We start from the raw sequence: 142022 nt of genomic DNA on the forward strand, positions 1-142022 counted from the left end.
TCTGAAAATTGTGATAACACTATATTGATGATATTATGTAGACGGTGACCTACTCAAAGTCTTTGTAATTTTATATTGAAGAACATTTTTCTTAAATTCTGTCACAATTTGTAGTCGTATTTTATTGCAGATTGGTAAGTCTCTGCCATTTTTCCTTCTGAAAAACTCTAAGGTCTTCTTTTATGACCACTGATGTTACTGACTAGTTGTTAATAAACATAATTAGTTGCAAAATGTTCTTCAGCTATTTTTGTGCCCTTCTCAACTTTCTTGAGACGTGTTGCTGCCATCAAATTCAAAATGTTTAATATTTTTTGTGAAATCTTTAAACACTATATATTTTCTAGTTTTTCTGTGAATACAACATGAGTTAATTAGATTTGTAAATTTGAACCATTGGATTCTGTTTGTATTCACACCTGCAGACCCTTGGCTAAATGTAACTGATCTAAAACCTATTTACACCTTGTCTCACACAGTAAAAGACTTTATTTCCACTGTCCACATTGCATTACTGATCTCTAAACCAGGGATGGGGAGTTAATTACCCAAGAGGCTGCATGAGAAACTGGGACTGTTGTGAAGGGCTCTACCAGTAAGCTGAAATCACTCAATATTAATTTGATATCTTTATGAGCTGATTGGTGTGGCCCTCCTCAACAGTCCCAGTTTCTTATGAAGACAATTAAATATTGCCCATCTTTGCTCTGTAAACTGCATAGAGGAGAGGGGAGGGGAGGAGCCAGCTCATACGTTATACCACTGATTCTTATACAAAGACCTTTGGACTGTTTAAATGGCAGTACATATATTGATTTGTGTTGTTGCCTCTAATATAACACAGCAGTCCAGCAGCCAATCGTTGAAATAGCATGCACTGGATTTAAAATGTTTTTTACTATACTGAAAGAGTGAAAAATGCCCAGAGCCCCTTCTTGAGTCAACTCAGGACAAGCGCTCAGTCACCGACTCCCAAACACACAAAGTGGGAAGCTCAGAAACATCAAAAACATGAGTCCTCTCTGGTTTCCTAGTCCACCCCCTCCGAATCCCAAAGTAATCTTGGCGGGTACTGGAAATGCCTCCCATGGCTGACCTTATATGGCAGCCAGGAAACTGCTGATTTGGGGATTTAGGGCTGCCTTTCACCTCAATTGCTACATCCCTCCCCACCCACTATTACGGTCAGCATCCTATCTCTGTGAGCTCATATTTCACACAGGGTAAAGGCCCACTCTACTAGCTCCACAAAGGCCTTTTCCAAGCATGACTTCTTAAGATAACATCATAGATTCTTCTTTTTTTTTTTTTTTTTTTTTTTTCTTTGCCAGCTGTCATCCTGAGTGCTGTTATAGACAGGGAGTGTCCTCTGCTAATGGCAGGATACAAATTGAGATGCTGAGATGAGTTGCCAAGAAGGCACAGCCAGAAAGACAAAATAAATGTAAACCCCCAAGAGGCAGCATGGTTTGGAATATTTTGGGTTATTTGTGAAAGTGGATAAAAGGGTGATATAGTTCAAATGTTGAATCTAACAGTATTGGATGGTGTTTAAACACACTTTTAAAAAGCCACTTCTCAAATTTACAGTTACTGTGGAAGGAAACAGGATGAATGGAGTGAAATGTAACTTTGACAGCTAATGTATATTCAGACAAGCTCTTTTCTACGCGTCAGAGAGCACCTTGGGGTTCAGTATCTTGCCCAAGGATACTTTGGCATGCAGACTGAACCCTCCACCTTCTGATTAATAGATAATCTGATCTCTGTCCTGAGCTACAATCACCCCAGTATCATGGATATCATGTATATTCATATGTAAGGTTGTACAGTTGGTTGGCTATTCATAAGCAAAGAAAGAGTTTGTGCAAGATTGGATTATTCAGACACTCTGCTGCCATTGGTGTTTAGGGTGTTAGCCATGTATGACTGAATACTTAGAGTCAGATAAACTAAATGTATATAAAAATGATTCTAGTTCTATGATTCTGACGCCAACGTGCAGTTACTTTAGAAATGAATTCTTTGTAATTGCAGGAGGGGATAGAGCCTCTGATCTCAAACACTAGTTAAATGGAACAGAAGTCTGGGAAAATTAGCCTACTGCTCACATCATCTATAAGCTCAGTGAACGGTTTTCTGAGAAGTTTTTGGCCTCAGTTGCAGGTTTTCCATTGTGTTTGAAGCAGCGTGGGGTTCCTTTTGTAAATAATTTTCCCCATTATAATCAAAAAGGAGGCTAAAGGAATGTATGCTTTATGGTGTACCTCACTTTGTTATTGACACGTCACTGCAGTATGAGGATGCAGCTTTCCAGGGTTCTCAGTCAGATCCAACCCTGACTGAGGTCTGTTGTTTCAGAAAAAACTAAGACGGCAACCGCTGAAATGCTCAGCTCAAGGATGAACCAGTGAGTCACATCACTCACTGGTTACAAAAGATGTCCCTCCATCTTTTATATAACATATATTATGTATCCAAAGCAGACAAACACAAACTAGGCAAAGAAATGCTCGAAAAGAAAAATCCTATTGAAACTTCACAGTTTTCTAGTGTTTCACACAAATGATCTCTTTTGTTGCAATAATGAATCCCATTATGCATTTTCCTATTTATTTCAATATTTCCAATTTTTAAATCATTATATTGCTTTTTTTTCTTTTTTCTTTTTTTAATTATTTGACTTTGGGGCTGCTGGTTGGTTAAATTAACAACTGTCACTTTGAACTTCACTTGTTTGTGAATATATTCAAACTATTCCTTTTACAGGTGGAGAGACCTGCTCGAACTCTTTGCATCATTACATTTTAGAGGTTTGTGAGACTTAGTCAAGCTTCCCATCAGAGGCAAAGCAATTTGAAAAATATACTCGAGTAGAAACTGGACAAGTCACAGCTGGTCCATTTAACACCAGTGCAAACTTTTGCCAAGACCGTCAACAGTTGTTTTTACAATGAAACAACTGATCACAGCAGATGAAAAGCAAGTCGTCTCCTTTCCTAGCCTGCCAAGTGAGTGCAATCCTAAATCACCAAATAAGGGCTAAGTTGAAAAAAAAGTGAATTTCTTTTGCTTAAAAGAACACAATCTCTGTTCAGGATCTTTTCCATTGCTTTAACTTTCCCTTTTTGTCAGTTTTAGAGGTCATTAAGTAAAAGCTGGGGGACTAAAATAAACAGAATAATTTCATGGCAAAAGAGCACGGAGAGCAAACTTTGCAAGAACGTGTTTCTGGAAGCGTGCGCCTCGGTGTTATTCACATGTTGATTTTCAACTGTTGTTTTTAATCTGCTATTGTTACCTCATCTGTCAGGGACCAGCAGCATCATGCTGTATATTTTAAACACAAATTATACTAACAAATTAATTATTGGAATTAAAAATGACCTTTTTCTCTTTTGATGGACATTAAAATGTAAGAGACTGCCTAATGAAACACGAGAAAATGCCACATCATTAACATCACGGTCTTTCATCTCTCCACGTGACGCCACAAGAGCGGCTAATTAAAATGATTAGCTGGGTCCCTCGGCAGAGGATTTTTAATGAAATTTGTTATTCTAATGGAGCAACATTAACAAATTCAATCAATCCCTTGCAATTTGCTTTTTATATGATATTCCGACAGGATCACAGAGTTGAAATCTTGCTGTGCTTTTCGTTCGGTGAGGCCTCAGAGTACACCGATTTCCAGCTCCCTTCTTAAACGTGCAGGTTTTGGCAGGTAAGAACATAAGCCTGCAGAAAGTGAAGCTGACGCCATACTGTTGTTATGAGCTTCCTCTTGGGGGGAAGGAATAAAATGGTAAATAAAATAAAGTTTTTCAAGCACTTAACATACACATTTTGGGCTTGTGCTTTTCATGCTATTTTACCAACAAATATTTTACTTCACACACAGCTGCCTTACATGGATGCATCAGTTATAATAATAGCCCGGTAATATGATTATATAATCATACAGGAGGTCAGTGTGTTGCATAATGAGTATGTTCTGCTGTTAATGTTTGCCTATTTTCATTTGAGTGACATTCATGCCTTATACCTTTGCTGAGATCCTTTTGCAGATGGGCAACCTGTTGAGTGGATTATGTGACCAAAGGCCATTCAGTTCAGTCTTAAAATTGCACAATATTCAGCTTGAGACGCTGGAACGTGAAAGTTGTGTCTGGCTATTCTCATAAAATGGGGATATAATTGCAAAGTGTGGTCTGTTTGAAGATGTAGTTATCCACAACACCCAAATCCACTGTGTTCTCTCCCAGGACTGCTTAAACAAGTGGAGACATATGCTTGTGGGGGTTCACATTTGATCTCGGGGGGATTTATATTTCACCAGCACTCTCATGAACAGTCCTCTCATGAAGCGAGAAGACTACAAATTCAGTGGATACATGGGTTTATACATGAAAAAACACAGAAAGTTGTTGCTCAGTTTAGACTGTAACTTCCTCTAAAGATATCTAAAACAGAAAGCATAAACGGCCTTTTTTGCTAATTACTTTTCCCAGAATCCACAAGTGTGAAGGCTGGACCTGAATACCTTATTCATAGTCCAGATAGACTGAAGCGACTGCATACACTCATATGAAAAAGAAAGCTGTTCACAGGACTTTCTGTGCTTGAGGTCCGGACTTTAACTGGGCTATTCTTTCCTGTCTTTTCTTTTTCAGACATTCTGTTGTAACCTCACCTTTTACTCTGGACCTGGTTTAATTTCGTTCAATAATTTTTGTCATAGTTTTGGTCAATTACTTTTTGTTTCCCAATAACTAAATAAAAACTGATGTAAAAGGACAAAATATGATGAAATGTATTGACATTATGAAAATAATCTGGGAAGATAATTAGGTAGGAGGTAATCTCCTTGTGCAGTCAGGTAGTACACCCACATTTAATGGGAAATGGTGCAGCTAGCCCCATGCTCCCCAAAATGTCAACCCTTTGGAGGAAGAGAAGAGTAGACATATGGAGACATTTCACATTGGACGTCAAGGAAAGTAAGGCCCTTGTTGAACCACATTGAGGAACTCTCACCGGTAACTTCTGTCAGTCTGCCCCAGGACAGCTGTGGCTACAACTGTAGCTTGCCTCCACCAGTGTGTGAATGTGTGTGTGAATGGGTGGATGACTGGGTGTGTAAAGCGCTTTGGGGTCCCTAGGGGGGACTAGTAAAAAGCGCTATACAAATACAGGCCATTTACCATTTAATAACAAACATGAAAAATAATAACATGAAAAACTTTCACACTTTTTTTTTGTCAGCTGAATCTAATCAAAGTTTTGTGATAATTAGTGGACTAAAACTAAAGGTATTTAGATGCCTGAATTATGACTTAAACAATATGATTTGAGTTTAAATGTGTCTAAAACTAAATCAAAAGTTGCTACAAAAACTAACACTGCCCTAAACGACTTTGTTATACAGAGGAGTTCAAGGATGACTGCAACCATGTGACCAGGTCCTGTGGCTGCAAAACAACTCCAAATCACCACCCTGCCACCGCTGTGTCTGACAGTTGACATGATGTGTTTGTTGTGTTTGGTTGTCTCCAAACACGGTGCTGGGCATTATGGCTAAACATCTCTCCTTTGGTGTTGTCTGCCCAAAGGAGATTACCCCTGAGGTTTTGTGGTTTACTCAGATACAACATAAGCCATGCTGCCATGTTCTTTTAAGTGAGAAAAGGCTTTCTCCTGGCAACCCTTCCAACCCTAGTTTCCCTGCCATGAACTTTAACATTTAACACACTAACTGAGGCCTGTAGTGTGATTTTGCATCCACATCCACTTTTGGGAAGGAGTGTTAACAAGCACCTGAATGCTCCAGACCAGCAAACTGCCAGAACTTCCGCTTTTATAGATATGCCCACACTTGCTGATGATCAGTTCATCAAGTGGATTTGACTAGCAGCACCTGGCTGCTGCTTATCCTCTTAATTTTTAGGGAAACTGTAAGGGTTTACTTAGTTTTTCACACAGGACTGCAAAGAGTCCTGTGAAAACCTTTTCTTTTTTTCACATGTAAAGGAAAAATCACATTACATCAGCTGTAGCTGCTAAAACACATGGACACGTGTTCAGGTCTTTCTTCATTATCTTCCCTCACAATCATCCAACCATAAAAACACTGCCCCTGGTAGAAACAAGCAGAGCAGTGATGCTTTGATACAGTCGTGTTTTTACATGTCTGACACTCAGTGCTGTTTGTGTGCATGACTGCTGCAGGCAGCCGGATGTGCATTAGGACTTTTTCTCCCTACTTAGCTCCTAACAGTTTCAGCCAGTATTTGATGGTAAATAATACACTTTTTGTTGTCTGGCCTCCAAACAGTGCACCTGTGTTTCAGTCCAGAACGATAATTATAGTTGGCTTGGGGCTTGCTTTGTTGGAAACCAAGATTAAAACAGTACGTGCTAGACTATCCTCTCCCACATGTAGATGAAAATAAAACTTGACTTGTCGATTTTTAGGTACGCACAGTTACAGCTAATGAAGTCTAACAGTTATGCTATGATTTCCACCCCTACCTGGTTTACGTTCAGCTTTTGTTGAACTGGTTTTAGAGATGTTTTGATTTCACTCTGTGGTCATTCTGGAGTTTGTGGTATTACTGACATGTGCTGCATTGTACTTGGAGGAACAGTCTTATTAGTTTCACTCTGTATTTTCCACCTGGTCATCCAAGGTCCCAGCTGCACTGAGTCCAGGATTCTGTGGTCTGAGAGCCACCGTTGTAGTCCAAACCACATGGACCACATTACACTGCTTAATCAGTTTTGCATGGCCAAACAAAAAGAAAATAGGAATAATTAGATAAGGACAAGTAGTGAGTTGTGTGCTTTTCAGATGTTCTTGTCAAACTCATACAAATATACATATACACTCTTTAATTTAGCATAATCCCCCATAATCTGTGTGTCTCAAAAATAACATTCAATATTTGCACTCACTCAGCCTTACTTATGACTTATGACTATAGATATAAAACACTACGTGGAAAGTTTTTTCTTCCCCCTCAAAACCGTTGCAGATGTTCCCACAAGTGTTTTTCTTTCACTCTTCTGCCCATTCAGTTAATCCCAAACCAGCCTGATAGGGTTTAAGTTCAGGTCTTTCACCTGTTGGAGCTTACCATCTAGTTCTTTTCTTTCTGTGTTTTGAGTCACAGTCTTTCTGTAACATGAAACTCTCGATTAACCAGTCTGTCTTCCTTTTGTTGCCTGCCTTTTTCTCACCATTTTCTGCTTTCCTACAGTACAGTATTATCGTAATAACGCATCAATTAGTGTAATAACAGTTTGTTACCAAACCATCTAGGTATAGACTGATGGCTTGCAAGAAATCAGAAAATTTAGGGTGCCTGCATCGCCTTTCAAGGCTTAATTTTCAGTACAAAAGCTGTATGCTTAACAAGTTCCTAATCTCCAAAAAAGCCAGTTTTCTGTGAAGTTCACATGATTTTGGATGATGATGTTTAATTGCTTAAGCTTTGGAGGTTTACATCTTATCTTTGTATCATATCAAATTCACTCGACTTGAACTGCTTCAGTTAATTAAAAATTGGAAAACTGGGTGTCGGAAACTAGCGATTAAGGAGTACCCTGCTGCCGCAGTCACCTGTCATAAATCTGTCACATGGTATTTACAGACACGCCTGTTCAGCCTAATTTTGTCACTATTACGTAAGATGACAACTCAGGCTTAAGGCATTTTTCCTTGGGAGAATCCTTCCTCTCTGGATGGAGATCACGACCACACACGTGTTTGAGGGTTTTTTATGTATTTTACTTTTTAATGCTGGAGTGGTTGTAAAAAATGTAATCAAACCATCAAATGCTATTAAAGGAATAGTTTGACATTTAGGGAAAATGACTATTCAATCATTTGGAGATACACAGAGATGATTGATAACACTCCTATGCCTGTGCTGGAAATAAGACAAGGCAAAAGAAGATCTGTCATTCAGTGTGACAGCAGCTACTTTGCTGGAAGAAGAAACTTCCTGAAGTTTCCATTTGTTGCCTGTCAACTAGTCCTGGCCAAGAGACAGGTCACGTGACCCCTTATGCAAACTCAAATTTTGTCATTTTGTCATTATTTGGCACATGGGAACTCTGGACAATGTCAGGAAAACAACTTGGGACATAGCTTGAGATTGCCTCAGACACTACTGTGTTTGGTTTAGCGTGTTTGGCAGGTGAACTATCTGGATAGAGAGAGCAGAGTGCAGAGAGCAGAGCAAAGGCCATGGATACACGGGACTGATACCTGCAGCTGCTCTCACACGGGCACAGACTGACCCAATCGAACGTTGCACAGAATTTGTACAAGCGAGCTGGCAGGTCAAAGATTGTTTTGTGTCTAGTCCAGCTATGTCTATCCATTTGTGCTGTCACATTCTCAAAATCAACAAAAGTTCAGGGCTGCGGTGTGAAAACAGTTTGTGTTTCTGCAGTTGCTAAATGTCTTTTTTTAACCTTTTGATAGAATCGATCTGCTCCCTCCCGTTTCTAGTTTGTGCAGCTCCTGGTGGCATCTTCATCTTTACTACACGTTTTTCCAAAAATGTCAAACTATTTCTTCAAGATTTAAAAGAAATTTATATTTAATGTGTGTCATATAAAAGGTATAACAAAGTAAAATTAAATACAAATCATACAAAACATCACAGTAGAGTCATTACACAGTAAGTTACATGAATGCTCTTTTATGGTCCCAGTTAGTGTGGGTGTGAGCCGCTACCATCAGGAATTCTGCAGGACCTTCTGCAGTGTCCTCCTGATTGGTACCCTCTCCTCAGGCTTGCTGTCGGGGATCAAGTCAGCGCTCCTCTGAGCAGTCAGTTGAAGGGCTGGCTTCATCTCCTTACAGTGCTGCAGCCCTGCCTGAGTGATATTCCTACAAAAATCCACCTTCACCTCCTCCAGATTGTCTCCGTGAGCCACCACGCCCTCCAGGCTGCAGTCAGTAATGCGGACGCAGTTCTCTAGGTGGAGGTAGCGTAGCTTCCTGCAGCACTGCAGCACAGAAATCACATCCCGGTCAGTGATGTGTCCACAGCCAGACATGGTTAGCGACAGCAAGTTGGGGCACCTGTGGTAGAGACATCCGTAAGTCATGTCGCTTAACTGAGGCAGGTTTTCACTTTTCACACATAGAGTACAAAACCTGTACTGTGTCATCTTTACTCATAATGCCTTGGGATATATATACTGCGAGATGGACACATGATGTGTTTAATGACAGAGCTGTTAAATACCTAGACCTTCTGTGTACACCGAGTCCCACCGGGCCATGTGTGTTTCCTTTCTTTAAAAAGCTTTTGTGAGTAAGTGAAGAAAAAAAGAGCCGACAACAATTTTAATGAGAAAACCGCTTCTGAAAACAAAATGTCAAGTGTTTCTGTGAAATGCATGCACTGCTGGATTGTCATTCAGTGCACTGCAACCTAGCGGCAGGCCAGAGCTGGTAGACAGGCACCGGGATGGCAAGGGATAGTGAGTGTCATTCATGTTGACAGATGCAGATTACATAAAGACTTACATAATCTTACCACTTCACCACATGTGAGCCCGACATATTCCAGCTGCCTGCGAGTGTTGAGGGCAGTGCCCCAGTAACCTCTGAGCATGCAGTCGATCCATGTGCCCTGCTGCATTGTTGCATGGGCTCAGAGTGAGACTTTAGCAGAGCATGTGATCGGACGCTATTGACATTAACAAAATATTGAGGAAGTCGGGCAGTGCACTAAAAAGAAACAGTTCCATTTAGAGACTCGTTTGTCTTTTTTAATGACATAGGATAGGAAGTGGATAGAAGCAAGAGATAAGAGGAGTAGTATTTTTTTAAACCCATTACATAATCCGCCCTCTCATGGAACTTCCACTGTGCGCAGACTCTTTTGTGTGCTATTCCAATATGTACATACCCACTTATCTGAATCTGTCTTGCACACACACATAGAATATGTGCACTTACATACATACAGGCATTTAGTTGTTGGCGCATTAAAGCACCGCCTCATAGCACCTTGTTTTTTTAAGTGGAAAATAATTTCTTTTTAATGGGTTTCTTTGTTTGTTCCGTCTGTAAGCTAGTTTTCAAATTCATTCCCATAATATTTCATATGTTCGCCAACTGTAGGAACGTAGCAGCTGAATGAAAATGAAAGAAAAGCAAAAACCTTGATCTTCTCAAAGTAGCGAGGGCAAATATAAGTGCTTCCACCTAGCAGTGTGTGCCTAAAATGTTCAGAATTTTTTTTTATGCCTTTAATTTATGTTTGAGACATGATGTAGTTCCCATTGAAAGAAACAGCAGCAAGAGCAGACTGGTCTATGTTGAGCACAAGCAGAACACCACACCACCAACCTGTAATCATGCCTGTAATGAGCCGTTTGGTTTCCTAACGGTTAATTTGTCTGGTCAAATTATCCAGTGAGCTCTAAAAGGAACTGAGACGTAGTGTACATTTACTGTTCGTGTCCTTCAGTCGTTTGAGGGGAAAGGTTTGCGTCAAAAAAAGCCTAAAACATTGCTGGAACCTTCTATTTTCTAGATTTAGTAGTAAATATTTTCCAAAGCAGCTGTCAGATAAATCTCTTAAGCACTTCATAAGCAAAAGTCACGCATGCTCTCGTTATGTAAGAGAAAGCATCAGTTTATCCAAATGGTGCACAGTAAAGATCGGAGTAAAACTACTCAGAAATGTTTAACCAGTCTCATGCCAAAGCTTCTTGTGCCACCCACTGCGCAGCCCACACTATACTGCAAATCAGGCATGTTAATTAATCTTGTATAATTCTAATACTGTGACCTTAAGAAAATTGATTTACTGTAGTTTTCTGGCTCTGCAGAGTATTACACTGAAAGTACACTGCAAAAGAGGCCCAAAGACATGCTATGTTTTATAGTTTTTTCCATGTAGATAAAAAAAGAGACTATAGACACGAGGTTGGCGTCAGAGTTTGCGTGGAGTCTTATCCAGGAAGAGGCAGGCACAGACAGAGCACATGTTCATTCCTCTGACGGCAACAAAGAGCCAATTGTAGGCTCCACCTGCCTGCATAAATCTCCACTATGCAGCTGACTGGGAGGGTCTGGAGCCAAGTCACTCTTTATCACCCCCACAGCCTCTGTGTTCCCTCCCACTTTGTCACGTGCGCTTCCTTTCTTCTGACAATTTGGGAGGGTTTATCAGTATGCAGAGAGTGTGCCTTAAGGACACAGAGATGCAAGCCTCAGACGAAGTGGGTGGTTCTAAACTCTGACTCATCTCACAGCTCTCACATCACAAATCTCAAATTTCACAATACAGGAAGTCCTCACAGGGTTGTACACACGCCACTGAGACTGCCCCTTTCCCCCTTTCCCTTCCTCTTGTCCCGGCCAGCTGTGGTGGCCAAGCTCCCTCACATCGACTGTTATTACTGGCTGCCTTGAAGAAATTATCCAGAGACCTCATTACGCCTCTCCGGGACGATTCCTGCCTGGACCCGGCCACGCACACAAGGCCAAAAGCCAAAACGGCTACTTTTCAGCGACCTATCAAGTCCAACTGTCACGTCATTCATTAAATATATTTTGATATGTGACCACAGTTATGTTAGTTAATAGAATCAGTCTTGTGTCCCACAGATGTGTCATTTTTCTGTCTCCACAGCCAGTTGTGGATATGCCATCTGTTTCTAATGATCATGTTCCATGCTGCCTGCAGCTAAACATGGCAGTTAGACTGAGCGACGTGCCTTTAAATGAAAACCATTTGGTTCCCTGATGTGGGTGTAAATGACCCTGAAAGCAACATCCCCTCCCCCAAATTGTGTGAGCATCCTCAAGACACATAAAGAGAGACGCAATTTGTTCTCGTGCCAGTGTCAAGATGAACACAAGCTGTGCCAATGTCATGTTAATTCTACTCTACTTTTAAGGTGTTTAAAAGTCAGTGCTTGAGGTATTATTACAGGATATTACAGTGTCCTCTCTCAGCTTTTATCAGCTGTCATTCTGATCACACAACACAGCAGGGTAGAGCCACACACAAACACTCACATATAGCAGACATGGGCCAGGAACGTGCTGACCAGGCTTTCGTGTTTACTGCAGATGTTCTTCTGAAACGAGCTCTTCAACCAGTCCTCAATGTTGCACACTTGCAGGACCATGCTGGAGTACCAACTAATAGTTAAGTAACGCAACGAGGGTCCCAGCACAAAGTTGTCCTTCCTGAGCTGACAAGGGGAGCTGAAGTGGAGTAGATTCCAGAGACAGGGGTCCAGGAAGACCTCACGCAGCTGATGACAGGTGAGGGACAAACTCCTCCGACTGTCTTTGTCCAGGAAGGAGAAAAGGTGAAGGAGACACTCACGGTTGAGCTGAATGAGATGCATGGTGTGTTGTCCTGAGACATAGAGATAGGCTTCGTCCCTGGGGCAGTGATAGGCCTGCTGGTAAGCAGCAACAATGAGCCCACAGCCCGTATTGTGTGGCCTAGATACATGATGCCCCCTCAGGCACACCACACAGGCCTGCACATATAAGGCCGTAGAGCACGGGCTATTTTGGGAAGACAACTGCTGTGCAGTCAAAGATGGAAGTGTTTGAGCCATACGCTCCCTTTCCATCTGTCATGGCTCTCAACAGGCAGCAAGTGCTGGATTCAGCCAGATGTTTACACTGTCCTGGCCTAGTTCTCAGATACACACTAAGAGACATAAAAAAAAGAGAAACACCTTCACTGGGTAGTGCAGAAACACCCGTGCAACAACTACGGTTAGGGGTCAAGTTGGAGGGAAAAAAACAAACCTAAAACACCTCAAGAATTATGAAAAAATTCTGTGATACTTTTAAAAACAGAGGTAGTGAAAAATAATGGGATGATTTATCAGTGTCAAATTTTTACATTAAATGATTCTTTGCGAAATGTACCAATGTTTAAAAAAAAGTCTGTATTTAATGTACTTAAAGGGATCTGCATTCCCTGCATTGTGATCGAGACCATCAGAGAGCCACATAACGTGGAAAACGCTTCATGTGAGTGAAAGTCACAAGCCGTACGCAGGACTTTGCCTCAAGGAACAGACAGTACTACAACTCAGAGTGTTTGTTCAGTTGGCTCGCAGAGGACGTACAGAGTTGGCAAAATGCAAAATACCATTCAGCCCATGTCATCACTCCACACTTCCTTGCCAGCTTTTTCTACGTCACTCTTTATCGGCGATCTCTATAAAAAAGCAGGACACTGGGAAATTCCACTGCTGGAAGGCGGATCACATTCTGTACTCTGCGTCACCGTGTCACGACGCCCCTTACAAGATCTCCAACGTTGTTTTTTCCACATTTGGGATATAATCAAAAAATCTGAAACAACAAAACAAGGGGGGCACTTGTATCACTGATGGGGACAGAATAACAAACCGCAACCACCTGTGTGCAGGCGATGAAGAGCAGCTGCTCCTCAGCATACAGGAGTGCCTGTTCCTGCCAGAGTGAGACGGCTCACTGGGTGGCACGTGTGCAGGGGGGAGGGTGACTCTGCGAGTGTGTGTGTGTGTGTGTTTGTGTGGGGAAGACAACTTAAAGGCTCTCATTTTAGAAGTCCTACTTGGGTCATATCAAAGCCAGTTAATCATTACAAGGCATAATAAGGGTGTTGAGACAGTTGTATACTGGAAATACACATGAAATATATTTTAGTATGCATGTGTCTACTGTACACACACACACACACACACACACACACACACACACAAAAGGAAAAAACTGTTCCTAACATACGCGTCAATAAATAGTTTGATGATATTTAATTTGCATAAAGTACATGAACCTGTTTAGAAAATAGATTCGCAGTATAAGCTTAAAAATAGAGGCTAGTGTAGAAACATTAGTGATGCAGTTCTTTAATTCCTCCAGAGCTGCTCGCTAGGTTAATATCCCTACTCCTGACTAATGAACAGATTTCTATACATGTTTTTCTTCAATATTCACTCCTGCAAAATCTTAACTTGGAACTTCACTTTATTAGTTTTGGTCTTACCATCTTTCCTTGTGACAGTGCAGCAACCACCACCTAACGTGAACCGTGGCGTCTTGTTTGCCTTTTACTGCAGCGGGTCGGCCGGTTGCCGTCGATGATAAAAACAGCCCAACACAAACATCTTAATAAAATGTTCTCCATTGTATTCTGTCATGTTCGTGTTGCCTGGTACACATTTGAAGAGAATTTCACTTCAGGTCCCCGTGTATGGCCATTTCAAATCAACATAAAATGTTACATGATACTCCAGCATCAGTACAGGCAAACTTTTTGAGAATGATCACTTCTTTTTACATTGGTTCTGGTCAAGACGTTAAAACAACTTTCTAAAGCCCTAATGAGCACCAGTCAGTCAAATGCATTGCATTCTAAATCTTAAAATATCCTCTAATGACTGGAAAACAGAACTACTGGGCTCTTAAGGTGAAAAATATGACATGTGAAACTTTAAAAACAATAGAAATGCCAAATATTACACAGTGTTCTTGACAATGAATCTCTTCAGTCTAGGCTAAACATTGGACCAACTGAGGTTTTCCAAGGCTAAAGCTTCAATACGTTAAACTTTAAACGATCACCTTTGGAATCTATTGGATATGGAGAAGTCTACCTCGGTATGAGGGCACATCATCGAGAGAAAACATGCAAAAAGTCTACTAAACAAATTAAGCAGCAAGTTAAAACATGACGCTTTCAAACAAATCATAACACAAGAGTGAAAATGTGAATGTTATGTGAAAATTATAATCAAGCACGGTGACAAATGTGATTGAGGTGAAGTCGAAACAAAAGTCACGAGCTGGTCTGAGGCAGTGAAATCTCAAAGAATTATTTATTGTGCAACAGTTTGTAGAGCTTGGTGAGATTCTTCTGTTGCAGCCTTGTCTGAGGTATCTGCATCTGCTGCAGCTTTCACTGATACTGTGTCACCCTCAGCCAGTGTAGCCATGTCTTTGTTCACATCTACCTCCTCTTTCTCGCCCGCGACGTCCTCGTGTGACGATGCTGCGTCCGCAAAATCCAGATCTGTAGCTACCGTATCGGCTACGACTGTGTCCTGAGAAACTATTTCTGGAGAAACACTGTCCACAGCTGCAGCGTCCACGGCAGGCTTATTCGTGGCTGTGCTGTTTGATGCGCTTGTGTCAGAGGGCACCTGACCAGTCCTCTCTACGTAGAAGAGGATGTAGGCTTTGGCCTTCCTCACTGTATCCTCATTGGTCAGAGTCACTGTGCTGTCGTTGAAGTGGTACCAGTGACCCTCATGGCTGCCGTACGCTGTATAATGCCCCGACCCAACCCTGTGAACACAAACACACGTCATATTCTGCTGCCTGCTTTCATGCAAGAGTTCATCTATCGTTGCTGAAGCAAGAGGGGAGAATTCAGCTCGACAATATATCAGCAGTGCAACACTGCCACCTAGAGGCCAAAGACAAAAGCACTTTGATTCTGTTTGAATCTAAATGTGTTTTCAAGGACTTGCAGCCTAATGCCTTTTAGCGGCTACATAAATTTTTAAACTGCAGCTTTCACAAAGCGGATGTGATCCGGCTATACAGTAACTCAAAGCTGGCAGATAATAATGCACAGATCCATAGCCCAGTCTTGAATGCATGTTAGGATTCAGTTCCTTATTCTTCTACAACACAAAAAATACACTTGTACAAAAAAAACAAAAAAAACAAAATATGGATCAAGCTGGCCCTTTTATCCAGAGGAAATAATTAGTCATCAAGTTAAATCAGTTATTAATTATAGCTTTGATTCATGACCTCTAAACATGGATGCTTCTTGACTAAGAAAGCTGTGTAATTACCGCATTTTACGCCATCTAACAAATCAGGAAAGCCAGACTCAACAATGTTAAACTACTCACCCAGATCCATGATGCACCACGACAGCAACAAGGTCATACAGGCAGCTCCCTGGTAATGACTTCTCTGGCTGCAAAAACAACAGAGCAAAAGGAAAATGCTGTGGAAATGCCCTTAACACCTGGAAGTGGATACAAGCCACAAACTGGCAGACAGATAATAATCAAAACAGTTTACACTCTACTTCAGTTATGAGTAGAGATGTACGCGATTAATGGACTACGTGTTTAAACGCTGCTGCACTATCTAGTCCAGGGGTGGGCAATCTCAGTCCATGAGGGCTGGCGTCCCTGCAGGTTTTAGATCTCACCTTGGGTCAACACACCTGAATCACATGATTAGTTCGTTACCAGGCCTCTGGAGAACTTCAGGACATGTTGAGGAGCTAATTTAGCCATTTAAATCAGCTGTGTTGGTTCGAGGACACATCTAAAACCTGCAGGGACACCGGCCCTCGTGGACTGAGATTGCCCACCCCTGATCTAGTCAGTACCAGAATTACGAGTCAGTTAAGCCTGTTTTTCTTATTTTATTCATGTACAATAGCAGTTACTGGTTGAGCTGGGATACAGGGACACTGACCACTTCCAGTTCACCACACTTTCGATGGCAGTTGAACAGATTAAAGCAAGTAACAACCATGGTAACAAGGCTGTTTTGCAGTATTTTGATGTTTTAAAAAACAAACAAACAAAAAATAAAACAAAGCAGTTGTATATCAGCTTCGCCGGAATAAACTGGATTAGAGCCAAGCAGCCGAGGCCAGGTGTGACCACATTCTTCATGTGGAAGCTCCCAGAAAAGAAGGTCACTGCTGCTAGCACTGCTGAACTCACAGAGCCAAAACAATCTCACTCAGTGTGTGTTTGCAATGGTTTAAATTCTGTTCACTTTTTAATGTTTTCCGAGGATTTTTCTGTCGTTTTGACTAGACCAGTTTTTCCTGTTATTTAGCAAATTAGCTGCCAACATCCCGGGCTCTCACTCATTGCTTGTATTTGTGTACATGTGTTGTTTGACCTTCTGTGTGAAGAACAATGTACAAGACTATTTTTATCTGTTGACAGAGCAAAAGGAGCAGATCTGCAACTGAGCTCTTGGACTGAAAAAAAAGTCACACAAACATTAAAGATTTATGTTTGCTAATAATTTTAAAGTACAAACCCAATTCCAAAATAATGTAAAAACAAAAAAGAAAAAAAAAAGTTTTACTACTGTTTACGTTCAACTCCATCTTGGATTGCTAACTCAGGGTTGGTGGGCTCTACCGACTTTCCTAATGAGAAATAAAAGCTGAGTGGGCATTCCACATCAAATTCCATATGGGAACTCAAAAATCCTGAATTCTGGCTTATTCACGAATGCCCCATTAAAAGAACAGCCAGAGAAGCAATTAGCAACTTATCCAGTTAATTGGCAACAGATGATTGGGCAAAAAAAGAGCATCTTAGAGTGACAGAATTTCTCAGAAGTAGACAGAGGTTCACCAATCCACAAAAAATGGCATCTAAAAAAATGTGTAACAACTCTTTATCTGCAGTACATAATAATGAAAGGATTCACAGAATTTGGAGACAAAGGGACAAAGCTTAAAATCCATATTGGATGTGGTGATCTTCACTCAGTCAGCAATGCATTAAAAACAGACATGATTCTGTCATGGAAAACTCCATCATACAGAGAAGCAGCCATATGTGACTTTGATCAAGAAACCTTGCAGTTTTCTCTCAGCCAAAGCTCATTTAAAAGACAGACAAATCAGACAAATCGAAATTTGAAATCCTTTTTGACAGTATGGGAGTGCACGAGTGACTGGAACTTGAAATAGGCCTTGGAAAGACACCATCAACACTGAAAGGCACATATGGGTTTTAGAGCATCCAGATGACATCTTTTTCAAGGTTGGCCTTGCATATTTCAGCAAAAAAATGCTAAACTTTATATGTAACCCTGTCTCTGCTCCTTTGAGATGTGTTGCTGTATATAAAATATATAAAATTCGCTTATATATTGCTTAAAAAGGTACATTTTCTCAGTTTAAACACTGGATGTGTTTTCTATGTTCAATTATGAATCAAATATGGATTTATGAGACATTGGCATTTTACAGTGTCCCAACTACTTAGGAATTGTGGTTGTATGTTAGGAGAAGCTCTCGTATTATAACAAAAAACTGACATACTTATTGCACAGCGGTCAGAAAAGCGATTTGCTGTAGAATAGCACCCCCTGAAGCTCTGGAGCATTCAGACAAACAAGATTAATACTTGTCACAAGTACTCTGAATTCCAGACCTTACATAAAGATCTAATCAAAAGCAGTTTATGCCCAGTATAAAACTGTTTGCACTCTGAAATGAAATGAAATAGACACTCCATGTCCCCGAATCAGACATAGGTGTGAATCAGCCATCACAGCATCTTGCAAAGTTGTGAACACAAGCACGGACCTCCTACGTAACCAGCTGGAGATCTATCAGAAAGTCACAAATGCAGGTGGTAACCACTGATCCAATAATGAAAAATGCATTTGCTACAGATGGTAGTTTAACAACCCAGGTCTGTGCACTACTGTTAATAATTTAGCATATTTCTTTAATACTTTATTATCAATCAGAGCACTCGTGTACATTTTAGGACACCAGCCTCATCAACCAATCACAATCAGTGTCACTGCCAACAACCACAATGTGTTTTTACCATTGTGTTGATATAAATTCTTATTTAGATAAATGTGTGTTACTTTTTTCAAATGTATTTTTTTTTTAAGTAACAAAACTATAATGCTTCATTACAAAAAATTCAAACTAGCATAAGTAAACTACGTTCCTGTTGTGATCTTTCCTACCACACTGACTTGGATACCAACAATTTCCACAATGGTAATTTCTGTGAACTTGTTTTTCTGTCGTAAGAGCAGAAAAATGGAAAAAGATGATCATCACTGGCTGTACAAGTGTTTACTGATACAGCACTGTGAGTTTTTAGGAGCCAGCAAAATTGTAGCAAATTTCTGCAAACATTTACTGCAGTTTTTATGAATTTTAGCTGGTGTGTTTTCTCACCAACCTACTCTGGCCTTTGTATTATCTGCCATTAAAAGCATATCTTACGGTCTCCTGATTAAACTGCAGATCAGCATTTGATCTGACTCTTAAATGTAGCTGTTGTGGAAAAACAAAGAAAATAAAAAGGCTGTGAGTGTTGGGCTCACCTCAAGTAAGTAGCCTCTCATGTCCAGACCTTTCAGTGGAAATTCTACATAGGTATCCACCTTGTTTCTCAAAAAGGCAGTCCAGTGGAACCGTTTTAGGTGCAGGCACAAAACCTATGAGTAGAAACAAAAGTGCAATTTATTTAAGAAGTAAAAGCAAACATATGTTTTTATAGTTTAATAGTAGATACAGTGAAGTGTATATTAAAAAATATATATATATAAAAAAACCTTTGGCAGCTTCTGGATCCAAAACTTCTTGGTTGATTTCTGTCTCTTTTTACACTTATGGCAGTAATACAGCTCTGTGTCATCGAGTTCTTCCAGGTCGGTGAAGCTATGTAAGCAGTCTTAAAGAAAAACAAAAACAAATACACACAAAAAAATTGAAAAGCTCTGAAGAATTTTAGTGTCACAAACTTTGAAACTAGGCCTATAAAAGATCATTTTTGACTACAAGAAACTTACCACGTAGAGTGCATGTTGGCACTGGCTCTTGGTCCTTATTTCTCTTTTGTCTGAACTGACTGGGAATGTCCAAAGACAGATCTGAGTAAAAAACACACAAGGGGAAAAACATGACGTGTCACGCACCATCAGGCTATATCAAGTTTAACTCTATAACTCTATAATAAATGGCTTTTCATTCATTTATTTGCTTTATGATGTAGAGCAACAATAAAAAGATTTGCTACAGAAACCCAAATTTATTTTTGTGTTATCTTGCCAAACACTGACACATGAACTTTGCTGTATGGGACAACAAAAGCCGCTCAGTGTGTGGTTTCGTTTATGTCTTACCAAGAAATGGATCAAACTTTCGAGATTCTGTCCCACAAATTAGGCAGTTGACTTCATTCTGAAGTATACCACCAAAAATGGATGTCACAACACTGGCGGTCCCATTTCTGTAAAGAATAAAAAAAACAAAACATGCAGTAGCTTTTACATTCAAGTTATAGTGACTTACTGCTAAATATGGTCATGCCGATAGTATATTGTTACAACTAGTCTGTGTTAACTGGAAAAAAGTAGGAAATATTAACTATATGCAAAAAAATTCAGGATCCCGCTGAGACAACAAAAGCAAAATCAGTGTATGGTTAGGACTCACGTGCAGCATTTGCCATCTGTACTAGAGAGTCTGACTCCATCCTGAGGTGAGACTGGATGAGACGCCCCGTTACGGCTGTACTGTAGCTCCCTGTGGAGGTGGTCCAGTAAGTAACGCATGAATTCATGGGCATCCTGCTGCTGATAACCTCTGCACACACAAACACAGCTTTAAATTGCATTCATGCAATGACTCACAATGGTTTATTGCAGTTTTTTGAAACACAATGCACCTTTGTTAGTAGTGTGACTAAAAACGGTAACACTTCGGAACAACAACAGAAGTGAAACGGAAACAGTTTCCTGCTCTGCATTAGCAGCTTAACTTATAGAAAACAGTTTTTACAATGTGGGTGTACCTGAAACTTGGCATGATTTTCCATATGGCATAAAACAAGGAGTCTGGACTGAAGGCGGTCTGGTTCCCTTGCCATAGGGAACAGAGAGTTTTCCTGAATTCCTCCACCAAAGATCTGTTCAACATAAAGAAACTTTATTTTAGACTTAACCGAAATAATTTTCTGGATTTTTAAATTATACCTGATTTTTTTCTTCTTCATTTGCCTACCCATCTTTTCCTTTTCAGCAATAACATTAGAACTGGATGCCTTACAGAACCACTCACAACTAACAATGTTGCCAATTTTACTTGCTGAAATTAACGTTAATTATTGCCCATAAATCGTCCCTCCTTCAGAAGAGGACCTTACACACTGTTGTCCCCTTGGCTGCGGGTGTGGTACATCCTTCTTCCTGCCGTCTTACCACTGCGTAGAGCCACAGCAGGCAACTCCTTGAAATAGCAGCTGAACTGCTCGATGTTGCTGTCAAAGAAACAAATTTTGCCATCAGTCGTCTCAAACGTAACATCAGCAGACAGCCGACAGGTCACGAATTAAAGGAAAGAGCAGGAGAGTGTCAAAATAAAATGCTGGACGATTAAACGCTGGGAGAACAGGTTCAAAGCACCTTCGCATTCTAAAAGTCTCTAAACCTTTAGTTGAAATAGCAATGTCCCAGTATGCCCCATGAACTGAAGCAGTGTTATCCTGAAAATATGGAAATGCTTCTAGTAAAAATACCCCAGTATAACACACCTACCAGATCACCTCACTATAGGGATCGAGGATCCAAGTTCCAAATACACTATATGCACAAACGTACTGGGTGACAACATCTGCAGGAGCTTCTGTATCTATTTGCAGATACAGTATAACAGGCTTTTGACAATTTTGCCCGTTCATCCAGAAGAGCCTTTGTGAGGTTAGACACTAATGTTTAACAAGAGGGCCTGGCTTGCAATCTAAACTCTAATTCATCCCAAAGTTATTCAATAGGGTTGAGGTCGGGCTCTGCGAGACAGTCGAGCTCCCTTCTCTAAAGGTTCCCACACAGTTGGATACATTTTTCACAAATGTTGGTAAAGGAAGAGTGCATGGATAGGTGCTTGATTTTATACAGTGGGGCAAAAAAGTATTTAGTCAGCCACCGATTGTGCAAGTTCCCCCACTTAAAATGATGACAGAGGTCAGTAATTTGCACCAGAGGTACACTTCAACTGTGAGAGACAGAATGTGAAAAAAAAATCCATGAATTCACATGATAGGATTTGTAAAGGATTTATTCGTAAATCAGGGTGGAAAATAAGTATTTGGTCACCTCAAACAAGGAAAATCTCTGGCTCTCACAGACCTGTAACGTCTTCTGTAAGAAGCTTTTCTGTCCCCCACGCGTTACCTGTATGAATGGCACCTGTTTGAACTCATCATCTGTATAAAAGACACCTGTCCACAGCCTCAAACAGTCAGACTCCAAACTCCGCCATGGCCAAGACCAAAGAGCTTTCGAAGGACACCAGGAAAAGTATTGTAGACCTGCACCAGACTGGGAAGAGTGAATCTACAATAGGCAAGCAGCTTGGTGTGAAAAAATCAACTGTGGGAGCAATCATCAGAAAATGGAAGACATACAAGACCACTGATAATCTCCCTCGATCTGGGGCTCCACGCAAGATCTCATCCCGTGGGGTCAAAATGATCATGAGAACGGTGAGCAAAGATCCCAGAACCACACGGGGGGACCTGGTGAATGACCTGCAGAGAGCTGGGACCAAAGTGACAAAGGTCACCATCAGTAACACACTACAACGGCAGGGAATCAAATCCCGCAGTGCCAGACGTGTTCCGCTGCTGAAGCCAGTGCATGTCCAGGCCCGTCTGAAGTTTGCCAGAGAGCACATGGATGATACAGCAGAGGATTGGGAGAATGTCATGTGGTCAGATGAAACCAAAGTAGAACTTTTTGGTATAAACTCAACTCGTCGTGTTTGGAGGAAGAAGAATACTGAGTTGCATCCCAAGAACACCATACCTACTGTGAAGCATGGGGGTGGAAACATCATGCTATGGGGCTGTTTTTCTGCCAAGGGGACAGGACGACTGATCCGTGTCAAGGACAGAATGAATGGGGCCATGTATCGTGAGATTTTGAGTCAAAACCTCCTTCCATCAGTGAGAACTTTGAAGATGAAACGAGGCTGGGTCTTCCAACATGACAATGATCCAAAACACACCGCCCGGGCAACAAAGGAGTGGCTCTGTAAGAAGCATTTGAAAGTCCTGGAGTGGCCTAGCCAGTCTCGAGACCTCAACCCCATAGAAAATCTGTGGCGGGAGTTGAAAGTCCGTGTTGCTCGGCGACAGCCCCAAAACATCACTGCTCTCGAGAAGATCTGCATGGAGGAATGGGCCAAAATACCAGCTACTGTGTGTGCAAACCTGGTAAAGACCTATAGTAAACGTTTGACCTCTGTTATTGCCAACAAAGGTTATGTTACAAAGTATTGAGTTGTATTTTTGTTATTGACCAAATACTTATTTTCCACCCTGATTTACGAATAAATCCTTTACAAATCCTACCATGTGGATTCATGGATTTTTTTTTTCACATTCTGTCTCTCACAGTTGAAGTGTACCTCTGGTGCAAATTACTGACCTCTGTCATCATTTTAGGTGGGGGAACTTGCACAATCGGTGGCTGACTAAATACTTTTTTGCCCCACTGTACAGCTATGTTAAAGGGTCTGAATTCACTGATTAAGAGGTGTGGCTCAAAGTTACATATAATATATGTACATGCTTTCAAACAAAGTTAACTTCATATTTGAAGGGATGATGCTGGAACCTAACATACATCCAACCTTTGGACTTTTAAAGCAAGAGTAAGTGTGGAAAACCTGAAAAAAACATGCTGTGGTCCACACAAGGTTTTAACCTTTGTTTTCATGTTTGTTGGCAACCATGAATGAAAAAAACTACAGCTGAAACTGTCTTAATACATCTAATTATTTATTCACTGACTTTAAAGAGGCAGCAGAAGTTGCCAGGTGATGACAACCTGACAAAATAAAATTCAAAGCAACAAATTTGCTTATTCGTGACATTTTTTAGATGTTCAAATTACTAATCAATATATTGAAAAAGAAAAAAAGAAAAAAGATATTTTGCAAGAATACTAGCTTCGTTGTCTGTAAATGTGGAACCCCACTGCTCTAATCCTTTAGCATTGTGACTAAATGTGTATTATCAGGGAAACCTGGCCTTTGACTGTGTCTTGTTTCCAAGCAGCCTCTGTAATCCCCCTAACTGTGCCCCAGACTATATTAATAAAGGATGACTGCTCGTGGGGCCCTGGCTCTACAGGGGCAGAGCCACTGAATTGTGCCACAGACTCGGTTCATCACCCACATACCTCGTCCTCAGTGCACTTACCTGAGGGACTGCAGAATGGCATTCATGAAGCATGTGTTTCCAAGGTTGCGCAGGCCTGTAGCACATAGAGCCACGCCATCCTGAGAGAGACGAGTATATGTGCATGTTTAAAGCCATATGGAAAAATTCTGCTGTAAGCTAACATTTAAAGTCAGTTGGCGTACAGCTCTATAAAGACGCTGTGACTCATTTAATTGAAGCCCTGCACCACAGTGTAAAAAATAGTCTTGCAAAAGTTTTAAGAGTGGTGCAGTCTTTTGTGCTGGGAGTGTGATTCTAAAGTAGCTGCTATCTTTACTTCTTTTTTCAAGGCAGCAAACATTTGCCTTGAACTATTACTTACACTGTCTTTTAACAGCTTGCCATCTCCTGCTGGGCTGTCCTGAAGTTTCCTTTTCCTCTGTCGCTCACCCATTAGTGCTGAACTGTAAGCAGAAAAGATTACTTGCGTCACCTGGATAAAGCAGATTACTTTGGTGCATGTCTTAACTTGCCTAGCATACTCTTAGAGTAGGGCTGCAGGTATCAATTATTTTAGTAATCAAGTAATCTATCGATACTGAAATATTTTTAAGTTGAACTGTTTTACAAAATTTCTAATGAAAAAACAAACTAAACTCTCTGATTGTTCAAACATGCCATACTGAATTACATTTTTAACTAAACATTTTGTTTAATGCAGAACTATAGAAATAATCTCAAGTAGAGTCAAAGGTCAAACTTGAATAAAACAAGATGTATATGCAAACTTGTCCAAAATAAAGACAATGTTGGATAATACCTCCCACCCACTGCATGACATGCTGGTCAGTCACAGGAGCACCAGAGTACCAAAAAGCACCACTGAATGACACAGGAAATCATTCCTGCCTGTGGCCATCTCCCTGTACAACTCATCCACTTAACACACTGTATACTGCAATAGCTACACCCTTTTTGCACATGCTCTCCTCTTATTCAGCTATTTATCAATAGTGACTTATATGCATACAAGTCATGTATATATTGTGTCTATTTCTTACTTAGTGTATTGTCTTTGTTACCGTTTATACTGGAGCACTGTAACCAAAATAATTTCCCCTAGAGATCAATAAAGTATTCTGATTCTAAAACTAAACTAAGGCATAAAAACTTACCTTTACTGTATTCTTGGAAGGCTCTTCCTATGTTGATGTTTTAGTGTTGTCGAAACAGACGTTTTGTAGACATTAATTAATACTGATAATAATTCAGTGTCCAGCTTAACAACCACCAAGACAATGACTCAGAATGTACTGGCCCATGTACATTTTTCATTGTATTGTTTAAAAAAAGCTATTTAATTAATACAATATTTTATATTACTTCAATTTCAATCTGAACAGTGTTACAAAAGCCTTGAAATTATTATAGTTTACTACACTCCATCCCCCCTTTAGACTCATCCCTGTTTGCTGCAGGTTTCACTTCAATGTAAAAACAGCCTTCAGTAAGCTGTATAATTTAAACATGGTGTTAGACTAAGTTAACAGTTCGTCTGCAGATTTTAATACAACTTCTGGAGGTTTACTGCAGATTTTTGCGCGGTGTAAAACAAATGGCGGTGGATGGAGCAGCTACAAAGTTTGTCTGAGTTTGTTGATCAGGTGCTTTGATGACGACCTCCTGCTAGCTGTTTCCCAGTAAGGATTTTATTGGTGATCACTGTTCCTATGATCACTGTTCCTGTGTTTTCTTTCACTCAGTCAGAGCTCAGCGTGGCTCCACCTCTGTATACAAACTCCAGCTACGCGTTTAATTATGTCGGCATCATCATCACTGCTGCTGTTGTGTTTTTGTTCAAAACTGGGAGCTGTGTGGGCTTAATGTTGTCAAACTTTTTATTCACATGCTGGTCCTTAATATGTTTGAATTTCTGTTTTTCGTGACAAATGCAGGTGAAAAACTCGTATTTATATCATTTAACACAATGGTGTGTGTGTGTGTGTGTGTGTTAAATGAACCATTGAAGCAAAGAATTTGCATTGACAATTTTTTATAATCGAACTACTCGATGAATCATTGCAGCCCTACTCTTGAGATATCAAAAAAAGTTGTCCTTTTTAAACAGTAAAAGGCAACCATGACAGTAAAATGAGGAACATATTGTTTAATACTTACTTTTCTAAACTCTGAAGATGTTCCCGCAACTTCTGCACTTGCCCAAGTTTGGTGTCGTTCACAACAAATTCATCACATCTGTAACTATTAAATACACATTAACAACAAAATATTATTATTACAAATATACTAATATTGTTACATCTTTCTCCGGTAGCATAGAAATGTGGAAGAAATTATTACAATCGATACAGATTTTAATAAAGTTGGATCATTTTATTTTTTTAAATGACAACACAATCCTCTGACTGGTAAGAGATGAGTCAGACTGTAGTCAGAGAGAACACTTACCAAAACACACTGTAGCTGCTGCAGTCCATGCAAACAGAATGATGGATTTTCTCTTTTTCATGTTTCTCACCCTTCCTTTGACTAACACAAAGGACTTGATTCTCTTCAAAGTGTTTCTTTGCATGCCCATTGACATATCTATGAGGAAAGAGACAGCTTTATAAACACACATCTGGAATTTCCTTGAAATGACTCAATAGTTATGCTCAAAAATGTATTTATTTTTAGTTAAAAGGTTTTACGCAATTACACAAGGGGAATGTTTTAAAATCAGAAGTGTTTTTTCCCGTCCCAGAAGTTTAACAAGTGTCTGTTGTGTTATAAAGCTTACAAATGTGAATTGAATTCTGGAAACACATTTTTTGTTTAAAAAAAAAAAAAGGTTTGGCAGAATATTTTTTTACGTTTTATTAAACAGAATAAGCACAGGCTAGGGCCAGTAGGATCGATCATATTAAAATCACAACTGAGGGTTTTTCACAGTCATCTCAGTGACCACCGGCTGCAGTCTACACCGCTTTATTTAGTGTGTCCTTAAGTGACTGAATGATTGAAGTTGTTTGTCCCAAAGTCAATAGCTTCCTTAATAAAATTACTAAGAGGGCGGTTTAGCGGACAAAACAAAACCAAAACTCACCGTCCACAATGAACCATCAGACAGGTAAGGCAAATCCATGGACTTTTATTAGACCTGCAAACTGAACATAAAAGATGACTCCGTTTAATGAACTCGCATATGTAAATGAATAATTCTCTCAACAGCCATAAAGATATGGCGAATTGTGATTTGCCCTTGCGATATCTGCTGTTGACTCGTGGCTAGTGCTTACCTAGCAGACAGAAATATGTCTGCTCACAAGTTGGCATCCAAAAATACTGCGCACCGAGCTACGCTTATGTACAACGAAATTAATTTTACTGAAGTAAAATGAAAGACAGAAAAACGCTCCTCTTACCGTTGCAACACCAGGAGGACGGAGTACCGTTAGGGAACCTGGAAGAATCAAAGGCACCGCTTATGTTTGAGCTCAGATGAGGGCACTCCATCAGCTCACGATTGTGAGTGAACCGACTTTATAACCAGCACTAACACACCAACGGTACCGGGACCCGGGAAGCTAACAATAGTTAGCCAATTAACCTAAAACTAGCTAGCTAACGTTAGCAGATCTACTACTTCTGGTGGCGAACGCACGTTTTCCTGCTTTTGCTTACGCCGACGCGTTATGCAGCTATTGTATAGCTTCCATAATTTCACATTAAAACTGTTTACATAAATAAAAAGAGCCGCTGCTTCCACCCGCACATACTGTAAGATGAAATCGTAACCTTATCCTTGGTGTTAAGAGGTACCAGATAACTGCTGGCGCTTTCCACAAACAAATGGAAATAACTTGAGGAAGTGACGTACTGTCTGCCGGCTCACACACACACACAGACAAAGATTAAAAACTTAACCAGAGAATTTTTCCCACCACTTCCGTTTTCGTCCCCCCCTTTTAACTGCTGCTTAAAGCTGGCCAAAGCCACGTTGTAAATCGACCTTACTCTGGGACAGCAGCTCTTTCTGTCATGTTTACTGATATTTTGCTGCTCCAGTTTTTAACAAAACAGCAGCTATTTTCATTTTGAAATTGCATGTAAACGCATAAGTAGCTTATAACACTAGTAAAGGTTATGTTCTTAGTAGTTACACAAATATTAACATAAATTTTTGCCACGTCCTCTATAACGTTTTGTTTTGTTATGTTTTTCGTCGCAGGTCATTAGTAAGTTTCCCTTGTTTAAACCTCGGTCGCCAACACGCATGCGAGCTTATGATGACGTCTATTTTCGTGTTTCGGCATCGTGTGCTGTCCTGTAGGTGACAAAGGGGACTTTAACGTTTAAAAACTTTAACAGTGTCACCACGTAACTCTGCAATTAATCGCTGGGATTTGAGTTGTAGTAAATCTGAGGATAGAGATTGTTTGCCAAATTATTAGGGAAATGTAATAATTTGTTTCTTGGGCCTCACGACCACTTTACATCAATTTTGTAAAACGCGACGATACAAGATTATCAATATTTAAGATTTTTTTTATGTGGATATCATTCTGGTCAACTGGGATGTTGATGAAAAATTACTATTATTCAATCATACCTAAAAAATTACTTAATGATTTTGTTACCATTTAATAACCGAGTAAACGTGGACAGATGCTACTTCTACCTGTAAAGCTTCATGGTCTGTTAAAATTACATATCACTGATTAAGTAACCTATGAAAAAAGTGAACTTTTACCATTAACAACTAACAGATGAACCTATTACACAGTGTCTTTAAATGTAGAAAGTAGTCAGTAACTAGGGCCTTAATCCACTGACCACATTAGCTGAAACTGCAACATGTGCCTTTTGAATATTGGAGAATAGTTTCTAATATAATCTACACATAGCTAAAATTTATTTAGCATATTTAGGACTATGCTCCACATGAATACATTATAAAGTGAAATAACAAAGAAAAACTAGATCTTGACACTGGTCCCCTTTGCAGAAGGTGTCAAGTAATAAGCAGTAATGCAGGGTTCATCTTTCTTCACCTTTAAAGGTCCCAACACATTCACCCCATTATTAAAAGTTATCATGCACTCACTTCTAGATTATTAGTTACACATTTCTAGTACCAGGTTGGACCCCGTTTTGGCTTCAGTGCTTCCTTAATCCCTTTTTGGCATAGATTGAACATTCATCACAGATTCTGGTCCATTGACAGATCCATGCTTTGGGGTTGTTTACCCCAAATTCTGACTCTGCCCTCCAAATTTTACAGCAGAAGTTTCATCAAACAAAGCAACATTTTTCCAACTTTTCTGTTGTCCCAGTTTTTTAATGAAGTCTCTCTTTCCCACCTTTAGCTGTCAGCAGTGGCACTTGATGTCGTCTGCAGCCGTAGTACATCTGCTTCAATGTTCGACATTCAGAGATGCGCTTGTAGATATCTCAGTTGTAACGACTAAGATCTGAGTTACTGTTGCTTTCCTATCTGCTCGAAGCAGCCTGACCATTTTCCTCTGACATCAGCAAGGCATTTTCACTCTGAGAACTGCCACTGTATAAATTTTCTTTTTCAGGCCATCCTCTGTAAACCCTAGAGATGGTCTGTGGGAAAATTCCAGTAGATCCGTAGTTTCTGAAATACTCAGAGCAGTCTGTCTTGCACCAACAACCATGCCACATTCAAAGTTGCTTAAATCACATTGTTTCCCCTTCTGACACTTGGTTTGAACTTCAGCAGGACATCTTGACCATGCATGTGATTCTCTTATTAGAGGTTTGCTTTAAGAAGCAGATTTCATTTATTTATTTATAAAGCACATTTAATGACAACACAGAGTTGACCAAAAAAAAGAAGAAGTAATAATTAAGCAGTGACATTAACATCAACAACAGGTAAGAAAATTAAAAGAAAATTAGGATAAAAAGAATTGGTAACTCTCATGTAGTATCGAAAGCCAAAGTGAAAAAATATGTTTTAAGATGGGATTTTTAAAAAGTGACAGTTGAGGCCTTTCTAATGTGGAGAGGTAGATCGTTCTACATATTCGGCGCCACAACCACAAGCGCCCGATCCCCTCTATGAACCATCCTAGACTTGTGTAAGGTAAGATGTAAATGATCACTTGATCGAAGGGCTCTAGAGGGCGTACAAAGCTCTAAAAGGTCAGACAAATAGTTTGGTGCGTGGCCATTTAGCGCTTTATAAGTCAAAAGTAAGATTTTACATTTAATTCTAAAAGTCACTGAAAGCCAATGAAGGGAAGCAATCACCGGAGTAATATGTTGGTGTCTCTTCACACGAGTCAAAAGGCGGGCGGTCAGATGAATAGTAATTTTCACCCTTATTCTCACCCTAATAAAGTAGTGGTCTCACATGTTGTTTACTGATTTTTTTTAAAAAATGAGCTCCTGCTGCCCACATAGCTTTCTGAAAGTGTGCTGTATTTTTTCTACCGTAGTCATGGAAATGAAGCAAAAGAATGTTGATTATCTACCCTAACCCCTGATTCTGTGAGAGTAGTGTAGCTCTCTCCTAGATGGTAAGAAAACACCAAAGTCCATCTGTACACATTACAGCCTGCATCAGGCCCAGAGCAGATACTGTATGTGTGTACTTGCATAATTCCCACATGGAAGTCAGGAAATACCAATGAATGAAAAAGATTTAAGATTGCAATGTAATATGTGATTACCTCTCTGCAGATTACAAATAGTTCTATCCTGTTTGCCCAAAGCTAATTGTAAAATTAGCCATATGGAGGTGCAGATGACGAGATTGGACAAGGACCCATGTTTTTTTAATTTTAAAGAAAAGTCACTTTCTGCAGCATGGGACATTCTAGCCAATAATGCAGCTGCATATATCCCAGCTGTATTTCTGGAATTAACAATGAAAAAAAATTAACATCCAAATAAAAGAAACAGCATCTTTTATTGAACCAATCAGACAATGTTACAGTTGAATTTGATCACTTTTCAACTTTGCTCCAACTCAAACAGTACAAAAGCACCTTAAGAAGAACACCCTGTAAAGTAAAACAACGCTCAGGATATTTCCAGTCTTTTATGAACATTTATCCCTCCTCACTAACAAAAAATAAAAAAAGACATTAAGATCAATTTCTACCAGCACATTTATTAAAATCAAACATTCCATGTTCTGTGAATACTTTTTATACCCTGAATACAATACAAAATAAAGCAATACTAAATGAAGAATATGAAGATGTGAGAAGATAGGAAGGAATGCGTTTTTTATATTTAGATCATTACTGCCTGTGCAAGAGTTACGAATGCTGAGTAAGAAAACATAATCACAGAGAGTGCGTAAGACATCATTGTACAAAAAACAGTTCTAAATATACGTGCTGGGCTTCGAATTGGCACGTGCATTCAGACCTCAGACGTTTTTTCATCAAATCCCCAGGTGTCGATGCAGTTTTGGAAACAGTGAAATATTATGAGCTCAAACTACTAACAGCCTTTCAAGCAACAAACGAATGTGAACTTGTTTCCTGTCTCCTGCCTATGTTTGAATGCTTGTGTAAAACACTGCCTGGGTTCTAATGACCCCAAATTATTGATGCAAGTCTTTCAGGGTTGTTTTTTTTTGTTGATTATTTAACTATTGCTACTATTACAACAATCTATTTTCTATTCATTTAACAATGACTAATTCTATTGATCAAAGCTTAAAAAATAATTAAGAGATAGAAATGAAATAAAACACAATATTTCAATAATGTAATGACTGTTATAAGGAAATCAAAACTAGTGGACGGATTATTGCCCAAAACCAAGCTGGTAAAATCTAAATGTTGCTCTTTGAAGTTTTCTATGACATTTCAATGTCTCTCTCTGCCTGAAGAGGCGCATCAGCCTGGGGCTCTTTACTTTTCCCAGCACCCTTCTTCTTTTTCCTACAGGAAGTAAAACGAGTATTAAAGTAATTGTAGAAAAATTGCCATTACCAGTGGGGAATGATCTTTCTTTTCGTTTAAGGCAAACAAAATTGTTCTTACTTTGACTTAAGCGTTAGGAAAACCACCGTTCCGATGATAGCAACAACGATGAGTGCAAGCAAAACTCCACAGATGATCGCTGTTAAAGAGGGTGGCAGTTTAACAATAAGGTTTGTGTAAATGGATATGGTGCTAAGTAAAAAGCTAGTGAGAAGTTGACTCATAATAGTTAAAACAATCTGTTTTTCTCACATTATGTCCTTTAAGGTTAAAGTGTGTCTACTGACCAATTGGAGTGTCTGGCTCATCCTCCTCTGCCTCATTACCATCATCTTCAAACAAAAAACAAACAAAAAACATGTTATCGTACTGCGTGTTTTTTTTAAATTAACACTGACTCATTAATTAATATTCAATAACATATTGATATATTAACATGTAACAGTGACAGTAAAAGAGAGATGTGTGTGCTCACTATGGATGCCAGCACAGGTGGAGTTGCAGCTGATAAAGTCAAAAAATCTGTTTCCATTTCCGAGGCATCCGGTCCAAAGGAATCTTTTGCATTTGTCATAAACAGAGTCATAGTAGTACCTCAGATATTTTCCATTGCATGTACCTTCCACCTTTTTAAAGTGGCAAGCTTTCCTAGCTGTGGGGAGAAAACATCATCGTCACTGATCACTGAGAGTATCCATAACAATGGCTGCTAATTAACTGATTGATTAATTATAACTGTAAGGCAAATCACCCGAGTCATTTACTTATTTTTAGGAAGATGTGCTCTTTCACCACTTGGTGGCGCATTGCAAATACTCAATAGCCCCTGTCCTTCCTACAGCTGCTTAGGACTTAAAGAAATTGCATGTGGACAAAACTGTTAAAAAAGGTTTTTGTGCTGATAATATGCGACACAATGATCATTTTTCTTTTTTCTTCTGTCAGTTTCTCTCTCAGTCAGTTACACTGAAGGAGTTGTCTGGCCTAGGCCAGGGCTAGTTTATGTTCCCAAGTTCTTCAGAAGATGTTTTGTGTGTGTTTGGATTGGATTTTGCATATTAAGTTGTAAGTGGTTAGAAAACGATTTATTCAAAATGATTCTTACCATCCATAGGGTAGACATCTTCTGCATTGACTGAACAGTTTCTCAAGCACTCTCTTTCAGTTTGGAAACGGTTAGCATTTCCTCCTTTACCGTTGTACAGGAAAGGGCTGCACTGATCTTTGCTGACATCATAATACACAGCAAAGTTGAAGCTTGTTCCCTGACCCGCATCAGCAGGTAGTCGACAGAATTCTGTTGGATGAGAAAGAACATAATGTAAGAAACATTTTATATGCAAAAAAAAATTTGAGTGGATGTTTTGGTTTTCAAATAATACACATAATATAGTATACTCTAAAATATAATGTTCAAACAGAAATGTAGCTAATGTTTAACTAACCTCATCAGCAGAGACCAACTCCCTGTTTTTATGATGGCAATAAAAAGTATCATTTATGGCACATTTTCAGCTCTCCCGCCCTTCATAGGTTTCACAGTAAGGAAGTGGTTTCAAACTTTTTATAAACATAGTTAAACTTTAATTCAATTAAATATCCATTAATTTAACCTGCTATTACCTTATGGGTGCTGAAAAGCTGCACCCTTTCCTATTCTATTACTCTGTGGTGCAGTGAGATGAAGTTGTGCGTTAGTGTCGTTTTAGCTCAGCATGTCCATAACGGTCAGGCTCAGACAAACACGATCTCAGTGCTTTGTGCAGTCGTGAAGAATATGTAAATAACATTTACAGTATGGTAAACAGCCAGAGTGAAAACAGTCATTGTTGGCATCAGTTGGAAGTCGCTACATGACTTATGTCTCGTTAGACTTGCAAAATAAATATAAACATTTTTTTTCCTATTGAACTGATTAAAATAGGTCTAAGCAACACTCTATGTGATTCCACACACTGCACCAGTGCGTGGTGCAGTTCATCCACTCATCTCAGAAAAACTGATAACAGAATCGCCATGTTGGGCTGAAAGGACTGAAGGTGAAGCTTATCTATTTGATTCAGTTTTGGTCACCAATCATGTACATATTAAAAAACTAAACAAAAAAAAACAGCAACACAAGTCTCCAGTCTTTGTGATTTTTCACTAAAGATGAGCTCAGTGAGCTGAAAGCCTGGTTGATAATGAAAAGTAAACCTCACGTATAAAAAAGCGCTCGGCTATTCTTTTTGTTTAGCAAGTTAAAGAAGAAAAAAAAGTTTTATATACCTGGAATGTTGGAATAGCCGATTTGGAAGGCTGAGAACACAATCCCCAACACCAGAAGGCCCGTCATCGTGCTGCTTGCCTTTGTGCTGTCTTTCATGGAGTGAGAGAAGGTTATAAACTACAGTGGGAGTGGGTGGTCATAACTGACCTTTGGACCAGAGTTTCTCTAATGGGGACACCTTTAATCGAAACAAAGGGTAGTCATAGTGCTTTATTACATTTACTGTATAGAAGAAGTTAAAAACAGTTATTGCCACTCCTATTTTGTGTTATTGTGATCGCGTACAACACAGCAGAAACATACACATATACACTCACCGACCCTTTTTCAGGTACAGCTGTTCATGCTTGCTAACAGAAGTATCGCATTGCTGTAACTTCATGGATTTGGATATGAAGATATGGTCAAGATGACCTTCTGAATTTCAAACTGAGCATCCAAAAGTATAAGAAAGGCTCAAAGCTTCAAGAAACCAGTTTTTATATATATTGTTACAACCTGACTCAAAGGCAACATAAATATGGAGACCAACACCAGAGTTTCATAAATAAGAGGTTTTATTTGAAATTACATAATAAATAAATTAGCTAAAATAGCTGCCTGAGCTCTCCAAAGTCAGCCAGAGTCAGTTTATCCAAACCTCACTATGTGCAGTCTATTAGCAATTCATCCCAAGCAACACCGGAAGACCCTGCACTGCCACTGCAACGAGATTAGAGACTGCAGAGGGGTGAAAGCATATCTATAAAAACTGGTTTCTTGAACATTTTTTTTTTATTTCAGACTTTGGGTTAAAAAGAAAAATATATTTGTCAATATAACTTGAAACAGCAAACTATAGAGATAGATGGGTCCCTTTTAATCACAAAGTAAAAATGCTGTTTGTGGAGGTAAATAGGTCCCATTTTGTTAAAGAAGAGGTTTAGAGCAGCTGTCCCCAAAACATGGGCCATGGACTGCTACCTGTCTGTGAGTTATTTGGTACTGGGCCGCGAGAGTCGAGGCTCAGGTGTGAAATTTATGGTTTTCAGGGTTTTATCGTTTTTTATTGTTAATTTTCTAAATCATTTTTATCATTAACTTGGTTTCCCTGGGTATTTTCCCATGTGTTATTAATAAATCTTCTTTCTTTTTTTTGGTACTTGTACTGGTTTTATTTTGTTGTAATTATCTGCGACACCTTAAAGGCCGGTCCATGAAAATATTGTTGGACACAAACTAGTCCGTGGCGCAAAAAAGGTTGGGGACCGCTGGTTTAGAGTAGTCACTGTTTCCATATATTATTGTCCATATTTTGTCTTCATTAAGTCATGTTACATATTCAAATACATAAAAGTGTATGGAACTGTGTTTCTTTTGTGGAGGACGAGGAGACCCAATTCGCACAGCTATCTCCAAAGAGTTTGTTGAAGCGCTCACTCACTAAATGAAGGATGAGTTAACTCGCACGATGAACTGTCATCTTTAAAAAGCGTCGTTTCCTTTTTACTCAGGATCAATAATTGCCTGAGGGAAAAGGGAGATTGAAAAGAGGGATGCTATAGAAGAGTACATCTGTGAGTCTCTGGCAGCAGCCATCATCCATCCGTCCTCTTTCTTTGGTAGGTGCAGGATTTTTCTTTGTGGCAAAAAGGATAAGACTCTTCGACCATGCATTGAGTACCATGGCGTGAATGAAATTACAGTAAAGAATAAATACCCTCTTCCGATCATTAACTGTGCCTTTGAACCATTTCAGGGGGCCACTATTTTCACCAAACTCGATCTCTGCATTTGGAGGGCGACAAATGGAAAACAGCTTTCAACGCTCCTTTAGGCCACACAGTAATCCCTTTTGGACTCACTAACTACCTGCCATTTTTCAAGCTCTAGTAAACGATATACTAGGGAAATTTTGTAAATGTTTTCATCTTTGTTTATCTGGATGATATTAAAATTTTTTCCAAGTCTCCCCAAAAGTTGATTCTGTTCATCTGGACATAGCTTTTTCAGTGGGAGAAATATTTCGTCACTCATCCAAGTGACTTCTTCAGTGAACATTGAAAAGTGAACATTGGCATGCTCGAAGGAGTGACCTTTGTCCTTTAGATGCAGATGGACGGTGTTGGGGACTAACGGAATACATGTACCGCCGTTACGTATTTAAAATACAAAATATGAGTATAATAGATACAAAATATGTATTCCGTTACAGTTACCGTTTAAAAAGGTGGTATTCAGAATACAGTTACTTTGTTGAAATGAATGGATTACACAGCAGTATTTTCCTGTGCCCTCTGTATTTTTAACAAAACACGCATTAAGAGGCTCTAATGCCTGTGTCTCAATCTCGCGGGCCATGTCACCCCTACTTGCATAATGACGTGAAGAAATATTTTTTTAAATTATTCACAAAAATGATTTAATATGAAGGCAATAGGCAGAGTGTTACAGGCATAGCCCTAAAGAATGTAGCGTCATGGGCAGTGTAGTCCGTGGTGCAGGGAGAATGGACTGCCATACCTGTTATGTGTCTGTAAACGCGAGGGAAGGAGAAAAATAGTCGAAAAATACGAGTTGTCACCGAGCAGAAACGGGAGCTGGAAGCATGTAAATACAATAACCACTGCAGCCAGAAAGAGTGCCTGACGAGCCAAGTTGTAAGTAAGCTATTAAGACTCGACCGTGATCGTGTTTTCCTCCGAAACAATAAGCTCCGTTGGAGCAGCCTTTCAACGCCTCTCTCTGTCCCTCGCTAGCAAAGTTAACCCAGACAACAAAGTAAAGCTAGTTTTCGGCTACAAGCCCAACACGGAACCCGACGTATTAGCCAGAGGCCCCTTTACGGATTTATGCCTTTACGGTTTGGAGCCGCAGACCTGTTTCATATATGCGCGGAATAGTTTTCTATACGAGATCACTGCAAAAAGTGCCTTACCTAATGTCCACCCTACTGTTACTTATTTTATATTAAGATTTAAAAATCTAGTTGGTATTCCTATGGTTAATAACCAGCAATAGTACATTTGTGTAGTTGTAAAAAGCATAATAATATATTAAGTAATCCAAAGTATTCAGAATACGTTACTCTCATTGAGTAATGTAACGGAATACGTTACAAAATACATTTTTGGGCATGTATTCTGTAATCTGTAGAGGAATACATTTTAAAAGTAACGTTCACTGCAGATAGTTTGAAAGAGGAGTGAAAGAATCCATCTATGTCCACCTTGAACGACCATCTTTGAACAGAGGCGGTGGCTTACGACACCAACTGTCTGCCATCTATAATCCAGTTTTGAGATCCCTTCCCAGACGCTTTAACGCCCACTCACATCCTGGGCCTTCTGACCTCAGGAAATCACGTGATAGGGTGGGGCTCGGTTTCACAATGAGGTCACCTGAAACCTTGGCTAATTGTGACCTACACCCGTGGTGACACCTTGGCTCGTGTGATTAGGTAGAGGATCATTAGGGGGTCAATTGTTCCTCTGGAGGGGACACTCCTATAGGGCAAAAATCTGGGACTCTCCACCATTTGACCTTAGAACTGAAGAAGCTTCTCAGACGAGAGGTGGGACGTCTTCAAGCTACTTAAAGTCCAGACGCTTTTCTTTCCAAACTCCTTAGACTATGATGACCTGGATGACTGAGAACCTTCACAGACATATGTAAATACCATTTCCAAGGGATTAAATGTGCAGTAAATACCAATGGTCAAAATGGAAGACAGTCATTATTCACTTGCAAGTCATAATATGAACATGAAGTCAGTAAAAACCAATTATAACCAAAATAACAATTTCAGGAGTTCAGACGCAAGCTTAAACATAACCCTGACAGAAAACAACGAGAAGACATCAAGCTATGTGCTAATAACCTGGCCCGTTATGAAAAGTAAAATGAAAAACTTTTTATGTACCTAGAATGTCTTAATGTCAGATTTTGAAAGCTGAAAAGACAAACCTCCAAAACAGAAGGTGCTTCATCTTGCTCCTTGTCTTTGCGATATCTATCTATCTATCTATCTATCTATCTATCTATCTATCTATCTATCTATCTGAGAGTGGGTGATCAGTATTGACCTTCTATAGCACAGTGACATCTTCCAAAGGTAATGGCAGAGCTATAGCTTTATTACCTTTATTGTATAAAGTGGGTGTTTATATATGATAATCTTTGATGTAAGGTGTGATGGGGCGTGGTCTGCGGTGCCACTGCAGGCGCGATGGACCCACCTGCATGGCATCTGCAATCATGCCTCGCCGGCTTGAAAATCTGCACTGGGTCCTGAGGGTTGCGTTGTTGTCGATGTGAGTCGGGCTGTGAGCTGGAAGGCTGCAGCCGACTGAGTGTGTTTGTAGCAGCCACCGGAGTTAATAAAAGATGCTGTAAAACATGTTCATAAAAACGTCATCGTGTCTGCTGTGGTATGTTTACCGAAGGCTTTAAAAAGAAGGTCATCCAACTATTTTCCTCTTCTTATGCAATTCAGGGTCGTGGGGGGAGCTAGAGGCTATGCTATCTGTCATAAGGTGAGAGAAAGGCAACACCCTGAGTAGGTCGCCAGTCCATGGCAGGGCTAACGCATAGAGACAAATTCCATTCATTTTTACATTTGCACCTAGAGTCAATTTAGAATGACCAATTAACCTAAAACCCATGCATATCTTTGAAATGGGGGAGGAATTCAGAGTAGCCAGAGAGAGCTGACAGACATGGGGAGAACATGCAAACACCACACAGAAGAGCACAAGACGGGATTCAAATCCAGGACCTTCTTTCTTTGAAGTAACCGCTGCATTAACCAAAAGAAAATCATATCTGGATTATCTTGAAACAGCAATTTATAGAGATAGATATTCTTTAATCAGGAAATAAGAATGGCGCTGGTGATAGCAGACAGGAGGTGGTTGAGAGTAGCCACTGTAAGCGTCATGGCAACCTTTGTGCTGCCCTCTCATTTAAGCCAGATTGCATTTTGATGCTGTCACATTACTCACACCTGTTTAAAGAAAACAAATGCATGATGATGATGAGTATGAATACCCCATATCTAGTATTTGTAATAAATTAGAAAATCTCCTGTCTCAGGTGATGCTGAAAAACTAGTTCATGCATTTATTGCTTCTAGGCTAGACTCCTAAAAACTTTAAAGGCCTTTAGCTGACCTGAAATGCTGCAACAAGACTAAAGGGTGGAAATAGAGAGCACATATTTCTCCTATATTGGCTTCTTTTCATTACTTCCCTGTCAAATCCAGAATCCTTCTCACCACTTACAAGGTCTTAAATAATCAGGCTCCATCTTCTCTTAAAAACCTCACAGTAACATCCCAAAAAGAGTACTGCAGATTTACTTTTGGTTTCTGGGATATTTAAAAGTAGAATGGGAGTTCAGAGCCTTTGGCTTTGAGGCCCTTCTTCTGTGGATCCAGTTTGGATTCAGGAGACAGACATTAAGGGCAGACATTTTAAGATTAGGCCCAAAATTTTATTTTTGGTAGCGCACATAATTAGAACTGGATTGGGTGACCCTGAATCCTCCCGTATTTATGCTGCAGTTGGTATAGGCTGCTGGGGGGGCCTTCCCATAATGCCCTGAGCGTTCCTTCTTCACTCACTATGTGTTTACACATCAATATGCATTCAATCATTAGTTATTATTAATCTCTGGCTCTTTTCCAAAGTGTGCCTTTGTTCTGTCTTGTCTTTAAGTAAAAAAGCACCTTAAAAAGAAGGCTTGGTAATACACGAAGAACAACACTGAGAATATTTCCTGCAGTGGATAATAAACAGTAGATGGCAATTAACATATTTTATGAACCTTTAGGACTGTTAAAAAGGCACTGAATACTGAGAATGCATTTTATGCAGCTAGTACAATACTCAAGCAACATAACATTATATTGTAAGATTTATGAATATCTAGCAAGAAAACAGAGTCAAAAGGCATCACAGTGCAAAAACAGGTTTAAACATATCTGGTGTTTTTTAATTGGCACATGCATTCAGATTTAGTTCAGTTTTCAAGAAAACACTAGCTGATAATGCTGTTATATTTAAATAATTATAAGACCACAATACTAAAAGACCTTCAGGCAATTGTGCACAAGTGAATAAGTATGAGAACCTAAAATTACACTTTTAGGTTCTCATACTAAGAAAACCTAAAAGTTTGCTGTTGTTGTTGAGTGTTTTTCCCTCTTTTCCTGCTTCTGAGTGACAGGTGTCCAGAACTGCTGAAACACAACTCATAACACGTGAAATTACTTTCTGTATCTGACCAACAGTTTAAAAAAGACAAAATTTTAAGTTTGTTATAACACAAGGCAAGAAAAAAATTGTCAATATGAAAAGTAGTTATTAAAAAGTGCTCAGAAAAACAATAGAATAAAAAAATCATTACTTTACATTTGTAATGTTGATTAAGTAAAATGTAAAATTGGGGATCACGTAAGACTTTTAGATACACGAGGAAGAAAAATCAAAAGTTGAACATTGAATCAGTGACCACCATGATATTATTTGATGGAGTCAAATGTTGTCCTGAATTATCCAGTCAAGTAAGGGCCTAAAGAAAAGAAAACAAAAGTTATATATAAAAAATAAATAAAAATTATTATATAAAAATAAAAATTATATAAAAAACTGCTTAAAAGTGGACAATCAAAACTCCACATAGTATAGCAATTTAAAAAAGACCTGTTTAATGATTAAAGACATTAAAGACAAAAGGTTGTTTCACCCCTCAGAATCTTCAAAAGCTGTTAAACAGTACATATATTTATGTTGGCAACCAGGTTGGACTAAAGCAAACGTATCCTACATTGTCTCTTTTTAAATAAGAGTGTGATCTACTGACCAGTCGGAGTATCCACCTCATCCTCCTCAAGACCATCTAAAATCCAAAACAGTTCATGTCAGTCTTGATGCATGCTCCATCATCTACATAAGGACATCGAAAAAACATTGATTCTGTTTATTTGGACGTAGCATTTTCGAAATGTTTCTCCCACTGAAAACGTTACTTCCAGATGAACAGAATCAACTTTTTGGGAGTTCAGGTCAGTATGTATAAACACATATCACTGTGTTGTTTTGGACAGAATTATCACTGACTAATTCGTTTTTACAACATGTAATGATTTATTGATATATGAACATGTGTTAATATCCGAAACTGTATAGAAAAAAAGAGAGCACATCGTGCTTACACTTGACACCTGAGCAGGTGGAGTTGCAGCTGTTGTAGTCGTGAAATCTGTTTCCATTTCCAACGCATCCGGTCCAAATGAATTCTTTGCATTTTTTATCACTGGAATCATAGTAGTACTTCACACAGTTGCCATTGCATCCACCTTCAGCTCTTTTTAGGAGGCAAGCTTTAGATGCTGTTCAGAGAAAATAATAATGATAATACAGTTTTTCTCAGTTGCTTTGGTGCATTTCTCACAACAGAATTAAACTTTGCACAACAGTTAGTTCAACCTCCACAACATGTAGTCGTTTTGGCACAACCTTGTGGCGGTTTCATGTTCATTGCGTCCAAAGGCAAATGCCTTTGGACATGAAGCAGTTGAGTAAGTACAAATATCTAAAGAATGGTCACTTTTGACTTGCTATTCATCACTATCTCCTTTCTTTTATCATGAATGTCACAATTATTTATACTTGTACCGGCTGAATAGTCATTGTCCTTACAACTAATAGTCTTCATTTCATTGCTTGTGTCAGTGCACTCAAAATTGTTGAACATCTTGTCAAACACTTTGTACACCCATTTTGAAAACCCTATTTTTAAGGAGTTTCCATGAAACCCCTGCAAACGTTTGTATATCTTGACGAAGCGGGATTCAATCTTGCAAAAGGCGTGAACGAAATCACATTGGAGAAATAGCCACCATTGATGTCCCAGGCCAACGAGGAGGAAATATTACAATGTGTGCAGCAATCTCAGAAAATGGCATTCACACCCATATTCCTCGTATTGGTGCATACAATACACAACACCGGTTGGCTTTTCTGGACGCTCTTTATAGGGACCTAATCCCACAAAATGAAAGGGATGATCCTGGTGACAATCGGACAATGTATGTAGTGGTTTGGGATAATGTTAGCTTCCATCACTCTGCTGTAGTCGGGCAGTGGTTTGCAGCACACGACAGGATGCTTATGGAGTTTCTTCCTCCTTACACTCCATTCCTAAATCCAATTGAGGAGTTTTTCTCTTCCTGGAGGTGGAAGGTATATGACAGGCATCCACATACCCAAATGACCCTGCTAGCAGCTATGGATGCAGCTTGTGATGACATCACAGCAGAGTCCTGCAGAGGGTGGAGTTGACACTCCAGAAGATACTTTCCCCGATGCATCGATAGAGCTGACATTCGCTGTGATGTTGATGCAAATATGTGGGCAGACAGACGGGAGCGTCTAGATATCAATGATTGATATGCAGCAGTGTCTGTTTTTCAGTTTTGTTTTTTTGTTTCATAACCACTGGAGTGAGGTTTACTGTCTAAGTGAGTTTATGTTTGCTGTAAAATGTTTGATTTACTGTATTTCCCCAGTTTGCACAATGCTGTGAACAGTTTCAATTAAATATTATCAAGAGTGCATATGGAGTGTCTTGATTTTCCTTTACAATTTATGGTTTTCAACATGCCATGCATGCTGTCCAGACTTGACATGTCATTGGGAAGCACCTACAAAGAAATCCGTCACAATGAGAACATGTTCAAACCATTTGATTTTGTGACCAAAGGTGCTGGTGTAATGACTTGTAATTGTGACAGCCCTGACACTTTGATTGATATAAGTACTTGCTTTTGATGAATGTATTATCTGTTTTGATTAAGGGACTTGCTTTTGAAGCATTGACTACTTATTTTGAACAACTGACTTTTCTTTTTGATGAAGTGACTCACTTTTGCAAGTTATCCACCATGTTTTGCAGTTTGCACTAATTGTTTTGAGAAGAGCCTTAGTAGTGGTGCAGAGATCAATTCTGTTGTGAGAAATGCACCAAAGCAACTGAGAAAAACTGTAATAATGGATTGGATTTATACAGCGCTTTTCAAGGCACCCAAAGCGCTTTACAATGCCACTATTCATTCACTCTCACATTCACACACTGGTGGAGGCAAGCTACGGTTGTAGCCACAGCTGCCCTGGGGCAGACTGACAGAAGCGAGGCTGCCATATCGCACCATCGGCCCCTCTGGCCAACACCAGTAGGCGGTAGGGTAAAGTGTCTTGCCCAAGGACACAACGACCAGGACAGAGAGCCCGGGGATCGAACCGGTGACCTTCCGGTTACAGATACGCTTCCCAACCCCCTGAGTGCTCGTCGTCATCATCATCATCATCCTCAAAATAGGCATAACATTTGTTTTGGTTGTTTTAGCATTTTTAATTGTCATTATATTAAAGGTTTTTATCAGAGGTAAAATTTAAACACAAATATTTTAAATACTAACACAACATGTTTGAAGGCATTCGACTTTCAGACATGTAGACATCTTAAGCCTCAGTAAACATTTACCAAAGCCTCAGGCATGCTGCCAGTAGATTTTACCAAACTTACAAATACTAAAAATTGATTCTCTGAGAACTTGAGAAGTTCATTTTTAGAACTTGGTGACATCTGACTGGTGCTTAGTGTGAACACTTTGTTCCTACAGCCTCTTGTGAAGTAATTATATGTAGAAATGGTTCATAGAAAAGTCTGAAAATCTTAACAAACCACAAATGTTCCTCTCTCTATATATAAGATTCTGCCTTGTCAGACAATTCATCCTCCGAAGACCTCAGATAATAAAGAAGTAGGACAATGACATATTTTTCATCTTGTCACATCTGCTTTTGGTGGTCATTAAAGATACATGACATATATTTACCATCTGAAGGTTATCAGTTAAACACAATAAATTATGCAGTTATTCTTTTGTCCTTATAAATCTTACCATCCATAGGGTAGATATTCTCTGCATTATGTGAACAGTTTCTCATGCACTCTGCTTCATTTTCAAAGCGGTTTGCATTTCCTCCTTCACCTTTATATATGTTTGATTTTTTTATAAAAAGTTTCTAAATTGCACATTTAAGAGGATTGGTCCTCAGTGTTAAGTAACAAAGAATGAGTGAATTAATCATCTATTTTAAATATTTATTATTACCAAAGTCTAGAGAAAACACATGTAACTGTCCTGTATTTTGGATAGAAGTATCACTGACTAATGGTTTTAGAACATGTAATGAGTTATTGATATATGAACATGTGTAAATATCTGAAACTATGTGTAGACTCAACAGAGCACACTGTTCTTACCTTTGACACCTGAACAGGTGGAGTTGCAGCTGTTGTAGTCGTGAAATCTGTTTCCATTTCCAACGCATCCGGTCCAAATTAATTCTTTGCATTTTTCCTCCCTGGAATCATAGTAGTACTTCACACAGTTGCCATTGCATCCACCTTCCGTTCGTTTTAGGAGGCGAGCTTTAGACGCTCTTCAGAGAAAATTTTGTTATCATTATCAAAATAGGTATGACTGTTGTTTTTAATCTTTTGGTTTTCCATTTTGTTAACAGATTTCACCAAACTGACAAAGTCAAAGGACATTTTATCTATATTTCTTACATTTTACATAGTTTTATAAGTAAATAAAATTGTTAGTGTTTTCTCTCTTTTTTTCTTTCGTTGGTTAGTTCCTATACAGGCATTACCCAAAGTGGGGGGGAAAAGAGCAAAACCACAAACCAAAACCACTGTAAGCCTACTAAGACCATTACACTGAGTTATAATATTACCAACAACCAAAGAGAAATCAGTGTACTGCTCACCTGTCAATCACGAAAAGAGAAGAAGAAAGACCTTTTTAGATACATATACTGATTGTCCATTAAAATAAATATTCTAGATACAAACAACCTTTATTTGTCACATACACAATCATACAGAGGACGATATGTAGTGAAATGCTTGTGTCCAAGCTGAGGACGTAGCTGTGCCATTCCAGGGCTTGGTTTTAGCATGGGCGGTCTAGCTAGGACCCTTACTGAATACTGGGTGGGAATCGAACTTGCAACTCCTGCTCCGGTGTGTAGTTTTATCACTATACTATCCAGATGCTGATACACTTCACTATAGAAGAAATTGTCAGAATTTAAATTCTAGCAGTTTCACTAGCAATCTTAATTTGCACTGTCACAGGACTACACACAAAGATATACACTGACATATTTGTGGAAAAAGTCTCTGACCCCTTGGGCTATTATGGCTAAAGAAGATTGACATCTCTGTGACTGATGATGGATTCAAAGATGCTTAATCCCAAGTGTACCATGCAAAATCATCACCGTTTTGTATAAAATTTGAGTTCATGTTAACTGTAGAGTAAAGCATAATAATCTTGCAGGTTATCTACAATGTTTCCCTGCATGTTTGATCAGTTTGGGACAATTTGTCTGCAGTGCCAAGAAAGTTAGAAATGTTTTGAGAAGTATGCTGAAGGAATTGTAAAATCGTAATTAGTAGTCCTGCTGCTCTTTGAGCACTTGGTGGCATATGGCTATTGCACAATGTGAACACTTTGTACATGGTGTACATGACATTATATTTTGCATCTTACCATCTAAGGGTTATCAGTCAAACATAATAAATTATTCAGTTATTCTTTTGTCCTCTTACCATCCATTGGGTAGATATTCTCTGCATTGGGTGAACAGTTTCTCATGCACTCTGCTTCATTGTTGGCATTTCCTCCTTCACCTTTATATATGAAAGGACTGCACTGATCTTTGGTGGAATCATAATACCAGCGAAGTTGAAACTTGAGCCATGACCTTCATTAGGAGTTAAATGACATTTATCTGATGGAATAGAAAATATAAGACAGTCACTGCACAATACACTGTGTTTCACTTAAAATCAGTGGATGCATTGCAGAAAACAGACTAAAAGAAAATCTATCAGACTAATACATACTGATAGATTGCAGGTAAGAAATCCAAAATTATTTTTATTTTAAATGGTGGATTTCATTTCCAGTAACTTGTAACTAATCATCTGTTGTCCACATTAATCATTAAGAAAGTCAGAAAATCTGGAGAAAACACGTATAGGTGTCCCGTGCTTTGGATAGAATTAGCACTGACCTATTAAACATACAGTGATTTATTGACATATGAACACAGTATCTGGAAGTGTGTGTAGAAGAAAGAGAGCCCACTGTCCTCACCTTGGACAACAGCACAGGTGAAATTGCAGCTGTTGTAGTCAAAAAATCTGTTTCCATTTCCCAGGCATCCTGTCCAACTGAATCTTTTGCATTTTTTATCAGTGGAATCATAGTAGTATCTCAAATATTTGCCATTACATTCACCTTCAGCCTTTTCTAAGGTGCAACCTTTAGATGCTGTGTAGAGAAAACATCACCATAATTATCATCATCATCATAGTAATTAAAATAGTCAAAGCAGTTGTTTTAATGTTTCCAGTTATTTTATCTACTAAAAATCTCAGGTGAGTTTGAATCTCAGTAACATTGACCTGAAAATTAGATTAGTTTTGTTATCATTAGCTTCTGTAATTTTAGCCTTTTTAATATAATTGATTGAATGGTTTTTGTCAGAGCCAAGATTTAAGAAATTCACCACAGATATGAAGTTTTCTCATTTCCTTATTGTTAAAAACTTAGTAGTAACTTAGCTAGTGATCTCTCCACCTGGGTCAAAAATAGGTCTTAGTTACTGTTCCTCCAAGTGAAGTGTAACCAGGGCACACTTGGGGAATCTGTAACAGACTGTATTCTTTTGGTATTTTGTTATTTTTAGTGAAATGTTATCGCTCTATAAAAAACATCTAATTCACAAACATGACCTGCAGACCAGCGCCCTATTTCAGGAAGCCGGTTTAGAAAACTCAGAGTGAAAAACGATACTCAGGGTTGAGTAACCCTGAACTGTCCAACTCGGAATATTCGGTTTCAGAAAGGCTGATAACAATTAGTTCAATCAACGCGGAGTTGCTTTAACCCCAAGTTAAGCGCGAGCACGAGGATACATAAAGCCCTGATTAGTGGACCACAGATTAAGCGAGTCACCATGGAGACGGAGGGAAAGAAGGCGCGGTCAATGTATTTTACAGCGCTTGAGGCCGAAATTCCGATGGCAGCATATGCGCATATGCCGATAACATGCAAATTTTGCAGAAAAAAAGTAACACAGCCTCAGCTGCAAAACAAAGGGAACATGCATGGCAAAACATAGCCGACAGAGTCAATGCGTGAGTTTTAATTTAAACACTGATCTAGGGATTTCCACCCATTTAACACGTTATTTTATTATATTTTATTTTATTTTTTATTTTATACATTTTATTTTGTGATGTGAGCGCAGGTGCAACCCAACAGGCCCCAAACGTTCCTGGCAGCAAGTAAAAATGAAATATAAAAATATAGTCCAAACAGGTAAGGTGTAATTGTATTATGAGCCATAGTGCTTGGTCTGTTTGTCCGATGTAAATCAATTGCAGTTAGAGGCTACATTAATTTCCCCTCTGTAAGCACTTATTGAAATTATCTGAGCACATTACAAGTACATATTTGCTTACTCTGTATGCTCAAATGTGACCCGTTATAGCCAACAGAAAAAAAGCGGAGGCCCGAAAAACAGGTGGGGGTCCTCCACCACCACCACTCACAGAGGCTGAGCAGTTGGCTTCCACATTTGTGATAATGTTGGCAGCATCACATATGATCTTCACAGTGCAGAGAACACAAATTAGCATCCATTACTATAATGAAATAATTTGTTAGTTTGAAATGCTACAGGGAACTATGTACCTGTACATTAATGCTGTGGAAAGACTTCCTGTTCACATAGTCTCCTTCATTTACTGAAGGAGCAATGATTGGAATGTGAGTGCCATCTATACAGCCAATCACGCCTGGGAACCCTGAAAATAAATGTAAAATTTAAATAGTAGTTCAAGTATCACCACATCATGAATTAAGTTTCGTTCATCCTGATACCTGCAATTTTGTGGCATCCCTCTTTGATAAATCTTGTGGGTCTATGACCGGGGAACACCACAAACGAGTACAGGAGACGTTTCAGTGCAACTGTAACATTCCTGACTGCCCGACAGACGGTAGCCTTGGAAACGTGCTCAGCGTCACCAATATTATACAGAAAGCTCCCGTTTGCAAAAAACCGAAGTGCAATACAAATAATATGTACAGAACTGAGAGAATGTCCACGATGTGTCACATGAGCAATATTAGGCCTGAGGATGTTATTCAAATAAATTATAGATTGTGCTGAAAAACGGTAACGTTCACACAGAAAATCATCAGGAAATGATAAAATGTCCAAACGCGCTCTAATCACTCTCTCCCGGCGGAGAGCTCTGCGGAGAATTTGGGCTTCAACATCTACTGGCTCTTCAAGGAAGGGCACGCCATGTCTGACACTTCCTACAGTCAGGTTTCCGACAAAGAGGCGGAAAACGTCAGGGTTAGTTGAAGTAAACCTGCTAGGGGGCAGGTTAGCTTCACGGAGTGTGTCGTCATAGTAACTCACTCAGAATTAATCTAAACTCGCTTTGTGAAACCGAAAACCCAGAGTTTTCGTTAACTCAGCGTATACTTACTCAGAGTTTGAACTAAACCGGCTTTCTGAAATAGGGCCCTGAAGTCTACAGTTTTCCTGGTCGCCATGTGAACAATGTCACGATTTTAACACTGATAAAAGTAGTAACACAGAAGGCCAAAGCAAGACAAAATGAACCTTAAGTAAAGATGTCAGGACAGAAACTAGAGCTTCACCTCACAAACACAAAAAAGCTATTGTGGTTGGGCATGAAAATCAATAGATCCTCTTAGTGGATGGGGAACATCGGGTTTCACAGGCTGTGACCTCAGGTCTGTTATGTAAATATGGACAAGTATGGTATCCACAGAAACACTGGAATCTCAGCTAAAAGCTCATACAAACCATTTCTATGACCAGCGGACACAGCTAAAACAAAAAAGAAATAAACGAGCAGGTAAACAAATTCTGCAATCCCTCATTCACCTCACGCCACATAAGCAGACAAGTAACAGCTCTACTGAAAACCGACATCTGACAGCTTCATCACGCTCTGACCAAAATTCAGCAAAACCAGCAGAAAAACAGTAAAAACAGTAGTATGTAGCATGAATCTTTATCTTACATGTGTGGTCTTGCTTCAAAACTTTGTACATCACTGTTACTGAATAACTCCATCTCCCACAATGCCTCAGAGCAACACCCCCCCCCCCCCCCGCCACACACACAAACTGTTTCATCATCTGATTTAATATTTACACCTCTGCTGAAGTCTCACAAGTGCTAGCTTTATTGTGATACCAAGATTGTTCACAAAGAGTTTGTAATTACAGAGAAATACTATATTCATTTTGGGGCATGTCATTTATGAGCAGGAACATCAGAAATTAAACTTGGCGTCTATTTAAAGCCATGTAATGAACATTTGGATGAACAAAAGTTGTTCAGTAAAAAGGGAAGTTAAGTTTTCTAAGAGCATATACTGATATTCCATTAAAATAAATAAACTAAATGCATTTCACTGTAGTAACGAAGAAATTGCCAGAATGGCCCTAATTTGCACTGCCACAGACAGAGAGAGGCACACTGACACATCTCTTTGATGGGAAGGTATGTTGGAGAAGATGTTCTTTTAGTGCAAATCATAACTATCTTGCAGGTTATCTGCATTATTTCCCAGCATGTTTGAGCTGTTTGGGGCAATTTGTCTGCAGTGCCAAAAAGTGTAACAGTCGTGCTCTATAAACAGTTGATAGCATTAGTGCTTTGATCCTACAGTCTTTTGTGCGAGGTAAATACATGCTAAAATGATCCAAGAAAAAGGTCAACCTTCACATCTCAAGAAAGTCTCTCTCTCTCTCTCCCTCTCTTTCTTTCTCGACGTGAGATTTATCTTATTAGTCAATTCATGCTCCAAAGTCCTTAGAAAACAAGGAAGTAGGAGAAATCTTTAGTTTACATCCACTCTTGGCACTCTTTGAAGATTACATTACATTTTGCATTTTAAGATCTTAAGGTCAGACGTTAAACATTGAAAATTATTCAGTTGTTCTTTTGTCCTTATAAATCTTACCATCAATAGGGTAGATATTCTCTGCATTGGGTGATGCACTCTCTTTCATTTTCAAAACGGTTAGCATTTCCTCCTTCACCGTTGTATAGGAAAGGAGTGCACTGATCTTTGTTAACATCATAATGAACTGCTAAAGTGAAGCTTGTTCCCTGGCCCACATCAGGAGGTAATAGACAGAAATCTGTTGAAAAAGAAATAATGTACTGTAAGATTTCTTGTATAGGCGAAATTTGATTTAGGTGTTTTGGTTTTAATCAAGTTCTGCACTTCATAATGATCATACGTAGCGCTGGGCCACAATATGTTGTTTTAGTAGAAAACACAAACACATATTTTTTCACATACATTTTCAGACCTCTTGCTTTTGAATGATTTCAAAAGTTCTTTCATCTAAAAATTCACTGGACATTGTTGGAAAATGATCCTGTTATTACCTCTTGGGTGCTAAAATTAATCTCATCATGCTCACAACTGATGGGCTCGGACAGAAATTATCTCATTAGTTAAACGTTTGGCATTATAGAGGAAGAAATCATCCAGTCAGCTTTGAAAGGCTGTCAGGAGTATATAAATAACATTTCCGGGGGATTAAATGTGCAGTAAACACCATTGGTAAAAGCAGAAGACAGTCATTATTCACTTGTAAGTCACAATATGAACATGAAGTCAGTAAAGACCTAAAATACAATTTTAGGATTTTAGATGTAAGCTTAAACATAACCCTGACAGAGAACGACCAGAGGATCAATAAACTTTGTTTTAAATAGTGCCTTCTTTAAATGAACTGTAAATTACCTCTAATTTAAGACAAAAACATTTTTATGTACCTGGAATGTTTGAATGGCTGATTTTGAAAGCTGAAAGGACAAACCCCCAAAACAGAAGGTGCTTCATCTTGCTGCTTGTCTTCAGGATATCTTTCACAAGTGAGAGAAGGTTGTAAACTGCAGTCTGACCTTTGGAATTTCTCTGCATGGTGACACCTTCCAAACGTAAGGTAGTCCTATGGCTTTATTACCGCTACTGTATTGAGTTTATAGCCAGATATAAATGATCTATAGATCACAAAAAACCTGCATTATGACCACCTGCACTACAGCAGAAATCTACACAGACGGAGTGAGGCATACTCTATGTCTACAAAAGCCAGGAAATTTTTGTAAACCAACTTGCCCTGTCCTAGCGTTACAAGAGAGAGTTACTCTGTCTTATTATTTGGCTGTTATTTCTACAATACTTACATCAGCTTTCCACTCTTAGATTTTTAGCATTAATGTATGATCATGTTTGATGTGAGGCTTTCTGTTAAAAAGAAAGTCATCCATCCATTTTCCTCTGCTTATCCAGTTCAAGGTCGTGGAGTTCAGCAAAGCTGGAGGGTATGCCAGCTGTATGTCATAGGGATGAGAGTTAGGCAACACCCTGACTAGGTCACCAGTCTGTTGCAGGGCTAACACATACAGACAGATACCACTGGCATTCACGTTCACTTCTGGAGTCAATTTAAAATCACAAATTAACCTGAACCCCATGCACAACTTTGGAATGCAGGAGAAAGCCAAAGTACCCAGAGAGAACCTGCACAGAGATGCTTCCATCCATCCATTCGCTTCCGCTTATCCTTTTCAGGGTCGCGGGGGGCGCTGGAGCCTATCCCAGCTGTCATAGGGCGAGAGGCAGGGTACACCCTGGACAGGTCGCCAGTCTGTCGCAGGGCTAACACACAAGGACAGACAACCATTCACACTCACATTCACACCTAGTGGCAATTTGGATTATCCAATTAACCTATCCCCACAAACTGCATGTCTTTGGACGGTGGGAGGAAGTCGGAGTACCCGGAGAGAACCCACGCAAACACGGGGAGAACATGCAAACTCCACACAGAAAGACCCCGGCCTGATGGTGGAATTGAACTCAGGACCTTCTTGCTGTGCGGCAACAGTGCTAACCACCGTGCCACCGTGCTGTGGAAGCACCACACAGAAGGGGCTCAGACTGGATTCAAAACCAGGATCTTATTTCTGTGAGGTAACCACCGCACTAACCAAAAGAAAATTACATTTGTCATATCTTCAAACAGCAAGTTACAGAGACAGATTGATATCCTTTAATCAGGAAATAAAAGTGGCGCTGGCAATGGTAATCAGGTTCCGCTGTGCTGGAGGAGTGGCTGAGAGTAGTCGCTGTAACCATCATCACAACCTCAGGTCATTTAAAGACATGTTTTTTTAAATCTGGGCATGCATTTCTACCCATATTGCATTTTGATGCTGTCCCCTTAGTTACACCTATTCAACGATGATCTCATGTATTTAGATATGTGAGTATGAATGTACCTACCATTTGTAATATTTAAAAAAACACAGTCCAGTTGAATGGATGTGTGTTTTGTGAGACCCCTTATGTTGGTAAATTGGCTATACAGTTTACAGTTTTTCCCAGAGTTTAAACACAGAAACAACTGTGGCTCAGTTTCTCAGAATGAGTAGTTGCAAAGTTGTTAACTTCTCTGACAAGAAGTTAACTACTTTGCAACAATTCGGCATATCTCTCAAAAGGAAACAGAGCACTCAAGGCCGTATTCTTAAAACGCATTCTTTCCTCCCAAATAACAGACACAGTTGTTTTACACTTTTGGCTTACAGACGATCGAACACTGATGTGATTAAGTGATCAAAACGCTATCAAAAGTGTTCATGTATACTTTGGTTTCATGAAGCCATGTTACATATTTAAATGTATAAAGTGTGTGTGGAAAGGCCTTTTCTTTTGTAGGGTACTACATGTTACACCTATGCAGTGTAAGAACAATGAGAAGCATTGCAAAGAAAGGAGTGGTATCAGATACAAAAAATAACAAAATTAATATTTATTCCTTACTGAGCTGACAAGCTTCAAGGAAATAGGAAAATACTTTTCATAGCCCTATAAACTGATAATCAATGAAAATAAATAAATTGAATACATTTGATTTCACTAGATTTTTGTTCTCTTAGCTCCAAGTTTCACTGACACAGGCAGACACAGTGTCAAATGGATGGCCAAAAATAAACTGTGAGATACATTTTATTGTTGAGAATAGCTTCTGACTTGATGGGCAAGTATGTCTAAAAAAGATTGTCAACACTGACACGTTACTTGATCATGTCTGTCACTTTGAATTCAACAAAACATCGCATTTAAAATGATCAGATTTTTGGATGCAGCTTTAACTTCGGGTTAACTACAGTGCAAACTTTAATTCAGTGCCAGGAAGTTTAGAAATGTGACCATGCAGCTAACAAAAAAATGGTCCCACGGTTCTTTAACCATTTGGTGGCATATGTCTGGTGCTCAGTATGAACAGCCTACAGCCTCTTACATGAAGTAAGTTCACCTAGAAAGGATTCATGAAAAGTAAAGATTAACAATGCATAAACATAGATAGATTTTAGGGTAGTTATAAACCAGTTCCCTTCTATGACTAACACAGTAATCCTTTACAAAGTTGGGTCTCTCTCTTGCTATCAGACCACGTCATCAGCCAGTTCAAGGTCCAAATTAAGTAGGACTCTTTTTAAAAGTGCATCAGTAATATCAGTCATATAACATTACATTTTGCATGTCAACGACCAAAGGTTCATGGTTAAACACAATGCATTGTTCAATTGTCATCCGTTAGGTAGATACAGAAACTGGCTGACATTGCATACTTTACCTTTGTAATATGACTGCACTGATCTTTGCCTGAATAACACAGCGAGGTTTAAGTGTGAGCCATGGCCTTCGCCAGGAGCTAATAGACACATTTTATTTTTTGTATTGTATATAAACTGGTTCTTGGATTTAACTTTAAATCAACAATCACTCATTTTCTTTAAGTGATAGAGTCATAAACAACAGTGCGACTTTTGGACAAGACAAATTTTAAAAAGACAATGGCAGTGCTGAACATTTATCAGAATCAGAATACTTTATTATTCCTCATTTACAGCGAATACTTTTATTGTATAGGCAAGATATGAATATGTGTACATATATTGCTGACCTACACCCTCAGTATCAGAATCAGAATCCCTAAGGAAATTATGTGGGTTACAGTTGATCCAATACAGTAACAGTAGCAGAAACAGACTAGACTATTTAACAATACTATAAGTTACAGATTTACAGATTTAAAAAATAGAACAAATATATACAAATCACTCAAAAATATATATCAAGGATTGACAGAGGTGATCATAAATAAATATCAAGAATATTGACAGCAACGTTACTGAGTAGAAAACAGCGTGTGCAAAAAGGGTGTAGCTATTGCAGTGTCTACAGTGTATAGTGTGTATAAATGGAGGAGTTGTACAGGGAGATGGTTTCCTGTGTCGTTCAGTGGTGCTTTTTGGTACTCTCAGTCTCTCATTGAACGTGCTGCTGTGGCTAGCCAGCACGTCATGGAGCGGGTGGGAGGTATTATCCAACATTGGCTTTATTTTGGACACCACCTTAAGGGAGTCCAGCTCCATCCCGACAACATTACTGCCCTTGCAGAACAGTTTATTTAGTCTGTTGGCATCTGTGACCCTCAACCTGCTCCCCCAGCATGCAACAGCATAGAGGATAGCACTGGCCACAACAGACTCATAGAAAATCCTGAGCATTGTCTGACAGATGTTGAAGGACCTCAGCAGCCTCAGAAAATAGAGACGACTCTGGCCTCTCCTGTAAAGTGCAGTGGTGTTTTTAACGCAGTCTTGTTTATTGTCTATGTGTACTCCAAGGTATTTATAGTCCTCCACAATGTCCACATCGACCCCCTGGATTGAAACAGGAGTCAAGGGTTTCCTGGTCTTAAAGTCCACGAGCAATTCCTTGGTCTTTGCCACATTGAGCTGCAGATTATTCTGCTTGCACCATGTGACAAAGGAGTCACCCACAGCCCAGTACTCTGACTCATCACCCTTGCTGATGCATCCGACCACCGCAGAGTCATCAGAAAACTTCTGAAGACTGCAGGTCTGTGTATAAAAGTGTCTGTAGCTAAGAAGGTAGAGCAGGTCATATACCAAGCTGAAGGTTTAAGCGGGACAGTGCGTGGAGGTTATTTTATATATTTTTCTAAAAACAAATGTCCTCTATGCACCTGTCATTGATTCAGGTGTGCAGTTTTTTTTATTATTTCCATCACAAAATGATTGTGTCTGCCTGCAGCAGAGTGAGAATCTACACTTTTGGTGAATACAGTGGTTCTTATATACTGTTTTTCTACTCTACTTGTGCGCTCAAAGCACTTTATACAATGTGCGTCATTCACCTAAGTTGAATGCTTCCTATTCACACTCCCACAGATACATCGGAGAACAATTTGGCGTTCAGCATCTTGCCTGAGGATACTTTTTGCATGCAGACTAGAGCAACCAGGAATTGAACCACTAAACCTTAGTGGCTGACCAGCTCTACCTCCTGAACTACAGCCACATTTTGATGGTGTGCGTCAACAACAGCATGCCTAGGGTCACGAGGCCCACTAATGGTGTAGTGAGTAAAGGAAGGCCTAGTGACCTTAAAGCATTTTTGACATATATTGTGTAATTCATTTAGTACAAAATGACATAACAATGGCCAGTGGAACCAGAATTATAAACCTTTTCAGGCAAGGGTTAAAGTGGGATTTGGCAGGTGGAGAACCTTAAGTTCTCACCTAATAGGGAAATGAAAGAGAATGTTACATAAACCTTATCTGTTTAAATTCAATCTGATTACTCCTTCCGGAAACAAGTCATGTTAGTCAGCAGCCATAGTGAAATGCACATGGGCACCGACTTTAAAGTATTTTCTTTTATTTTCATTCTAATGGTCAATGAGACATAAAAACGCATGCACAGAAAGTTATAAATGTGTGTGAAAAACAATAACCTAAAAACATTAGCTTACTTGCCCCACAAATAAAAGCCTTCCCCCTAGATTTTGTCTTTCTATCACTACTTTTGCTCTTGCAAAACTCTTAAATTCTTACATTTCCATAGCTGTTTCTCTTATAATGGTGATACTGAGGACCTAAATTAATAATGTCCATGTAAACTCTACCAAAATACTGCAAAACCAGTTTTGCATTTAATGTCCATCATAACCTTTGAATAACATCAAATTCTTATCATGTAATTTGTTAAACACATTACCCAGTATCATAACTTCTGCAAAACATCAAATACAGATCCTCTATTTGATTAAGAAAAATCTAACATGAGCTCGGTCATTACATGTAAGGACAAAATTTCCAGTTTATCGAATGTTGAATGTCACTTGCTAAGCAGGTCTTATCTTTGAAGATTGTTTTTAGTCTTCAGTAGTCTTCAATTTGAGAATATCTTTGACAAGCTCATCTTCCTCTTGAGTCCTCTCTGTCTTACATTTTTCTTCATATATGATAGTGAACTTCTCACATGCTGTTTTTTTTTCTACCTTGCAAATGCAACTACAGTAACTGTGGGCATCTGGAAGATGCAATGTGTGGCTAATAGCACACAGAGCAATATGTGTGTTTGATGATATTTGTTGAGCTTTTTCAAGTGTTGCAAATTAGCTGCCACTTCACTTCTGTTGTGCCTGCAGCTCGTGGTGAAGTTAAACCTCATCTTGATATTATTGGGTTAATGAGCTGCCTATCAGATTTAACTGCAGAAACCATTTCCACATGTCAACACCGACAGCTGAAATATTTTCTCATGCAGTGTCTTGAACTGCTCTCCTAAAAGCCAAACCGCTAAACTTATGTAAAGCTGAAGCTTGTGTGTAAAGAAACAGAAAGTTTAATATGCATTTGATAAAACAAACAAACAAAGCAAACAAAGAACATGTCACAGTTCTGTGTCGGATTGACCCAGCATTTTGAGTTTATTATGTTTTGGTTTATCTCTTGAATCATCTTTGTGTTACCTTTGTGATTTGTTGCTTACTATTTGAGTTCCATGTTTCTGTTTACTCGTGGTTAAGGATTTGTGTTCTCATGTTTTGTGTGAGTTTAGTTCTGTGTCCTGTCTGCGTCCTCGTGTAGTGATCTCTTGTTTCCTGTTTTTGTGAAGGTCTGTGTGTCATGTGAATGTGTTCAGTTTTACCTCTTGTCTCGTCTCGTTAATTACTCCCAGCTGTGTCCACCACCTGTGTGTAATCCCCCCTGTGTTTCTCTGTGTGTATTTAAGTCATGTCCTCTGTGATTGTAGTTGCTGGTCCGTCTGTGTATCCACCATGTTTCATCCGTGTGTTCCCTGCCGGCATCATCATGTACCATCGTCTTCCTTCCTTTATGTCCAGGTTTGTGTTCTTGTTCATGCTCAGTAGTTTAGTTGTCCCACTATAGTTTAGTTCTCCGTTTTGCCGTTTGCCTATCTATATTTTGTGTTCAATAAATCACCTTCACACCTTCACAACTGCCTGCGTTTGGATCCTCCTTTACCTTTTCCACACGGCTCTTCTCACTCGCCATGACAGAACATTGCATTTTTAGATACAAAGCATAGTACAATTTCAACCTAAGAATGAGCAGAATGATAATGCAGAAAGCTGCAGGAATGACTTGTGTAATAAAATGTAATACTTAAAGCTTTAAACTTGGAGTATAGCTTTAAAATTTATGTTACAAAGAGATAACTAATTTAAAAAAATAGAGTTGGGAAAATACCAAAAACAAACTTAGTTTAAATATTTTGATCCTGGCATCGTGACTTAAAAACAAAAAAGATCTAAAATGAAGAATCTTAAACAAAGGGCCAGCACTCACAACATATAATGTGACTTTTGGTTTTCAACTGCTCCACCAACACAGATATTGATCGCCATACTGTGAATGCTGACCGTTGTATTATTATTATTATTTTTTGCCTGTCCCGTTCAGTACGAAGGCCAGGAAAGAGCCCAACGGATTTATTTTTTCAAGTGGAGAAAATATGCCAATGCCATATTGTTCCACTTGATTAGTCTATATTATCATTGTTTATTTATTTTATTTTATTTTAGACCCAAGAGAAGTTACTCTTTTCACTGCGGTGGGGGCAAGCAGACCACCACAGGGAGGCCCAGCGTCACAGACCCCAACCAGACTGCCAACTCCTCCCAGCCCCCCAGCCTCTATGGAGTGCAACGAGGGTGTGAAGACCCCATACCTCACTCCGCCCACTCATATGTCGTTTTGCTGCATGCTGTTCTAAAGTGCATTTAAAACATGGGACGAAAACGAAAACAAAATATTCCAGAAACATGCTTTGCCGATCCGATCAGCTGTTCATTACACTTCCTAGTTGGAATAGACGTCAGCGCGAACTATTGCATATCCGCCATTACCTATCCGAAACCGGAAGTGATGTCATTTTCATGGAAAATGTAGTTTTTTATCTTCAGGGCCTTTTTTTTTTTTTTTTTGCAAATTTGCATTATAATATTTATTTTCGGTTTTCCTGCAGTATATAAAAATTGGTGTATCTCAAAAATAAAACTATGAAGTGGTTTTGTATTTTTTTGTATTTACAGTTTTGAGGGATAAACCTCTTAAAAAATTCTCGAAATATATGTAAAAAAAAAAGACTACAACGATTTTAAATTATTTTTGTAGTTTATTGCACTTTTTGCAATTTATGTAGTTACTATGGACTTATGTCTGTGAAGGTTCTCAGTCATCCAGGTCATCGTAGTCAAAGGAGCTTGCAAAGAAAAGCGTCTGGACTTCTTTAAGTTGCTTGAAGACGTTTCACCTCTCATCCGAGAAGCTTCTTCAGTTCTAAGGTCAAATGGTGGAGAGTCCCAGATATAAACCCAGTGGGAGTAACCCCCCACAGAGGGACAAAAGGACCCCCTGATGATCCTCTAATCGCCTGAGCCAAGGTGTGAAACTGGGCGTGGGTCCCAATCAGCCAGGGTTTCGGGTGTGTTCATTGTGAAACCTGGCCCCACCTTATCATGCGAATTTCTGAGGTCAGATGGCCCAGGATGTGAGTGGGCGTTAAGGCGTCTGGGAAGGGATCTCAAAACTGGATTATAGATGGCAGAGAGTTGGTGTCGTAAACCCCCGCCTCTGTTCAAAGATGGTCGCCCACTGTGAGCGACCATCTTTGAACAGAGGCGGATAAAGATGCAAATAAAGTGCAAGAACATAGTATGTTATTGTTGTTGACGTTGTTATAATGTAGTCTTCATGTTTTCATTTAAAACAGATTGAGAAAAATTAGAAGGAATAGAGTTTGGTGTTGGCCTGGTATTTTGTGAAGCTAACTCTGTGGGAAACGCTATTGTGCATTTTTTACTTACCTTCATTGTTATGGTGCTCACTGAAACATTTTAACACTTAAACCCCCGCGGAGCCATCATTTTGCGTTTTTTTTTTTTATTATTACAGCTTCATTAATGTCACAACCAGCCCATCTACGAGTGATTCTTTCAGAACATGATGTCGAGAAACTGGCATTACCATCTGGAATCCCTGGAACAGTTGAGGAACTTCATTCAGTTGTTCAAGATACATTTAGGATTTCTGGGGATTTCTGTTTGCATTACAAGGATGCTGATTTTGGTAATGAGTTTTTCTCCTTTAAGGATAAGGACACTATCAAGGTGATCTATATCCAGGAACCTCCTACAGTAACTCTGACCTTAACAGATGTAGACAGATCCTTTACAAGCCTTGCTGATGATCCTCTTCAATTTTCTGATGATGCCTGCTCATCTGCATTGTCACATGACACATTGCCTGTCTCTTCAGAATTAGAGACAGAAATACCAGTCCAGCGATCAAATGGATGGCCCATAGAATTTCCAATCCCTCGTTTCTCTACCAGTACGGAGATTCTGCTGCAGTCCGGCAATCAAAACTTCAGTTGTTCTGGGACTGTTTTTGGTACTAAAGATCTCATCACACTACTTCCAGACATCCTTGGAAGTTTAGCTGAGGCTATTTTTGAGTACACTGCTTATCCATCAAGTGCACAACTAAGTCAAGTAGCAGAGACCTTGACTAAAAAACATCCCTGCCTCAAAGAACCAGGTTCTTTTCATGGATGTTATGGATGGATTCAGCGCCTCAAATATAAAATGAACAACTTCAGATCCAATATTCGAGGTACTGGCTGCCCGGAAATTGTGGTGAACTCACTCAAGAGGAAACCAGCACATGAGCAGGCTCCTGCTAAAAATTTTAAAAAGCCTAAAAAGGCGAAAGTAAATTACCTACCTCCACATCCTCAAGGGGAAACAAGTGGAAGTTTGGAGAAGGAAAGAGTGGACCTCTTGTGTGAAGTGATGAAAAGGGATAATTGCCAGGTGATTGCAGGGAAAATGGGTAAGACATTCTCTCTTCGCAGGCAAGAAATCGTATATGAGGCACCCGCTATCAGGAACTTCATGGAGCGTTGGCCTGCATTATTTGATGCGACACAGGTAACAAAAAATTTTCTTACATTTCATACATAATACACTCATATCACTCCCCATATGTTCTATATTTGATTTTCTGATTACAATCTTAATCCTAATGCACAAAGTAAAAAAATAAATAAATAAACATACTCATACACAAATATTTTTGAATGCAACATTACATGACTCCAACATTACAGAATAAAATTAAAAACAATTAAATGATGAATGTGGTGGATTATCAGTTTAAAGCAAGTTGATCTTAAATGCTTTAAAAACAACAGGTTTCTTTTAAAGATAATTTTGGTGAAGTCTGCAGTTTCCTATAACAGAGTATTTAACTGGTCCAGGTTTTCACAAGTGACTCATTCAGCTTAGGTGTTGGGCATGGCAAAAGGCTCCTTGAACAATTCAACTAATGATTGTAGCGTTTCACTTAATAATTTCAGCTAATCCAATATGTCAAAGCTAATAATTATGTATATGTTCGATTTCAGTTTATTGTTTTCCTTAGTTTTACATTCTAAATTGATGACCAAACCTGGCATACTGTTGTTTAGTTTTCTTAAAAACAAACTAGAATGCTGTCTTTAGGCCTACACAAGTGAACTTCACATTAAGCAAGTAAATCCCATGTTAGAAATCGATTTAGGTAGAGCAGGTCAAACTGGTCATAGAAAATGTTGTTCATGTTGTGTGGTTAAAAAAAATCAAAACAAAAAGCGGGCTGTGTTTTTATTGATTTGTCTTATGATACCATAATTTTGTCTCATGCTTATTGATACATCCTATTTGGGTCAGTGTGTGTGTGTGTGTGTTTGTTTGTGTGCACTGATCTTCTGAATTATTACGATTCAGCAAGGATAAAAGTCTAATCTATAATCAACTAACCTATTTTTTAAATGTGCTTTACAAGGACACAGAAGAATTTGAGGCCAACCTAGAAAGGCAGGTGATGAAAATTGCCATCATCGGTGACCGGTATACCCCTGGATCTGACCACAAGACTGCAACCATTGTGGTAGAAGGAACAAAAATCCTGGAGGGCCCGGATATCCCAAGTTGCTGTGCGTTACTCATGGGCATAATATATGCTCTCAATCTGAGCTATTGCAAGGAACTGAAATATGCTTTCGAAGTCTTTCAGAAGCTGTTGCTTGATCTTGATGGACTGAGAGCCAGTGCAAAAGTAACAAGTCTCAAGAACAGTATGTTCTAAAGATGTCACTTGTTTTGAGCACTAAGAAATTTTATTCAGATTGTGTTACTTTGTATTTGGAAGTCCACTGGGAAAAAATGATAGTGTTGATAAAAAATAGAAGACACTAATTTTTTTCTATCTAGTTATTTTTGATATTATATTCAAGAAATGTGTCTTGACAGTTGTTGTACTACCCTGTCCTTAAAACTTATCCTGCATTTAATCCTCAAAGAGATGTGCTGATGAATGAACCAGCATTATGTTAAACATGTTGACTCTGTTTCAAAAATTGTTAACCATTTTGAGTCCTGTATGTGTAAAATTAATCTTAAATGTGTTTACTGCATGAAAGTTTGAACACTGAAAGTTAACATTTACTGAACACTTAGTACAAATGTTTTCTAAGTGGATTTCTGGTTTATTTTCACTGTTTAACTATAAGGTGTTGAATTGCCTAAAGTAAAATATAAATTGTACAAACTGTACAAACAATAAAAAAAGTTAATTGCTTAAAAATGTTGAATTCATTCAATTCTTAAAAGCTAGTACAATAATAAAAACAAGAAAAAGCTAAAATTATGATGATAATGAAGAAAATCAGCTACTTAATATTTTAAATGATTAACTTAAAAAAATATTTTCGTAACTACTATCATTAATTACATAACACTTAAAAAACAGTTTTGAATAATATGGAAAAAGATACGGTGGCCCCTAGAGACAAAGCACGTACAAACTCCAAAACACTTGCAAAATCCAAAACACTTGCAAACTAAAAAACACATGCAAAGTCCAAAACACGTACAAACTCCAAAACACTTGCAAGATCCAAAACACTTGCAAAATCCAAAAAACACATGCAAACTCCAAAACACGTACAAACTCCAAAACACTTGCAAAATCCAAAACACTTGCAAACTAAAAACCACATGCAAACTCCAAAACACGTACACACTCCAAAACACTTGCAAAATCCAAAACACGTACAAACTAAAAAACACTTGCAAACTCCAAAACACGTACAAACTCCAAAACACTTGCAAAATCCAAAACATGTACAAACTAAAAAACACATGCAAAGTCCAAAACACGTACAAACTCCAAAACACTTGCAAAATCCAAAACACATACACACTCCAAAACACTTGCAAAATCCAAAACACGTACAAACTAAAAAACACTTGCAAAATCCAAAACACGTACAAACTCCAAAACACTTGCAAAATCCAAAACACGTACAAACTAAAAAACACTTGCAAACTCCAAAACACGTACAAACTCCAAAACACTTGCAAAATCCAAAACACGTACAAACTAAAAAACACATGCAAACTCCAAAAAACACATGCAAACTCCAAAACACTTGCAAAATCCAAAACACGTACAAACTAAAAAACACTTGCAAACTCCAAAACACGTACAAACTCCAAAACACTTGCAAAATCCAAAACACTTGCAAACTCCAAAACACATGCAAAGTCAAAAACACATGCAAAGTCCAAAACACGTACAAACTCCAAAACACTTGCAAAATCCAAAACAAGTACAAACTAAAAAACACTTGCAAACTCCAAAACACGTACAAACTCCAAAACACTTGCAAACTCAAAAACACTTGCAAATTCCAAAACACAACGGAAGTGCTCCAGGACACTAGGGGCAGTGTTGAGCTTTTGTTACCTAGTAACTACACAAGCCAGGAAGTGCCAATGACCGGATTTGGGGTTTTAAGGCCGATTACGTCACAGCGACAAGAGAAGGCTTTCCCAATTCAAAGGCTGCTCGAAATGCGGCCCTCAAATGCGTCCTTAATTTCCCTGAATTTTAAGGATGGGTCGGTGAAAAAAACAAAACAAAAAAGCTTCCTCAATACTCAGCTCAACAAGTAGTCCATTCTGAGTGATTCACTCATTGAACAAATCATTCTTCAGCATCAGTAGACGCCCTTTCAGTGGTTTTTTGTCCTCAAGGCACATCACAACCTTCTGGATAAATGTGAATGTAAGCTCAAGTTTCTTTTGGTATTGTAGGTCTAGTGCATAGATGTACCCAAAGAGCAGGAGAAATGAGTCAGCCAGATTTGTGGGACCATTCACAAGTATTTCATCCTCAACGACAATGCAGATGCTTTCGGGACTGAAGAGAGCCGAATCAGTAGTGTCATCCGTGACAACTGTCAGCAGAGCCACAGGAGTGTCAGTGAGTTCTGGACCATCTGCTGACTGCAAAACAAAAATAATACAAGAATGAGTTCAGCCCCACAAGGACACAAATCATGCTATTGATTAGAGGTGTGAATCTTCATAAGTCGCACGTTTCTTTTAGGATTATAATGTCAACGATTTAATTTGATATTGCGATACATCATGATGCATTACAATAATCTTAATTTGGGTTTGGTTTCAAAACATATGTTTAAATAAATGTTTTCAATAATAAATATATGCCAAGATATTTGTTTTTGTTATTTACCAAACATTTCTCTGACCACAACATGGCACCTCCAAAAAAATAGAACACTTGAATTTTAAAAAGGGAGATAGATTATTATACAAAAAAAATCTGCAGATAAAAACTTTCAACTATTTTCATGTTTTCTGGTTTATGCGTAACAATCTTCTTGCAATCTTATTCAACAATAGTTGATATATGGGAGAAAACAAGTCAGATGAGGACTGTGTTGAACCTCCTTCCTGATATACACCCTGGTTCTCCTTGAGTTCTGAGTGATGTCATATGGTTGATGCTGAGGCCAGTACACTTACATCACAAGTCCTGAATAACGTGGAGACATCTTCACGCAGGTACACATACGGAAGAGGATTAGGGCCACTGGAAAAAAAAAAAAAAGAATTCTGACTTTAATCTCAGAATTCTGAGAAAAAAGTCAGAATTCTGAGAATAAAGTCAGAATTCTGAGAATAAAGTCAGAATTCTGAGATTAAAGTCAGAATTCTTTTTTTTTTTTTTTCAGTGGCCCTAATCCTCTTCCATATACACAGGAAGTGCACGAAGGACGAATATATTTCCAGTAAAAAATAAAAAAAGAATGTTTATCGAAATTAAATTTAAACAAAACAAAAACGCGTTAGACTTACCAAATTTAGGGCAGTTGATGAAAAAAAATAAGGTGGTGGTCGTGGTGGGTTGAAGTTGGGGACTCTTAATCCACACGGGCTGGCCAAATCTTCCCCGCATCAAGGTAAATTCAAGATGGCTGACTCAGCTTTCCTGAAGGAGCGACAAGACTCCACCCACCAGAACGTCACTAATATATGCTTCTTAAACTTTTTGAGCGTTCCAAAAAAATTAGCTAAAAAATATTGAGCCCTATTCAATTAAAGCTGCATAAAAGCCAACAGAGCTCAATACTTTATAGTTTGCTCAACTACAAAACGACATTTGAGTGTTATGAGCAGTGTTGGTCAAGTTACTTGAAAAAAGTAATCAGTAACTAATTACCAATTACTTCCCCCAAAAAGTAATCCCGTTACTTTACTGATTACTTATTTTCAAAAGTAATTAATTACTTAGTTACTTTTTAAAAACACGATTTACAACCTGAATAGGTGATAAAGCGATAGATCTTTCAGCCCAATTCTACTTTTTCTGCATAATCCATCATACAAAATGTAATCAAATGGAAAAGTCTCTTTTTAAAACTTGTTTTATTAGTTTTAATCTTTTAACTTTATGCATCAAGCAAAAATGTAATTATCTGCAACATTCTCTGACTGGAAGAAATTTGTTTAATATTTAAACCTATTTTCTGCACATTCCAGCACATAAAATAAAATTTTTTTTTTGTGTTTACACTCAGTCTTTCAAATCGATGCAAGTAAAACACAGCAGAAAATAAATAAAGTCAAAGACTCAGCGGTCCTGTTGCTCTATTTTCACCTGTAAAGCAGGAGTAGGGTAGGCGGAGGTTTACCCTGGTGCAGGTGTGCCGCAGTCAGTGGAAGAATCCGCGAGTTTCTCTGCTTGTTTGGAAGTTTAGGGGTTTTTTCGCTGTAAAAAGAAGTTTTCTTCCCACGCACAGCGGACACTAATGTTTTTGTCACTTTTTATGGAATCAAACTCAAAGTAAGGTCAGTACTTCCACGCTTTAAACGCTGCACGCTCATACTCTCTCTGCACTCCATATATGATCCATTGTTGATCTGCACACAGCTGTTGTCACGAACGTTGCACTCGCTTATGTCACTGTCATGAGACATTCTTGCAAAAAAAATCACGGTTTTAGTAACGCAGTAACGCAGCGTTCCTACGGGAAAGTAACGGTAATCTAATTACCCTTTTTGCAATAGTAATCCCTTACTTTACTCGTTACCTGAAAAAAGTAATCAGATTACAGTAACGGGTTACATGTAACGCGTTACTGCCCATCTTTGGTTATGAGCTTATTAGTTATGAGCTAGAACAACTGTTAGGGATTACAGTCTAGTAGTTGTATTTTTTTTTTAAACTGTTAGCAAATACAGATGTTAGGAGTGTGTTTGGAGTGTGTAGGTCTGTATGTTTTGTCTGCTGGTACATCGGACTCGGTAACCTAAATGACTGACTGTACTTATATGCGGTCGTTTCTGTCACAATCCGGACCGTGACCAAATGACTGTGGAGGCTGGTTATGTTGTTGCTCTGACGTCAGCGCAAGCTACAGAGAAGCTGACGGCATGAGTATAAAAAGCCGGCCGGTTTGAAGGCTGGGGCTTCGGTGCTTCAAGCTCTTGCTCCGCACCGGGTTGACAGCAGACTGCGAGGGAGGTCTGAGGCGATCAAGATGCACTTTCTGACTCGCACTGTCATCGTTTCCCTTCAGCTGACTTTATTCAGCGCAGTGCATGGTAAGCGCTCCTACAGTAAAGAAATAAATACATAGAAATCTTACCATGCATTGCTAAGATTTTCTGTGTGTGTGGGTAGAAAATGATGCTTTAAAGCAGGTGTCTCAATCCAGCTGCATGCTTAGTGACGGAGATCAAGAAGTTTTTCTTTTTTACTTTTTCTTTTGTGTTTCTTTTGTGTGTAGTTTGATTCGTGATCGTTTTTAATTCATCAAAAGTTGGCTTTGAAATTTTACCATTTGTATGTACCGTAAACTCTTGTTCTACAAGTGCTTTCTTTCTGTCTTGTTTAGGTGCCAAATGGACATATGATGGTAAGTGTGACAATATTTCACACACAATTTGTAATATATATATATGGTAAATAAAATATAAAAAGTTTATATGATATAATAAAGTTGTTGTTGATGGGGGGTTTTGTTTTTTTTGGCTTTGCCTATCCAGTAAGAACTGACATAAAGCATTTTCTTTTTGGCTCTTCATCAGTGTTTTAAGTCACAGTGTCAAACAGGAAGACAAAAGCGATGACAGTGTGGTAAACACCATGCACAGTCACCACTTTTGTCTGTGATGAACAAAGTCGGACTCTACAATTATAACATTTCATAAGTGGCTGGCTGCCTTTGTCTGGTGCCTTAAGCTTCATGGAGAGGGACTTCTTGAATCATGTCTATCTCTTACATAAACTACTCTTACTAAAACCTCTCGTCGTTATTTTACAGCAAAAAAAATGTCTGAATGCTAAAGCAAAATCTTTGCAGGTGAAGCAATGGAAATGTATATAATCTGTCTTGACATTTTTTTTGTTTTCTGGAAAAATCTTAAGCAATCTTTGGGGAAAAAAATCATTGATCAAGTCCTCTATTACCTTTAAAAGTTACCCAAACGGTGGAGGGATTCTTTACCTCTGGTTCCTTTGGGCTGAATAAGAAAATACCCACTTCTCTGGTCAGTAATTTGTAGTCATGATTAATATAGTTTGATTAGAATGTATCTGTTCTTAATTAGGATAATGACTGACCTTATATGTCAGTACGGTGCACTGTGACAGTGCTTCTTGGTGCTTCATCCTGAAATATGCACAATATATAAATATACAAAAATAGATAACATAGAATAACATAGATTAAATACTAAATTCCACATTATAGTAGTCAGCAGTCTGTCTACTGGTAGCACTTTCTGTTGGTGGTGGTGCTACAGCTGAGTCATATAAATTATCTCCACCTCAACACTCCACCCTCTGGCAAAGGACATACAATGAGTCTTTGCACGAGAATAAAATAAATGAGATTAACAATGTCTGTTGTATTCCTCTCGCCCTGCTCTGCTACCAGTGTGATGTTTAGAGGATTGCTTAGAAAAGTTTGTTAAAATCTTCTATTTTAAGATTTCTTTTACGTAGAAATTACCCACAGTCATCTATGTTCTACCAAGTACTGCCTAGGGACCACCAAGGGCCACTAAACATCCTATATTAAAGGGCACCCAGCATCAAAGTAAAACACAAATGTTATGAATAGTGAGTAACAGAAAAAGTAAAATAAGAACAATTTTCTTCTTAGTTAGAGACGGTTTGCCTAGATTGAACTTGGAGCTTTTCATCAAACAAGTATTCAGTGATTTTGCTACTTTGGTTGACGACTTCTGGCATGTCTTATACAGTCAATCCACATTTGTCTGAGAGGGAGGTTGGGGGCAATCTTTTATATTTAACCATGGTCAGCTGGCATATGGTGAATGGTGAATCTTTTGATGAATGCTAAACAGATAATGAATTAGCAGCAATTGTGCTGCCAAGATGAGAGCATACGCACAGCTTCTTCCATTTTGTCACAAATGTGACATTTCAAATTTGATGAAGTCCATTCATTGCAAACTATTAGCCTGACTTGTTGTTTGAAAAGCTCAGTGCATAGACGCTTACACTTAAAACATCACGCAATGAAAATGCACATTCAACAGCTTCCTGTTTTTCTTCTCAGTCCATTTTTAAAAAATAATTGTTTCCCAATTTCTGTATTATTTTAAAGCACACTGTGCCTCGTGGCCTTGGAGGAAACATTTTTGAGAGTTAACCCCCTGACAAAAAAAACTGAGGTCGCTTTGTAAACCGTATGACTCAATTGTAAATGTGGCCATTTTCGGTGTCTTGCACTTTATAGAAACCTCTCATTTGGAGAGAGACGGCATTCTCACTGCGTGGCGCTGCCTGCAAGCAGCAGGCTGGTTCTCTTTTCTCACTGCTTCAAAAAAAGCGCATGAGCAGAGTCGTAGGCTTCCTCCCACCATCTTGTTTATAGATAATAATAAGTCATTTGGACCAAAGATAAAACATTTATTACACACTAAAACAAACTCTAGCCCTCTTTGGAGCCACCCACTGTTTAGCCTCACACTGTGAGATGTTTGCCTGATAACATTAAACAGTTTAGTTTCTGAAAAATGTCCATGCTAATGTTTTCTGGTGAATCCACACTTTTAAAATTGAAATCTAGGTATTCAGATTCAGATAGGTAAATTCAGATTCAAAAATTGCATAATGTAATAATGTTAATGTTGTTGCAGGACCCCAAGGACAGGACCACTGGTCCCAGGATTATCCGTATTGTGGTGGAGCGCTACAGTCACCAATAGACTTGAAGTCAGATCTGCTAAGGTTCGATCCCACTTTACGTCCAATTGAGGTTCAGAACTACAACCTGTCTCCAAATGAGCAGCTCACTCTTGGAAACAATGGACACTCTGGTGAGTATACATCAACAGTGTTATCCAAAGAATATGTAAGACGTGCAATACGATGTAAGATGTAATGTGTACTTACACTCATCACAAGTAAGACAGTGTGTATCAAACTAAGCAAATATTTAAGTATGCCATGCTTTGTTTGGCCTGAAATCTAAAAGTTTTTCAAATCAAAGTGATGTGCTTGTCTATGCATTCATTAAAATGTCCACACATAAATGTGGAGACCTATTTTCTGGGCCAAACTTAGGAAAATGATAGGCAGATCTTTTTTCTTCATTTGCCACAACAATTTTCTATAATCAACCTCTTATTATCTTAACTGCCTGGGAAAATATGACCAAAGACTACTCATCTGATCCGCCTCTGCTTGGACTGACGCATCTTAATGAAGGAAACCAGCTTAAATTTAATGTGCAATATTTATTTAGAACATAGCGAAGTGAAGTGAAACTATGCAATAAACTGTGCGCTGCAAAACTAGTTAGATACGCTTCTGTCATGTTCCCTCAAACATCATGTACAAACTGCTCCATTAGGAATTTTTGTGACAATCATGTATAGCTGAGGATGCATGTCATGCCTTCCGAATGTTGGCAAGGATGCATTGCTGTTATATCTGCATAACAAAACTGCTTTCTGCACACAGAATGCAAATAACACAGAAATGCTTATGTGTGCATACCTGGTGAGCCTCAACACCACAAACTGAGTGGCATCATCAGTGTGACGTGTATTCCAAATGGGCTGACAAAGCGTTTTCATGTGCAAGCATTCGTCATGCACTGACGATCATGCGAAATGCACTTTGCGTCACCCGGCTATAAATGGTCTTAAAAGCAGCTACACCACTATGACAGAACAAGACAGTGGGGATAGGGAAGGGTGGGGGGTTGGGGATTTGGCATGCTGACTTCCTCAGTTTAGATAAAGCTCATGTTTTGTGATGCCCCAGTGTTTACTGGTGCAGTCATGACTCTTTATGTTGATGTGTGCTTTCATTTGCTTTGATTCACAGTGCAGCTTTCATTGTCCCCCACGATGTCCATCTCCAGCCTACGTAACCGATACACTGCGGCTCAACTCCATTTCCACTGGGGCTCCCCCAGTCGGCCTGCAGGTTCTGAGCATACGGTGAACAGTAAGCAGTATGCTGCAGAGGTAAACAATGCAAACTGCACTTTTCAGAGATGGTAGTGCACTACAGTGCTACACTTAAGTACAAATTCAAGGTAGTTGTCCTAAAGTATTTCAATATCTTTGCAACTTTCTACATGTACATGTCAGATATTCGTTCTGGTTGGTTCATCAACTCATTCATTTCCTGTTAGGATGAATGGTGTTAGGCGATAAGCTGTACCATCTTAATATCAACTGTAAGTGATATGACTAAGATGCAGCTTTCTCATCAGTCATGACCAAGCAGTAGCCTATCTCACTTTCTCCTTGACTCTACCAACTTTTAGCTACTGATTCACTTCTGCCTTTTCTTTGCTACTGGTCTTCCTGCCAGCTCAACACTCTCAGTTGAGAGGTAGCTTCTCGCCTCACCTCACCTCACCTCACCTCACCTCACCTCACCTCATCCCTCTGGCATGTATGAATAAACAGTATGTTTTTCTTTGTAGGTGACTACCTTTAGTCCTAGAATGATTCCAGCACAGAGACTCACTGACTCTGACTTTCCATAGTCAATGTGGGGATTATTGTAGAGTCTACCTTAGAATATAAAGCGCCTTGCGGTGACTGTTGTTGTGATTTGGCGCTGTAGAAATAAAATTGAATTGAACTGAATTGAATGAGAAAAGCAACCTTCAATTAATATGGATGAGGAGGACTAACAAAGTAAACTGAAGTAAACAGAACTGAAACAGAAGTTATAATATTTAAATGAGAGAGTGGAGTGAGGTTATTAAACATCACACAATATTTCTTCTGTCAGGATTTAAAGATATGATTATCTGTGTCTGCTTATTTAAATAAGTTTTACCCTTATCTGTACTTAGAAGTGACAACTCTGGCTTCAAGCAAAGCATTAATACTTTGTGACTGAAACGTGTGACATTTGACTGGCAGGGGAATCGAAGCCACTGACACCCTTCAAAGATGATGTTGCTAAATATGAAATATGAAAAGCATTCGCATGTCACTGTTGTGGTTTGTTGAGACTGCTGCAAATATGTAGCTCACACCCATCTGTCGAATGTGTTGCTTCTACGTGCTGCCTATTTCGATGTGCAATCAAGTGTAAATTGAAATTATATGCATAAAAACTTTAACTCTAAACCCTCACTGCTAATATTACAGAGAACATAGAGGATTCTTTTACCAAAATAAATCATTGGTTTACAATCATCAAATCAGCATATTTGGCATTTAGTTGCATATTCTAAAAGTCAGAAAAAAGACATCGGTCGGTATCAGAATGTTCATTGCTAGATGGTATGTAGTCTCTTACTCAAAAGGGTTTTAGGGGATTGTATGTACCAGGCTATTATATACTGTGGTTTTAAACCACTTCGCTAAATGAGCGGCTGTCTGTGCTATTTAACGTGTGAAGCCCTGTAAACAGGTTTCACACAATAGTTTCATTTATTTACTTTGGCACTTCAGGTAAAGAAGACGATTTGAAAGTCAAGTTTAAAGTAAAGTAGGTGAAAATGGGATACTGTTGTATATAATTTGGAATTATTTGGATTACAGTGGGCAGACTGAAACGACTGCAACCTGTGTTCATTTTATGTGACCACGCTCCAGCTGCTGTGCAGCCACATTTAAGGTGCTGTGGTTTGACCTGATTTTCTGTGTGGACATGTCGAAAACATGCGTCTTTTCAAGTCTCTCCAGACTCCAGAACCACAGTTCCTTGATGACATGTTGTTTTGGAGGCATGGCATGATGGGAAATTGAACATTTTCCTGAAATGGTGAAAAGGTCTTCCTTAATTCTCAAGACAGAGCAAAGTCTGTAAATAAAACTATTTGGTCAGAAGGGCTAAGAAGCCTTTGGGTTGTACAGAATATAGAATAACGTTCTGAAAGCTGGTGTAAAATATTTTCTTTTGGTATTTTCTTCCACAGAAGATTGCATTCAATGCTTTCTGAATACCTCCACTTATGTTCAATCCAACTAACATCTACTCTCTGCATTGAACAGCTATTATAAGTGTACACTAATAACAGTTGTCATTTAAATAAAAAGGAGATAACATGGAGAGCAGAGACGTTATAATGACATGATATACCAACCTCCATGCTCGCCCGAAACTAAGTAATAGTCTGAACACAGGGTAGTAGTCTTAAGGTACTTTAAGGTTTATCACAGGGCTGTTGCAGTGATGCAGTGGTGTACATAACAATCTGGCAGTGTATGTGTCACTTTTTCCATGACCCCACCAAATCGCTGCTATTAGTACTATGTCACAGATGGCGTGAGTTATAAAAATGAGAGTGATTTACATAAAATACCTTCTTGTTTTGTGTTTTTCTCCACAGGATCTTGACATATTGTTCTTTTTGTTCACAGTTGCATGTAGTGCATTACAATTCAGATAAGTATCCCAATATTTCCACCGCCGTGGACAAATCTGATGGCCTGGCTGTGCTGGGTGTGCTGGTTGAGGTGAGACCTTGTGGATAATGTTCTGTAATTTTGTTTTCTTCTGTAAAGTAGACCTAACTATTTCATTATTTGTGTTTCTATAAAGGTTGGGATGTTCAATCCAGCTTTTGACCACATTCTGAAGTTCATAGATCGTATTATATACAGAGGTAAGACCTGAGTACTAGTTTTTTCTAAGTACTAATGTGGAGTAAACATAAGCCTATGCAAAACATAAGCTGTGTTTGTGATTCTTTATCTAAGTTTGAGGTGTGAATCATTCATATGACAGTCATGGATTTTACATTAATGTCACCCAACAGCTGATTTCTGTTTTGTCATTCCGACTGTCAGATCAGAAAGTGAAGGTGCCTGCTTTCAACATCAGAGCTTTGCTGCCTACGCGTTTGGATGAGTATTATCGCTACGACGGCTCACTGACGACTCCTCCGTGCTATCCGAGTGTCCTGTGGACGGTGTTCAGGAATCCTATAACAGTTTCTCGCCAACAGGTGCTTCAGCAGCTGAAGTGACTTTTAACCAGGTTTAATATTAGAATAAGAAAGCAGTTGCAAAAATTTTTTTAAGATGTGTCAGTGTGGCGTCTTTTAAACTTTATTGGTGTGGAAAAGCCTTTGTGCTAAACTTGCTTTTGTTTTGCTGTGCTTTATTTAGTTTCTGACCCTAGCAGCAACGCTCTACTCCTCGAATGCCCAGGACTCAGCCTCTATGTCGCTGAGTAACAACTACAGGAAAACGCAACCTGTTGACAATCGGCTCGTCTTGGCATCTTTCAAAGAACGTAAGTATGGTCTACAAACATGGCTTGCTTTATTACCTGAGCATGGGTGAAAAGGTCACATAAGCGACATGGCTGCTGTGCTGCTTTAAAAAAAGGCTGAAAGACACATTTGAATGAATTGAGGGCTTTTATTCTGCTGCAGAGATTACAGCTGTCATGCTGGCTTTGGCTTGTATGGTGTAACCTGCTTGTGGCTTAGATTTGATGCTGATCATTTTTAAATTTGATTGAGCTTGATGAGCTTGTCTGGAAGTACGCCATCTTTTAAGACATGTTGATTTAACCACTCCTCTGACATGCTGAAAACATCTGCAGCCCTTAAATTTGTCCCTAAAGCCTGACTTTTATGTGGTTGCCTGGTGTACCGCAATGTATGGTATTTAGGTCCATATTGTGTGGTATGAATGTGCATGGTTTCCTCAAAGCTTTCCACGCAGAGCTATGCTTTCCTAATGAGACGTGCTGTGACATGGCAGTGTGAAATCCCATGCTATGAGCTTCTCAGAAGCGCTAGCTAGCAGACAGCAGCTTGAGCTTTTACTGTATCGCTATGAGCAGCGCTGTTGCATGGTGGGCTTGAAGATCCATCATCGTCCAAATGAGCATCCAGCTTGCGGGGATGTTTAACAACATTGGCTCTGTGTCTGATGCAGGCAGAAGACTGCATGGTACTCTTACAGTTACATCTCCGTTAACAAGAAAGCAAATCATACAGCAGCTACTGGTTGGCGACTTAGGAGACCTGGCTGATGAAGACCTGTACAAGCTCCTACCAAGTGGCTCAGAGAAACACCATGCTGGCAAGAAGAAAGACCTCAAAACCCAGCAGAATGAGAGACTGGCCAAATCCAAACAACAAACGCTGAATCCATCCCTTGGGAAGAAAAGCCAGGCCAATCGCCATGTGGGAAAACTCAGGCTAGCAGAAAACACACTGAGCTACGTCTCACTGGAGCAGAGAGTTTCCCACCAGCTCAAACAGTCCCATGCTGAGAATCAGATGGTTCAGGCTCTTAGAGATGCAGTTTTCCCTGAGCTTAACCTAAAAAGCTACCTAGAGTGCAGATCAGACTTAGCTCTCCCTACCATCAGGTATATTCTCCAGGGACGGCCAACAGACGAGGCTACTGAGTTAAATCATTCCCTGACTAAAGCCATGATGAATCAAAGAAAGACTTCCACAGCATTGGAGAAAGACGTGCCAATGACACAATATAATGGTCATTCCACTGCTACAGTTTCCAGGAAACCACAAAGCCAGGGTTATCCACATCCTTGGCTTTTGCCTATGGAGTGGGAAGACTAGAGAGATGCCTGGCATTGTTGAAACTCAGTGTGACTTTCTGTAGCAGACATCAGTTGTGTGTCCCACACTGACAGCCAAATTTCCAAGCCACGCCCTGCATTCTTTTAACCAGTTTATGCTTTATGTACGTGATATTACAATTTTACTTTCCTGTGTGTGCACATATTTGTAGTTTTCAGAAACGTTAACAGTTTTTTTTTGTCACAGATTTTGTTTGTTTGTTTTTTGCACAAAATCAATCGGATGCAAAACCAGTGCCCAGCAGTGACTGTCCTCAGTATAATGATAGGACTATCTCAGTGTGTATATTTTTGCTCTGAAAAAAAAAATATATATATATATATATATATATATATATTTTTTTAATTTGTTAGTACTTTTGGTATCTTTGCCCACATTTGCCTGGCTAAGCAATGCTTTTCAATAAACTATAAAAAATGACAAGTTTCCTGTGTGAAAATCTTTACGTGTCAACTTGTACGAGTGGGAGATGCCAAGGACCATTTAAAGTGTTTTACTGGATGCCAAGCTCAGTCCTATAGTATGGTAATTCTGGAGCCATGCTAGTAATTATTGTCATACACAATGTAGAAATGTGGCTAAACCAAAAGAATTTATTTTGAGCTAACATGATTTTTAGATCTTTGCAGATCTAAAAATCGGAAGCTTTTTACATTTCGCTTCTATATTTATATAAAATAATAAAGCATTAAAGGTTTTCAGTTGCACATCTATGAACAGAATTTAATGCTTAAATAGGAGAAATGACAGCAAGTTATTAGACTACATTATGTTTATTTTGCATGCCACGAAAAAGAAGTGTGTACTTTGTAGATTCTGCACCTTAACTATATAGAGGAGGATTAAAGAAGTAGTCAAATTAAAAATGTTGAGGGTTAACTATAGTTAAGATAAAGTTTTAGACTGCGCTTGTGTATTTAAAATTCTGACTTGATCCACGTCACAGCACAGATGATTTCTTCTTTTTCCTTCATCTGGTCCCAAAAGGGAACCACTACACACCCTCTATATGTCCTCCTCCACCACATCCATGAATATTCTCTATGGTCGTTCTCCTTTCCTCCTGTCTGGCATCTTCAGCATCCATTGTCAAATATATCCACTATCCCTCCTCTACACATGTCCAAGCCATCTCAGCTGTCTCTCTCTGACTTTGTCTCCAAACCACTCAACCTGAGCTGTCCCTCTGATGGAATTATTTGTAATCCTACCCATCCTGGTCACTCCTAGTGAATTTTACCATCTTCAACTCAGCCACGTCCAGCTCTGCCCTCTGTCTTTTTAAGGATACCACTGTTTCCATACAATACATCATGGCAGATCTCAATACTATTTTTGTAAAGCTTCCCTCTCAATCTTGCATCCTTGTGTCACAAATCATCTCAGACACTTGTCTCCACCCACTCCACCACGCTGCCTGCACTCTGTTCTCCACCTCTTTTGTAGATCACCCATTGCTTTTTGTCTGGCTGACCACAGGTATTTATATTCATCCACCTTCTCTATTCCTTGCATCTTCACCATTACACCTGTCTCACCATCATTCACAGATAATTCATTCATACATTATATACATTTTTTCAAATGGGTCAATGGGCTGCGGGAGAAATTTGAGAGGAACAAAAATTCCAATGTTTGTGTCATATGAGTGTCTGTTTCTCCTATGAAAATTACTGAAATGTAATTATTTTCCCTCTATTATCAGTCATGGGTCGTCTTTTCACTATTTTCCTTATCTGAGTTAAAATCTGTTAAAATGCATTTTCACTATTTCTCTCTCTCTCTCTCTCTCTGTTACTCAGACGACCTCTCTTGGATAAACACTGGTACGTTGCTTTAGGCTCAGTAAACAATTTTTAAACAGACATGTATAATCATGTTAAGCCACAATACATAACATGAAGGTTTATAATAATAATTTATTAATTATTTAAGTATTTCTTAGATCACTAAACACATCTAAGTCTAAAAGTAAAGCCTTATTATTAAGACTTACTAAGTATTGATTTCTGTTCATTTATGATATGTCACATGAAAATTCAAGTTTATATTTAGGCCTCTGAAATATAAACATACCCCATTAGAAATTGTTATTTAACAATAATCGCCACTTATGACAAAATATATATTTATGCTGCTCTGCAGGTTTACTGGTTCCCATACTGGTGAGCTGTACACTGGGACTTGTTTTCATTGTCACCTTGATGTGCTGCATATTAAGGCAAAAAAGGTAGGTAAAGGGCAAAATCACAGAAAACATCCCTTGCTGAACAATAACTTATTGTATGCATTTTGTTTTTTAACTAAACCACATCTGCTCTGCTTGATTATTTCCATTCCTTGAACAATGTTGTCAAGGCGCTCAAACCTGGTTTGCCCCACACTTTTTAAGGAAGTCTAAATATCTAAGTACAACAAGAATTTGACTGGCTTTTTATATGACTGGATATGGAGCCTGGAATACAAAGTACACAAGACTATGTAAATTTGACACATTGAGACAGATTGCTTTAACTGACAATCAAATATAGAGTTTAAAAGTCCAGGAGTTGATAGTGGTTGTGCCCTCGTTAAATGGATTTTATAGGTGGGAAACGTGTGTGCATTCACTTGTGCCACTCTTAGTCACTCCTTGGCAGTGTGACAACACATGAATCATAAACCCATTTTTGTGCAGTTATGGTTTTCTATAAACAACTAGTAGGACACTAGACAATGTTTATGGGGTTACTTTGTAACTTATTATGTAATTCTTGTGATACATAGTTACAAATATATGAAAATAATTGACCTAGAAAAACAAGCATGTAGAATTTTATGTCTAGAGGAAGTAATGTTATAGCTGTTTTTAAATTCTGATAACTTCCACACTGGTGAGGAGTGATATGTGAGTATACTACTGCATTCATACTTTTAGATATGGAAAACAATGTTAGTTTAAATATGTAAGGATAGGTTAGTATTAACCAGAGGGGAGAAATGGACCGACGTATCTACAGCACTTTTCTTGCTGACCACTCAAGCAGTTAAAGTGAAACTTAAATATGTTCATACAGCACTTTATTCTTTGTGTTTTTAATCACTTTCTGTACCTCAAATCACCAATTAATCTAAGGTGCAGTATCTTGGGAAAATCTATCCACACACAGGAAGAGCATGCAAACGCCACACAGCCTGCAACTATCCAGGATGTTCAAACCGAAGACCTTATTGTTGTGAGGCTCAGCAGTGCTGACAATGCCTTCCAAAACACATAAATGCATACTTTTGGAGATGAAAGGCTATGTCACAGTCTCATTCCAAATTACATCCTGGAAGGGATTGAAAGGTGTTTAACGTTACATCTTTGTCTAAATGCTCCCCCCATCATTTCTTACACCTCACTGGTAACTATAACTGTGTTTCTTTAAAGCACAGTATCACCTGTTGTTTTGTTTTTTTTTTAGAGTTGCTGCTGGACGAGACAAAGGCATGCATGTTGGATACAATACTGGAGACAAGGACGAGTATGGCTCAAGAGTATAACTCCTTGTTCTGAATCACACTTCAAAGGAGCTCAGAAACTTCAACATCCTTAAGACTTTTGTCCCTTTGCATCACTCGCTTTATTTATTTTTTGCCCCATGGGTCACTTTGGAGATTCATAAAGGCATGCAAGGTTTAATCACATCACATGATAAAGTTTGCGTGTGGCTCTAGGGTTTTGGGAAGTACTTTTTTCTCTCAAGCCACAATCTGGAGTCCTTTTGCTGTGTTGTGGCAGGCAGAAGATGGTAGGCCTTCATGCTGGATGTTTTAAACTGCATGCAAGAGGAACAGCTGTCCTCTTTAATTCCACTTTATTTATCTGACATGATGTGGTGTGTTTCCTAAGGAGAGCTTCACACAGAGTCTACCAGGCAAGAGCCAAGAGCTGAACTGGTGAAAATCTCAGGTCAAGTCAGATCATGGCACCCATTCCCTAGGGCTGTCCTGGCATGGTGGAAAGCCCAACCACAGTTCAAACAATAGGGGGATAGGATTTGACAGACATCTCTGATGATAGGATGGCCCTAGAGGGATGGGCTATACCACAATTCCAACAACCCTGTACTTACAGTTGCTTTATGGATTTCATAATAAAAGGGTGCTTAGCTTCATTCAAACACAGCTCCTTCATTGTGAAAAATGTTGAGGAAAAAAAGGCTTTTGTGTTTCCAGCCACTCGTGGGCTGACCCCTAACCCTCTGTCCGGCAGTCGGATCACAAGACTAACTCCCCAGCACTCCTGATAGCTTCTTAGTTGGCCTGTAGGCTGTACAGTTAACCACAGGACTGCTGGAAAGTTAACATGTTATCCTCATCAGGTTTCCCTTAGCCTTTCTTTATGCCATTCTTTTGTATAATTTGAGATGAGTTATTGCTTTGTGTATTTTACAGACGTAGTCAGTTCCATCTTCCTGCAGTAGTAATGACCATGTGGAGCTGTTAATCCCTGGTTAAAGCGTGTTTGTCTGGTGAAAGCTGTAATGTGTGGAGGTGATGGATGAACTGGAAATTATATCAGAATGTTTAGACTGATTAAAAAGCCTGTGTAAATGAGAAGTACAATCTTAAAGCAAAATAAGCATGAGGTGATTCGTTTTGTCACAATAAAATGCTCCCTCAGTGTGCCAGGTCTTTAACACATTAATATATTTTTTCTTGTAATTGTTACTCGTTTATTTATTTTGTCTGCTCATCAAATTTTGTTCTTGTTATACTGTTTTGTTTTGTTTGGGATTTTAAAAATAAATGCACCATTACATGTGTCAAGATGTGGCAAATGGTATGTTTGTCATAGTGAGCTATACAGTTTTTTGTGTACAACAAATGCAGACAAAACTCATCATTAAAAATGTTCAAATACAATCTGTCTTACATTTTTGAGTCAATCTGCCTTTCGTGATTTCTTAAAGAATAAAACGTGTTCGTTACTGTCGGGGTTTTTCTTTTTGGACAATAGTGACATCTAGCGGATAATTCCTTCAAGTGCAATAATAAAACCTTATTACTTCCGGGGTCTCGTGTGAAGAATTGAGCTAATTTTTCACATCAAGTCTAGCTGTTCTCGGTGCTGCAGCTGCAAGTCTGCGAGCGTTTGGTGGCTTTTGTCGTTATGTATCACCTGCCTGTGCTGAAGAACAGGCGCACTCTCCTCGAGAGAGCAGAGAAATTCATCTCGGATATTTACTTCACTGACTGCAATCTGAGAGGACGGTAAGGTTTCTTTCATTCAGCTGCACTGACGTGGAGAATCCGAATTTAACGATGTAGTACAGCAGAGATAAAGTTGTTGCTTTCTGTTACCTTATACGTCAGCGTGAGTCTCCGTGACTGCAAAATACTGCGAGGGGAAAATGCAATTTATTTAGCCCATTGCATTTATACAGAGAGTTGTTTTCTTAATAACTGTGGAAAGCATGTATGCAATACATATTGCAGGCAACATTGCGTTAAGTGTCCCAGTAGTTATGATGCATTAGAGTACAACTTCCTTTAAGTGAAATGCACTTTTTTTCCACTTTTCTTTATTATAAAAATTCAAAATGTGACTTTACCACAAAAAAGGCTGCTGTAGTTTAACTGATATTTTCATCAGTCACACAGCCAGTATGAAAGGACTTTCTGATTTTAGAGTCTCAGTATGAAGGTATTTTAAAGCTTCAACGTGGAAATGGAGATTATGATTTATGATTATGGATTTCTATGAATTTTAAATGGTTTGGTCTTCCCAGGCTTTATGGAGACTCTTGCCCCCTGGAATCACTTGCCTGTTTCCTCACCCCTAAGCGGATCACGTACGCAGAAGCTTCCAAACAGATCTTTGACCCATGTAAAGTTGGCGATACCTTTGGACCAACGTAAGTAAGATTAACAGATTTTTATCACTCTGGGATTTATTATTCCCTCTGATCTTGCCACTAATTCAAGTATGATGATTGTTGAAGGTGGTGGACTTGCTGGTTTAAAGTCACTCTGAAAATCCCAGAGTCCTGGAGAGGAAAAGCGGTTCATCTTCTGTGGGAAAGTGATGGAGAAGCAATGGTTTGGAGAGACGAGCAGCCAGTTCAGGTAACGCAGCGGCAAATTTATTTAAAGGCAAAAGTGCAGAAATATTCGGCTTAACCTCCACCTTATTCATGCTGTTTGTATTTGTAGGGCCTGACTAAAGAAGGTGAAAAGACGAGCTACATCCTCTCTGAGTGTCTGCAGGATGAGGAGCCGCACAGGTGAGTTGATCTGATCTTATTTTTGCTGAATCAGCAGCAACCACATCTTTTAGACAGCTTTAACCCCAAATTTACGCATATCTGTGTCTCTGTTTAGTCTCACCCTGTATGTGGAAATGGCCTGCAACGAGCTTTTTGGAGCTGGTCAGGGCTCTCAGATTGCACCTCCAGATCCAAACCGGAAGTTTTCTGTACAGAAAGCTGAGCTAGTTGTATTCAACGGGGATGTAAGAGAGCTGCTGACAGACTTTGAGATGCTTGTTGACATTGTAAAGGTACTATCAACCAAAAATAGTGCATGATGATACATTACTTAAAAAAACATTGTAAGCCAAACATGACATTCTGTACTCTTCTTCACAGGAGCTTGGAGAGGAAGAGCAGCGAGGCTACCAGGCGCTCTTCACCGTCAATGAGATGGTGAACCTCTGTGACCCCTCTGACCCCAGTTCTTTTGCTAAAGTACATAGTCTGGCAGGCACCTTCTTCAACCAGCGGAATGGAGAAAGCCAGCATACTGTCCATGCAATGGGTCACTGCCACATAGACTCGGGTAATGTTTTTATTTTAGGTTTGATTAAGTCCTAGTTGAGTCCACCTGGCCAGACAAAGTGTCGCTCTTTTCCCAAAGATGACCAGTTCCACTGCAGTCCAAAATGCAATGAAAATTGTAGGGTGAGCTCTGCCAAAGTAACAAACAAAACAATCCAGACTATGAGAAGAAAGAATTCAGGGGGGGTTGCAGCGATTCAGAAACTAGGGCTCTATTCCACAAAGCAGGTTTAACTAACAACTCGACGTAAGATGAGGGAAACTCAGGTTTTCTTTTCCAGAAAGAGAGGTCATTTCAATAATGAGTCAGTTACCAAGGTAACAGACTCAGAACCAGCTGACCCAGCTGGCTGACACTGATTCATTTCGTCATTCATGGTGCCAAACTGTAGCGGAGTGAATTAAACTGCAGAAGTTTACATTTTTACAAACACCTAAATGCTATTTCGTATACTTAACCATAGTGATTTTAAGGTCATTCAGTCTTCAGTATATGAGGTCGGAGAGCTAATTATGTAACAGATTTATAATCAGCTCAGAATAAAATCTGTGTGTCTATGAGTCTAACTCTGTGGACATTAATGGTGTCAGATAGTCAGTCTCCTTGTACCGCAGACATTTACTGTATGTTACTGTAGCAGTCGCAGTTTAACAATGATGTGCATAAAGCTTTAGAGGCACAACTCACTCAGTCATTTGTCGTGTTTGTAATCAGTTGCACTTACTGAAAATATGTATGACCGCTGGAATTTTAGAGATGATGTGAACATTTGATTGAAGATGAGCAATGCAGCCTGCAGAGAGTTTGATCGCACTCTGAGGATTTCATGTTGAAATTTGCTCACATATTGAGATTCAGACATTAAATGGTGTTAACATTTTGAAAAGTATGGTGTCTGAAATTTAAGCCTTCAGATGATTCCCAGGATTCATCTGAAGGCATCATTGGCTCTGTAACGGCTCTGGATCAGGCCTACATCCACTTCGGCTCCGGTCATTTCCCAGCTCGTCCTGCCTGGAAATGTTATGGCTTTATTTTTCCCCAACATGATCTGTGATTTTTATTTAAAACGACTCATCCTCACAAAACTAATATCTATAACAGCTGAGACATTTCTTATAACATGTTTGCCTTTACTGATAAAACTTTACATTTATTAAAGACTTGGAAAGAGTTCATCCACTCAGAGTTTATTCTTAAACTCAGAGCTTATTCTACTGCCTTCCTGGAATAGAGCCCAGGACTATTCACAGCAGATATTTTCAATATATACGACAGATCTCAAGTCGGCACTGCTCTCCTCACCTTAAGTAGTAATCACTATACTTTAACGTGGATGGAAAATGTCAATGCCACTTACAATATGCTGCTTAAAATGTGATGGCCGGTGTTGATGTGGATCTGCTGTAATAAAACTACAACTCTATTTCCAAAACAGTCAAAATACTGTTTAAATGTAGATAAAAACAGAATTCAATGGTTCGCAAATCTTGTAAACCTGTATTTTATTAATGAACTTTATAGTAGCAGCGTGTCTCGAATAAATTAGGATTGGGGCCAGGAAAAGGCTGGAAAAGTAAGCGGTACTAAAAAGAAACAGCTGGAAGAGCAATTTTGAAATATTTAGGTAAATTGGCAACAGGTCAGTAACACGACTAAGTATAAGCAGAGCATCTTGGAGGCTCAACCATCTGCAAGAAATCTGCGTCTACAATTTGTGGAACGATTTCAGAATAATGTTCCTCAGCGTAAAATTGCAAAGAGCTTAAATATCTCGTCATGTACGGCGCATAATATTGTCAAAGGATTCAAAGCATCAGACAAAATCTGTGGACAAGACCAAAAGTCATAATGAGGTCATTAAACAATAATGAATGTGATGGTCTTCAGGCTCTCAGGCAGCATTGCATTTAAAAACAGACTCTAACATGGAAATCATAATACTGACTTTTCCACTTTTGCAAAAAAATGTAAAAAAAAATGTAAGAAATAGATTTCCATAGGTAGTATAGATTTTGTATTATTTTTCAATATACAAAATGTGAAAATCTAATAGTCAGTTAAGTTCAAATACTAACAATAATTATGATTCTTTACCCATAGCCTGGCTGTGGCCCTATGAGGAGACCATTAGAAAATGTGGCCGAAGTTGGGTGACAGTGATTCGTTTAATGGAGAAGAACCCAGAGTTCGTCTTTACCTGCTCTCAGGTAATTTCACACTAACATAGCTTTACATGTCTCGTAACACTTCTGAATATCTGAGCAGTCCCCTCCAGTTTTGACTGTTTTGTTTTTGTGCAGGCCCAGCAGTTCCAGTGGGTAAAGAGCTGGTACCCTGGACTCTTCTCCTCAATTCAACACTATGTGAAGAAAGGACAGTTCATTCCAGTTGGAGGCACGTGGGTGGAAATGGTAAACTTCATCTTAAAAGTAAAGGCAATACTATATATCATGTAAACTGCCTTGATATATTTGACATATTTGCCTGTTAGGATGGAAATCTGCCTTCGGGTGAGTCCATGGTCCGGCAGTTCCTGGAGGGCCAGCGTTTCTTTAACAAAGAGTTTGGGAGGTATTGCAAAGAGGTATGAACTCATAAGAGTTAACCTTTCTGGCAGCTTATCAGCTACATTTCTTGAGGCTTTTTGATTTTGTTTTGATTTGATTTAATGTGAATTTTTTTAAATGTCCCACAGTTCTGGCTTCCTGATACGTTTGGCTACTCTGCTCAGCTTCCGCAAATAATGCAGGGCTGTGGCATTTCCAACTTTTTGACCCAGAAGCTAAGCTGGAATTTGGTCAACACCTTTCCTGTAAGTGCACATCTCCCACAGTGCATGTCTGTAAAAACAGTTGAAGGTTTTAATTTTCAGTCTTTATTTCTCTTTCTCAAAGCACAACACGTTTTTCTGGGAAGGCCTGGATGGCTCGACAGTTTTAACTCACTTCCCACCTGGAAATTCCTACGAAATGAAAGGCAAGGTCGAAGATGTAAGTTAGATTAAAGTATCCAAAACACGGTGAATGCTGAGTCTGTTCTCATGAAAGATTTAATTCAGGGGGATCTTTCTCTGCCCACAGCTGGTAAAAACTCTGAAAAATAACAAAGACAAGGGCAGAGCCAATCACAGCGCAGCACTCTTTGGTTTTGGCGACGGTGGTGGCGGACCCACACAGCTCATGCTAGACAGACTGCGCCTTGTTCAGGACACAAATGGACTTCCTAAGTCAGTTCCTGTCTCTTACATTAACATGTAATTCATTGATAACAATGACCAAGGCCCAGAAATGATCCAGAAACACTTCTCTTGATCGATTTAGTCATAACTCTTCTTTTGTCATTTCCAGGAGTTTTTAAAGGGAAGGGTGTGTAAATCAGGCTGATTCAAGCTTGTTTAAGTAAAAAAAAAAAAGGAAATAAAAAGGATGAGTTATGTCTAGCTATGTCATTGTGTTATTTTTACAAAATAGTACAGTAGATTAAATTTCAATAGAGTCAATGAGTCATTCAGTATTTGCGTCATAATAACTAACAAAGCTTTAACCAGAGATGTCATAGCTCGTGCTCATCTCTCCAGAGTCCAGATGTCCACTCCTGATGAGCTTTTCACTCGGCTGCAGGCTGACTCAGCTCTGCTGTGCACGTGGACGGGGGAGCTCTTTCTGGAGCTACACAATGGAACATACACCACACAGGCACAGGTAGAATAATAGTTATAGTCGTCATTATATAGTCCACAACTTGTTCATCTGTGTGGAAAAGAAAACAGATGGAAAACAGGGAGTGACCACAGTAATACTATTTGTAATAAAAAAAAATTATATGTGTATATATATATTCTTACAGTAGGTTTACATAGGATAGCGGCTTTGACAATTAGGTAGACTGTGTGGGAAGCTGCTTAGATCACTATACAGTCATGATTGTTTAATATATTTATAAGGAATAGTTAATTATTATGATAGAGAAGCTAGATAAGATACACAAGAGTATATAAAGGGATTTAAGAACTATTACCTGTAGAACAGAACGTAATCCTGCTTAGTACAGTGATTCATGCAAAGTTTATACCTTACATCTATAAAATTATGCTTCAGTTCAAAAATATTTCATGTGTTTGATTGCTGTATGTCATTTTAATTGCCTGCCTTTTTTTTTTTTTTTTGTTTAGATAAAAAGAGGAAACCGCCAGTGTGAGACGCTGCTTCATGATATTGAGATAGCCAGCAGCTTGGCGCTGTACCGCAACAACACGTTTCCATACCCTGCTGAGAAACTGCAAGAGCTTTGGAGGTTCAAACACAATCTTTATTGGACTAAACACTGTGAGTCTTTGTGTCTGCAGGTTGAAAATGTGTTGTTAATTTCCCATTTGCAGGCTGCTTCTACTAAACCAGTTTCACGACGTGATTCCTGGCAGCTGTATAGAGATGGTGGTGGAGGATGCTCTGAAATATTATGAAGGTGAGTTTTTACAGCTTTTAATTGCAGCTTAAATCAGCGCAGTGCTTATTTACAGTTTCCAGAAAGTTTTCAATGTTAACTATTTAATTAGCATAATATGCTGGGAAATTTCTAATTTGAGCCATTTGTATTTATTAGAGCTTTTGTAACTTTGTAATATATTGTAATATTTAATTTCGTTTAGGTAGTTACTGTTCTTACCGACCTGGAGCGCTGTGCCCCCATCATTTCCTCTGGGATTAATAAAGTATTCACATTCTGATTCACACATCCTGTCTCAGATATCCGCAGTGGTGGTGCTGCACTTCTGCGTGACGCATGTGAAGCCCTGGTGGCAAAAGGTAGCTCCATGGCCGTGTTCAATTCTCTGCCTTGGGAACGTCTTGAAGTTGTCCAGATTCAAGAGGGAGCTGAAAAAAGTGGTCTAGGTTTGTTGTGTATTTCCAGTATATCTATATTGTGCTCCTCACACAATAAACTTCATATCTGACGTTCACTGTTATGTGTGGCACTATAGCTCTGGTGAGAGCTTCCAGCATCGGTGTGTCTCCCGTGAAAGACACACCGCCAGTGACTCCGGTTTCTGTCACCGTTCAGGTGTGTGCTACATATAGAAAGATGATTGCATAAATTTCATCTATTTTTCCATTTGATTTAGTTAACTGTGTAAAATTGTAGGCTGATGGCACAGTCGTCATGGAGAATGGTCTTTTAAAGACAGCCATAAACAGAGATGGCACTTTGGCATCGCTGTGTTTGATCAGCGCAAACAGGTAAGACGTAAAAGGTGCATATTGTCTACTACTGTACTTGCAACAGTGAGTTTCTCACCACTGTGTTGATTTCAGGGAAAGCATTTCTGATGGTTGCCTTGGGAACCAGTTTGTCATGTTTGACGATGTCCCCCTGTACTGGGACGCATGGGATGTAATGGACTACCATCTCCAGACAAGGTTTCAGCCATTGCTGTCAAATGCATTTAAGTTAAAATATTTTAGTACTGTTCAGTATATCAGTATCATAAAACTAACAGAAAAAACAAACTTAATAGGAAACCAGTGGCAGAGGTGGTGCAGCCAGTTCATGTGGTGTCACCAGGCGGACTGCGGGGCAGTGTCAGCTTCACCCTGAGGATCAGTGATAAGAGCACAATCACACAGGAGATTATCATGGATGCCATGTGTCCTTACATCAAGTTCAGCACAGAAGTAGGCTGTAATGTTTCAGAAATGTGGCACTGAGGCATGTAAGATTTATTTTTCAGCAAAAAAACGTGCTGCGTCTTCCAATTTCAGGTTCAGTGGGCAGAATCTCACAAGTTTCTCAAGGTTGAATTTCCTGTGCGAGTTCGCAGCCCCAATGCTACCTACGAGATCCAGTTTGGCCACTTGCAGAGACCCACTCATCGCAACACTTCGTGGGACTGGGCTAAATTCGAGGTACGACACTGTAAAGCTGTGTTCACCTTAAAATTCACAAATTTTCACTGTTATGTCACACTTCACTGTTGTAACAAAAGTGTTACTCGTGGATGTCGTTGTGTCATCCGTTTCCTTTCTCAGGTTTGGGGCCACAAATGGGCCGACTTGTCAGAGCACAATTTTGGAGTCTCACTGCTGAACGACTGCAAATACGGCTACTCTGTGCACAAGGACACAATGACTCTTTCCCTGTGAGGTTCCCATTGTTCATTTACAACACTCCTACAAGCAGTACAATTCAGGCATACAACATTTTAACTCCTGCATCTCACTTTATCTCAGACTGAGAGCACCCAAGGCCCCAGATGCCACTGCTGACATGGGGATTCATCACTTCACATATGCAATCATGCCACACACAAGTAAGTTATACTGTTTTTTTTTTCCTTTTGATGTGATCTTGGAAATAGGTAATAAGATAAGCTTAAACCCAGTACGTTTGGTTATTTGTGTCTAATGTAATATTGTGCTGTTTGTATAGGATCCTTCCAAGAAGCCTCTGTCATCCAGTGTGCCTACAACCTCAATTTCCCTCTGAGGTTAATCCAGTGCAGCCCCGACACTGTGCCCTGGAGTGCCTTTTCTGTGACCTCTCAAGCTGTCGTACTGGAGACAATAAAGCAGGTATCAAAGTGAACAATCAGATCTGTATCGTCTTGCGTGGGAACTTTAGACTGCCCTTCCTGAAAACAATGAGCTCGTTTTATTCGCTTTTTAATCATTTACCACAACAGGCTGAGGACAGAGGTGGGGTGCTCGTAGTCCGCCTTTATGAGTCGCATGGGAGCAGCGTGACTGCAACTCTGAGAACCGCACTTCCAGTCAGGGAAGCTTGGGTGTAAGTGTTTCTATTTTAGTTGGGTGGTTTTTCTTTTTCCTGTGTTGTATGAGTAAAGCTTTGTCTTTTCCTCTTTTAGCTGTGACCTCCTGGAGAAGCAAGACCCCAACCAGCCAGTACCGGTTACATCAGAAGGAATCACTCTGGACTTCAATCCCTTTCAGATTGTCTCACTATTGCTGATCATGTGATAACATGTGGGATTTCACTAAGCCTTATGGAAGTGGAATACGGATCAACACTTAGACATTACATGAAAGCTAAAGATTACATTGAATTGGCTGCTGTTTTACTAACAGTTTACGAGGACACTTTATATGATTGGTACTGTTTATACGCCGTTTAAAAGTAATTTGATTTGATTATTTTGTATCAAATTAATAAACAATTTGTACAACAAGTTTTGAAGAAACTTTTTTTATTAATAAAAAAGGATTTTTAATAGTATAAAACATAAGTGTCCAAAGTGGGGGTGCCTCTTCTTTTACCATCCTACCTGGTCGTTCTCATGGTTCGTCTCTGTGACCCTGCAACAAGGACAGCTATGAGATAAATCAGTTTTCATTTCTCCCCACTAGGTAAAATATTTTCATTTTTACTCATGGGCGCACCTGCAGTCACTCCCACACTACTGGTCTTTCTCCTACGTGCATTTGACCTTGTTTCACGCTGGGGTGTATTTACTTCATGCGTCTCGCCAGGTTTCCTTCTCTTTGATTCAGCTTCCTCTAGACCTGCATCCTTTTCTTTCTTTGGCGTTTTCATCCCACCTTCCTGTTTGATCCTTGCTTTCCTTTCTCTGGCCCCCTGGTGAGATGAAACTGATGTTGGATACAAACGACTGTGCAAATGTCTTGAGCCACCCCTTGTTTCTATTTTTTTTGGTATGACCACCTTTATTCTTCAACACAGCCTGAACTCTCTTAGGCAAGCTTTCTTGTTGTTTCTTTAAGAAGTCTACAGGAATAGTTCTTCAGACTTCCTGAGGAACATTCAAAGCTCTTCTTTGGATGTTTTCTTGTTGCTCTTGCTTTTAGCAAGCAAGTTAAAGAAAAAAAAGTGAGGGTTGGCTCAAGACTCTTGCACAGTAACATGGAGCTCACTGTTGGTCAAAAGACAGTTCATGCTCACCTTTTTCTTGTTTGTGTAATCATGGTCATCATCTTTCTTTGCCCACTTTTTTGCCTTGGGTGACTTTGAATCTTAAAAAATAAATAAAAATTAATGGACATTCTCATGTACATTTCACCTGAGCTGCTAAACTTCTTGAGAACATTACCTTTTGGTGCCATGGGCCCTGGATCCCCCTAAAATTATAAAGGTAGACACATAATTGTGTGACAAATAAAATCATCTGGCTTTGTTATGTTGCATTTCCTTTAAACTCACTCTGAACCATATTGTTCTCCCATTATGGTCCCGGAGTGTTTTCATCCCGTCCACATAGTAGCACTGCAGCCATGCCTCAAAGTCGGAGAAGTCCCCACTGGCTGGATCATATCCTTTCCCACCTAAAAACCACGAGTTGTTAAACACTGCGTTCATCTCATGAGCAACTCATACTGTAAACACTTGACTACCCACCGAGGTTCACCACTTCCAGAGGGACTGTATGACAAAGACTGAGCAAGTCATCCGTCTGGTGTGTCATCAGTTTCTTTTTTGTTCTTACCGATGTCTTCTGAGAAGAATAAAACAAAGACACTGTGAGAAAGAGTCTGGGTTTTATGGCGTTATTTTTGTCCCTCTATTCTGAGTGCACGGAAACAATTTTGCAAGTGCAAAAATGTTGCATTTTGAGGAGAAAATTATTTTGAGGGAAGAAAATTCATTCCTGTGTGAAAGAAATGCATTTCATTGTTTTCTATTATTCATATACACACACACCCACACACAATAACAGCCCTTCTCACCCAGTTGTTGGCATTTGCTCTGGCTCAGATGCTCTGTGTGCTGACAGACATCTGCAGACCTGGGGCCCGTTCTTCGTACGTCGCTTACTACATCCAAGATCAAATGACACATCCAAGATCAAATCATCGCGCTAACCGTGAGCTCGCTAATCCGGTTCCCCGAACACACCTGCTGTTGACGATTACTACAGCTGGACGCAGTAATGTGACATCACTGGGTGTCGTAAAAGGGGCTACGCATCGATAGTAGAAACATTGATCGGCAACCCTCTGATTGGTCGGCGAAAATGTCGAAGGAGCGCGCTCGGCTCGGTATTTTTCGGCAGCAGAGCAAGAACTCTTGAGTGAGGGATTTCAGGAGTTTCAGAGTTTAATCAGAACGCAAGGGAACACTGCAAAGGCTGCAAAAGCAAGGAGAGAGGGCTGGCAGAAAGTTGCTGACAAATTAAACTCGTAAGTAATTTAATAATAATAATAATAATAATAATATATTGGATTTATATAGCGCTTTTCAAGGCACCCAAAGCGCTTTACAATGCCACTATTCATTCACTCTCACATTCACACACTGGTGGAGGCAGCTACGGTTGTAGCCACAGCTGCCCTGGGACAGACTGACAGAAGCCAGGCTGCCATATCGTGCCATCGGCCCCTCTGGCCAACACCAGTAGGCGGTAGGGTAGATTTATCATATCACACTATATTATCCAATATTATATTACATTATATTATATTGTTATATTATATCCTCTTTCACATTAGAGCCACAACAGGACCCACTAGAACATGGGAACAAGTAAAAGTGAAATATAAGAATATTCTATAGAATGGTAATATTTATCACTTATATTGCTTTTCGTCTCTTGGAAAGAGACCCTGAAATAATCTGTTTGTTTGTTTATAACAGCAACCAAGAAAAGGGCAGAGCAAAAAAAGACAGGTGGTGGTCCTGCACCCCCTCGTCAACAAGTTGGTTAAGTGAATAATACCCTCACGGGAATATCGATATCTCTCTATGAGCACACTGTCGCGCTGAGCTAAAGGATCCTGTCTGTCCCGCAATATACGCTGAATTCTGAGGACTCTCCTTATCAATCTTGCACCTTCCGCAATGGGTTGGTCGCGTAAACGGACAGGACATGGCTGCGACAGACTTCCCAAATCCACCTTCGCTTTTATAGCCGTGGTCTCTCATCTTGATTACACGAAGTAATTTACAATTACTACTCTGAAATATGACTTACATCTGTAATAATCACATACATGTAATAGGATGTTAATAGTACATTTCCCTTTTTTAGGAAATGACCTGTATGTATCTGTGTGACATCAATAAAAGGATCAAGTGCTGCATTATCTTCAGTTACATTGATGTTATTTATTTATCGCTGTTGCTTTCGTATAAATGAAGCGGACATACCTGCGTGGCCGCGATCTAATCCTGTTTACATAAAGTAAACCTGCTCCCGAGCAGGTTTACGCTTACGGCTCTGTTGCTATGACAGCAAGTCCCGGATGAGCTTCGGGGAACCGACTGATCCAGGATCACGCGAAATCGTCAACAATCTAATCCGGCTAACCTACTTAGCGAGGTACGAAGAACGGGCCCCTGCTCTCAGTGTGTTGCTCCCGTTGTCAACATGTCTGCTTCCTCCACACTCAACTCTTTCTCTACACCATTATAAATGTACCACAGAACCAACCAATCACAGACTTGGATACAGAAATTCTGATTGGCTGTTTTGGTCTCCAATCAGCTCGCTAGCTACTGCATTCCAGAAACACTGTCCAGAGTGTAGCTAAAATCATTTTTGGTTAGTATGTTTAATTATTTTATTTTAGAATATAATATAAAGACCATTTTTGTTTTTAATCTAGGTTAAAACAAACCACTACACTGGGTTTAGCTACACTTTGGACAGTGTTTCTGGAATGCAGTAGCTAGCGAGCTGATTGGAGACCAAAACAGCCTATCAGAATTTTTTTTTTATTTTTATTTAACCTTTATTTAACCAGGAATGTCCCGTTGAGATCAAAGACCTCTTTTTCAAGGGAGTCCTGGCCAAGAGGCAGCACATTTCAAGACAAATACATACGAACAAACAAAGTTAAAATTACACAAAACAATTACACATTATTGAGGCAGCCTGTAGGCCTTTGAGTTTAGTTTTAAAAACATTTAAAGACAACAATTCAGTTAGTTTCCAGTCTTTCTGTAACATGTTCCACGAAAAAGGCGCAGAGTGGACAAAGGCTTTCTTACCCAGCTCTGTGCGGACAAGGGGAACAGACAACAGCAGCTGCATCCAAGTCTGTGATTGGTTTATTTTGTGGCACATATATAAAGTGTAGAGCACAGGTGTCGGACTCCAGGCTTCGAGGGCCGGTGTCCTGCAGGTTCTAGTGATTCCTTGATCCAACACAGCTGATTTAAATGGCTAAATTACCTCCTTAACATGTCTTGAAGTTCTCCAGAGGCCTGGTAATGAACTAATCATTTGATTCAGGTGTGTGGACTAAGGGTGAAATCTAAAACCTGCAGGACACCGGCCCTTGAGGCCTGGAGTTCGACACCCCTGGTGTAGAGAAAGAGTTGAGCATACAGGGAGCAGAGATGTTGAGAGTGGGAGCGACACACTGAGAGCAGGTCTGCAGATGCCTGTCAGCACACAGACCAGAGATCTGAGCAACAGCAAATGCCAACAACTGGGCAACAGGGCTGTTATTGTGTGTGTGTATATGGATAATAGCAAACACTGAAATACACCGACATCTTCAACATCTCTCTGAGCAGTGCCGTTGTCCCCACGTGCTTCAAGGCCACCACCATCGTCCCCGTGCCCAAGAAGTCTTCTGTGTCCTGTCTCAATGACTACCGCCCTATCGCACTTACACCCACCATCATGAAGTGCTTCGAACGGCTCGTCATGAGACACATCAAGACCCTGCTGCCCCCCTCACTGGACCCAATGCAATTTGCATACCGCCATAACCGCTCAACGGACGACGCCATCTCCACTGCACTCCATCTTGCCCTGACACACTTGGACAAGAAGGACTCACACGTCCGAATGCTGTACATAGATTTCAGCTCAGCATTTAACACGATCATCCCCCAACAACTGATCGGAAAGCTGAGCCTGTTAGGCCTGAACACCTCCCTCTGCAACTGGATCCTGGACTTTCTGACCGGAAGGCCTCAGTCAGTACGGATCGGGAACTGCACCTCCAGCACCACCACACTGAGCACTGGGGCCCCACAAGGCTGTGTGCTCAGTCCTCTGCTGTTCACACTGCTGACTCATGACTGTGTAGCAACACACAGTTCAAATCACATCATTAAATTCGCTGATGACACGACCGTGGTGGGTCTCATTAGCAAGAACGACGAGTCAGCGTACAGAGAGGAAGTGCAGAGACTAACGGACTGGTGTAAGGACAACAACCTGTCTCTGAATGTTGACAAGACAAAAGAGATGGTTGTTGACTTTAGGAGGACACGAGGCGACCACTCACCGCTGAGCATCAACGGCTCCTCTGTGGAGATCGTTGACAGCACCAAATTCCTGGGCGTACACCTGGAGAAGGACCTCGGCTGGTCCTGGTCCCTCAACACCAGCTCCCTGCACAAGAAAGCCCAACAGCGTCTCTTCTTTCTGAGAAGACTGAGAAAGGCCCGGCTTCCACCACCGATCCTGACCACCTTCTATAGAGGAACTATTGAGAGCATCCTGAGCGGCTGCATCACTGTCTGGTTTGGGAGCTGTGCCATATCAGACCGCAAGACCCTACAGCGGATAGTGGGAACAGCAGAGAAGATCATCGGGGTCTCTCTACCCTCTATTGAGGACATCTACACCACACGCTGCATTCGCAAAGCCACCAGCATTGTGGCTGATCGGACACACCCCTCTCACACACTCTTTACACTCCTGCCATCTGGAAAAAGGTACCGAAGCATTCGGGCACGCACATCCAGACTGTGCAACAGCTTTTTTCCACAAGCCATCCGTCTCCTCAGCAAAAAGGGACTGACTGATAAACACGCACACACACACATACACTAACATTATCACTCAGCTTAACTCAAATACCTCAAAACATTGAGACTGGACTGACTAACCAACACAAGCGCAAACACACTGACCTACACCACCAAACCATCGCACACACCAACCTGTAAATGCTCTTTTGCACAATATTATTACTAGATATATTATATATATATATATATATTTTTTTTTTTTGCACTAACTTGTCTTGTAGCACCTTGGTTCCTGGAGGAACGTTGTTTCGCCTCACTGTGTATTTTTAAACTGTATATGGTTGAAGTGACAATAAAGTTGAACTTGAACTTGAACATTTCTTTCACGCAGCAATGAATTTTCTTCGCTCAAAATAATTTTCTCCTCAAAATGCAACATTTGTACTTGCAACATTTTTTTTTATGTGAGCTCAGAATAGAGTCACAAAAATAACGCCATAGGGTTTGGGAAAGTTATGTAAAAAAAAAATCACTTTTTTCACCTTCGTGTCTGACTCATTTTTCACAGGATTCTCATTTTGACATGAATCGTCCGGCCCAAGACCTTCCAGCACAGTTTTGGCAGCCACAAAGGGAGGGATGTTAGACCTAGAAAAAAAAAAGGGAAAGAACAGTACTGAAGGTCTTTTCTTTTAGGAAACAAAAACACTCTTGTTAGCTCTCTGATTCAACAAAACCTTGTGTAGTTAAGCCATTGATATCACTGTTACTGTTTCTACCTTCAGTCATCACTAATGAAACAATCCATTTGCCATAGTTAAGGTCTTCAATTATCTGTATAATGGGTATTAGTAAAATTAAAATGTTTCAAAACTCCTGTATGATTTTTTTATGAATGTTTACACATCAGTCAGAATAAAAATGGTAGAGCAGAGTAAATCTTTCGAGGGGTAGAGATATGCACCTTACTTCAGATTTGGTGATAAGATAACAATTTACCGGTCGAGTGCAAAGATCTTGCTGTACATCCTCATAAGATGCTACTGTCTAATTAGGTCAGTATGAGTGCGGCCCTCATGCTAATCTATGTAATGTTGTCTTTGCGCATCACCTGAAAAGGATCTCAGCCCTCAGGTAGTTTCCAATACCGTTGAAGTACTTCTGATTGAGCAGGACTTCACAGATGGGTCTGTCAAAGGCTCGGTCAGACACGTGTGTCACAACATTCTCCCTGAAAAAGTTTTTTTACTGATCAGTGTGGCCGTGCTACTGTATTGCGTTGAGGCAGAAGACGCAAGTGACACTCAGCATCACTAACCTGAATTTTTTGTACTCAAACATAACGCAGGGACCTCTGCCAGGCTGCCAGGTCCCGTTGGGCTCCCAGCTCCCAAACCTGCGAGGATCCACAAAGCTAAGTACTCTGCAGGGCTTCTCTTTGGAATAAAAACGCAAGTGGGCATGTTTGGGCAGCTCATCCTCGCTGGTGAAGCGGAAATAGCCTGACATCCCAAAGCGAAAGACTATGTCCATGGGATGTTCCACTTGTCCCGCTTTCACTCGCTGTTTTGGTTCATCTGTCTTTATGGGCGTCAGCGTGAGCTTCACTTCCTTCCCTCTGGAAGCAGCTGTGATGCGATAGGCCTCAGAGGTGAAGGGCACATCAGGGTTCTTGCTGACCTCTGACTTTATGACGGGACCCCTGAACAGCACTCCTTCACACATTCTGTTCACATACAGGCTGGCCAGGTGGAGCTCTGGTCCCTCGGGCATTTTGGCTGAACAAATAAGGTTGGGCTGAAACTTCCAGAAATAAAACTTGTCATCAAATATTAGGTCAAAGCTTATGTCAAAAAATGTCACTTCCAGGCTTATAACATTACTTCCAAATAACGCATGTTTCAGAACCCTGTGTCCTCTATAGAGTGCAGGAGTATGGGTAAAACCTTCTCACTTGCAATCATGACTGTAAATGTTTACATACAGCTTTGGGGTTCAAAAAAATAACACAATGCACATCTAAAAAAAACTCAAAGCTTTAACATTAAACTTCAAACCTGAGGTTCACCTGAATATGCTCTTAATCCAATTACAGCAAAATACTGCTCTGTGTATTTGCATAAACCAAAACATGTTGTAAAAAAAAAAAAAAAAGGCAATGCTGCATCTTTATCAAATTAGAAGTACATAACTCACCGAAACCAGGAAACGGAGCTCGGCGTTAAGTGCACTCAGCTTGTAGCGTTTACTGTCTGCACGGCAGCAGCTGCTGATATAAATTTACAGAGGATATGTCTTTGTGCTGAAATACCGTGCAGCTAAACATTTGACCAATGCTTTTATCGCATGCGTAACCAACAGTGTTACAAAACAAGTTGTACAATCACCACGCGCCAGTCATTAAAATGTCGCGAGACCTGCACAACTGTGACAAAACCCACAATTTCTCATTTATTTTTGGTCTAATGTGTACGTGTGTTTGTTTGGTTTTCATTCTTAGCTGTTATTATTCACTTAAAACGGCTAAAATAAAATACTAGACTTGGGTTTCCTAGCAAATAAACCGATGCATGATGGGAATTGTAGGCGCTGCGGAAACCAGGAAGTGACTTTTTTAAAATGTCTAATATCTTTGATCACATTGTTAAATTGGCTGTAATCAACATGATTTACGGAGGCGTTATGTATTAAATAAATCATATGTGTCACAAGTATCTTGTGTTATTGTACCTACATTATAATCAATCCAGTTTTTTTTGGCCATCACTTTTTGACGGATACGTTTTACATTGTTTTTATTTATAAGCATACAGAGGTAAAACACAAATAATTAACATAATTAAATGTGTTGAGTGATACAAGCAACATCTTTTTTAAACAATGATCATTATTTTTTTACTTCAGTAACAAATATCACACAATCTGGACACATTTCTACTAATTTTTACTAAAATGGTAGAAAAATACAACTAAATATCAGTTGAGAGACACAAGGAATTACATTTTTTTAGGAAGAATACATAACACTGTACAACTTGTAAGTATGGCACTTTAGGCAGTTAATCATCATTATCGTCGATTTTCAGAAAGTCACGTCTGTTGTTCATTGTAGTGAGTTCATTAGAACCTGGGCTTGTTTGAGCTCTGAAAAAGTACAGAGACAAAAAAATAACATCACAGGTCTGGCAAATTAAAAGACAACAAAAAGGGAAGTATTTTAAAAGATACTGAACTTACCAGCAAGCAGCACTCTGAACTTGTCAGCAGAAACAGACACCACAGTTGTCTCTGGGGCACCTGATTCTGCTCCTTGCCTCTGCAGTTTAAGTTGAATTGTTGGTTGATTCACCTCCCTCAGTTCACTGGAGCTCAAAGTGTAGTCCACTCGCCAAGAAACAGAGTCCAGTCGACCCACTGATCACAAAGCAGAATGCCAGTGCTCAGTCATCAACTTCCCAGCAGCAGCCATCATTAATTTTCTCTTCTTTCTTGAATAGGAAGGGCAGAAATACTTACATCTCAGGCTTGTCTCTCTTAATTTCTCCCGCAGTGCAACATGCTTGTCTTCGTAGGACTTGCACAGCCCTGTAGTGTGCTCTAAAGAAATATTGAGTAGAAAAAAATAATTTGAGTGTTTCAGCTGACGATTAGCTGAAGAACTAATTATGCATTACCAGACGACTAAAAAGAAAATCTAACAGTTACAAAGTCCTTAGAAGTATTTCATATTTATCAAATAAAATAAACCTTTTACTATTTCTGAAACATAACATACAATCTCAAAATCTCAGGCAGAAAGCCATCTGTCATTTTTATTTATAATGAAACACACAAAAATCATGGTGAAACTTTGGGCTTCTTATTTTCCAAAGGGTGGACTGATGTGGCACAGATGGCCTTCCTGACACAAAGCTGTGATTTATGCAGGGAGGGACCACTGGAAGCGTGCTAGCTTGTGTCTCCACTCAACCTCAAAAGGGGGATTGTCCATGTGTAAGGCAAATGTGTTAACACCACTTTTATAGAGTTGTTGATACAGCAATGCACCACCCAGTCTGTAAATCAGCATCGCCTTTGTTGTTCATGATGTACTGCTTTTTTCTTTTATTGTCAATCCACATTCATAGAATGTAGTTAAAAAGGAAAGAACCAACACAACAGGCCATGAATAGGAAACAATAGAACAGACTAACTTTACTGTCCATGTTAGTGGAAAACTGTCTTTGGTTCACTAAGTCAAAAATCAATTCACAATATGAAAAACAATGATAACAATCAGCATGCATTCATACACATGCACACGTTAAAAAAATAATAATTACAGAAATACATTACAGCTTCTCATTTTTCAGTATACCAGTTTCACTTGGCAAAAACGATCCCTTACACACCCATTTAATAACTATAATATCCTCTGACATCATCCTGAGGACATTTGTTAAAAAACACAATAAATGATTTTGAACTAATGCAATACAGGAGTTTCTAAAATCCTTCCTCTATTATACTTCTGTGCTCATACTCTAGAAATAAAATATTAAAATCCTGTAACATAAACTCTACATTTAGCTGCTCTTGTTCCACATTATCCCCATGTGAGACATTTCCCCAGGATATTAGATTAAACTAGTCACTTGTGTTTTTGTTAGAAAGTTTGGCTGTCCTTGCTCTTGGCAAAGATTCAGGCATGAGAACAGATCGGTGCATATCAAGTTGTAGACTGCATTTATTTTTACACCAACCTTTGGACACAAACACACAGGCTTACCTTTAGGCAGGCCAAGCTGTTGTAGCTCACTGGATAGAGATTCACTGTCAACATCATGCTTCGCTGCACTGGAGAAAATAAAGCTGAGCACTGCCACACTAGCTTTGATGTCTCCGCTCTCTGCAAAATGGTTTATTGACACAAAACAGCTTATCTGACAGAAATTGTAAAAAAAAAACCCAAAAAAACAAAGTTTAAGTTGAACAGTGTTAAAGACTTATGTGTAAGGCAAATTAGATAGACCAGGAATGCCGTACAACTTAGTGCATTTACAATGTGTAATCACCAATTTCTGTTCTTCCATAAAAAAAGAATTTTAATGCTTTAAAGCCAATTCTTGTGCACTTATGAACCCCTTTGAGTGCTCTTGCTATGTTTTAATGACTTTCATGAAGTCCTGTTCTAATAACTCACCTGTCCAGCCACTCATTCATGATAAACTACAAAGTGGCACAGTGAGAAAACAGACTTGTGTCAAACTGACCCATTTGTTATCATCAAGATCATCACTTGTCATGCGATCTGGGTCTCTGGCTACTACCATGTGTCTAATCAGCGGTGTCAACAGAAAAAACATGCAGGCTCCAAGCTCAAAGGTCACACGTCAAGTCAGGAGCACAAACGACAGAATGAATGAGAATGAGGCCTGGCCACTGAATTCAACCCCCAAATGTTTAAACTGTTAAGACACTATTCTACTGTAATGTTCTCAGGGCCCAGAAGAAGAAAACTCACCACAAATGATGTGAACTCAGGGTTGTGCTATCATGCCTTTTAGCAACTACTAACAACACTATGAAAGCTCAGAACTTTATTTCCACACCAACAAGACCAGCTTCAGGCCAGCAACCAGATTTGTTTGTTTTTTGTAGCTTTGTACTCTTCTCTAATATGAAATTAAGGTTTAAGAAGATATTCAATATTTTAATATGGTGGACTTTGCTGCTTTTTTAGACAGTGTTAGAAGCTGCACAGCACTACTTCCAGAGAAATTAACCTGAAGCTGAACCTGACAATGTTCAAATTTAAATGAGGTAGGATTACTGCTTTTTAACAGGCATAGTCACAAAACCTTTTTATCAAGGACCAAGCAGCCAAAGACTTAGAGGCACATGTGTAATTTACAAAATCTGGGTTACAATATCTCCCCCAAAAAGATTCAAAATAATATCAAAAATACACATTCATGGAAATAAGCTTGTACGGGCAGGGTGTGGTTTGCAACAGTTGCAGGGTAGGGGTGATGCAGCAATATCAGGGGGCAGTGCCACAGGAGGCTGGCAGTGATCACCTAATTAGGTCTCTCCTGTATTTTATGCGTTAGCATCTTGGGAGGGTGTGCGGAGAGAGGAGTCTGAGTTAGTGGCAGAGTAGCTAGACCTGTCCAGGGAAGCTCAAACAATAGCCATAGGTCAAGATTGCTTTCCACAAACAATGGTTTATTGCACAAATACTGTGTCTGCTGTGTCGTTTTGGAGTTGCTTTAACACTATTTTAAGAAATAAGTGGGCTCATAAAAAAGTCAACTTAATGAAACGCTAGTTATAAATAGTGTTTAACAAAATAATAGAACTCAACAAGCTAACTGATTCAAATGAGAGATTAACTTACATAGTAACTGCAGAGGCCATTTGGTTGGCCTCTGCAATCAAACCAGCTCCACCCCCAGCCATCATTCCCCCCTAACTACCACAACAGTTAAATGTTGCGTCATTAACAAAAATAAATAAATAAATAATTTCCATCTCAAATCATCAAATACATGTAACATTTTCTGATCGATCATGCCAGATTTGCCTAAAAATGTTGTGATCCATAGTTTGGAGATTTTATATACATATCTTTTTTATATATTTTCATACTTTAAGTACATATTTTCACATTTTAAGTACATTATCTTACATAGTAATTACACATCTTTACAGTTAATACATAAATATAAATAATAATAATAATAATAATAATAATAATAACAACAATAATGAATAAAGTGAACAAATACTTGTATTCCCACAGGGAGGGTTACTGGTCAGTTAGGATAGGCAGATGTTATGATTGATCAAATGCACGAAGATCAAATATTATAAAAATATAAAGTTGGAACTTCTAGAATCTTAAATCTAAATAGAAAGAGCCAGTCATATGTCTGCAGACAGAAATGTTAAGCGCCTTGAAATGTAATTGTTGCATCTCTCTCAGAGAAACAACACAAGAGACACTTACCAAACTTTGCATCTGCAGTAAGCTTTCCGACTTTTTCATACTGTAAATGAAGCAAGAGAGAAGACACCACAGATGTGTGTGTGTTTCAAAACTACAGTCTACATATGACGAGCCTGTAGAAATGTCCAACAACTTACATCAATGCCCTCTCCAAGCAAATCCTTCAGCACTTGAGCACAAAGTAGCTTCATCTTGACACTTGACTGTTACATTAATGGAATAGAAAATATATTCGTTATAAAAATAATAATAAAATCAATAAACTGGTGCCAGTAACAACTTTATCTCTTATGGTTTCTTTTACTCACAATTTTTGCTAACGTGCTGATTTCGGCAAGTACCCAATCTGGGCAGTCTAAGTCTCCACAGAAACGGAACCGCTAGGACAAAGAGGGTCACTCATAAGTTCATACACTGTGCAAAAACTACAGTATTTACAGTCACAGAAGGCTCAAAAAATGGGCTACTGGCTTAGCCTGCTTGCTAACTAGCAGCAGCACTAAACCTCGACGCCTTTGAGGTAAATTATCCGTCATTGCGTTAATACGTAAAGCGACTATATAATCGGACAATTTCACAGAATTATCAATGAATTAGACAGCATTAAATAATGAGATAAAGAGCGAACGAGCTTACCATGGTTGTTGAAGAAGGAAGACAACCGGAAGACGAGTTTTTTTTCTTTGCATCTAATTGGACGACGTCTTAGGTCACGTGACGGTCTGGCTGCAGCACCCTTGTTCCTCCTTTTTTTGCAGGTTGTTCTCACTCTCCCATTCTCTCTCTTTCTGAGTTAGACAGTTTAGTGTGGGTTAGATGTAAGGTCCGTATTTATTTTTTCATTTAATCAGAGGTTTAGTACTATATCATAAAGTACACGCAGGTGACGCTTATGCACGTGCATGCGCATGGTAGAGCACGTAAGCGTGCACAGTTAACATAAATTAGTCAGCTATAACTGATCACATATTCAGATATTACCAGGGGCGTATTTAGAGGGGTGGAATGGGGTGGCACGTGGCACCCTAATTTTGCATATGATGGTGCCATTTATTAAGATAAAATAGCATTAACAGTTTGAAGATGGAATGAAGGTGAGTGTCATTATCACTCTGTGTGCCACACCTCCAAATCACATGACCAGCATGCGATTAAGCTGACATAGCAACAAGCTGCAGCCCCGTTGATTCTGTATTTCAGCTTGTGTTGAGTGGACTTCAAGGTTTGAAAATTTTAATGACAGGCCAGTAAATTCGGAATCATGATATCTATCTATCTCTATCTATATATCTATACATATATCTACACACGTATACATACATATAGGTACACAAACATATACGTATATGTACGTATAGGTACGTAAACAGACAGACAGACAGATATGCTGTTTGTATTTATTATGGAGGTTGTACATTACAGAAAATCAAAATGTATAGTGTAACTGAAAAGTTTAATTATGTGGGCTACAGAAAATAATTAACTTACAGACTATATTTATATGAAACATGTTTATACTTACTGCATTTGAATCAATTTAACCATATGTAACACCTGCACATGTGTTTAAAAAGGCTTTGATTTTGCCACCCTATTTGATTTCTATGCCACCCTCATAAAGTTATGACGCACACCTTCATGTTCATCTCTACCTGTCTGATCAGCAGAGTTCTTCTCCCTGGACAATTTCTCTGTCTTTCTTTTTAGTTCCAAGTTCATTAACCTCACAGCCTCATGGAAAAAGCTGCACCTCAGCCTTGTTGTACAGGTGTGAGGCTACGCAGCCTTCTTTGGGGGGGGGGGCAGATTAAACCACTCTTTGCAGCACTTTCTTATTGGCTTACGCAGTTTCTAACCATAGAGGAGTTTAGGATGCTTTCAACCACACAATCCGACAAAGAAAGTAGAGCTGCACCGATGACATCCTGCTTCAGCCTCACCAGCATTGGTGAGCTTAATAATATTGTCTGTATTTGTGAGTAATTGTTGGACATATGTGTACACAGGTAGTTGACTGTGGTCACCAACTCCACAGCTTCTGCTCTAAGGAGGGAATGAGGCATGTGAGCCCGTCCTAAAATTTACCACCATCTCTTTCATCTTCACCCCACTGATCAAGAACAAGTTCTTCCATCTCTCTCCTTTAGATAGACTCTGTACAGTACTTTGTTTTTGTTACTATTGTCCATGATATAATGATATAAAAAAATTATTTCTGTGAAAACTGTGTGTGTTTTGGTTCCGTGTCCTGTTCTGTTTGTATATGTGGTTTTTTGCTGCTGTTGCAGCCAAATTTCCCCTTGTGGGACAATTAAAGGACTATTCTATTCTATTCTATTCTAGACTTGTTGGAGATAAGATAAGCAACAGCTGTGTCATCTGCAAACTTCCTGAAATTAGAAATATCCTGTCTCAGAGTGATGCTGAAAAACTAGTTCACGCATTTATTACTTCTAGGCTGGACTACTGTAATTCATTATTATCAGGAAGTCCTAAAAATCGATGAATTCAAAATCCTGCTCCTCACATAAGGTCTTAAATAATCAGGCCCCATCTTATCTTAATGACCTTGTAGTACCATATCACCCCATTAGAGCACTTTGCTCTCGCACTGCAGGCTTACTTGTTGTTCTTAGAGTATTTGAAAGCAGAATGGGAATCAGAGCTTTCAGTTTTCAGGCCCCTCTTCTGTGGAATCAGTCTTCCGTTTGGATTCATGAGACAGTCACTATCTCTACCTTTAAGATTAGGCTTAAAACCTTCCTTTTTGCTAAAGCATATAGTTAGGGCTGGATCAGGTGACCCTGAATCCTCCCTTAGTTATGCTGCAATAGGCATAGGCTGCTGGGGGACTCCCATGATGCTTTGAGTTTTTCCTTTTGAGATGAGATGAGATGAGATAGCCTTTATTTGTCAGTTGCAGGTCTTTTGCCCACAACCGAGATGACAGACCTTGCCGACCGTACATACAATACAAACATCACATTGGGGAGACAGGTCAGGCCAGGTAGCGAGGAAAAAAAAAACATTGAAATGTGCAACACAAAAGGATAATACAGGAATGCACAGGTATCAACACACCATAACACAATAAACACAGACAAGCAACATGGGAAAGAGTTCCAGTGTGTACATCTGATCTGGGACCGCTGCAATCTTTCGACTGCGCCTCCAGCTGACCCGATGTCCACATCATGAGGGAGGTAAGCGTTGGAGGTGGCGTTGGATCCGGGGTAGGGAGGGTGATGCGTCGGTGAGTGCTTATCAGTATCAGTATATGTATGTGTGTGCGTGTCCATAGTTCAGCTGAGACAGTGTCCTTCGCCCTGCCAGGCTAAGTAAACAGTCTTCAAGCCAACCCAGGTGGCCTTGTAGGGAATGGGAAGGAACAGACTCAACACAGTCGTTATCAGGGAGTTTTTGTTCAGCTCCAGCCTTGAGCTCCGGCCTTGAGCCCACAGCTGGCACCAAAGGGGTAGCCGCATTATGATGGTAATTGAGAATTTCAAGCTGTTTTTAACACTCCGACACTGGTCTCTCAATCTCCCGTTAATAGCTGCGAGCTTCTCCGTGATGTTATTAGCTGTCGATTCTGTGGTCTTGTCACTCTTTTTTGCTCACATAGCAGATTCTGAGACCTCACGACCGCAGCCAACTGATCCGAGGTGTAATCCAGCTTCCGCCCAGAGATGTTGTTCTGAGTTGATTCTTTCCTGATGTAATCCAACATACATACGCTCAAAGGTGTTATTCTGAGCATTCACTGCAGTCGTAAGCGCCTCCAAGCTCTTAACCATGCTGCCTTCAGTGAGCCCTTTCTGAGAAGTCGCACCTGTCGTTCCAATCCCAGCGGGCAGCCTTGTGGGGGTTTGAACAGCCGGTTCCGCTCTCTTAATTCTCCGATAAGCCAGGGCCAAGCCAGCTCCGATCATCATGGTTCCGAATAGGTAGATATCTTCAGCGTCCTCGATCGACAGTCCCGCCAGGCACACGATCCTCTGCCACCCATCCATCGTGTATCCGGCAGGGAAAGTCCCTCCAGGGCACTCGGGTTCTCCCGAGCCCTGACTTTTCTGTCACCTTTCTCACTCACTATGTGTTAACAGACCTCTCTGCATTGAATCATACTTGTTATTAATCTCTGTCTCTCTTCCACAGCATGTCTTTATCCTGTCTTCCCTATCTCACCCCAAGTGACCGCAGCAGATGGCCGCCCCTCCCTGAGCCTGGTTCTGCCGGAGGTTTCTTCCTGTTAAAAGGGAGTTTTTCCTGTGCAGTATGTTTTATGTTTCTAATCAGACAAATAAGCCCATGATTCTCTGCCAACAGTACTTCTTGGAAATGAGTTAGAGCAGGGTTGATAACAGCTGATAGTGCATCAGAAAAAACTCTTCGTGTACTCATACTGTTGTGGATCCACATAATGTCAACCGAATCCTTAATGTGGGATAAAATCAGCCATTCTTGGTAATGCCTTTCACAGCTGAGTCTCTAGGCACAGGGGAAATAATGGACCTCTTACAAACAGACAGGCAACACAGCTTGGGAAAGAGAGATGTCAACGTCATAGTGAGTTCTCCAACACACTCTCTTAGAACCAGTTCTGTGATGTTCTCTCATACAATGTGAGAATGTAATCAAACTGCTTGTCAGAGGGTAACTTTTATGTATAGGGAGAGTGTGACTTTTAGGACACTTGAGCCTAACATTATAGCTTGCATAATGTTAGCTTAACCAGCTGTTGTTGTGGTTTAGCCGGCTGATTGTCAGCTGTCCGTAGATGGGAGGATCACATGTCTAATCTGCTGACAATAAGTAATTACGGCAATATCTGGAAAAATTAGCATATCTATGCACATTGTCTTGTGTTAGAGCCGTGATGTCAGTTCATCAGATGAATCTTGAGTTGAGAAAGCAGTGGTGAAGGAGAAAGATGAGGAGGAGCAGGAGAAACAGATAATAAAAAAAGAAGATGTCTTTACCGCATTGAAGGGCCAATGGACGGGGCTTATTGTAAAATTCCAGGGGTGTCTGTGAAGTAGTCACACTCGAACGTCAAGGAAGGTGGTAGGGAAGCAGACTATGCAGACATTTTGGGTTTCCAAGGTGAGCAATTTATTTGCAGTGAACTTAATTTAATGTATAACTTAACAAAACTTTCCCCAAATCAATTCATTTAACAAAACTCAACATAACATGGCTCTGGTGTCACAGCTCACAGCTCACAGCTCACCTCTCCCCTCTCCTGCATCTGGTAGAGACTGGCTTTAAATAGGGCCATCAATTTCCCTCCAATTGCCCAGCCAGTACCACTCACTCAACTGAGGGATCTAAAACTCTACTCAGGTTATCTAAAAACACAAAACCTCTACACACTTCTAATATGCACATTTACACAACTAAATGGCAGTATTAACAAAAGGAAAAACATTCAACAAATCCCTTTAAACATTAACACAAACAAAAGGAAGCATTTCTCTGGAAAAAGAAACCCCTCCACATGGTTTGACCTGATGATGTCATGTGTGACATGATCAGGACTTTAAAATGAGGAAATGCCAAGCGGGCGTTTCCCCACACCTGACACTCATGATGACTGAAAAGACAAACAGAGTAAGTATGAACAAATGACTTAATCTGTAACATAATAAAGTATAAAGAAACATAACTTAGTATTTGTCTTAATTTGCAGAATGTTTGATTTGCCGGCAACAAAACGCTTACACAAACAAACCCGGGATAGTGAGTGAAGCAATGTTACTTGACAAATAGCAAATCATAGCAAATACATAGAAACAGAATAATGTGTACAATGTGCAAAAAAAAGGTAAACACATATGGGACAAATGGAGAGAATTACAACTGCTTCTCCACTTTGTCACAGTGTCCAACTCCAGGCCTCAAGGGTCCTTGATCCAACACAGCTGATTTAAATGGCCAAATTACCTCCTCAACATGTCTTGAAGTTCTTCAGAGGCCTGGTGATGAACTAATCATTTGATTCAGGTGTGTTTACCCAGGGTGATGTCTAAAACCTGCAGGACACCGGCCTTGAAGCCTGGAGTTGTACACTCCTGGATTACTTACTGATAACATCTGCCCCACCCAATTCCAAACATGAACACTTCTAACAGAACACAGCAGAGCCACATTTAGCACAAAATGTGTTCTCAGTGCCAAATTCACACACATTTGCAGTAAATTGTGCATCCAAAATCTGAGTAAATCCATTTTCTTAATGTTTCATTTAAATACTTTAAACCAAAACTCCCCGGTCACACAGGGATTCATGCCAGTTTTTATGGTCTTGTTTTTAAAAATAAAATACAAACCACTAGACCTCAGCCACCTCATAGTCATATGTCTGTTAAAAAGTATGAAAAACTATGCGGAACGTTCCAGTGTCATGTGCTGTGACGCGAAGAAGATGGCAAATATATCATTTATGAGACACAAACATACCTTACAACCTGTATTTTTTTACTTTATTTTTTATGTAATACAGTGAAAAAATATGTTTGATTAAGTTAGATTTGAGTAACTTATTTATATGGTATAGCAGGGTATCAGTCTAAGGCAGGGGTCCCCAATCTCAGTCCACGAGGGCCGGTGTCCCTGCAGGTTTTAGATCTCACCCTGGGTTAACACACCTGAATCACATGATTAGTTCATTACCAGGCCCCTGGAGAACTTCAAGACATGTTGAGAAGGTAATTTATCCATTTAAATCAGCTGTGATGGATCAAGGACACATCTAAAACCTGCAGGGACACCGGCCCTCGTCGACTGGGATTGGGGACCCCTGGTCTAAGGGATATTGAAGTGACCTGCGTGATGATCAGTAATTAAAATCTAAGGTGCTGAACCTGTAGAGGTGCAATCATCAGAGGTTATCCAGTAGAAACAGGAGGGTTGTGATGACAGTAAATCCAGTTCATTAACATTTATTGGTTTACCATTCTTTTATTTTAATCAGGACACGCCTCCTTGAGTGAATGCAGGTCTCTATGGGCTGTGTGTGGTTCCTCTTAAAGAAATATTATTAAATAAATATTATAAATGTAAGAGATTATCAATAAAGAACAGGTTTGTTGCTTTGGAAGGTGTATATGTGTTTGCTATTGATGTGTTGAACACATGGGGCCAACTAAGGAATTGTGTGGCAGTCCCTTAATGGCTTATAGCAACAATTATGTGGATTATCCAGACTGCAATGACCAACAGGAAAAAGGTAACTACATTCGGCAAGCATGACCAGTTTATATCACACAGACTCCAGCATTTGTGGACAACCTCTACAGAGCTAAGAGGACTTGAGCAAAATATTTACATAGTCATGAATGCACACAATAAGCAGCAGTAAAACAAAAGAGAAAAATGTTCAGGGTGTAACTGAAATGTGAATATTAGTGAAATGTGGAAGGTTTTCCCAGTGCCCTCGTTGTGATCTCTGTGCGGTTTGTCCACCTGATTAAAAACTGAGCTTCGTTGCAGAAAGGGGCATAAATGTTGTTGCTTGTTAAGCTCAATGCTCTGTGTAATCTCTAACTCCTCTTTCTGTGCATATGAATATAATAAAACTATGAGTGAGTTGGTGACATTTTGAACACAGGGCTTTATTGTGAGACACCCTTCAGGGAACCACAAGTTAGATTTACAATTTCAGACAAATAAGTTTATTTGGAAAATGTAAAAAAGGATGTGTTCGTATGCAATAAAGCATCTTGTTTGTGTTCCGGTACAGAAAAAAAGCCACAATGATAGAACGAAAAAAAACTGCAGCTTCAAGTTGTTATGTTGGAAAAAGACACATGGTCATCTTGAAAAGCAAATATAGAAATACCACAGCTGGAAAACCTGCCTGACACTTAAACACATGATTCTTTAAACAGCTTTTAGGCCACATTAAATACAAAAATAACTATTTGGGGTACTTCCATGTTTCACTGTATATAAAAATTAATCTCTGCTTTTTACTGGAATGAACAGGCTAATCCAAAATAACTTCATGCTGCTGCGCCCTTTCTCCTGTTTCAAAGGATCTGCCAGATGTAACTTTTGTTTTTCTTGATATTTTTCTACATTGTTTCTTATTTTTACACTTTAAAGAACTCTAAAAGGATATTTTGCTTTCCCCTTTGCATTTCCAAGTTAATTGCTGGTTTTTAGTCTGTGGAACCAGTGAGAGCAAACCCACCCAGAGACTCCAAAAAGGACCACCTAATTAAAATGTGTGGGGTAATTCTGCAGAGATGGTGGTAGAGGTGTAGTTTGCAAAGGCAGAAAAAACTTTTTAAAATGTACCTCTAAAAAGTGAACATCAACCAATCAGTTTCCGTATAAAACCTCCTTGCTTACCACTGCACTATCTACTACCTCTGTTGGTCCCAGCAAGTATTTGATTTAACATTAAAATATAAGGAGTAGTGTTCTCCTACTGCCTGGGTGTTTGGTATGCAGGGGCCACTACTGCTTACAGGAAGCCTGCACAGAGGGTAGTCAACACCACCCAAAAAAATTATTGGCTGCCCTCTGCGACCCCTATAGGCCATTATCATTTCCACCTGTCTCAGAAAAACCAGACCCATCACAGGGTACCCCTTGCACCCTGCATACCACCTGTGTGACCCGCTGCCCTCTGGTCACCGCCTCAGGTCACTCAGATTCCACACCTCCAGACTGACTAACAGCTTTTCCCTGTGGGCCATTGTGACTATAAACAAACACTCCCCACACCCACCGCTGCCCACCTCACCAATCTGGTCTGAGTAACCCTCATCACTCAGGCCACTTGCATAAGTCCCTTTGAAGTGCTTCCAACCACTTTGCTTGTAAGCAAAGTGGTTGTTTTGTATATATTACTTTAGTTTGTATATGTTCCTCTAGACTGTATATCTTTTATTTTTTGCTATCTATCCTGATGTCTTTACTATTTATATTTGGGTAGTGACCGAAAGAACGAGATCGCGGATAAAAGCGCTGGAAATGGGCTTCCTCCAAAGGGTGGCTGGCCTCACTGTGCGATTTTTGGCCCATTTTGAGCCGATTTTTGAGTCGTGCGATCGGCCCGATTTTGGCCTTCATCGTGCGTCGTGCATCGTGTAGTATACGTGGGGTAACGAGAGGCGATTAACACCTCACGACCATCAATCGCTTGGTCGCGAGGGTGTCACCGCAGCCGCTCACACTGCGCACGCGCAAACACAAATGTCAGCGAAAAAGACGGCGCAGCACGGCAGTGTAGCGTGTGATCTGGACACAAGCGATGGAGGCACAATTAGTAGAACTTTGGAAAGCTCATCCGAGCCTTTTCGGTGTGGCCTCACAAAATTATCACGACCACAACAACCGTGAAAATAGTTGGATTTACACTACTGCTCAATCACAGCTGCCTGATCAATGTTTTTCATTAGCAATTTAGCAAAGTTGATGGTGGTGGTGTGCGTGTCTGTGTGAGTGAAAGACAGAGAGGGAGAGCGAGCGACAGAATTTCTGTTATAACCTTCATTTTATGGAGGCACAGTGTGAGCACTCGGGTCGCATCAGAGCATCGGGCCATGTAGTGTGAGACCCTGCATCGTGACCTATGAACTTCTAACCCCTGCGAGTCAATCCGGCCATCCGGGAGGGGCTCAGACTACAGCCGCTGCTCCATCACATCAAAAGGAGCCAGTTGAGATGGTTTGAGCATCTGACAAGGGACAAGGACTCCTGGGCGCCTCCTTGGTGAGGTGTTCCATATTATATCTCTCGGCTGGCCTGGGAACGCATTGGTGTTCTGTTTGTGGCAATTTTTCTCCTTTCTCCATAAAAAAGAAGTTGTTAACATATCTCACATCTTGATCTCGTGAGAACGCAGCTGACTGTGCTTCAAAGCAGGGGAGCTGCTTGCAGGTAAACTACCTGAACAGCATTTACAATGCCACAGACCTGTAATCCTCGTAGAAACTTCATTCAAACGTGATATAAATAAATGACTTTTGGTGATAGATTTCTTCCTCGACATTATTTATCTTGTAACGAGGAAGAAGGTTCATTTAAAACAATGGACCTAAAGGGTGTCCAGAATTTCGCTTCCAGTAAGGTCGATTTACGAAAGGATTTAATAGTGAAGCAGTCGGTGTTAAAAGGATTACAGTCAGTCTGATCTTGCAGTATAAGACTATCACTATCCAATCGACTTTTTTTTTCGGGCTACAGGCTCAGCCCAGTGCAATAAATAACGTCATCTATACGAGGTTTTTAATATGATAGGTGACGCAAACCCCACGAATAAAGAAGAAATGTTTATATTAAATTAACACAAGAAACAATCCATATATTTCTAAGACTTGTGTTTTATATAAGGCAGAACAGCATGCCACGCCCACGAGGCTTTTATAGTCAAGAGGATGGAGCGAGTAGAGCAGATTGATTTTGAGCGTGCAAAGGGATTGTAGTGCAGCTCAGCAGCTAAGGCGCAATATGAAGCGTTTTCTTTTCTCTTTATTTTGGCTTGTCGGGCATTTACAGCCAGCTCTTTCTGCTGGTTTGAAGGATACACCGACTCTCGGGTCCAAAAATACTCCTCGACTTCTAAGCAAAGGTAGGTTGCGTTAACATCGACGCAGTGGCAGTATTACATTACGAAAGCTCTAGTGTGTGTTTCCTATTCACTTTAGTCAAAAACACTGCAAGGACAAATCCAATTCATCTTCTCGTGTTTTGATGTAAGTGCAGAATGCCGTAATTCCTGATTAAAGCGTGATTATGAGATGCTTTTTCACCCTCCAGATATAAGCGTTGGGCTTGAATACCAAATTAATCAGAACCACAGTGTGTTGTTCTATGAGGAGGGCTCAGATGAACTGTACCTGGGAGGCAATGATTTTATATTGAAACTCAATGTGGACGACTTCCACGTCATAGAGGTGGGTTGGAGCAACAAATCGTAAACTAACGATGTTCTTTATTTATGTTTTCTTATTATGTTGTTGATGGTGTTTCTTTTTTTCCTCAATTCCTGTGGGGTTAAGCAGTAGCCATTAAAACCAACAGATGGTTGTGACAGTCCTAATAAGCGTCTGTCTGCCATACAAGACCTTGTACTGTAGCCTCAAAGTGCTCATTAAGAGGTCCAGGTGCTGAGCTCATGGCACCGACAGAATCATTAAGAATAGAACATGTAATAAACCAGAAATTTCAGTATGACTTTTTTTTTTTTAATCTTAATGTTAAATTTTTAATAAGTAAATGATTCTTGACCATAAGAGAAGAAATGGGTCTTATCATTGATATCACTAATGGATGTCGTGCTGTGGGAAGAGAAGCTGAAGGGAATCAAGAAGACATTTGAATTAAGGGAACTGGTTTTAGTCTATCCTTTTATTAATCTATCAGACAGCTATTTCAGTGGACAGTGTTGTAATTAGTTTCTTAGTGATTGTTTCAGATGCTTCTTATGTTTTTGAAATGTTGCTAAAGTTATGGCTAATCTGTCTACAATCAATGTGTTGACAGAAATTTCATCTGAATGCAACGGGGCAAGAGGAATGCCAAGAGGTCGGTGATTACAGAATGATCAGAGATGTGCTAATAAATGCATTGTGAAAATGAAATATAGAATCGGTTTCCATAACAAAGTTCTCTCTGTGTCATAGGACCCCTGTGAAAATGTTATCACTGTCATTGAGAAGTTTCAGAACAACCTGTTTGTCTGCGGGACGAACGGACAGAAACCAGAGTGCTGGCAACTTGTGAGTGATTCTAAAAAGTGTTAAATGTGTTAAACCGTAGACTAAAAGTGTGTGACTTTCTGCACTTCTGTGACAAGTTAATGGAAACTAAACTAGTTTCCATAAACTAGCAGCAGAGAAAAGCCAATTAAGGAGTGGAGCTCTGGTGCTTCTTGTTAAACTTTAATTGGGCGCCCTCTATAATTTAATGAAGGTGCTGGGTGTCTGGTGTTTTGTGGTTTCCCATCACAGTTCTCTTGAAGTAATATCACTGTGTTCTGTTGACTCTCTGTGACCCTGCAGCGCCCTTCAGTGAACAATCAGTCTCTTGAAATATTCGATAGTCGTGACGGGACAGGAATCTCTCCATTTATCTACACACAGAACTCCCTATCGCTCACAGTAGGTATGTTACGCGCCGCTTTTGTAGTTACCATGTTTTCAAGGTTTTAATTATCAGTGTGCAGATTAATGTAACTGATTATTCAAAAATTCAACATTTTTGCCCCTGTCAATTTGGTGTATCGGCTATTTTTAGAAGGGGATCTGTATGCAGCAGCACCTTTGGATGCTGATGGAAGTACATTGCAGTTCAGAAGACAAGCTGGCCACAGGACTAATGTCTGGATGTATGACAGCTGGGTCTCAGGTAAATAAATACCTGCTCTTATTTTATAATGGAGGAAAACTACTGTAATTTAATACATTGGTGTCGTATAATCAGAATATGTTTGACTTAAAAGTTTGTCTTGTTCACTCCTCACCTCATTGTAGGGTAATTATGCTTTGGTTCAAGTTTGATGTGGCAGGCTTTCTGTTTTGTTTTGGGGTTTTTTCAGTTCGCGCTACACTGTAAACACTTTTTTTTTTTTTTTTTTTTTTTTTTTTTAAATCTTTTTATCATGTTTTCACAGAGCCCACATTCGTCTCTGCGTCATGGGTGCAGCGGAAGGACGACCCAGACAATGAGAAAATTTATGTCTTTTTCCGTGAGAAGAACTCAGACCACAACCGAGAGGCTGACCCACTGATATCTAGGATTGCCAGAGTTTGTAAGGTATGGTGAAAAAAGCTGAGCTAACATCAATGAAACTCAACTTTGCGTACAGATAAATTCTCTAAAACATCTTCATCTCACTTTCAAGAATTAGGAACAATCAAAAGTCTTGCTGTGACTACATAAGCAAACCTTTTTCAAGCATTTTGGAAGGTGGATTGTGCCCGCTCATTCTGGGACCCTTTGTGCCCAGTCCTCATAGGATGGACCACACCCACCTTTGAACTTGGCCTTCAGTCTAATTTGATCTACAATTGGATAAAGTTTTGCGAATGCGTTTGGCATGATTACAAGGCTCTGCCACTGACAGAGTATGTCCAATACCAAAGTACTTGAAGCAAATTTGAAGTGGGTTTCAGTTCACTTGCCACACAGTTGGAAAATGTTGTAATAATGTTGTAAGCTTTAGAACAACAATATTCATAATGAATGGCAAAATGTGATCATGCCCATTAAAATAAAGGAGAGGCATTATTGGCTCAGTATGTGTGAGAGGGTGTGATAATAGCACAGCACAGGGAAGGTTGAGTCAGTCAGTTCAGTTTTTTTTTGTTTTTTTGGACACATCAACAGTACAGTTGCCTAAAATGACACAGCTTAAAAAAAACACAAAACCTGTGAGATGATCTTAAAAACTCAGCTTACCACCGCCTGCTGTACTGAATCTAAATTAAAGGCAGCAATTGTGAATAATTCTAATATTGTTTTGTGATGGTTTGCCATGTTTCTTTTACCGTAATAATCTGCATAATTTTCCATAAAGAGGAAACAAGATACTAAAGTCTGTCAGCTCAGAGGTGCTTGATGTTGATGTTAGGCTTTATGTTTTTATGGAAGCAGTAGTTATGCTCACCCAGTATTTCCTCTTATATCAGGATGTTGCATTAGTCATGTTAGTTTAAAACCATCACAAGAAAATATTCATTTGCACAACAAAGCAAAAGCAAACAAACCTTTGACCCACCACCAATACCAAAAAATTGGACTTCATCTACTTTACATTAACCAGCGCGAAAAGCTTTCATTTTGCTAAAATGTTGTTTTCGGGATCCTCGCTTGACATCTGTGCAAAACGAGACTTGCCCTAAATGTGTTCAGGTGTTCTCGTTTCACATTTCTGATACAGCTCAACGTAATGGAAACTGTATCGAATAACCTTCAGCCGAAGCAGAATTAATGAGTTTCCTCCTGTCGGTATCATATTTCAGGTGGATGAAGGTGGATCAAAACGATTCTTCCAGAACATGTGGACATCTTTTCTCAAGGCCCGTCTTGTGTGTGGAATTCCAAAGGAGTCGCTGTATTTTAACCGCCTCCAAGATGTTTATGTGATGCACGCAGACAACTGGCAAGACACCAGGGTCTATGCCCTCTTCACGAGCAACTGGTTAGATGCTTCATTTTTAATATCTAAGCAACATGCAAACATGACAGTGACACCACAATCAAAAGCAAAACATCAAGATGGGTAGTATTGCTTTAGCAACATGACTTTCCATTCCTTGTATCTTAGGACTGTAGCTCCAAAAACACATGATGTTAGACTGTTGGTCAACTGTTTGTCCTCATTTTCAAGGGAGTTGCCCTTCTTCCACTCCCATGAGCTGAGGCAATAACAAATTCACAGATGATTTAAACCTATGATGAACGCTCTGGCAATCTTTCTTTCTTATATCCACTCTAGGAATTCTACAGCAGTCTGCATCTATACAATAAAAATGATTGAAAATATATTTGAGAACTCCAAATTCAAGGGCTACAACGACAACCTTCCCACACCAAGGCCAGGAACGGTAAGAACTTTATTATGTTGCTATGTTACTTTACAGAAACAGAATTTACAGACAACTTCCTCTAAATTGTTTTATTTTTACATTTCTACTTTCGTTTTGCTCACATGCAGTCTAAGCAGTTTATTCTATATCATGTGCATGAGTACGACCTGTGGTTTAAAAAAAAAAAAAAAGACATGGAAACAGCTGTGTGCATGGACTGTTTCATCACATTCATTGTTTCCATCATAGAGACTGTGGTTATTTATTTGACATCCACTGAGATTAAATGGAACAAATGAAGGCCCTTTGTATTTGCAGTTTCCCCTCATTGTGGCACAACCATAATGCAAGTTTCAAAAAGGGGCTGACACCGACCGCGGTCCTTTCTCTGTTCATGTTGCTATATTTTGTAAATAAAACCACCCCTGTAATTTACGATGTGGAAAAGTTTGTCTGTGCTTTGTTTTTGGACTATTTTTTTTGCCTTTCATGCAGTATACAGACTATTTTTGCATTTATTTTTCAGTGTTCCACGAACAGCAAGGCTTTGCCACGTCACACAGTCAATATTGTGAAGGATCACTCAGAAATGGCCGACTGGGTTGACTCAGATCCTTTTTATATAAGCACCAACAACTACACCAAGATAGTCGTGGACAGAGTTCAGGCTGCAGACCAAAGATTTTATAACATTCTGCTTCTAGCTACTGGTATGTCATTGTTCAACAGCACAGGGTCCTTGGGATCTTGTTTTGTCATTAGTGCCTTCGCTGCCTTTCAATTGTCTTACATTTTAAGAATGCATTGTCTGTAATATCTGTTAGGAACAATAAGCTAAAAATACCTAGCCAGATATATCACTTGCAAAAAATAACACAATATCAAATTCCTGTTCCAACAGATTCCGGGAAGATCCATAAAGTCTTGGAGTCTGGGTCAGAACCTTTTATCATATCTGAAACGCAGCTCTCCAACTCTTCAATCATACAGTCAATGAAGCTTGACTCTAAAAAGGTAGGGTTCATTTAAAATGCCATACTAAGTGCAGAGCACTGTGCTTTGCCGTTCTGGCATCAGTGTTTTTCTCAGCTGCGCCCACCTTCAGTGAAACATGATGTTGCTATTTCTTTTTGCAGAGCGTCGCATTTTATCTGTCGGGTCATTGCTTTTGTGCTTCACATGCAGCTATTTTCAGCTGACAAACACCTCGTGTGCATTAGTTGTCTTGCGCCAGGAAAAGCCAAATCTATCAATAAGCAGGCTATAGAGTCTACAATTTCCCCAAAAAGAAAATCTTTTCATTCAGGTTTAAAGTAAATTTAGATTTTTGTCTTCCTTTGCTCAGAAAACATTAATTGTGGGGTCTGCTGAGAGAATAACTGCAGTGAACCTTCAGAGTTGTCAGGAGTACAGCAAGTCTTGCGAAGAATGTGTTCTGGCCCGGGATCCATACTGTGCCTGGACTAACGATGGATGCACCTCGACTGTCCCGTAAGTGCGAGCAGCAGTCTTACCAAGACCCTCTGGCACATTTTATTATGTTTTGCACAATACCTGAAACAGCTGTAGAAATGAATCAGATAATCAAAGAGGGAAAAAATCTTGCAGAAACATCACTCACTGAAACGTGTTTTATTCGTCTTTGCAGAGGGAGCATTCAGAATATCGTGGATGGGAAAACAAACGTATGCAGTTTAACAGTTAAAGGTAGCTAATGATGAGACATTTATTCATCTTGCTGTAGACTCCAGGAACAAATTTAGTCTGATCTCTCTGATCGCTCTCTTTCCCTTTTCCCCCCCCTTTCTTTCTTTTCTCCAAGAGCCAAGAAACCGGACCAAACGTGAGATACCTCCACTATCATCAGTGCATTTGAGGACAGTTCATTCAGTCCCCCAGGGTGTGCCTTTCTATCTGTCCTGTCCCATAGACTCCTACCACGCTGAGTATACATGGGAGCAAAAAGGCCAAAAGAGTCCTTGTTTGCAGATGCTTACCAACTGTCTGCACCTCATTCCTTCCATGTCACAGGAGAAGTATGGCACGTACAGATGTATTTCAGAAGAGAAAGACTACATCAAAGTGGTGGGAACATACGAGCTCATAGAGAACCAAGACCCAAAAAAGTGCTCAAAAAGCAATACACCTGACAACTGGAACGCTGCACCAGCTCTTATTCCAGAGATGACATGGATCACGCTGCTTGTAGCAATAATTTCTTTTTGAACTGACTCTCTGTCACTCGCTACTTTTAATTTGCAGTGTCAAAATGTCAGGCCCTCTGTACTCATGCAGCACTAACGGAAATCCATGTCAAGCCTTTAGCGGAACCTAACACAGAAACATTTCCGCTGTGAAAAACCTTTATTGTTTCAAAGAGGGGCTTGAACAGGAAGGGGAAAGAAAGAAAAAAGAAAGCAGTACAACCGGTCAGCAGTGCACAGCTTGAATGGTCTCCAATGGTGATTGAAAACATCGGAGCATCTTACATAAAACACTTTAGCTGAGTACCTTTCTTCCTTTTATCACAATCAAGGAAATGGAAGGCACATAAAGTAATCAGAGGTAATTCCTCTTTACATGAATGTATATCTCAAGTCAACAACACTATTAAACTATGAGTGTAAGTGGGAAAGCTTCCAGTCAAAGGGCCACAGACAATCTTTAAACAGTAAGTCTGCTTAATTGTAAGTCTTATACAAACTGAAGGGAAGAGAGCTCTTTCCACTCTGGTCCATATAGAACCAAAAAATGTAAATTATCTGTTTTGACATTGCACTGCTGACCCGATAATTTAGGAATGTGTCTCCACCTTCTTTTTGCCTCAGTGCTCAGAAAGGTATCTTAAAAATGCACAATGAAAATATTTGGCTTTGCATATTGGGAAATGGCTTCTCTCAGTATTTAAAAGCAGTTATGTCAAAAATACTCCAAAACATGCAAAAAGTTGGCCTATTTGTAGTGTTATAATTTTTAACACATACTCACTGAAATTGGGTATGTGTTTTCCTGACGCGGCGCAGAGTAGGGATAGTGAAGGTGGATGAGTTGGCATTGCTCATCCACAGCAGGGGTAATGCATAAACGAGGAGAAGAAGCAAGTGCATGTAGTGTGGAGCGGATGGAAACGATTGTCGGGGTGATTTGTGACAGAAGGATAACAGCGAGAGTGAAAGGGAAAGTTTACAAGATGGCAGTGAGACCTGTTATGATGTACGGTTTGAAGACGGCGGCAGTGACAAAAAAGACAGGAGGCCGAGCTGGAGGTGGTAGGGATTTTGTTTTGTTGGGATTAGAAATGAGTCGATCAGATGGACAGCTCGGCTGAGACGGTTTGGGGAAGTGCAGAGGAGGCGTATTATTATACTGGAAAGGATGTTAAAGATGGAGTACCTCCATAAGGGAAAAAAAAAATCTTATTTTTGTACACAGTATTATAGCACTGATAGCACTTTTCTTTTTTTCTTTTTTTCATGACCTATACTATAATACAAATAAAATAGTGCACATAATCCATCCATCTTCATCCGCTTTATCCGAGGCCGGGTCGCGGGGGCAGCAGCCTAAGCAAGTGCTGCTGCCCCCATAATATTGTGCACATAATATTTTGTTAAAATGAATTATTGCAATCACCTTGTAGAGAAAACCTCTAAAGAACACAGAGTTGGCCTCAGTAGCCTGAGATGGAGTCAGATTCCTTACCTGAATTATTGCTTTAGTCCCTTGATAAAGAGTGTTATAGAGCAATAATGTAGCTAATAAACCACTTAAAACTTTATTTACACCAGAATGTAGTAAGCTGTGCCTTGTGTTGCTTTAATTCTATGAATTTAACATAATGTCTCTTTACAGCTTGTGTCATCATGTTGCCTTACACACATGTATTTTGGTACGGTATTAAATTATTTAATCCCGAATGTTTAAAAAAAAAAAGTTTTTTTTTATATGAAAAGTATTATTTATTTCATTATTCACAAAATATTTAAAGAGATAAGAAAACCTGCTAATGTCTTGTAATGATTTCTTCATCATAAAAAGAGTGTGACAATTTACTGTTCACTAGGAGTCATCCTATTAGGTAAGATATTATTATTTAATCTTAGCAGGCTGTGTTTTAATCAGCCAGAGTACTCAGTAAATAACTTTCAGCATGACAAGAGGGCAGATGACAAAGCAAGGATCTTGAGCTTAAGCTGTCTTTTACCTAGATCTAGTCTCAGCGTTCTTAATGACTGCACAGAGTACATCCTGCTTATGTAAAGAGATTTTTTGGGGGGAAGGGGGGCACTACAGTGTATGTGCATAGACAAAAACAAATGGGAATTTGGGTGGAGTCCGATAAGGTTGTAAGATTTTCTTTCAGATTAACTAATTGAAGTCCAGAAACTCCATGGAAACCTAGTGTTGTTTATGCTTCTCTCATCCTGTCTCCAAATATGAGATAACACAGCATCCATTATCCATTATAGTGTAACACTTGACTCTGAACTTGGCTCTCACAGTAGTGGTCTCAGTCTTTTGGCCACACTCTGCTGACCAAACCCTGTTGTTGCAGTTTCATTCTAGGAAAACACGCCCTTTCAGCCACTGACACACTATGTTGTTGTGGGCTCTGATTTACAGCCACATGGTTTTAACTGTTTTGATCTGCAGTGTCTACACAAATATTTAACACTGTAGAAGGAGATGGTACTTTCCACTGTTTATGGTTCATATGTTGTTCTGTCTGTCTTAGGCTACTATAATTATAATGAAGCTTACTAAATCTGTGGCTTAAGACAGAATTTACATAATCCCTGATCTAACAACTAGGTTTGTCCTTTGGTAAACCATCTGCATGCACTCATGTTTTGTTTATGTCTGGGTTCTTTTCTGAGTCACTCATCAAGTTGTAGAAATGTGTCAAGTGGTGTTATAGAGGACTTACAGCTAAGCATCACTGATAGGCTTTACTTTAGGACTATGTTAAGAAACACTTACGGTATCACAGGACTAAGCTGGTGCTGCATTGGTGTCTGAGGTCACAGATATGGTGACTAACAAACATGTTTTTGGTTTCTGTTCTGTTCTGATAAGAGTAAATCTTCATTCAGGACCTCGGCTCCCAAGTTTTCCTGTCCTTCTTCTCACAGGAAGACTTCAGGAAGGAAATTATTGGAAAACAAACACAAATTCCGATTAAGGAAATTCTTAGAACTGAAAGCAAATGTCATAAATGTAGCTTTTCACATGTGCGTCATGTTGTTTAAAGTTTCTAAGCACGCACGATACTTTGCCTGACATGAATTTACAACGCCTGTCTGTAACTGCAATCCGTTGCCAGCAGAGGTCGCTGTTATCCAACAGACCCGACATCGGTTCACGCTTCAACGCCTACCCTGAACTGAACACAAATCCATGGCTAACCTGACCCTACAAGCCAAGGCTTAGAATAATACTCGCATGCCCATTTCACCCTGAAAATGATTATCTCAGAGTGTAGTGTATGGCAATTCCAAGGTCCCCGGGGAGTCGACATTACTCAGAATAGCGTGAATTCCTTGGGTAACAAATGAAATGCGACATGCATGGTGTGATAGGCCTTGGAGGGTGATTCAGTGCAATCCTCCAAGGTATGCATGTGCACTAAAAGTATCAGAAAGGTATGGTTTGTGATTTTGTCACTTCTGAGTTGTTTGCACTTGCTGTAGTAGGTGCTGGTGTGTTACATGAAAATTAAAACGTTCTCTTTTGGTCTGAGAGTCACGACAGATGATTCCGTGATAACTTGGGTGTGGCGGTTTCCCTTTGAAGTAGAAGACAAAACAACCTAAAAAAAAGAGCAGGAAAAAATAAAAGTACCAGATGAGCCATTGCTTGATTTTATTTGTACAGTACTTCCTCATAAATCCTAAACCTGTAGCTGCTTGAGCTGTGGGGTACTTGAATGTTTTGGTAATTAGCCTACTCGACATGTGTGTTTATGTATAAGAGAAGGCATATTCATGCTGTGAGTGATTCGAATTGTTCTTTGTTTTCCTTTTGAAATTCCAGTCAAGTGCAGATTATTATCCATTTATGTTTTAAGTGTTTGTACTTTTCTTGAATTTAATTTAAAATAAATTACCATTCAATTTATTATTTTTTTTATTTTTTGTTCTCCAGGGTTTGTTTGTATTTTTGTTCTGTTTTTTAAATATATTGTCCTAGTGATTTTAAACCCTAGTCCTTCTGTCATCTTCATGGGATTGGTGGTAGCCAGTATGCTCACTGGGGGTAGTAGTGACACCTGGGAACATCTGTGTGTCCTCTTGTTTCCTAACTTAATCCCTAGTAGGACAAGTAGATGGGTTTATTTATTTATTTATTTATTTACATATTCTGTATAATTTAAAAAGTTGTTTGTAGCTGTGCTTGTACTGGACATTTTCCACTGCTGTGTTTAATTAAATCTTAAAATAAATCACTTAAAATGATCACTCCTCTCCAGGGCCACATTAGGATTTGTGACACTGAGTTAAATCACATTGTTTCCAAAAGCCTTTTGTTTGAGAAGTCTCAACACAGCGTTGTGAAGTTTCTAAATAAACATACTCTGGACGACGTTTGAAAATGATCTGAAAGGCTGTACAAATTTACAGTGTGCACACGTTTGGAAATACTTTGGGGATGTACTCCATTAGGTGTGAAACAAAATGTGGTGTGAAGAGAGGGAGCAGAAGCAGGTTCAGAGCAAAGAGCTGGTGAGATTTTAACAGTTAAAGTAAATGTTTAAAGCATTTAAAAAGACATCTGGAAAATAAGGAAGATAGAAATCTAGATGGTTTACCGCAGGGACTTGAATCACGAATACAGCAGGAAATTGTACGGCAGCCGAGCAGGCAGCCAAGAAGGAGGAAAGGGAAGAGAGAGTACGTTAGTTCCGTATCAGAATCTATTTTACTTTCTGACACAAAACAAAACCTAAAATTTAAAAAAAAAGTAAATTGATACCCAAAAGACAAGTTATATTGAGACTTGACAATTAAACAAATCGTGACAGGGTCGAGGGAAGAATATAAATCTCCAGGTGATTACCTGGATAGGAAAATGAACACTACCCAGACCTGTTTTTTAAAAAGAGGTTTTGGGGAATTTAAACTCTTTGTGGTGATTAGCACTTCTGCCTCATAGCAGTACAGGCTGAGCTTTTCCTGTGAAGTTTGTGCAGGTTGTCTTTTGCCCTTTGTTGCTTCCTTTCACAGTCCAAAGACATGCACAGTTGGACTAATTGATGATTCTAAATTGCCCGTACATGTGTTGAGGGGGTACTCTGCCTCCTTAGATAAGCTCCAGTTTGCAAATATTTGGACAGTGATACAGTTTCTGTAATTTTGCTTTTGTCCACCATGGCAGTGGAATTTAAATCAAACAAGCAAGATGTGATTGAAGTGCAGACATTCATTACATGAACTGTTTAGGAATCCTAACCATTTCTGTACACAGACCTCCTTACCATTGCTATTTCATATTCATATTCTTCTTATTGCTAAATAAATGTTTAGTATGTCTTTGCAATCTGTGCATTAGACCAGAGGTGTCAGAATCATTTTACATGGCAGGCCACATACAGGCGAGTAAAACTCCCCTTTCTGTCAGTGTAAAGAAGTTAGATGTTTAACGGTTTTTCTATATGATGACGAAAAAGCCTCTGTGATAAAGAAAGACATCTGTCAGAAAGACACTTTCAACTTAAATTGTAAGAAATAAAGTTGCAGATAAAGTTCTGGAAGCTCATTTACCAAAACTGTCGTTGTAAAACAACAACAACAACAGAATTTACACAAGTTTTATTAGAGACACGGCTAAGACTTTGGCCAACATAATAATTTGTGAAAGTTGAATTTTTCCGGTATATAGAAAAGGGGAAGTAGGGGAAAGATAAGTTTTATGTAAGCACACACACAGCTGTAAGGTAAGAGCTATGCAGGAAGTGCGATTTTATCGTAGTGGAAGCAAGACACCGAAGGTAAGACAAATTCATGACAGTGAATTGTGAATTTTAATTTAAAATTCACTTAAACGACGAAACCTGTCGTTTAAGCTGTTTGGTGGCTGTTTATTAAGAATTATTAACGGTTTCAAGCGCACATTCAGGCCTGTGAGACTCATTAGACACTCTGACACTGAGCCATGGCTCTGTGCTTATGCACACGTTTCTGCATCTCTGTTATTCAAAGACACTTTCTATATGTATAATTTATTTTATGTAAAATTCACTACTAAACTGTAACTTTAAGGACAAGGAAGCGATATTTTATTCAGTTTTATCATAAAAGCTTTATTTTTATGGATTTGCTATTACTAGCGAGAACAAACCTGAGGTTTAAGGCCTGGATTACTTTGAAACCTTTGAAACCTGAAAATAAAAAGGGGCATTGCTTTATTTACGTCTGACACCTCTGAAGTCCACCAGAAGATGGCGGCATCTGAGCAGGAAACCCTTCTCCTTAAACGCAACCACCAATTTGCAAGACTCAAACGCTTATAATGATTATATAATGTAATGTTTATTTACACAGCGATAGGCTGAAAGTCACTGGTGCACAGAAGCCTTTTAAATAAGACACGAGACTAGCTGCCAAACAAAATAAAATGTGCACGAATTTGGCTTTTTTGTTTACGAAAATTAAAAGTAATTCATTTGAGATTTACCCGAAATTTGTTGCGTTAAATCAGATATATTTATTAAAAACAAAAAGTTAAAGCAGGTTTCACGATGCGGTGCAGCTGCAGTCTAACACCATCAAATGATCCGGGTATCCTGTGGCTCTATGCAGAGCCTGTCCATACACTGGACTCCTCAGAATTCACCTTCTCTCCAGCCTTATTTGTCATTGTTATTAAAGATAATACTAGATAATATAAGTGCCTTTGCAGTTTTTTCCTAATCACAAGAACACTTTAAATGTTTCACTTCGTGTGCAAACTGTTACTTTTGTGTTTACCTGTGTCCTTTAGTTAAAGACAAAGGGTTGAAGGTGAAGCGAATGAGGTCAAAGATGGGCTTAGGTCGGAGTAATAAATTAAACATCGGATCCTAAATTATGGATTTTCTTGGAGGGCGGAGGACCCCTCCAAGAGCAGCTTCTGTATCTTTAATAGACACGGAGAGGGGCTGGGAGAGGCTGCGCGTTCACGTTCATTTTCTCGCGCCGCAGCGGCGGGGACGCGCAGAGGCTCCCACACTCTCCGGAGAGGAAGAAAAAAGCGCCGTCGGACCGCAACAGCGACTCACCGGGAGAAAAATGATCCCTCCACCGTCCTTCATCTGCGCTCAGGTCTGCACAAAGCATGTGAAAGGATCCGAAACCTCCGAGGACTCGACTTTTCTCAAACATTAAACTTGTTTCAAGTGGACTGTAAACTCCGAGGGTGATTTATAAGACACGGGAATTGAAGTTAACATTGGACAGGTAAGATGACGGAAAAATAAGCTAATGCGGGAGTTACTGCATGAAATTAGAGAGAGACGGAGCAGCATCCGGATCAAAACTTTAAAACAAATACAAAAATGTCTAGAAATCAACCCGCGGATTAATTCTGTGTCTGTGTCACAAAGGCGTTTGTGCACGAATGCTTTAATAATCCGCAAATTGATCGGGAAAAATCTGATTTGAGCATTAAGTGCTTTTGGGAGTGAAACCTTCTCGAATAACTAAAAGAAAACCCATTAACGAGAGCCCGTTTCATCACCACGGACAGCGCCAGTTTACCCGGACCTGCCTGTGCAGACGCGCTCAGAGGAGGGCATCTGAAATCAAATATGACCCACAACTTATGTGCATATGTGCGCTTGTTCGTCAAACATTGTTGTTCTGTGTAGCGAAGAAAATAAAAGGAAACTGTTTTTAAGGCATTCAGAGAAACACATTTAATCTATATGAGATAAAAAAGCATCCGCAGTACATTTCCGTCGGTGTGATTGCTCTAATGGATAATGCTCTTATAAATGTCTGATCGTAGCTAATGTCTGCTAATTGATGCTTGCAGGTGCAGAAAATGGCAAGAAGGTTCTTACAGCTCCTTGCCTTGTGGACTGTTATGACTGGCATTGTGCAGACGTGTCCAGAGCAGTGCAGCTGCCAGGATAAATTTTCCCATCAGTTTGCTGACTGTGCTTACAAAGACCTGCTGGAGGTCCCTGTTGGTCTCCCTTCCAATGTTACCACCGTGAGCCTTTCTGCCAATAAAATCCAAATCCTGAAAAGCAAAAGCTTTGTTAATATCACTCAGGCCACCTCTCTGTGGCTCGCCCACAATGAAATAGTCACCATAGAGAGAGGCACCTTGGCCCCTTTGGTTCAGCTACGCAACTTTGACATCAGCCACAACAAAATTGTGAACTTTCCATGGGAAGATCTGCGCGGTCTCACAGCCCTGCAGCTTCTCAAAATGAACAACAATGAAATGGTGAACCTCCCAAAGGATGCCTTTTCCACGCTCAAAGACCTGAGGTCGCTTCGAATTAACAACAACAGGTTTACCACCATTGTCGAGGGGACTTTCAGCGCCCTCACTGCTATGTCTCACCTGCAGATCTTTAGCAATCCCTTCAGTTGCTCCTGCCGTCTGCAGTGGCTGAGGGACTGGATCACGACAACTAAAATTTCTGTCCCCGAGCCAAATTCAATTGTGTGCGAAGCCCCTGAACATCTGAAGGGTACGACGATTTCAAGCATTCCTAAACTGGACTGTGAGCCCCCTGCTGTCACTATAACATATCAGCCAAACATAGAAAACACAGATCTGTATGAAGGTATTATGGTGATCTTAAATTGTGAGACAAAAGGGAGCCCCAAGCCACAGATCACCTGGGAGGTGACTGCAGGAAATCAAAATTATCTTTTCCCCTTGCCCTCCACTGGAGAAATAAACGATGTGCCAATTAATGATAAAACAACCAGCAATCGATTTCTTGTTTTTAGAAATGGAACTCTCATCATCCCCCGTGTGAGTAAAAAGGAAGATGGGAATTACAGCTGCTTTGCGGTGAACGAGTTGGGTAAAGCAGAGAGCAGCGTTAAAGTGGCTCTGGCAGGCACCCAAAAGGAAGCCAGCAACACAGTCATCGATTCAACAGTGGACAAGAGCCGTCCGTCTGGTAAAAAGCCTGCAGACCCCAACAAGCCCTCCAAAAATAATGTGGTCAACTGGACAAAGCTTGATGAGAAGACAAAGGAAAGTCCCGAAACGTCAAAAGACAAACACGATGAAACAGAGCAGACCGGTGTTGTTCCTAAGACACACACATTCACAGGCAAGTGCGGTGTTAGAGAAAGCAGTGAATACATCTCCAACCATGCCTTCAACATGAGCCTGGAAGACCTGAAGCAGTACACCTTTGACTTTGGTGTTATTGCATTAGAAGTGTCAGAGACGGAGGCCAAAGTGCAGCTGAATCCACTGCAGCTTGCCAAAAGCAAATCTAATCTTCATCTAAGTCAAACTGAAAACCAGGAAACAGTGAATAAGGAACCTTTGGGTCTGTACCAGTCCTCATCTAGCAAGACCACTCTGGACATGCTCTACCTCTGTGTAAATACTGGAAACGGACACTCCATGGTTCAGTGGTCCAATATAGAGGAGGGAATTAATTCCTACCGCTTCCATAATTTACAGCCTGGCACCAATTACACACTTTGTCTCACCTATGGGGGGAAGGACTGCCAAGTCCAAGTAGTCTTCACAACTAGAAAGAAGATCCCCTCCCTGCTCATAATTGTGGTTGTCAGCATTTTCCTATTGGGTCTGGCCACTGTCCCCTTGCTGGGAGCCACCTGCTGTCATTTGCTATACAAATATCAAGGAAAAACCTACAAGCTGATCATGAAAGCTCAGAATCCAGATCAGATGGAGAAGCAAATGACAAAAGATTTTGATCACAGGCCATCTTTCGTGGAGTCAGAGAAAACCAGCGAGTTAGGCGAGGGGGAGGTTGACGGAGAGGAACGAGAAGGAGAGGAAGAGGCTGAGGGGAGCGTGGTGACCGAGTCCATCCCCGGATCATCATCCAAGACCAACCAGGAGGAGTTTGAAGTTGGCTCGGAGTACAGTGACAGGTTACCGCTGGGAGCAGAGGCCGTCAACATCTCCGAGGAAATCAACGGCAACTACAAGCAGCCAAGCCGCTGAGCTCCGCTGACGTCTGCGAGTATATTGTAAAATATTTTGCTTTCAAGTAGCCTATATTCAAGCAGGTAACACACACATCATTACTTCACGTGAAAAAAACGATGCCGTGTGATTTTTGTCTTTAAAAAAAAGGGATCATTAACTTTTTTACCTCAATACTCCTTCAATCACCGCGATTGTGATTGAATTCATGTGACATTTGTAGTTTCCGTAAGGTTAAAACGAGTAACTCACGTTTACAAACCGAGCACAGATTTATATCTTTTATCGGACCTCAAAACCGACGGGAAAGCACCAACGTTTACCCCATCTGTGGGACGTACGCGAACGGGCATATGGGAGCAAATTTCGCGAAGGCGAGACTTGGAGAAATGCGCGTAATTCGAGGCAGCAAAAAAAAAAGGAGAAAAAAAGTGCACAAAATTTTACCCACCGTTTCGCTGCGTTTTAAACAAGCAAAAACAACAAAAAACAGGATTTTCTATGAAGTCATTGTAAATAAACTGACATCAGGGACAAGATTCTCTCACTGAGCCGCGTGTGTCTGTGCAAGGCTGTTAAAATCTCATAACGGCCATTTAACATCTTCTCAGGTGTCGGCACTCTGGCTCCACTCAACTTGTCCAAGAAACTAGAGAAAGATTGGGATTAATGTGTTTGATGAAATGATATTTGCGCTTGGCGCTGTTGCACCTGACAGCGCGCACAGCGGCGCCCTGCGCGCTGTCCTGTGCGTCCAAAAACGGGAAACTGAGCTTTCAGAGGTGACGATGTGCTTGACGGGAAATTCCAGGTTATTTACCAACAACATGTTGTTCCACGTGTAACGTAAGGCTTTAAAAATGTGCGACTTTAACCTCTTAATCGACGGGTGCTTGCTGTACTCTCGCTTTTTACGGTGAACGTGTCCATGGCATGTCACTCCTTGTGCGGTTTTCTAATAGTGTAGTCTATATAGGACTTTGAGATGTGACTGTCTACTTGTGATGTAAAGCCACGTGAATTTTCTTTATTTTTTTTTTTAAATCAATTTCCCAATGAAGTCCTAACAAATGGGCGCAGTGAGCGTCTGTCGGCTTCACTGTCTTGTAATTTGATATGTAAAGTGAGATTTTTTGTGAACTATGTTGTAAAACAAAACAAAAAAACGTGACCTTTTAAGATTTTTTGATATAATTTTATGTAAGTGGAATTAATAAAACATGTGAAACTATACAAATTGGTGGATTTTTCTGGATTTAACTATCATTCCGATTTTATTAAACAACAACAACAAAAGCAAACAAACAAACAAACAAACAAAGAATCCCCATATCATTTCGAATAATTATGTTCCAAATGATTATTTCGATTACGAAAAATTATCATTTTTTCTTTAAAAATGTAAGATATTCTCCTTCCTTTTTTGGAAAGTGATTATTATGGCATGGCTTTTTTTCTTTTCTTTAAAAAAGAGGGGATTAAAAACAGAGAAGCCTGAACACTGCTGCGTTTTGGAGCTCCGATCAGTCACAAAGCCTCCCTTTGTCTATATTTTTCGCTTATGGTTCAGTTCAGGTCTCTTCTTTCGGCAGAAAATTATCACACTACGCAAGTGGATTAAAATTAATATCTTATATAAAAATGTGAAATGATAATAGGAGAATGTTTATCAAAACACTTAAGCAGTTACCAGAGTCTTAGAATTACGTTTCAACAATTTTACTTGCAGCAAGGACTCCTACAGAGTACAGCAATGTACAGAGGAGGACTAAAGCCTACAGTGTCTAGGTTTCATTTATAGTATACAGGGTTCATCCTGAGTTTTACGAGCACTTACATCTATGGAAATTCCCATGAAGACATGCTGAGACCGGTGGTCTTATTTCTGCTACCGCAGCTGTTCGGCTTCCGGTTAGTTTGAAGGTCAGTTTCCTTTTCAAAAGCCCTTTTCCCGTTGCAAGTGCACTCATGCATATATTAGTTGAGCAATAGCTTAACAAAATTTCCCATCAGTGATTAAAACCCCCCCCCCCCCAAAAAACAGGAGAAAACTGTATTTTTCGTTTTATTTTCACAGTTATCAGGGAAAAAACAATCGGATGTGTATATTTTCATTTAAAAGTTTAAATGCGCAGACAAATGGTGAAATATCACGAAACATTTGAAACAAGAAGATGTTTATTTGACAAGAACTGGAAATACTGGAAACAGTAAGATGTTTTTGACTTAAAAGTCTACAAATTAAAACAGAATAAATATACAGTTTATTCCACAGGTTAATATCAGTCACACAATGCGTGTAGCCTAAAGATGGGGGGAAAAGAGAATTTATTGGCCACAGTATGACAATGGTTCATTATTTATATTCATAAATAGTCAGATGTTCTGTCTTTCTGCCCTTCTCTGTCACTCTATATATGAACTCCCATTCAAAGAGATGATTCATTGGCTTGTGCATCCATGTTTTTAGTTGGATGACCATCATCTTACATTATCTGCATTGAATGCTGAAAATAATACATGATTAAAGGCTATTAGTGCAAATGAGTTCTATCCCAAAATAAGCACATACATGTTTAGAAAATTATTTTTTTAAGTGTGTTTACTAGGTGATCAGTGCCACACAAGCATTCCCATCAGACTGGAGACTGAGGTCCTCACAGACAGGAGAACATGAAAAGCACAGGAGGGACTCCGAATCTCCAGACGTTTAGGAAAGACTTGGTGAATATCTTTACACTAGGCACTGAGCTATAATGCATGTATTTCACCAAATGCAGACAAATAGTACAAATGCAGACCCAAACCGGACGAGACTCTGCAGCCAGTACATAATCAGTATCGCATTTTTGATTAGTTGCTGGCAGCGGCTTCTGCCTCCTTGGTCGTAGCCTCCTTTTTGCTCTCCTCCCTGGTGCTGCGGTTCAGGCTTCCATTCAGAAAGCTGTCTGTGGTCTGACGCTGGAAGTGCTTCCTGGTGCCCACAAGGGAGGGGTTGTTGACCAGGGTGTAGAGGAGCTGCCAGTGCCTGCGGGCTCTCTTGGCAGTGGACACTTTATTCTGCTTCTTATCCTGCTGGACGAGCTGGATCCCTGAGGACGTTCAGACATCATGATTGCACCAAAAGGTATGACATCTATAAGTCCTATGTAATGACATCTAAGGATAACCCTTTTTCTATTTTAAACTGAAATTGGAAAAGGGTGATTTGTGGGCCTCCCAAAAGACACCCTATATACAGCAGATAGAGTAATAATAGAAAGCAATCATATTTTAATCCTCTAAGCATGGTGGGAGCATACTGGGCTTTCCATTAACACGCTGAAAGCCAAAGCCCCTTGGGCTGAATGAATATGTAACAGGCAATTAGCGTAGCTCATCTGTGTAATCAGCTACTGGAGAAGTAATCACTGTAATACAATAGATTATTCCCGATAATACATTGTTTTCTAGATGCAAACAAGCAACATCTCCATGGCACGTTTCTAATTGGACTCAGCTGTGTCTAAATTCCACAACAACCGCTGAATCCTGGCGGATTTTCTTGTTAATTTGTCAGTGTAATGCATGTCCTGCTGTCATGATATGTGAGCGACCATCAGTCTCTTCCTTTGTGTGTCAGTGGCGTTGCTGCAGATCTGCGATCCACCCTAAAGCACCCGTTTACACTTTGGATTAACGCAAGTTGTTAATATAAAAGATACAATATAGCACCTATATTACAGGATGCAGAGTCATAACGACAGTTTATTCGTTTATGACTGATATGATTAGGACAGGCAGCCGGACTCCAAGCTATTCTGCTCTGAGACTCAATTTGCTCTTAGCATATTATTAAATCAGAGCTGCCTTCATTTTCACTGTACGTGCAGCAAAGTGAGATGATCTGATTATGTGTTACAGTGACCTGCTATTAAATTCTAAACACCCCAGAGAAATTAAAGATGCTACAGCACTTTTAATGCAGGTATTAAGATTATTTTGAGCTTTAAGAATAATCTGGAGAAAATGTCTTAATGTCATGAAACAACTGAAACAATGAGCTGATCCTATTAACAAAGACTACCTGTGTGCAATGGTCACTCTTCTGTGCCATTAAAAAACCCCAAAAAACACCACAATGTGCTTTTTTTGTCCACACATGGAGAACAATCTGTGGTGTGGATTGAGTTTTGTGCTACAGACCTTCTTCAGCATCTCGTGACCTCTGTCCAGCTTTGGTGTCCTGGCCCACAGACTGCAGCAGCATCCCACAGAAGGCCTTCATCACAGGGTGAGACTGGCTCACCTCGATCTTCAGATAATGAGCATAGCAGCGGTAGGCTGCAGGCAGACGTAGGGAGGGGTGAATCATTCTGACTGGGCAAAAGCAATAAACACACAGGACTGCGCCCCATGTTGGCTTTGAGGCAATCACACATAATGACCATACAATCACACTTTTTCTCTCTCTTTTTTTAACCACCTGCTTTTTCTGACAGCAAATCTGCAGACATTTCCATGCAATTAGAGTCCCTGCCCTGCACAGAATACAGATATCATATGAGCTGCAGTGAGCTGGCAGGAGGATAAAGTGGGCAGGATGCAAATTTCTAACCTCTAAGTGGGATCAGAAGAAGTGCTTTTTCTCATAGAAAATTGCTTCCACAATGCTTCCACAAACATAAAAGCGTGTTGCTATTACCTATTAATATGTTAACGTCCTGTTTCTGAGTCCAAAGAGAAAAAAATGGGAACTATTAAATATTTATTAGCCCTCTCTAAGCAATAGATGGATGCTAAAAAAGTGCCAATAATTGATGAAGAAAGTGTTTTTTAGCCAAGCTACAATCCTTCTAATAATTACAGCATGTTCACTATTACAGAAATGGACACTATACTGATTCTAACCTGCATACACGTCAGTTATCTCGCTCACCTGGGTCAAAAGCCTCCACATTGCGGTTAAGAAGACTGATATCCATACGTCCCATGTGGACAATGTTGAACAGGGCTGTGATGATCATGCGCCAGATTCCCAGTATTGCCCCGATCAAAACGTTAACAGGAAACATCAGGTATGTCAGCAGGAACAGATTACCCCTGTGAGATAAATTAGAATGCATCAAATCAAAATCAGGCAGTAAAATTATGTAAGTACAGGAAAATGTAAGGTAGAAAATGCAGTAAATCACCTGTTGTCCAGATCTCGTGTGCCTCCTGTCTTTTTGATGAAGCAAAACCTGGCGGTGACGTGTTGAATCAACACAACCAGGAGAAGCATGAGCCAGAAAGGCCTGAAAAGGTGAAACCCACATAGAAGGAGCAGTGATTAAAGCGCAAAAAACATTGGTAGCTGGCAGGAAATTGTACAACATACACAGAGAATGTTGTTGATTGAAAAACGCTCCAGGTGTCAAATTTCAAACCTAGCAGCACCACTGCACAGATACTCTCAGGTCTGGATTTACGACAACTTGTGTTTGTATCTTTTTTTATTTATTTATTTTTTACAAGGTCACAACCTTAAAATAAGCTAAAACTGAAAGCTGAGAGACACCAAGAATTATATCACTCACCACATGCTCCACAGGACCTGAAAGAGAATCAGATTATGTCTGTGGAGGACAGGTATGATAACAAGGAAGACTGCAATCAGAAGGCAGAGGAAGAACACTATGGTCTGGATGATCATGCCTGCGGGGGAGAGATCAGAGCGTTACAGTCTTAGCACTTAGACACTATCCAGCATCCAACAGATCTACAGTGGTCACCCCACTGTAGAAAGCTCGAATACTCTGATATGTCTCTGCCCGAGCTGGCCGATTGAAAGAATTGCTTTTAGGCAATATTTAAGGAGCATGAACAGAAATAATACAAATATCTAACAGAATTTGGAAACTGGATATACAAGAATTGGTAGCGAGCACAGTTATGTCAAAAACAGGATGTAAAGATGTTGTTAAAAATTGCTGAGGTTTGTGTTTGGAGTGAAAAAGGATGAACAGGACTTGGAAAGCATAAATCATAGGGACAGTTAAGGTTGGAGAGTTCACAGAAAAGTGAAAGAGGTTTGGGGAGTTGATGTGGAAGTGTGTGGTGGAGAGATACTGAGTATACTGAGGGAAGGATTGTGAAAATGAGCAGCAAAGGAAGAGGAAAAAGGAAAGGCCAAAGGAGCAGTTAATGTATGTGGTGAGAGAGGACATCCAGGGCATTTCTGTGATGAACAGATGAAGAACAGATGATCAGTGATCTACTGTGCTGACCCCTAATTAGAACAGTCAACAGAAAACTATGAGCGGGCATACTGAACTCTTCCCTGAATATGGATTTACATACAGAAAATTCATCAAAGTTTTGTCTCTAACTTGTTTTATTTAAAGTAGAAACAATATATAGAAAATCTAAATAATAACAATCTTTCAGAGTAACTGTACCAATGCAGATGTGAGCTGCTGTGAAGCTGGTGTATCCCATCCAGCAGACGAGTGCAGGCCGGGAAGCTCTGATATTTCTCTGGCAGTTGTAAACATTATAGCTATCTCCTCTGTACAGCCCTTTCAGATTTGACCTACGGAAGGTAAAACACAATTAAAACAATGTGACACTATGGAATACATAAACTAGTTCAGCCCCAACTGTACAAATCACATAGTAAATTGAAGAAGCAATTTAGCAAGAGATAGACTGAATACTCAATTCAATACTTGACTCGGAAATCCATTTATTTTAATGCGATGCCATTTCTGGTAATGGCACAGTATTTCATTTTTCTTCTTAATAGCCATTTTCAATTGCAGCAGCAGTTAACACAGACTAAATGCTTCCCTGTCTGCATGATTAGTACTCTATTATGTTATAATAACCATGGCATTATAATGAAGTAGCCAGAATGCAAAGGAAATTCAATGCAAAACAACAACAAAAAAGGGAAAAAGTGCAATCACAGACAACCTACCGATGCAGAACCATAGATCGCATGAGCATAGCCAGGTTGACCAATCCAGACAGGGTCATTGCTGAAATATAACACACTGCAGAAACATTGGCACATGACATTCAGGTTTTTTAATGTGGAACGATGTCAAGCTTGAACAGTAAAATTGTACAAAATAAATGCATCAAAAATAAAGGGCATAGCGTTATGTACGTGTGCATCTCTCATATTTCTAAATGGCTTCTCTTGTTGTCTTGTGTCACTTACCCTCTACACACCACATGTAATAAACCACTATCCGAACCACTTCATGTTTGTCTGGAGACAGCATGATTCTGAAACCAGCTAAAAGGTTTGCAACGTCTTCATTGACTCCCAAACGAGCAGTCTGGAGAGACGGCACGACTGCTGAGATCAGCAGAAGACCCATCTAAGAGGGAAAAAGGACATTCATTAATAGCCAGTGAAGCTACTCTTGAATGCTAATGCAATAACTTTTATGGATGTGGAAATAAAATGAAACACATCATGATAATATTCGGAGCTTGGCTGAAGTTCTTGAGTTAGGATAAGACCGTTTGAGAGATTCTGCTCTCTCTTTCTACACCAAGCCATGCAATTATGTCTCTCCTTGTGTGTTTTGTTAACATTTATGAAATATACAGGGATTATTGCGTTTAATAGTAGCTGTGGTAGTTACCTGATACAGGGTTATGAAAGACACAACACCAGATATAGCCAGCTTCAGCGGAAAACGGAAAGCTGCATGAAAACAGTAAAGGTGTAGAAATATTAAGTTAACAGGATTACATATTGCTTTTCCAAATCTAAGCATATTTGTACTGCACACATTGTGTATTCATGCAGTTGCTTCACGTGACCACCTTCTGTATAAATGACCAATTCAATAATTAGTCCAAGAAGAGTTTGACCAGTTTTAACACCTAATATGTGCATGACATGGTATTAAGCAGGTCCCAGACAAATATATTTACCATCCTCTGGTGTATAAATGTAAGATTTCACAGCATCGGCTATTCTTTGGGGGAGTTTGGGCTTGTCTGTGCTCGACGTGCTGAAGCGAAAGGTGAAAAAAAAATGAAAGTTACATTAAAAATGTAAACAGCATTTTAAACCTCAGGGAACTCATGGGGTAAGGCAAAATATATATAAATGAATGAAGCAACTTTAAACACATTCTTTTTCAAATCTGTTTATACTTAGGTTACAACTTTGGGCTCTTTGTTGCAGTACCACTGATGCCAGTGGCACTGGTACACTGTACAAAGTGGACGGAATAATGAAGGCCTTCATCACACCTCTACCTAAATTCTTCAGCTTCACTTCAGATCAATAGCTCGATGGTTAAAACTTGGACACAACGGTGCAAAAAAAACATGTTTGTTCTAAAATCCCTAAAATGGTCAGTTCTTGAAAACCACTGCTGTTATTTTGCTGAGCCTCTCTCTGCTATGCTGAATCAAACTGTTTACTTCACTACATTCGAACTGTAGGAACACAGAGATGGCTATGTAACAGCACAGCAAATCAATGTTTTTGATAAGAGGCAACAATTCTCACCTGATTTTGGTCGACTTTTTCTTATTGAGCATTTTCTTGACATAGTCTCTATAGTAGCTGCTGCTCAGATCCTAAAAGAAGAGCAATCATATAAGTAACCAAATTTGAGGAGACATAAATTATTGAGTCAGGCTTTAATGTACCTAAACACCTTTGGACATCTGTGTCTTTAAGTTCTATCTACATGTAAATGTATTTGCTAAAGTATGAAAAAAAAAAAAGCCTCCTTGCAATAAGGTTCATGGTGCTGGACATTGGGGGTGTGACTCATACACCAGCCGATCCCGACATCCAGTTTTGTCACACCATGCCAAGATTAGCATCAAATAAACACAGCATTGTGTCTCCTCATTGCAAAAACAAGGTAACCTTTTCATAAACCGATCAAGAACATAACGCAAACCAATTGCGTCAAATCTACTTAAAATGATTAGGTCACAGATGTGCCGTGTCGGACTTCACATTTCCCCTCAGCCTAGACTTTATGAGCATAATCAGCCTGTAGATTACAAGGCAGCTTATACAGGTTTCTCATGTCCACAGATTCAAAGGAAATGCGAGTCTCAGTAAGAGTTTTTTGTTAAAGGTCAGGTTCACACAAATGTAGACTATTAATACATACAATTGTTTCGAGTATGTTATGCAAGAAGCCCAAACAATTAGTGACATAAGAGCTGTTCAACAAAAATGACTCAATGAAGTCAGAAAAACTGCTCTCAGATCAATACTCACCTCTGTAGCATTGTTCTTTTCAGTGCCCTTTAAGCCCTTGAACAGAAGAAGGGGATACTGAAAGCTAAGGAATGCCAAGCAAGCAATCTGGGGCAGGCTGGAGAAAAGAGAGTAGTGTTTGTGTATCTGCAAAGAGGTAAAAAGAAAAAGATTTTAAATCACTTAGAGACTTGATTTGGGAGTTTGGGGATTAAGCGCTGGGAATACATTTTGCAAAAATAGCTTTTTATGTTTGTTGTGGTGAAAGTCTGTACGCTGGCCAAATCAATTCTCACCTGCCACACAAACATCTGAAACCTCCACTGACCACACATCTCGTATCTAACTTGACAACTGAAATGTATTTTGAAAAGTAGCTGGCTATGAACTAAACGTGGATAGATTTTCTTACTGAATATGTAATTCTGTGTAATTTACTCTATTGTTTTTATGTGATTTAGCTCAAAACCTCACTAATATATTTTTTAAAGAAGGCCATCACACACAGTGTTCTCTGGATGTGACATATTACTGAGACACACTAAAGTGATTAAGTGTGACAAAGCCTCTTGATTAAGACCAGCAGACAGTGGAACTAATTGTTTTGAGTCACAGGCATTCATAGGTCTGAAAACCTTAACAACTTGGACGTGGCACAAGATTTGGGATTGGGTAAGCTTTTAAAAATCCCAACCTTGTATCCATGGATCTATCTCAAATCCCCAATATTCATCTATTGAAATCCCATCTTTTGTAGATACTACAGACCAGCTTTGTTTGGTAGTCAGTGTGTTTCCAGACAAGAACAAACCAGCTTTATTTTTGAAATGACCCTTTATATTGAGACAGATGACAGACAACAAAGAAAGTGATTCAATCCTGGAGCAGATTTATTGTAACAAAATAAACCACTTATAAATGAACTGGAGCTAATTATGACAATGAAAGTGATCTGTGCTTACCACTGGTGTTTTTGGGCAGTCAATTATCTGCCAGACCAGAACACCAAAGTGTGTCCAAGACAAGAGGCTACCGAGGACATAGCCAACTTTATTATGTAAAGTGCCACATGCCAGGAGAGGGTAGTATAGTGCGGGGTAAAAGAAGACTCCCAGAATCACCCAGTTCTCTGCAAATACAACAGAAATGTGAGAAGACCAAGTTTGAAGGAGCTACAACTCTTATTGTACCATACCACAGACCAAAACTCTTGCTGAAACTATGGTTGATTTAGGCTGCATTTCTTACTCTGCTGAACCCTCTACTGTTTAGGGATTGTGTAACGTTGCAGGGGACCAGCTGCCTGCTGTCCTTTGTTATGTAATTTCAGACACAAAGCTTCTTGCCAAGCTTACAATCAAACTCCAGAGTTTAAAATAACATAGGAGCAAAATAATCCAGTTATATAAGGCAGACATTTAACACTATTTTTGTGTATGGGGACACGTCAGCCTATTGGTTTTAACTGCTAAGATAACTCACAAAGTTATGGGACAAGCAAATGTTAAAATTGTTTGCTGGAATGATCAAGACGACCTCACGTTTGTTAGCGGTGTCTGTTGTGAAGGGGAGAGGGTTTGGCGATATGAGCAGGCCCCACAGTTTGCACAAGAGCACTCCAAACACAGCCACTGCCAAGCCCTTGTGCTGCGTATGGTCCAGGAAGTTCACCGGACTGTGAATAAAGCAGCAGGTATTTAGAGCTCACTTGACATCCTCCTCACATTTGGATAAAACAGTTACTGATCAAGTGAGAAATGATGAAACTTAAAAGGAACATTTTTAAGTTTTCACTAGAAAACTTTAAAAAAATGCCAGCTCAGTTAGAGAAGATAGAGAAAGAGAATTTTCTAATTCATGTAGCATGAAAATAAGGCTTTGATTTTTAAAGTTTTAATCTAAAGTTTCAAACGGATCACTTGAATGTTCTCACCTGAATCCAGTTCAGGTTTTTGCCATAGTTTTAGTCACTGACCAATGAACAGCAGAAATGGGGGATAATTGAATGTCATCTTGACTTGAGATTTAATTAATAAATAAAGTGACAAACAAACTAAACCATGTTTCCAATTGATTTAAGGTCTTACCCAAAGCTAATAAACACAATTAGCACCTGCTACATTTAAAACTCGCCCCAAATGCCAAATTATCCCTACAATAGATTCTGCTATAGCTTCTGCACATAAAGCTTCATGTCACTGTTAAATAGATGGAAGCCAGTAGACAGGTAGACTGAAAAGCTGGGTGAGAGTAATAGTAGGGTACAGGACGCGTCTGTAAAAACTGGATTTTCAATTTCACCTGTGAAACTGTAAGATAAAGTAAAGTGAGGCTCACCTGAGTAAACCTGGGAGTCCTTTCTGTCTGTCGCCGACCTTCATGCGCCTTGCCAACACTGCCAGAATCAGCATGACAACAAGCTAAAAGGAGAATAGACCTCAGTTAGCCCACCATAGCTCACTACAGCCCACTATGCAGCTCATGCTTCACTCTGCATCAGGCAAAAAAAAAAAGGGAAAAATGATGGGGTGTCTGTGATACAAAAGGCCAAACACCAGCGTCTGACTAATGCTCCCCAAGAATGTTGCTTGAATGAAGTTCAATGACCTGTCATGACCTGAGACACATTTAGAAAGCAGAAATGGGGGAAAAAAAGCTAGACTATAAGTCTGGACCGACTACAAAGACCATCCATAATCAGTTAATGAAGGAGCTTCATCATGAAAACACAAATGTACTTATCATTAAACCTAAAATGGCAAATCTGTGTTCAGTGATTATACAAATGTTTTGTAATGTAGTGCTTAACAACTTCTAAATTTGAAAAATTATATCTCAGTTTAGTCAGAATGTGGGCTACAAATAGCTTTCTTTTTATTATTCCTGTAAGTGCAGCGTTTAATAAGCAGCAAAACATTAGGCAAAAACAATTTTCTAATATGGATCTAATATGATCTAATATATATGATCACATAACAGGATTATTTGTTCCTGGGATCATTGCCAAAGGGCTCGCAAAACTTCCTTCAAACCAACATTTTTGTACATTTTTAAAACTTGAATGCAATTAGAAACGACAGAAACGCAAACCTTGATGTCTCAGTGTGGCACATCAGTACACGCCTGACAACAGGATGTAATATACAGGACAGTTTAATGTGGTGTCATATTAATCCAAGAAGACTGCGGACTTACAGATATCACAGTGATGCATATATGATAGAGCCTGTCGTCAGCAGTAGGGTCACAGGGAGGGATTACTCTAAAACAAATGGAGCAAAACATTCACGTGAGTAAAATATAACTGAAGGCTTTTGAGTCACTGCGCTGACCTTCAGTATAGCTCATTAACCTTTTCACACTTTCCCTATCAGCGCCATTTGTGGTTGGAAACTCTGCAGCTGAAATCCCGCAGCACAGATTTGCATGTTAAACGGATTGGTATCGGCGTGACAGGGAAACAACAAATGCCTATGTTCATGTTCCTGTGCTCTAGAAGAGCAGGAATGCCTGGTCATGGGGTTGTAATTACAATTCAGAGAAGGCCTCACACATCAACCACTTACTTTATCATCTGTGAGCATAAAGATGGCAGCTTCCAGAATAGATGTTTCAATATTTCCTACCTTTCTAAACAATCTGTGAATTCCTAACTTGCTATTTTACAACAATGTGAAAAAAATTTATTATAGCCAGCTCTCAGTGGTGCAGCCGTTTATGCTTCATAAACTGACAGGGAGCTATATTAGAGGCCCAAGACTAGCTACAACTCAATACAGTATTATTTTTTTACAACAGCAAAATGGCTTTTTAGCTAAACATGGCAGTTTCTTCCACCATACTTCATTTGTGTTGTTCATCTGGAGGCATCATTTCTTTTATTAACTACCCCATACCAATGAAAACATAATGGATTTTAACAACATAGAAAAGCAATTTGGACAAAAGGAGCTAAGAGGAAAAAGCTTCACTGTGGGATACGTCATGGATCTTTAAGCGGTATCATATAAAGTGCAACTTGGTAACATTTTGGGTGTGAAATATACGTACAGACAAATGTTTAAAAAGTCTAACGTTTTTCCAATAAGTTCCACAGGCATTTCCAGGACAACCTACAACCTCAAAAGATGAAAAGGATACAGCCTCGACATGATAAATAATAAGAACTGAAAGAAGACCACACACTGACGCTGGCGCTGGCACTGCAGAAGTGTGCCAAGTGTCACCTAATATCTCAATGAGAGGAGAATCTCACAGAGACATTGTTCACCCTCAGAGAAAGTTTTAAGAACTACTAATAAACATCAAACAAAGTGCAGACTAATTTTAAGCAAAGATTTAAAAGCATTAAAGTAAAATAGCATTAACTTGAAAGAATTCAACTTAAATGT

The 142022-nt window shown here is 39.6% G+C and overlaps 10 protein-coding genes and 1 pseudogene across 12 annotated transcripts in view; 4 read left to right on the forward strand and 7 right to left on the reverse strand.

Moving 5' to 3' along the window:
- Positions 1-7949: 7949 nt before the first annotated feature.
- Positions 7950-12627, reverse strand: fbxl22 (F-box and leucine-rich repeat protein 22). Its single transcript, XM_085357453.1, has 2 exons — positions 12056-12627; positions 7950-9097 (listed from the first exon to the last, which is right to left on the reverse strand). The coding sequence occupies exons 1-2, from the start codon at positions 12625-12627 to the stop codon at positions 8749-8751; spliced, it is 921 nt and encodes a 306-aa protein (XP_085213579.1). The 3' UTR covers positions 7950-8748.
- A 2220-nt stretch (positions 12628-14847) lies between these two features.
- usp3 (ubiquitin specific peptidase 3) lies at positions 14848-27791 on the reverse strand. Its single transcript, XM_085357454.1, has 15 exons — positions 27399-27791; positions 27080-27140; positions 26443-26580; positions 26152-26235; positions 24356-24437; positions 24013-24092; positions 20953-21066; positions 20602-20715; positions 20244-20393; positions 19931-20037; positions 19598-19678; positions 19361-19479; positions 19130-19243; positions 15919-15986; positions 14848-15340 (listed from the first exon to the last, which is right to left on the reverse strand). Exons 1-15 carry the CDS (start codon positions 27487-27489, stop codon positions 14872-14874), a joined length of 1872 nt encoding a protein of 623 aa, XP_085213580.1. The 5' UTR covers positions 27490-27791; the 3' UTR covers positions 14848-14871.
- Positions 27792-31819: 4028 nt separating this feature from the next.
- LOC146627915 (thrombin inhibitor hemalin) lies at positions 31820-34281 on the reverse strand. Of its 2 annotated transcripts, none has more exons than XM_085357457.1 (6): positions 34215-34281; positions 33052-33243; positions 32422-32598; positions 32234-32278; positions 32007-32085; positions 31820-31904 (listed from the first exon to the last, which is right to left on the reverse strand). In XM_085357457.1, the coding sequence occupies exons 1-6, from the start codon at positions 34279-34281 to the stop codon at positions 31820-31822; spliced, it is 645 nt and encodes a 214-aa protein (XP_085213583.1). The 2 variants fall into 2 exon arrangements, with proteins under 2 accessions (XP_085213583.1, XP_085213582.1); XM_085357456.1 differs by having other exon boundaries at positions 32234-32283; positions 32418-32598.
- Positions 34282-45927: 11646 nt separating this feature from the next.
- On the reverse strand, positions 45928-51255 carry LOC146627916 (thrombin inhibitor hemalin-like; annotated as a pseudogene).
- Positions 51256-66694: 15439 nt separating this feature from the next.
- ca12 (carbonic anhydrase 12) lies at positions 66695-75467 on the forward strand. The gene is made up of 9 exons (XM_085357459.1): positions 66695-66786; positions 67080-67100; positions 69355-69534; positions 70550-70692; positions 73057-73152; positions 73238-73301; positions 73486-73643; positions 73807-73933; positions 74587-75467. The coding sequence occupies exons 1-9, from the start codon at positions 66723-66725 to the stop codon at positions 75237-75239; spliced, it is 1506 nt and encodes a 501-aa protein (XP_085213585.1). The 5' UTR covers positions 66695-66722; the 3' UTR covers positions 75240-75467.
- Positions 75468-80329: 4862 nt separating this feature from the next.
- man2c1 (mannosidase, alpha, class 2C, member 1) lies at positions 80330-89184 on the forward strand. The gene is made up of 26 exons (XM_085357458.1): positions 80330-80498; positions 81017-81142; positions 81230-81353; positions 81441-81511; positions 81609-81786; positions 81875-82064; positions 84168-84274; positions 84368-84478; positions 84559-84651; positions 84763-84879; positions 84962-85057; positions 85148-85293; positions 85645-85768; positions 86239-86360; positions 86446-86531; positions 86813-86959; positions 87049-87128; positions 87210-87304; positions 87380-87484; positions 87583-87739; positions 87827-87970; positions 88094-88203; positions 88295-88374; positions 88494-88636; positions 88747-88850; positions 88930-89184. Exons 1-26 carry the CDS (start codon positions 80398-80400, stop codon positions 89039-89041), a joined length of 3069 nt encoding a protein of 1022 aa, XP_085213584.1. The 5' UTR covers positions 80330-80397; the 3' UTR covers positions 89042-89184.
- Positions 89185-89315: 131 nt separating this feature from the next.
- neil1 (nei-like DNA glycosylase 1) lies at positions 89316-97089 on the reverse strand. 2 transcript variants are annotated; one of them, XM_085357461.1, is made up of 10 exons: positions 96945-97089; positions 96067-96551; positions 95860-95979; positions 95291-95396; positions 90435-90528; positions 90240-90361; positions 90130-90157; positions 89982-90052; positions 89462-89657; positions 89316-89377 (listed from the first exon to the last, which is right to left on the reverse strand). In XM_085357461.1, the coding sequence occupies exons 2-10, from the start codon at positions 96519-96521 to the stop codon at positions 89343-89345; spliced, it is 1227 nt and encodes a 408-aa protein (XP_085213587.1). In that variant the 5' UTR covers positions 96522-96551; positions 96945-97089; the 3' UTR covers positions 89316-89342. The 2 variants fall into 2 exon arrangements, with proteins under 2 accessions (XP_085213587.1, XP_085213586.1); XM_085357460.1 differs by having other exon boundaries at positions 90435-90531.
- A 586-nt stretch (positions 97090-97675) lies between these two features.
- Positions 97676-102391, reverse strand: commd4 (COMM domain containing 4). Its single transcript, XM_085357462.1, has 8 exons — positions 102376-102391; positions 102048-102119; positions 101877-101942; positions 101740-101779; positions 99517-99636; positions 98265-98345; positions 97986-98162; positions 97676-97892 (listed from the first exon to the last, which is right to left on the reverse strand). The coding sequence occupies exons 1-8, from the start codon at positions 102376-102378 to the stop codon at positions 97852-97854; spliced, it is 600 nt and encodes a 199-aa protein (XP_085213588.1). The 5' UTR covers positions 102379-102391; the 3' UTR covers positions 97676-97851.
- A 9774-nt stretch (positions 102392-112165) lies between these two features.
- sema7a (semaphorin 7A (JohnMiltonHagen blood group)) lies at positions 112166-120085 on the forward strand. Its single transcript, XM_085357463.1, has 14 exons — positions 112166-112324; positions 112513-112649; positions 113239-113280; positions 113379-113474; positions 113757-113859; positions 113992-114102; positions 114368-114510; positions 115719-115897; positions 116195-116303; positions 116812-116995; positions 117187-117299; positions 117631-117776; positions 117934-117992; positions 118108-120085. The coding sequence occupies exons 1-14, from the start codon at positions 112204-112206 to the stop codon at positions 118509-118511; spliced, it is 1947 nt and encodes a 648-aa protein (XP_085213589.1). The 5' UTR covers positions 112166-112203; the 3' UTR covers positions 118512-120085.
- A 6220-nt stretch (positions 120086-126305) lies between these two features.
- Positions 126306-128438, forward strand: islr2 (immunoglobulin superfamily containing leucine-rich repeat 2). The gene has a single exon (XM_085357464.1). It carries the CDS (start codon positions 126306-126308, stop codon positions 128436-128438), a length of 2133 nt encoding a protein of 710 aa, XP_085213590.1.
- Positions 128439-131273: 2835 nt separating this feature from the next.
- Positions 131274-142022, reverse strand: part of stra6 (signaling receptor and transporter of retinol STRA6) — a 10837-nt gene continuing 88 nt past the window's right edge. The window contains exons 2-17 of the mRNA XM_085357465.1: positions 140827-140893; positions 139969-140051; positions 139173-139306; positions 138594-138760; positions 137653-137778; positions 136921-136991; positions 136335-136414; positions 136040-136101; positions 135607-135769; positions 135361-135436; positions 134840-134973; positions 133979-134096; positions 133595-133696; positions 133339-133502; positions 132606-132743; positions 131274-131512 (exon numbers count right to left, since the gene is read on the reverse strand). Of these exons, the coding sequence (XP_085213591.1) occupies positions 131274-131512; positions 132606-132743; positions 133339-133502; positions 133595-133696; positions 133979-134096; positions 134840-134973; positions 135361-135436; positions 135607-135769; positions 136040-136101; positions 136335-136414; positions 136921-136991; positions 137653-137778; positions 138594-138760; positions 139173-139306; positions 139969-140051; positions 140827-140893 (1924 nt within the window). The remainder of the gene's footprint in view (positions 131513-132605; positions 132744-133338; positions 133503-133594; positions 133697-133978; positions 134097-134839; positions 134974-135360; positions 135437-135606; positions 135770-136039; positions 136102-136334; positions 136415-136920; positions 136992-137652; positions 137779-138593; positions 138761-139172; positions 139307-139968; positions 140052-140826; positions 140894-142022) is intronic.

The sequence above is a fragment of the Diplotaxodon limnothrissa genome, linkage group LG7, assembly GCF_057381915.1.
Source record: "Diplotaxodon limnothrissa isolate DT_005_m linkage group LG7, D_limnothrissa_male_GT1.1, whole genome shotgun sequence".
Lineage (NCBI taxonomy): Eukaryota > Metazoa > Chordata > Actinopteri > Cichliformes > Cichlidae > Diplotaxodon > Diplotaxodon limnothrissa.

What these genes read in the sequence shown, in the direction of transcription:
- fbxl22 (XM_085357453.1), bottom strand. Translation starts at nt 12,627, where the DNA reads ATGGAAAGGGAGCGTATGGCTCAAACACTTCCATCTTTGACTGCACAG. An exon ending in CTGGCCCATGTCTGCTATAT is followed by an intron (nt 9,098 to 12,055) that starts GTGAGTGTTTGT and finishes TCTCTACCACAG; the next exon opens with GTGCCCCAACTTGCTGTCGC.
- usp3 (XM_085357454.1), bottom strand. Translation starts at nt 27,489, where the DNA reads ATGGAGTGCCCTCATCTGAGCTCAAACATAAGCGGTGCCTTTGATTCT. An exon ending in CATCTTCAGAGTTTAGAAAA is followed by an intron (nt 24,438 to 26,151) that starts GTAAGTATTAAA and finishes TTCTGCTTACAG; the next exon opens with TTCAGCACTAATGGGTGAGC. An exon ending in ACAGATGGCAAATGCTGCAC is followed by an intron (nt 20,038 to 20,243) that starts GTGAGTCCTAAC and finishes TATTCTTTACAG; the next exon opens with AAATGGGACCGCCAGTGTTG.
- LOC146627915 (XM_085357456.1), bottom strand. Translation starts at nt 34,281, where the DNA reads ATGACGGGCCTTCTGGTGTTGGGGATTGTGTTCTCAGCCTTCCAAATC. An exon ending in AGATGTCTACCCTATGGATG is followed by an intron (nt 32,599 to 33,051) that starts GTAAGAATCATT and finishes TTCTCCCCACAG; the next exon opens with CTAGGAAAGCTTGCCACTTT. An exon ending in TTCCTAACGCTTAAGTCAAA is followed by an intron (nt 31,905 to 32,006) that starts GTAAGAACAATT and finishes TACTTCCTGTAG; the next exon opens with GAAAAAGAAGAAGGGTGCTG.
- ca12 (XM_085357459.1), top strand. Translation starts at nt 66,723, where the DNA reads ATGCACTTTCTGACTCGCACTGTCATCGTTTCCCTTCAGCTGACTTTA. An exon ending in TGCCAAATGGACATATGATG is followed by an intron (nt 67,101 to 69,354) that starts GTAAGTGTGACA and finishes ATGTTGTTGCAG; the next exon opens with GACCCCAAGGACAGGACCAC. An exon ending in TGGAAACAATGGACACTCTG is followed by an intron (nt 69,535 to 70,549) that starts GTGAGTATACAT and finishes TTTGATTCACAG; the next exon opens with TGCAGCTTTCATTGTCCCCC.
- man2c1 (XM_085357458.1), top strand. Translation starts at nt 80,398, where the DNA reads ATGTATCACCTGCCTGTGCTGAAGAACAGGCGCACTCTCCTCGAGAGA. An exon ending in TGAAAGGCAAGGTCGAAGAT is followed by an intron (nt 85,058 to 85,147) that starts GTAAGTTAGATT and finishes CTCTGCCCACAG; the next exon opens with CTGGTAAAAACTCTGAAAAA. An exon ending in TGCAATCATGCCACACACAA is followed by an intron (nt 88,375 to 88,493) that starts GTAAGTTATACT and finishes CTGTTTGTATAG; the next exon opens with GATCCTTCCAAGAAGCCTCT.
- neil1 (XM_085357460.1), bottom strand. Translation starts at nt 96,521, where the DNA reads ATGCCCGAGGGACCAGAGCTCCACCTGGCCAGCCTGTATGTGAACAGA. An exon ending in GGAGAACAATATGGTTCAGA is followed by an intron (nt 90,158 to 90,239) that starts GTGAGTTTAAAG and finishes TTATAATTTTAG; the next exon opens with GGGGATCCAGGGCCCATGGC. An exon ending in ATTACACAAACAAGAAAAAG is followed by an intron (nt 89,658 to 89,981) that starts GTGAGCATGAAC and finishes TCATCTCACCAG; the next exon opens with GGGGCCAGAGAAAGGAAAGC.
- commd4 (XM_085357462.1), bottom strand. An exon ending in TCAGCACGTTAGCAAAAATT is followed by an intron (nt 101,943 to 102,047) that starts GTGAGTAAAAGA and finishes TTAATGTAACAG; the next exon opens with TCAAGTGTCAAGATGAAGCT. An exon ending in TGCTTGGAGAGGGCATTGAT is followed by an intron (nt 101,780 to 101,876) that starts GTAAGTTGTTGG and finishes CTTCATTTACAG; the next exon opens with TATGAAAAAGTCGGAAAGCT.
- sema7a (XM_085357463.1), top strand. Translation starts at nt 112,204, where the DNA reads ATGAAGCGTTTTCTTTTCTCTTTATTTTGGCTTGTCGGGCATTTACAG. An exon ending in GGATTGCCAGAGTTTGTAAG is followed by an intron (nt 114,511 to 115,718) that starts GTATGGTGAAAA and finishes ATCATATTTCAG; the next exon opens with GTGGATGAAGGTGGATCAAA. An exon ending in CATTCTGCTTCTAGCTACTG is followed by an intron (nt 116,996 to 117,186) that starts GTATGTCATTGT and finishes CTGTTCCAACAG; the next exon opens with ATTCCGGGAAGATCCATAAA.
- islr2 (XM_085357464.1), top strand. Translation starts at nt 126,306, where the DNA reads ATGGCAAGAAGGTTCTTACAGCTCCTTGCCTTGTGGACTGTTATGACT.